This window comes from Rana temporaria, chromosome 3 (assembly GCF_905171775.1).
Source record: "Rana temporaria chromosome 3, aRanTem1.1, whole genome shotgun sequence".
Classification (NCBI taxonomy): Eukaryota; Metazoa; Chordata; class Amphibia; order Anura; family Ranidae; genus Rana; species Rana temporaria.
In genome coordinates, this window is record NC_053491.1 from 414,690,968 (window position 1) to 414,835,146 (window position 144,179).

Here is a 144,179-nt window from a genome sequence, read left to right on the forward strand (position 1 = left end):
CTTCAAATCAATCAGTGTGTATGTCCATGTGGTCCAGAATTTAGTTGCTTTCAGATTCCATGGGATTTACGGATCTGAACTCCACAAAGACCAGTGTGAATGAAGTTTCAATTTTGCTTTTCTTGAGGAAGGGGTTCCACCTTAAAGTGGATGTAAACCCGATTCATGAAATTTGAGCTGTGCAAATATATCTGCAGTGTTTTGTAAGCTCTCTCCAAAGCACTAAGTCCCCTGGCTATCTCCTGCTCAGTAGCTCTGTTTTCAGCCTGATAAGTTCTCAGAGATGGCAGCAGTCAGTTTGCCATTTCAGAGCAGAGCTCTGCACATTTCTTTTTTTCCTTTTGCCAATGTGGAGGGGGTGTGCCTTTCCTCCAATCAGCTGTCTTGGCTGCATACCAATAATCCACTCCCAGTGCTGACCAGGAAGAGAAAATATGTAACACGAAGAGCACTTTCTAAAGGATATATACAGCTGAAGACAGAAGATATGCATGTAAAACTTGTGTAGGGTTATTTGTTTCATTTCTATGTATCATCTGAGGTTGTTCACTTCATTGGGTATATGTGAGGGTTTACATCCACTTTAAGATCTTGCACACAGGCACACTATATTCACAAAATGCCCCTGGTGGTAAGGCAATACAAGAAAAGAACAAGGACACGTAAAAAAGTAAAATGACTGAGTGAAAAATAAGAGTAATAATAACTGTATGCCTAAAAAAAGAATGGTAAATAAAACATGCAGGGGGCAGAAAAGTGAAAATAATTGAAAAAATAAAAGAAGAGTCCTCCAAAAAGGTATGAAATCTGTGAGCTTAGTGTAGAAAAGATTGGGATTCAACTGTGTGTAGAGATGAATAGACTGTATGAGCCTTTGTGTGTAATTTCTATATTTACTGTATATACTCGAGTATAAGTTGAGTTTTTCAGCCCCTTTTTAGGGCTAAAAATAGCCCCCCTCGGCTTATACTCGAGTCAGTTTACCTGTTGGGTCGCGGGTGTCCATTTTTTAAATGTCGCGGCTTCCCCCTGGTCCGTGATAGGCGTTTGACAATGTGTTCAGCTACCGCCTATCACGGAGGTCCTCTAATTCTCTGACTTTTCCAGCAGACACTGTGTTCAGTGTTCCGCCTATCATGGACATACTCTTGTCCGAGGATGAAAGAAGGTCCATGATTGGCGGAACACTGAACACAGTGTCTGCTGGGAAACTGAGTCAGAGGATGAGAGGACCTGCGTGATAGGCGGTAGCAGGACACAGTGTCAAACTCCTATCATGGACAGGAGGAAGCCGCGACTTTTGAAAAATGGACGCCTGCGACCCGATAGGTACACTGATTATCACGGAACGGGACCAGGAGGAAGCTGTGAAAAATGAATGCCCCGCAGCCTGCCAAGAATACAGGTACACTGAGGCTGCAATGTGCACAGTGAGAATGGGAACAGTAAGGCTACAATGGGCACAGTGAGAATGGGCACGGTAAGGCTGCGACGGGCACAGTAAGGCTGCAATGGGCACAGTAAGAATGGGCACAGTAAGGCTACAATGGGCACAGTCAGAATGGGCACAGTAAGGCTGCACTGGGCACAGTGAGAATGGGCACAGTGAGGTTGCAATGGGCACAGTAAGAATGGGCACAGTAAGGCTACAATGGGCACAGTCAGAATGGGCACAGTTAGGCTGCACTGGGCACAGTGAGAATGGGCACAGTGAGGTTGCAATGGGCACAGTGAGGTTGCAAATGGGCACAGTGAGGTGTGCAAATGGGCACAGTGAAGCTGCAAATGGGCATTGTTGACCCTCTTTTCTGCTTATAGTTGCTGCTGCATTCTCACCCTAGGCTTATACTTGAGTCAATACGTTTTCCCATTTTCTTGTGGTAAAATTAGGGCCTCAGCTTATACTCGGGTTGGCTTATACTCGAGTATATACGGTATTATGTTCAGTACTAAAAGAAAAATATTCTAAATGTATTTTTCAACTTTTTATATTCAGGTATTGCAAGTTGGCAACCTACCTGGCTAACTGGAAAGCTAGTTAAAATACATATCACTTTTAATGTGGTTAGCATAGGTCTGTGGGAACTTTATTCACATTCACAGTGTAAGCACTGTTTTACCTGTGTATTGACGTGCTAAGGTAAGCAAAGCTCCTCCAAACACTCCAATCCATAGTATTAGTTGGGGAAGGGAGAGTGGGGGGCTTCGAAATCAAGGAGTGCTTATATCATGATGCAATGACACAAAAATATGGCATTGCAGGGAATCGGTGTATGGTGCCACATCCCTATAACTCGAAAATCCAAGAAAGAAGAAGTAAAAATACCTTCAGTATGGATCTTTAACCACTTGACAACTGGGCACTTAAACTCCCTTAATAACCAGACCAATGTTTAGCTTTCGGTGCTCTCACAGTTTGAATGACAATTACTTAGTCATACAACACTGTACCCCTATAAAATTTTTGTCCTTTTTTTCACACAAATAAAGTTTTTTTTTTGCGCTATAAAAGAAAAAAAGAAAAACTGTAAAGAAATAGTCCATAAGCTATGTGCCAATGTCTGAAAATTGATCACACCTGAAGTACTGATGGCCTATCTAATTTATTGAGACCCTAACATGCCATAAAAGTACAAATACCCCCCAAATGACCCCTTTTTGGAAAGAAGACATTCCAAGGTATTTAGAAAGAGGCATGGTGAGTTTTTGAAGTTGTAATTTTTTTCCACAATTGTTTGCAAAATCAAGATTTTTTTTTCTTTTTTTTTTTCACAAAATTGTTAAATTAGCAGGTTATTTCTCACACACAGCATATGCATACCACAAATTACACCCCAAAACACATTCTGCTATTACTCCTGAGTATGGCGATACCACATGTGTGAGACTTTTACACAGCCTGGCTACATACAGAGGCCCAACATGCAGGGAGCATCATCAGGCGTTCTGGAGCACCCAGGCCAATTCTGACATTTCTCTCCTACATGTAAAAATCATCATTTATTTGCTAGAAAACGATATAGAACATCAAGACATTTTATATATATATATATATATATATATATATATATATATATATGTGTGTGTGTTTTTTTAGCAAAGACCCTAGAGAATACAATGGCGGTTGTTGCAACTTTTTATCTTGCACAGTATTTGTGCAGCAATTTTTCGAACACGTTTAAAAAAAAAAAACAGTTTTGTGCTTTAGAAAAAACAAAACAGTAAGGTTAGCCCAATGTTTTTGCATAATGTGAAAGATGAAGTTAAGCCGAGTAAATAGATACCCAACATGTCACCCTTTAAAATTGCACACGCTCATAGAATGACGCCAAACTTCGCTACTTAAAAATCCCCATAGGCGACGCTTGAATTTTTTTTACTGGTTACATGTTTTGAGTTACAGAGGAGGTCTAGGGACAAAATTATTGCTCTCGCTCTAACGTTTGCAGCAATACCTCACATGTGGTTTGAACACAGTTTTCATATGTGGGCGGGACGTACATATGCGTTCGCTTCTGCATGCGAGTACACAGGAACAGGGGCGCTTTAAAAAAAAATTTGATCACTTTTATTCCTATTACAAGAAATGTAAACATCCCTTGTAATAGAAATGTAGCATGACAGGTCCTCTTTACAGTGAGATATGGGGTCAATAAGACCCCACATCTCATCTCTAGGCTGGGAAGCCTGAAATAAAAAAACGACCCTGGCTTTGGTCATATCGGTGAGTCGGTATAAGCACTGGAGGGCGGCGGGAGGGGGGACGTCCCCTCTCGCATCCCGGGAGAATGATCAAGCAGCAAAACAGCCGCTATGATCATTCTTATGGTGTAGGGAATCGCCAGCTGAAAAAGCGGATATCTGAATGATGCCTGTAGCTGCAGGCATCATTCAGATATCCTCGCAAAAAGTCAAGGACGTCATATGACGGTCGGCGGGTGGGAAGTACGGCGATACCACATGTTTGAGACTTCCACAGCCTGGCCAAGTACAGATGCCCAGTACAGCCGAGTATGGCAGAGCATGGCTGAGCATGGCTAGATATGGCTGGGTACGGCTGGGTATCGCCGAGTATGACTGGGTATTGCAGAGTATGGCTGGGTATTGCAGAGTATGGCTGGGTATTACAGAGTATGGCTGGGTATGGCATGGTATTGCAGAGTATGGCATGGTATTGCGGAGTATGGCAGGGTATTGCAGAGTATTGCAGGGTATGGCAGGGTATTTCAGAGTGTAGCAGGGTATTGCAGAGTATGGCAGAGTATTGAAGGGTATTGCAGAGCATAGAAGGGTATTGCAGAGCATGGCAGGGTATTGCAGAGTATGGCAGAGTATTGAAGGGTATTGCAGAGCATAGAAGGGTATTGCAGAGCATAGAAGGGTATTGCAGAGCATGGCAGGGTATTGCAGAGTATGGCAGGGTATGGCAGGTTATTGCAGAGTATTGCAGAGTATGGCAGGGCATTGCAGAGTATGGCAGGGCATTGCAGAGTATGGCAGGGCATTGCATAGTATGGCAGGGCATTGCAGAGTATGGCCGGGCATTGCAGAGTATGGCAGGGTATTGCAGAGTATGAAAGGTATGGCTGAACATGAATGGATGGCTGGATCTGTGACTGCAATTGTCACAGAGCAGCCAGCCCACAGAGCTGCTGCCATCCGCTCTCTCCCTTCTCCTCTCACACTGTACTGATTGGTACAGAGAGGGGAGAGAGAAACCGGCGCCATGACGCCGGTTTGTTTACAAGTGATCGCTCCATCATTTGACGGAAGATCACGTGGTAAACGGCTGCTATCAGCGGCAATTTACCATGATCCATGATGCGCCGGATCCCCTGGAGTGCGATTCTGGGAAGACTTCAATGTATGCCCTCCCAGAATTAACAAACCGCCCTGTAGCTGTCATTCGGCTATGGGCCGGTTGTTAAGTGGTTAAGGCATCATACTAACAAAACAACTCACATAAATAAAACTATACATTTATTAGATCATATTAAAAAAGTTGGTGGATAAAGACATTGCCACCCAGTCAAATTCATACATTAGAAAACATTAAAAAAGTTGGTGGTAATTCAATGACATCAGTGCTGGGGGCAGTTAGGTGACAACTCATCAATCAAGTGCATTGGCAAGCTAACAGTGACTGGCCTTTCATTAAGCGGGTGCTTACAGACCAACTGTAATGACAATTGGGCTCAGGATTTCAGGTAAGAATGCACTTCTTCTTCACATTTTGCAGTTCTAACCCTGGAGCTCAGCTTTTTTTTTTTTTAACAAGAGAAACTGGAGCTCAGCTTCAGCTGCTTTGCTGAAAAAGCCTTTTGCTAGCAGAGCTCAATAGTGAAAGCTCAAATTACCTAAATGAATGTGGTTGTTTAAAGAATTCCACACTCAGGGCCAGATTCTTGTACATCCGCGTAAAATTGTGCAGGCGTAACGTATCTGATTTACGTTACGCCTCCGCAACTTACACGGGCAAGTGCTGTGTTCTCAAAGCACTTGCTCCGTAAGTTGCGGCGGCGTAGCGTAAATCGGCCGGCGTAAGCCCGCCTAATTCAAATTTGGATCAGGGGGGCGTGTTTTATGTAAAACTACTGTGACCCGATGTGATTGACGTTTTTGCGGAACGGCGCATGCGCCGTCCGTGGAATTTCCCAGTGTGCATTGCTCCAAAGTATGCCGCAAGGACGTCATTGGTTTCGACGTGAACGTAAATGACGTCCAGCCCCATTCACGGACGACTTACTCAAACGACGTAACTTTTTCAAATTTCGACGCGGGAACGACGGCCATACTTAACATTGGTACGCCGCACTTATGCCTCATATAGCAGGGGCAACTATACGCCGGGTAAAGCCTAACGTAAACGTCGTAACTTTACTGCGTCGTCCGCATGTACGTTCGGGAATTCGTATCTAGATAATTTGCATACTCGACGCGGAATTCAACGGAAGCGCCACCTAGCGGTCAACAAAAAAATGCAGATAGCCGGATTAGGACTTACGACGGCGTACATGGCGCTGCGCCGTCGTAAGTCCTTTCAGAATCTGGCCCTCAGTCTTTCCACAAGAAAAGGAAGCCACACTCAATATAAAAGACTTCAGTCCAGTTTATTTAAACTCTCAAAAGCAGAGAAAATTCCAACTGGTATGTGCATGCTCTAATGCTTGGTGCTTATTCACAGGGATGACTTTCCAAAGTGAATGATCACTTAGCTTGGCAAACAGTGGCAGCTGGTGCTCAAATTGTTTGGGAGGGCGCAAACAAACAAAAAAAAAAAAAATTGCAGCCTCACTGTGCCCATCAAACGCAGCCACTGTGCCCATCAAAGGTAGCCACTGTGCCCATCAAATGCAGCCATTGTGCCATCAAATGCAGCCACTGTGCAATCAATTGTCGCCACTTTGCCATGCCATCAATTGTCGCCACTGGGCTATGCCATCAATTGTCACCACTGTGCAATGCCATCAATTGTCGCCACTGTGCCATACCATCAAATGCAGCCACTGTGCCATCATGTATCACTACTATGCCCATCAATTGTCACCACTGTGCCATGCCATCAAACACAGCCACTATGCCATCAATTGTCGCCACTGTGCCATCAATTGTTGCCACTGTGCCATCAATTATCGCCACTGTGCCATCAATTGTCACCACTGTGCCATGCCAAATGCAGCCACTGTGCCTTCAAACGCAGCCACTGTGCCATCAATTGTTACCACTGTGCCATCAATTGTCGCCACTGTGCCCATCAATTGTCGCCACTCTGCCCTGTAAAATGCTGCCAGTGAAGTAAACATCACTTCACTTTTTTACTAAGCTAAATGTACATAAGAAATCTTAAATTTTTCATTAAATCAACTTCACTGAGTTGATGAAGTGACTCATCACCTTTCCTGCCTGCTCTTTACAACTCCTCAATTATCGAGATCCAGTCTGAAAGCAAACAGCTTCTACTGTGAAAACCTAAACCATTATAACCTTAAAAAAAAAAAAAAAAGGAAAAAGAAAACAAAAGCAAACCCAGAATTGTTATGGTTTTCTTTAATTGGGAATGAGGAAAAATTATAATGCTGATCTTATGTGCTGAAAAGGTATGATCATATGGCGGTAGATATCTATATTTATTATGCCCAATCAGAACTTTGATTTTATACTACAATATCAGTGTCTGCTACCTTCTTTCTGAGTTAATTGCATTTCTTTACTCTCACCCTTTATAGCTATCTGCTCCCTACTAAGTTTACTCAATGCAGCATAAACCAGTTTATGACTTATCTCCTGAAGCTGTCATTTGAGTGTCTGATGAAAAAACCCAAAATAGGAAGATTTATATCCCCACCATTCTGCGGAAACAACTTAATCGAGAATGGAGAGCAGTGTGACTGTGGAGCTGAAAAGGTCAGTCTGTATTCTAGCATTTGCTGGTCTTAACAAAAAGATTTCCAAGAATGAAAGACTTCTCCATTCTACACCATGAACCTTTTTTAGTATGAAACAATCTAGTGGTTATTGCATAGCTCCCAACTGTCCCCGATTTCGAGGGACTGTCTCTGATTTGGAGCAATGTCCCTCTGTCCCGCTCATTAGTTCCTCATTTTGGTCTGATCTATATAGTTCTGTATAAAATGCTCTTTTTATCTTTCAAAAAGTGTTTCCCAGCGCTAAACCGTAAATTTTAAAAGCCAATATAAAGGAATAGTAGTGTTTAAAAAAAAGCCCTTGTGGATTTAGTTAACTTGTCTTGGGGTTAATTCTCCTTTAAGGTGTAGCGCCCTGCTCCTGAAGAACATGCGCTGCTTTAAATTTAGTGGGGGTCTGAGCTATTATTTGGCTCAGACCAGAATGATTAAGGGAAATGTAGCCTCTGTTCTAGCCATGACTGTGCTGAGAGTATCCACCATTGATCGCCTGGGGGTGTTATTACCACCCCAGGCCAAGGGTGGCAGCAGCCAGGTCATGGTGTATTGAGTGTCCCCCTCGGCAACGAATCAGCGGGAGTGGTTACCCCGCTGTGCATGCTGGGGAGGGGTACTTAAGGGGCAGGCACCATTGGTGCGGGGTCCGTCCGTCTGCGCCTCGTGGCCCGCCTGGTCAGGAGTTGCGTATTGTCAATCCTAGCTCCGGGACCACGTTTCCTCCATGGCGGCTTCTGGGTCCTTCCCTCCTCTTCCTAGGCATCCAATAGTATTGCCTGTTCTTTTAGCCAATCGGGGGATCGGTGACAAGACCGGCTTCCTGATTGGCCGGGAAGAGAATTAGTATTACAAGAACGAATGTTAATTCGCTGTTGTTACACACCTAGGTGTGATTGGAGCGCACTCTCTGCGACCCAAGCCTGTTTTCATCCAATCTCCCCATAGAGGAGAGCAGGACTCTGACAGTTCTGTCTCTGCACAGTGAGCGGAGACAGACCTGTCATCCGCCTGCTCAGCAAGGATCAGCGGATAAATCGCCCGCTGAGCAAAGTGGAGTCCACCGAGGGGACCGCTCGCGTGAAAGGATCCTTTGTCCAGTTACAGGCTGGGAGGTGAGGGTGGTGTAGAGAAGACCTGCAAACGATACTTAACTGCAGCAAACAAAGATTAGGTCACCTTCCTGCCGGGAAGGATCATGGTGTGTGTGGCTGAGCTGTGTAAATTTCAGGACTGGGTAGACAGAAATCAAGCTATATATATATATATATATATATATATATATATATATACATCTGGTGTTTTTTCTTGGGGGGGGGGCAGCAAACAACCACACCCCCCGGTCAACCGGTGGCATCCCCCCGGGGGACTCGCGGTCGGTCATCCAGCACTTACCCCATCTAGGTTCCGGGCGAGCAGCTCTGCGACGGGAGATGGATGGGCATCTCCTCCTCCTCTGCATCACGCCGGCTTCAGCTGTGCATCTCCTCCTACTAGGCGTCCAATAGGATCACCTATCTGTTCAGTCAATCAGGTGATGGGTCTTGTGGCCTTCTTCCTGATTGGTAGGGAGGAGGATCAGTGTGAGAATAGCAAATATTCATTTTGAAGCCTATTGGAGCCTCTGGCTCTAATCACGTGTTTCTAAAAGAAAACACCCATGCATCCGGTGCCCCAAATGTAGATTAGGGGGCCGGACACATGGATAGGGCCACCACTGATATACACTATATTACCAAAAGTATCGGCCTGCCTTTACACGCAGATAAACTTTAATGGCATCCCAGTCAGCTATAACAGCTTCAACTCTTCTGAGAAGGCTTTCCACAAGGTTTAGGAGTGTGTCTATGGGAATGTTTGACCATTCTTTCAGAAGTGCATTTGTGAGGTCAAGCACTTGTTGGATGAGTAGGCCTGGCTTGCAGTCTCCGCTCAAATTAATCCCAAAGGTGTTCTATTGGGTTGAGGTCAGGACCAGTCAGGTTCCTCCACCCAAAACTCGCTCATCCAGGGCTATATGGACCTTGCTTTGTGCACTGGTCCAAATCATTTGGTGGAGGGGGGATGTAACGGACATATGCATGCTGCCGGGACAGTTATAATCTCATGCAGGGAGGACTACAAGGAACTGCATGGCTTGTCACAATTGGATGTACCACATTGTATTCTGAGCTCAAAGGGTTAATTGGACAAATCTCTTTCATTGCTGAATGCTAATGTTCCCTTCGCATAGCTAATGAACTCTCTTGTGTGCAGGTAAACAGCCCCCCTGTGAGGTGTATGCTGATGGGGATTATGTGTGAGTGATAATTGTTTTAAAGGTTAATTGAATTCTATTGAGAAAGGAATGTGCCTGGCCAGAAAATGTTAAGTGGTTGCGGTGCCGAAGCGGCTAGAGACTGGTCAAGTGATTAATTCAAGGAGATGTCATTGTTTCAGGGGGTCTGTGTTGAAGCCCCCTACTGGGTGAAGGGGGGGGGGCGGAAACTGTCATTGTTCTTGTAACAGTTGTAAGCAGATATAAGCAGGTGAAATATGCCAAATAAAGTCAGTCTGCTTGACCCTTCAAACGTAGCCCGTCTCGTTTCTTGGAAGGGCGTTCGATGGGATATTCCGGCGGTACCTGCATATCGCAGCTTGCCAGGGAAAAGGACGTCGCCAACGGCTGAGACCCTCACACTACATGGGTAGCCGTTACATTGGTTGGCAGCGGTGGGATGGTCCTTTTATCCAAAGAGCAAGTGCTGAATGGAGTCGCAGTACGCCAGGCTGAAAAGAGCCACACTGAAAGATTTATTAGAGAGTCGTGGTAGGAGCGCCAGCAACAGACCACGGAGGGAGCTGATAGCTGACCTGCTGGAGCTGGACGAAATGGATGGATCCATGGAAGGAACGGAGCCCCTTGCACCGGTCAGCGAAGAAGATGTAATTACTGGGATTGTACAGCGGAGATTATCCTTGTATCCAGAAACGTCCGTGGAACTAATCAACCAGCTGTTCCGGGAAGCAAGGGAAGAAATACAAACGAAGAGGGGACAAGAACTGGAACTGGTAAGAGCGAGACAGCCCATTACACCTGCAGTTCCTACCCCCCCACCTGCTGCTACAGGAAAGAAAATACCGTTCACTGCATTTAAAGCTTTTGTAGAAAGTGAGGAGGAAATAGATGGATATTTGGCGGACTTTGAGAGGCAGTGCTCACTACACCAGGTACCACCAGACCAATGGGTCACTATTTTGTCGGGGAAATTGTCGGGCAAAGCCAATGAAGCCTTTCGGGCTCTCGCTCCAGAGGATATTTTACAATATCAGCAAGTTAAAAAGGTGCTGCTAACCCGATATGCCGTAACGCCAGAAGCCTACCGCCGGCGCTTCCGGGAGTCCAAGAAGATGGCTGTGGACTCCCACATGGAATGGGCCAACCAGTTACAAAGGGTGGCATCCCTTTGGGTCCAAGGGTGCAAGGCCAACACCGGGGAGGAAGTATTGCAGCTGTTCCTAATGGAACATTTCTTCCAAGACCTGGCCGCAGACATACAAGACTGGGTACGAGATCGCCGTCCCGCTAACTTAAACGAGGCGGCTCGGCTAGCAGATGAGTACGCGGAGACAAGGAAAGTAAGCCAGGGTACTATGCGGCTGGCTCAGAAGGTAGAACCACGTACTCCAACCGTCACCCCACGCCCAGAGTTTCGGGCTCCAGTCCCACCACGTCCTCAGGGGCCTAGCAACTACCCCCGGGATTCGCCTAGGGTGACGTGCCATCACTGCAGCGACACGGGACATATTGCTCGTTATTGCCCTTTGAGAGCTACAAATAACAATTGGAGACGCACAACACCCAACACAGAGGTCACTCCATCACGTCCCTCTGCGGCCCACTGCCTGGAGACCGAGGGGGGCCCTGAGGAATGTCTGGGAATTTGGTATGAGGCAGACCCAATACAAGCGGCCTCTCCGGATAACCGTCAGCATCACCGTCAGGAGGTACGAGTGAATGGACAAGTAGCACAAGGCCTAAGAGATTCCGGGACTACTATCACTCTGATTCAAAAAACATCTGGTAAAGCCAGAGAACGTGTCCACTCGCACAGTTGCCGTCCGGGTCGCAGGGGGTGCTGTATTTCGCGTACCCACCGCCCGGGTGCACTTAGACTGGGGAGCCGGGTCAGGAAAGACCACAGTTGGTATCATGGACAACCCACCTGCCGAGGTGGTGCTGGGCAACGACATTGGCCCTCTGACTTCGGCTTATTTACCTACACCTGCTGCTGCTTGTCCTGTGACCACCCGCGCTGCTGGAATCAACCCGCTTGCTGCTGAGAACCGGGTAAGACTACCTTCCCCGACATGTACTGTAGATCCGGCACAATATCACAGTCTAAAATGGGAATATGACAAGTTGGCTAGTGAGAAATCAGAGATGCAACGACACTATGTCATGTATTATGAGATGTCCCGTGGCTTGAACATTGAAATGCACAAACAGGCGGAAATTGTCAAAAGATTAAATGGGATTTGCATCCAGGTGGTGCCGTATTTGTCCCAAGAGCATCAGCAACAGGTTTTGGGAGCCATTGAGAGAGCAAAGCAAGTGACTGTTCCAGAATTGAATTCTATTCTTCACCGTCACCATCAGCTACCGACCTGGTAAGCCAATGGGAAGGCCGACGGACTGTCCAGGCAAACGGAACTTTTACCCTAACAGCAGACCGGACATCCCCAAGTTGATCAGAAAAAGATCAATCCGGGTCTGCCGGAGTGTTCCACAAAAGGGGAGTAGTGTAACGGACATATGCATGCTGCCGGGACAGTTATAATCTCATGCAGGGAGGACTACAAGGAACTGCATGGCTTGTCACAATTGGATGTACCACATTGTATTCTGTATAAAGTAGAATGAAGAACCGCGCTTGGGGAACCACTAGGTGGAGATATGTAGCAAAGAAAGGGGTAAATAAGGCCAAATAAATATTTAAAATGAAAATGGATAATAAATAATAAGACTGCAGCCCCCCCGGTATGTAATCCCCTAGAGGACACAGAGAGAATATGTAAAAGGTGTAGGGGGTGGTGGCGCTGTCTCAGCTGGAGGCTGTGCGTACCGGAAAGTTGGTACTAAATAAACTTTTATCAGACCCAATGAAGCTAACGTAGATAGGTCTAGGTGTATAAAAAGTGCCTCAGTGAAGTGCTCAGAGAGGACTGAAACACAGTGTTGTATACCAGGGTGATGGTATGTACTAGATGTGACTAACAGTCACAGGTAAAACAAAATATTGTGAGTTCATACAAAAGGAACAATAAGCCAATAAGGTGCAAGATATATATAAAGGCGGCCTCACCGCTGTCGGTCAGGGCCGGTAATGCAAAAATCCGGTGGGATAAAACTAAATTTACACAGAAATTCCAAATAAACAGTCCAGTGAAAAAAATATATATATACACAAAAAAAATGTACAAAAATTATTATTATTAATTAATAGTCCATAAGTGTTAGACTATATATATATAATTATATATATAGGATGGAAAATATATAGTTCGTGACTAAGTGCATGTGCATCCAATCAGAGTCTGTGTTCACAGTCAACAATTTGTGTGACTTCTCGCAGTGGCTCCGGTGCTCCCCCTTTGGGTCCCCACTCACCAGAGGCACTCACCCCTGCAGGGGTAAAGCGCATGAAATGATGATATCCAGATCCCTCGCTTTTCCAGGTTTTCCGGGTGTGCTTTTCTGGTGTGGTTGGTACCGGGTCTGTGGGTGTTCAGCTTCCTCCAAGGGGAAAAAAAGGAAAGGGACTTCTCATAGGGTAGTAATTCAAAACAAGGGTGGTTTTATTGCTAGTACCGCCGCAGTGCTGGCATGTACCAGAGTAAAAAGTTTATACAAAAATTAAAAAGTCATCAAACTGGGAAAAGATTCCAATAAAAAATAGTAGATTATAAAACAAAGTATGAGCAGATAGGCAGCTAATAACGTAGCAAGCCTCCCAGCACAGCACTCGTAGCCAGTTGAAGGAGTCCGCGCCAGCCTAAGGAACAGCGTGCGTTCCACCGTGAGATCAGCTGTGGTCCACTGGTTAACCCGGAAGTGGGTCCGCTTCTGAAGACGTGACAGAAACGAAACGTACGTAGAGCGGACACACGCACGCCGGCACGCACTTCCGGGTTAACCAGTGGACCACAGCTGATCTCACGGTGGAACGCACGCCGTTCCTTAGGCTGGCGCGGACTCCTTCAACTGGCTACGAGTGCTGTGCTGGGAGGCTTGCTACGTTATTAGCTGCCTATCTGCTCATACTTTGTTTTATAATCTACTATTTTTTATTGGAATCTTTTCCCAGTTTGATGACTTTTTAATTTTTGTATAAACTTTTTACTCTGGTACATGCCAGCACTGCGGCGGTACTAGCAATAAAACCACCCTTGTTTTGAATTGCTACCCTATGAGAAGTCCCTTTCCTTTTTTTCCCCTTGGAGGAAGCTGAACACCCACAGACCCGGTACCAACCACACCAGAAAAGCACACCCGGAAAACCTGGAAAAGCGAGGGATCTGGATATCATCATTTCATGCGCTTTACCCCTGCAGGGGTGAGTGCCTCTGGTGAGTGGGGACCCAAAGGGGGAGCACCGGAGCCACTGCGAGAAGTCACACAAATTGTCGACTGTGAACACAGACTCTGATTGGATGCACTTAGTCACGAACTATATATTTTCCATCCTATATATATAATTATATATATATAGTCTAACACTTATGGACTATTAATTAATAATAATAATTTTTGTACATTTTTTGTGTATATATATATTTTTTTCACTGGACTGTTTATTTGGAATTTCTGTGTAAATTTAGTTTTATCCCACCGGATTTTTGCATTACCGGCCCTGACCGACAGCGGTGAGGCCGCCTTTATATATATCTTGCACCTTATTGGCTTATTGTTCCTTTTGTATGAACTCACAATATTTTATTTTACCTGTGACTGTTAGTCACATCTAGTACATACCATCACCCTGGTATACAACACTGTGTTTCAGTCCTCTCTGAGCACTTCACTGAGGCACTTTTTATACACCTAGACCTATCTACGTTAGCTTCATTGGGTCTGATAAAAGTTTATTTAGTACCAACTTTCCGGTACGCACAGCCTCCAGCTGAGACAGCGCCACCACCCCCTACACCTTTTACACATTGTATTCTGAGCTCAAAGGGTTAATTGGACAAGTCTCTTTCATTGCTGAATGCTAATGTTCCCTTCGCATAGCTAATGAACTCTCTTGTGTGCAGGTAAACAGCCCCCCTGTGAGGTGTATGCTGATGGGGATTATGTGTGAGTGATAATTGTTTTAAAGGTTAATTGAATTCTATTGAGAAAGGAATGTGCCTGGCCAGAAAATGTTAAGTGGTTGCGGTGCCGAAGCGGCTAGAGACTGGTCAAGTGATTAATTCAAGGAGATGTCATTGTTTCAGGGGGTCTGTGTTGAAGCCCCCTACTGGGTGAAGGGGGGGGGGCGGAAACTGTCATTGTTCTTGTAACAGTTGTAAGCAGATATAAGCAGGTGAAATATGCCAAATAAAGTCAGTCTGCTTGACCCTTCAAACGTAGCCCGTCTCGTTTCTTGGAAGGGCGTTCGATGGGATATTCTGGCGGTACCTGCATATCGCAGCTTGCCAGGGAAAAGGACGTCGCCAACGGCTGAGACCCTCACACTACATGGGTAGCCGTTACAGGGGATTATAGTGTGGGGTTGTTTTTCACAGGTTGGGCTTAGCCCCTTAGTTCCAGTGAGGGGGAACTCATAGAGCCCTTTGACACTGACAGCGAGGGGCATCAGTGGTAAAGAGCCACTAGTTTTACTGTTATTTTAGAGGTGCTTTTCAGCCGCTAGTGGGGTGATTTTAAGCCTCGCTAGCGGCCGAATAAAGGGTTAAGAGCCCCCGCTTTGCAGGCTCTTCGGTGGCGCTGCCCATTAATTTCAATGGGCAGGGGCGCTTTAGGAGCGGTGTATACACCGCTGATAAATCGCCTCAAAGAAGCTGCTTACAGGATTTTTTTTTTAATCCTGCCAGCGCAGGGCACCAGTGTGAAAGCACTCAGGCTTTCACACTGGAATTGCAGATGAGGCATTTTTTAGGCGCTTTACAGGCACTATTTTTAGCGCTAAAGCGCCTGAAAAACACATCCAGTGTGAAAGGGGTCTTAAGGCGTCAGCATACCAAGACATTTTGGACAATTTCATGCTCGCAATTTTTTGGGAGCAGTTTGGAGATGGCCCCTTCCTGTTCCAATATGACTGCACACCAGTACATGAAGCAAGGTCCATAAAGACATGGATGAGCAAGTTTGGGGCAAGTTATTATTTTAGATCTAAAAAGTGGATGCAGCGCTAATAATCTAAACACATTACAAAATGATCACATTTTAAGATGAAAAAGGAAAACTAAAGTAAAGTCTAAGGGGCAGATCCACGTACATCGGCGCATATATACGCCGGCGTAGCGCATCTCATTTCCGCTACGCCGGCTCAACTTAGAGAGGCAAGTTCCGTATCCTCAGAGTATTTGCGCACAACGTTGCGCCGGCGCAACGTAAATTCCTAGGCGTAAGCCGGCATAATTCAAAGTAGGAGGGAAGTGGGCGTGTTCCATTGAAATGAGCCGTGACCCCATACAAATGAAGGGCTGAACGAACGGCGCATGCGCCATGACGCTGACTATGTTCAGCTCCTCTCTGCGCATGCTCAGAACTAGGCCCGGCGTAATCAGCGCACGATGATGACACGGCGACGTGCGCGACGCTGTAATATAAGGACTTCCACGCATGCGTCGAATCATTACGACGCATGCGAGGGATGGATTCGGACGGATTGATCCGGTGAGTCTGTACAGACCATCGGATCAATCCGCTGGACTGGATTCCAGCGGATCGATTTCTTAGCATGCTAAGAAATTTTGATCCGCTGGAAATCCATCGCCCGGAAAAATATCCGCGGATAAATATCTGCTGGATCGTACACACCAGCGGATCTATCCGCTGAAACCGGTCCGCGGATAAATTTCAGCGGATCGATCCTCTCGTGTGTACGGGGCCTAAGTGATGTCTGGTACTGTTGCTAGACCGGTGACACTCAGAAGATATAAGCAAGAAAAGCTCCCATAGTGTAGTAATCAATAAAAATACATTTAATAAAACAAGTTGGTTGCACTTACAAAATGTAGAATATTCATGAGCGGTACAGCAATATGTCTCAAGATGGAGATTGCGGCATCTCCACAGGCTTCTTTCTGCTTCCTGTTTGTTTTGCCCATCAACCTCCTGAGAGGAAAAAAAACATAATGACGTCACTGTCGCAGGCTCCACCCAAATTGTATAGTATATAGTTATTATTTTATCCCTCTGATTGCTGCAAATTCTACATTGTGTGGACTGGACTGATATTGAGAGCTACTTCTTCATACTGTTGTATTATCCTCTATATACTGAGCACATTGGACACTTTATTTTTCTTGTTAGGAATGCACCGATCCTTGCTGTGATGCCTCCACATGTAAATTGAAAGCAGGAGCTGTATGTGCAGATGGGGAATGCTGCGAGAAATGTCAGGTGAGTGGCAACCAGTGTTGCCAACCTACCAGATTGAAATGTACTTACACGACACCGGAAAGTTACTGACACAGACAGCCACGTTTTTACTGGCATATCCAAAAGTTACAAAATGACAGTTTTAAGTACAAATGTCAGTATTTAGGCTACAAACAAATACAATAAGCAATGTGATTTGAGGGAGATATTAAGGAAAAAACATATTTCTTATTTCCTATATTATGACCAGACCAGAACATAGTAGCCACATAGTCATTGGGCCAGATTCACGTAGCGCAGCGGATCTATAGATCCGCTCATTCTACGTGAATTAAGATCCGCTCCCGCAAGTTTAGGAGGCAAGTGGCTAATTCACAAACAACTTACCTCCAAACTTGCGACGGCGGATCCTAAATCCCCCGGCGGAATTCAAATTCCACGGCTAGGGGAGTGTACTATTTAAATCAGGCGCGTTCCCGCGCCGATTTAAATGCGCAGGCGCCGTCCGGGGAATTTCCCGGCGTGCATTGCTCCCACTGACGTCGCTAGGACGTCAGTGGTTGCGACGCTTACGTAAACGATGTCCGTCCGTATTCGAGAACGACTTACGCAAACGACGTTAAAAAATTTAAATTCGACGCGGGAACGTCGGCTATACTTAACATTGGCTGTGCCTGATAAAAGAAGGGGTAAGTATACGACGGAAAACCGCTACGGAAACGACGTAAGAACACTGCGACGGGTCCGCTTACGTTTGTGAATTTGCGTATCTCGCTGATTTACATATTATTTATCGTAAATCAGCGGGAACGCCCCCGGCGCCATTTTTAAATTGAAAAAAAGATCCGACAGTGTAAAACATTGTAACACTGTCGGATCTAGCCCTATCTATGCGTAACTGATTCTATGAATCAGGCGCATAGATAGGACCAGTTTACGTCAGAGATACGATGGTGTATCTGTAGATACACCGTCGTATCTCTTTGTGAATCTGGCCCATTGTGTTTACTTTCTAAATTAATTAAGGGTACCTTATTAATCTACCATATATACTTGAGTATAAGCCGTATTTTTTAGCACATTTTGTTGTGCCCAAAATGCCCCCCTCGGCTTATACTCGAGTCACCTTTTTGCGCCTGATCTCCCAGATTTTGGGGATCCGGTACCAGCCAGCCATATGTCCCCTGGCACACATGTAGCCCCACTCTTCCTCTACAAGTGTGCAAAGTTTGTTGTGCAGAGTGAAAGAGATTAGATTACTGGACATCCGACCACCCTCCGATCCTGGTAAATTCACCGCGACCACACACAGGAACAAGTTAAGTAGTATTCTTTATTGACTCGTACAAGGAGACAAGTTACAACAAAAGGACAGATATTTGACTACTGGTTCTGACCGCCTGCCACCCGTGCTATAGGGCTGCATGTACAAACAGTCAGCCTGATAGATGCCTATCTGAACAGATAATTGCCCATTGGTTCTCACCCCCATGGTGCAATAGGGCAGCATACATGGAGGTCAGCCTTATGAGCTCCTATCTGACTTGTCTGACTAACAATTGTAAAACTGGCATTTATATACCCTCACAAGTCTTATCTCAGCCATCTCTCCTAGATGTGATTGGTTGCTAAGATCTACGTCAATGTAACACCTGTCCTACAACCAGACAAACTGAATTATTCCTAGAATTCCTATATGTTCATTAAAAATTAGTTATAACTGGTTTTGTCCAATTAACCACTTCCATACCAGGCACTTATGCACCTTCCCGCCCAGACCAATTTTCAACTTTCAGCGCTCTCACACTTGCTACACTGTATCCAAACCAAATTTTTATCATTTTATTCTCACAAATAGAGCTTTCTTTTGGTGGTATTTAATCACAACTGGGTTTTTTCTTTTTTGTGGTATAAGCAAAAAAAACGATTTTTTTTTAAAACGTTTTTTTTAGTTTATATTGTGAAATTTTGCAAATAAGTCATTTTTCTTCATACATTTGTGCACACATCCTTTCTCAACCACCTAGTACAGTTTTGAAGGCCCTGGAGCACCAGGACAATGGAATTGTCCACAAAATGACCCCATTTTGGAAAGCACACACCCGAACATATAATCTATGAAGCATTATGAGTCTTTTGAACGGTTCATTTTTTTCCAGAAGGTTTTGGAAAATGTGGAAAAAAAATGAAAATGCTTTTTTTTTACACAAAGTTGTCCATTTATAAGATATTTCTAACACATAGCATATACATAGCAAACATGACACCCCAAAATGCATTCCGCTACTCCTCCTGAGTATGGCAATACCAAATGTGTGGGACTTTTACACAGCCTGGCCACATACAGAGGCCCAACATCCAAGTAGCACTTCCAGGCATTCTAGCAGAATTAATTGCACATACAGTATCATTTTCTGAATACCGGTCACATTTTTGAAGGCCCTTCATATATCTAACACATAGCAGGTACATACCAAATAACAAAAGATTACCTGTGGTTTTAGAAGTGCAGTGGTCCACAGAGGAGAGCATCGGTCCAGGCAGCAGGCAGGGATGAGGTCAGCGACAACAAAAGCAATCATTCAGGCAGCAGGCAGGAATATTGGGCCAGATTCACAAAAGAGATACGACGGCGTATCTCCTGATACGCCGTCGTATCTCTGTTTCTAACTATGCGACTGATTCATAGAATCAGTTACGCATAGATAGGCAGAAGATCCGACAGGTGTAATGGACTTACACTGTCGGATCTTAGGATGCAGTACCGCAGCCGCCGCTGGGGGGAGTTTGCGTCGTAAACCAGCATCGGGTATGCAAATTAGGAGTTACGGCGATCCACAAAGCTTTTTCCCGGCGTTACGTCGTCGCGAGTGTTAGATTTCCGTCGCAAAGATAGGGCACCTTTACACTTTTAATTTCATTATTGTATTTTAAATGAGGCTACACTCGCCCTTCTTTATATGCACCTTTAACATTGTGTAAAAGTACTCCACCATGTTAAAGTATGCCTGTCTTTCCCGTGTCGCTTTTGAATTATTTTAAACAATTTTACTTTTCCCGGCGTAACTCTTTTTTCACGTCGCGATTCACAAAACGTTGGCGCGTCGTAATTTCGCGCAAAGCACGTCGGGAAATTTGCGACGGGAGCATGCGCAGTACGTCCGGCGCGGGAGCGCGCCTAATTTAAATGGTACCCATTTGAATTGGGCCGCCTTGCGCCGGACCTGTTTACGATACACCGCCGCAAATTTCCAGGTAAGTGCTTTGTGGATCGGGCACTAAATCGGAAAAATTGCGGCGGTGTAACGTAAACCGGTTAGGTAAAATTGCGCCCGCTCTACGTGAATCTGGCCCACTGTCCATAGTTCGTACAGACAGAGAAACTGTCAGCACAGCCAGAGCACAGCCAAAGCACAGCCAAAAGCACAGCCAAAGCACAGGTCCAGGTAGCAGGCAGAGGTGTCCCAGCAGAAATACTGTGCAAAGTCAGTAGAGGCAGCAGGCAGGTATATGATCAACACAGCCAAAGTATTAGTCCAAGCAGCAGGAAGAAACATGGTCCATAATGTCATGGGTCATTACAGGCAGTAATATGGTCAGCACAGCCAAAGTATTGGTCCAGGCAGCAGGAAGGACCATCAAGCTTAGGGCCAGGGGGACAGGGGTAGAGGCTTCTCCCACCCAAATCGCTTTGAAGCCTCCAGGCAACCAGACCCTGTTCTGGGAGCACAGAAAACGAAAAACTGGTTTTCTCTACGCTTTTCTGAAGCCCCTCACATATGTGAGACCCCTGTGTACTAAAAGTAAATGGGCAAAAGATCAGTCCAAGTGACAGGCAAAAACATGGTAGATTAACAGGCCAAGGTCGGTGCACGTGGAAGTCAGAAACATGGTTTAAATCGGCAGGCAGAGGCATCGTCGGTATACAGGCTGAGGTTGGCACATGTGGAGGTCAGAAACGTGGTTTAAATTGGCAAGCAAAGACATCGTCGGTAAACTGGCCAGGGTCAGTTCATTAACATGGAAGGTAGTAACATGGTAGCAGGGAAATGGCAGTCTGTTAATAATAAGGGGAACTTATATTGGATGGATGTATGATACTTTTTGAAGCACTGTCCCATGCACAGGCCAGGTTGGGAGGGACAATCAGGACAGTAATAGGTGGTGTCTCTTCTTACTCCTGCTCTGCTGCATACACAGCATTTTTTTTGGCGTTTTCTTCCAAATTCTGTGGGGGGGATGCTAAAGGGAAAGTGTTGCTCGTGAAGACGACTCACACAATCAGAGCGAATGCTTCCTGGGATGGGATCTTGTTGGTAAATGAGGGCTTCAATGATATCTTCGATATATCTGAGGTAGGGGATTTGTGGGTTTTGAGTTGGCTGATTGGCTTTTTGGTAGCAGACAAACGAATTATAAAGGGCCATGTGAAACAAGTGAAACGCAAATTTTTTTGTGCCAATAATAGGACTTTCTTGTTGATAAGTAGGGCTGTAGCATCTGGTCGTTTAAATCCACCCCCCATGTACAAATTGTAATCGTGAACACATTCAGGCTTTGCAATAGGGCCGCGTCGTCTTTGGATCTCCACCATGGTGTCATTGTGGATGGTAGAGAGGATGTGGACATCTTTCTTGTCCCTCCACTTCATGGCCAACACCTCCTCGTTCCTCATGAATGACGATTCTCCAGTTTTCAAATTTTTGGTCAACAAATTTTGTGGGAATCACTTCCGTTTTTTTTTTTTTGGTACCGCATGCCGGGGTTTGCTTGCTGTAAAGGTGACGAAAAAGGGGCAGGCTGATATAATAATTATCAACATATAAATGGTAGCTTTTTCCGAACAGGGGGTATGCCAACTCCCAGACAATTTTCCCACTGGCTCCAATATATGTGGGGCAATAACGGGGCTGGAGCTGGGAGTCTTTGCCTTCGAAGATCCTGAATGTGAACACATATCCAGTGGCTCAATCGCATAATTTCATTTTAACCCATACCTGACTCTCTTGTTTGGGATGTACTGCTTGAAGTGCAGTCGGCCAGTGAAATGTATGAGGGACTCGTCCACACAAATGTTGCAAATCGCTGGGAGAAGGCATTGATTAGGGGGCGTATTTTGTATAATTTGATCTCGGGGAGGGCACTGTGAATTGTCATTAAGGTGGAGAAAACGCATTATCATGTCGTATCTTGTCCTGGACATGTGATATCACATAAACAAGATAAATGTAAGAGCTGACAAATAATCAGCATATAGTATTAAATGCAAAGAGAATAGTGAGTCCAAATATAAATATATATATACTCAAATAGTGAATAGTGAGTCCAAAATATATAATACTCATAAGGCGAATGTGCAAAAATATATAAAGAATATTGTGCAAAAAAACCGGAATGGAAGTTCAATCCCAATAGTAAACACAAATCAGCTGTCAGGGCAGATATTCTGAATGCACTGGATGAAGGTGAGCACCAGCTCTATGGTGTGAGTGCACGGCCGTGCGATAGAAGATAAACCAGATCCCTGGCTGAGCTCCCGGGACTCTTACCTCTCAGCCCTCCTAAATGGGCATTGATGTACAGGTCACTCGCAGCCTTCTATGGGTGGTCCCTGATGTTTCCTCTCTTGATCTGATGGATCCTTCCTTAATTGGGACAGATGCTCCTCGAAACCAGATGGATGATGTGGGTTATAAGAGAGAGAGAGAGGGGACTCCCATAGTGAGGTAACGTTTGGTGCAGGTAAAATATGTTTATTGAGGAAAAACCTGCACTTACATTAAAAGAAAAATAAAAGTGCAACGAGGAAACAAACAGGCGGCGTTTGAATCGCCAGCTTACGTCACTCCGGGTGTACGTCCTCCAATTCCTACGCGTTACGACACCACGTGTCTTCGTCTGGGGTTTGCCAGGGCATCAGGGCAGAAGGTAGGACTGGGGCAGGATTCTTCGGGTTGGGCGTGTATTTCCATTATTTGTACTGGGCTCCTCTTCCTGGGGTATGGCGCTGCTGGTGCTGGGCAGAGCTCCTGATCTTGGTCCTGAACTTGGTCCCGATCGCATTCTTTTGGGAGGGACGGTTTCCTCCGGGGACTCGGACTCGGACTCTGAGCCACTATCCTTCACTGGCTCGTATTCCGAATCAAAATCGGATAATGGGAGCTCCTCGCTGTTATCATCCGACATGGCGGAAATAATGGCATATGCCTCCTCGGTTGTGTAAAGCCTTTGGGACATTATGGCAGTACTTATTGTTGGGCCTGTGTAATAGTACTGCTGGTGGTAGTGGTGGCGGCCTGTGTGGTGGTACCGATGAATGTATTAGTGGCAGGTATGGGTGGTGGTGCTGATGGCGGTATGGGTGGTGGTGGTACCAATGGCGGTACGGGTGGTGGTGGTACCGATGGCGGTGGTGGTACGGGTGGGGGTGGTACCGATGGCGGTACAGGTGGAGGTACCGTTGGCAGTATGGGTGGTGGTGGTACCATTGGCGGTATGTGTGGTGGCACGGGTGGTGGTGATAACAATGGCGGTATGGGTGGTGGTACCGATGGCGGTGGTACGGGTGGTGGTGGTGGTACGGGTGGTGGTACTGGTAGCCTGTGTGGCTGTACCGATGGAGGTATTAGTGGCAGGAATGTGTGGTGGTACCGATGGCGGTACAGGTGGTGGTAGTACCGATGGCGGTGGTACGGGTGGTGGTACCGATGGCGGTAGTAGGGGTGGTGGTGGTACCGATGGCGGTACGGGTGGTGGTGGTACCGATGGCGGTGGTACCGATGGCCGTACGGGTGGTGGCGGCGGTACCGATGGCGGTACGGGTGGTGGTGGTACTGATGGCGGTGGTACCGATGGTTGACAGATGGGCTGATTGACAGATGGGCTGATTGACAGATGGGCTGGGCTGTGTCAGGTCCTCTTTATTGGTGGGGGGCTGTGTTGTGCACAGAACAAGACAAACTACACTGATCTCAGTTACTGATCCCTGCTCTCTCCTCACAAATCGGTGTGTGAGGAGAGAGCAGGGATCAGATAGTAACTGCCTTGTGTTTGTTTACATTTGTGACCGGCTGTGATTGGACACAGCCAGTCACGTGGTAAACAACCAATTTCATTGGCTGTTTACCCTGATCGGGGAAGCGATGTGTCCATGGGACACGCGCCTTCCCTGATCCCCGCTCTGCAAGCCTCTGGCGGCGTGCACGGAGCGTGCCGCCAAGTTTGATTTGACATGTGATCGGCTGTGTCTTTGATACAGCCGATCACGTGGTAAACAGCCAATGAAATTGGCTGTTTACCGTGATCGGGGAAGATCTGTGTCCGAGGGACACACGCCGTCCCCGATCACCATGCTGCGCGCCCCCGTGGGCACGCGCTAGGCATTATCCTGCAGGACGGTTATAGATGTCTAGTCAGGATTGTGTAACCAATTCCCGGATGTAAATTTCCCATTGACCGGGCGGGAAGTGGTTAAAGACATCTGTGTAGAGACAGTCTGGCATCCAGCTGTGTTAGCCACAACTTCAAGGATGGCAGATTTATTACTTTCGGAGAATGAACTTTCAACAACCCCACTTTATCTGTTATGTCTCACTAATTCTATATGTATGTATTAATACAAATTGGTTTCATAAAAGGTACTATATTATTTACGGTATATTACTTATACATATACACACATATATATATATATATATATATATATATATATATACACACACACATACAGTACAGACCAAAAGTTTGGACACACCTTCTCATTCAAAGAGTTTTCTTTATTTTCATGACTATGAAAATTGTAGATTCACACTGAAGGCATCAAAACTATGAATGTGTGAAACAACTGAAAATATATTTAATATTCTAGGTTCTTCAAAGTAGCCACCTTTTGCTTTGATTACTGCTTGGCACACTCTTGGCATTCTCTTGATGAGCTTCAAGAGGTAGTCACCTGGCGCAGCACCCATCACTCTCCTTCTTGGTCAAATAGCCCTTACACAGCCTGGAGGTGTGTTTGGGGACATTGTCCTGTTGAAAAATAAATGATGGTCCAACTAAACGCAAACCGGATGGAATAGTATGCCGCTGCAAGATGCTGTGGTAGCCATGCTGGTTCAGTATGCCTTCAATTTTGATTAAATCCCCAACAGTGTCACCAGCAAAGCACCCCCACATCATCACACCTCCTCCTCCATGCTTCACGGTGGGAACCAGGCACGTAGAGTCCATCCGTTCACCTTTTCTGCGTCGCTTAAAGACACGGGGGTTGGAACCAAAGATCTCAAGTTTGAACTCATCAGACCAAAGCTCAGATTTCCACTGGTCTAATGTTCATTCCTTTTTTTTTTTTTAGGCCAAACAAGTCTCTTCTGCTTGTTGCCTTTCTTCAGCAGTGGTTTCCTAGCAGATATTCTACCATGAAAGCCTGATTCACACATGGGAGTGTAGGCCGTACAAGACAACTTAACTTCTAATAATTTGAATAAAACCATAGACCAAAGTAATTTAAATAACTTTATTGAATAAATATATATAATAATATATTTTTTTTTTTTTTGGTAATAGAAATGGCCGCGGCACCGTTATTGGTATAAATAAATCTATATAATCATAAATATTCCATTTAATATTACTAAAATTCTAATAATAACATTTTCAATATTATTTAAATTCTTAATATAACATTTTCCAAACTTTAATCATCTCTTAAGATCTCGCTCAGTCATAGAACTCGAGCGAATACCATAACTAATAAATACAAAGTCCCCCCTTGATTTCAAGGGTGACATACCACATAAGGTGCTGCGACAGGGTGGGAGGGAGGGGGAGCACACTATACCGTACTAGGCCCTGACTGAATAACCCTCAGAGCAGTGGGCTTATATAGCCCCCCGCACGTGTACAAAGCCCGGGAAACATGTGAGTTCAAACACATGCAGAAAGCCCGGGAAACATGTGAGTTTGAAAACCTGCACAAAGCCCGGGAAACACGTGACTCAAAAGCCTATTTTGCCCAGCAACATGACTCATCCTTTCAAAGTCACGTTTTTCCCGCCTAAGCTGCCAGCTACAGTATTTTCAATTGACCATTTTTTTTTTTTTTTTTTTTTTAGAGCAATACTGCCATATATATATTATATTAATTTTATAGTTGTTCTGCCAGCCACAATCCCATGATGTGGGCACTAATTAATGCCCCCTTTCCATGGGAGTGTAGGCCGTACAAGACAACTTAACTTCTAATAATTTGAATAAAACCATAGACCAAAGTAATTTAAATAACTTTATTGAATAAATATATATAATAATATTTTATTTTTTATTTTATTTTTTTATTTATTTTTTTTGGTAATAGAAATGGCCGCGGCACCGTTATTGGTATAAATAAATCTATATAATCATAAATATTCCATTTAATATTACTAAAATTCTAATAATAACATTTTCAATATTATTTAAATTCTTAATATAACATTTTCCAAACTTTAATCATCTCTTAAGATCTCTCTCAGTCATAGAACTCGAGCGAATACCATAACTAATAAATACAAAGTCCCCACCAGCCGGTTTTGTCAGCTAACAAAAACGGCCTACCCCAACACCGTGGCCATTTCTACCATATTTTGGAGATCCGAATTGAAGATATCCAAACCTATGTCAGATAGGTGGATACCATCTGACCTATAGAGACCAGAAAAACCTCCTTCCAACTCAGTGTGCCTATATGAAAAACTGTTCAGTATAGGCATAAATTTCTCAATTGAATGATTGACACGCCTCCGAATCTTCTCCAGAGATTTATTCTCCGGGAAAGATAGCCAGATAAAGCGTGGAATCATTTCAGAAAAGATTATTTTAGTATTAGGAAAGGACAAATGAATACGCTGCAAATCGCGCTTTATCTTAAAGATCAAATCTAGAGTTGAATACTTTCCTATGTCATTTCCACCAAGGTGGATTATTAAAATATCAGGATAAGGTAAACTGTGAGATAAAACAGAAATGTGGTGACAAAGATTGTCCCAACGCAAACCACGAATACCTTTCCAAAAAATCTTAAAAGAGTCAGGAGACAAAAACAGGTTAGAAGAGTAACATCGTTGACACGCCCGATTGTGAGCCCAATAAACAAATGAATGTCCAATGATCCAGATGGAGGATAATGAACCTAGAATCAGAGAGAAAGATTAGGACGGATATATAAACCAAACCTTTTTGACTCCCATCTACCCAAACTCATAATTACAGACTCATTAAGGCCCAACCTAGCAGCTTCCGTAGCAGCTCCGATACGGAATGAATGGGATGACAATTTTAAATGACCAAGGTCCAAAGAAACCAAGCATCGCTGGAAAATGGCAGAGAATTGAAACCTTGTTAATGGAGACAGAAAATTACCCATACAAGAAGGTCTTACCGAAATATATCTGGAAATTACTAAGTAAGGGCAAATGATAGGATCCCCACATGCATGCAACGTGAGCCAATGACCTCTACCTGCCACATCCGTTTTGGATTTACTAATAAAAACCTGAACTTTTCCTTGTGAAACGCAAACTTCACCAAATTTTAAACCTGAACTACTTTTTTTACTATTTGGAACTAGCTCCGAAATTCGAAGAGCAGCAAAGAAAATTAACACAAATGCTGTATGAAATAGTAATGCTTCAAATTCTGAACGACACACCTTAGGTGTACTTAAACAAATTTTTTTTAAAAGTTCTATTGAAACGGGCCTACGTGTATCAGGCATAAAGGTCTGTCTTCTATATGCTTTTAAGGCCTGACGAACTGAAAAGAAACTGTTACACGCTGGGAGATTGTGTAATTTTAGAAAAAAGGAAATACCTGCTAGGCTCTTGCTAATATAATTAAAAGATAACTTCTGTTGCATAAGTGAACAAAGAAAAGCAAGGACCGTTTGTTCAGTATATGAGAAACCAGATAAACCCAATTCATCGGCGAACAAGAGCCACTTTTTCCATGCAACCGAGTACTCGATCCATGTTTTAGAAGCAATCGAGCTCTTGATAGCCGAGACAACAGGGGCTAAATCAGATCCCAAAGCTGACTCGGGCAGGTGCAGCCAACATGATCCGCTTCTGGAAAAAGCTGCCTGAAACGAGCCATCTGAAAACGAGACAGGCTATCAGCTATCAGATTACTTTTTCCAGGAACATGTTTAGCTTTCACCCAAATGTTAAACCTTAAACATAGTAAAACAAGATATCTTAATAATTTTATAACAAATATGGATTTAGAAGAGAGACAGTTTAAAGCGAAGATAACGCCTTTATTGTCCGAATGTACTAAAATGTGTCTGTTTGCAAAAAATTCGCCCCATAATTCAAAAGCAACTACTATGGGGAATAACTCAAGTAGAACTATATTCTTGGTTGCCTTATTGGCAACCCAGAATGGGGGCCAAGAACCGCAGCACCAATGGGTGCCCCAGATTGCTGCAAAACCGAGCGAACCTGCTGCATCCGTGTAAAGGTCAAGGTCAGCTGAAAAAATAAAATCTTCTTGGAAAAAGGTACGATCATTATAATCGGATAAAAACTGAGACCAGACTAAAAGATCATCTTTTAGTTCTGAAGTAAGGCGAATGTGGGAAAACGGGGATTTAAGACCAGACATGGCCATAGATAATCGCCTGGAAAAAATTCTGCCAACCGGCATCACCCTAGTGGCGAAAGCCAGTAAACCTAGAAAAGACTGTAGCTCCTTTAACAATACTTTTTTTACGACGCAAAAACAGAAAAATCGAATTTTGAATCCTAGTTATTTTAACCAAAGGAAGCTGATATTGACACAGCCTAGTATCAATACTGATCCCAAGGAATTCTATGACCGTGACCGGAAAAACTGTTTTTTCAGTGGCAATTGGCACACCAAAAAACTGAGAAATGTTTAAAAATAATTTTAGCAATAAAAGACAAATGGGAGAATCAGGGGGGCCTACAAACAGAAAGTCATCCAAATAGTGGATAATCCCGTTGTAGCCTGCCTCATATGAGATGACCCATTGCAAAAAAGTAGCAAAAGTCTCAAAATATCTACACGATAAGGAGCACCCCATGGGCAGACACATATCGTAAAAATATTTTTCTTCAAAACAGAAACCTAAAGAATTAAAACATTCAGGGGCAATGGGGAGGAGTCTAAATGCAGATTCAATATCAGCCTTTGCTAACAAGGCCTTTATAAGGTCTTTATAAGCCTAATCGCGTCGTCAAAACTTACGTAGGATACAGAAGCCAAAGAATCAACAATCTCGTCGTTCAATGAATCACCCTTTGGATACGAAAGGTGATGAATTAGACGATAAGAATTGGGCTCCTTTTTGGGTACAATGCCCAAAGGGGAAATACGAAAATTATTAAAGGGAGGAAAAACAAAAGGACCCGCAACCCTACCAGCTGTTATTTCTTTAATTAATTTTTTTCTTACAACCTCACTATGTGTCAATACCGATTTTAAGTTCCTTAAGTTCCTTAAGTTCCTTACCAGGCTGCAGCCGACCCCTGAAAAAATTGGAAGAGTGAAACCTGAGGAAAATCCCTTAATTAAAACCTCAGCTTTCTCCCTGTCTGGGTACAGCATTAGCCACGGGTACATGTTTTGCAGATTCACCGGAGTGCAAGCCTTTGGAGTTTTCTCTACCCTGGGTATGAGGAAAGTTTCTTTTGAAACATTTTGTGACGGGGTGAGTCCCGAAACAAAAGGAACACTCGTGCTTGTATCAGCACGACGTTGCCCATCTGCACTGAGATTCGTTATATGCATAACAAAAACCTTTTTTATAAGAACCATAAACCTACATCCTTCATACCCCATCTTAAGTTAGGGTAAACTGACATGTTTTGTCGTAACGATTCATCGTAATTATACCACCCGAAACCCCCAAAATTCCTGTATGCTTCCAGTATATTCTCCAAATGTTGGAATAAACCGCTACACTTATCTGGGAATTTTTCACCTAAAATAGCAGAATAAATACAAAAGGCCTGTAACCAATTGTAAAAAGATTTTGGCGCAGTGCGACGCCTATCCTCTGATAACTCATCCATTTTTTTGTCACTTTTCCCAGAAAATTCTTTACCAGGGAGTAAAGTCAGTAATTCAATAAAGTCGCCTTTCCAAATCTTTTCTTTTATATTGGCGGTCAAGTGAAAACCCAAAGGAGAGATTTCACATGGGAGAGGCTCTTTAAAAGAAATTTCAGGGATCTGAGAAGAAGTAGGATTAGAATGAAAAGAATCAATAATGTTATCATTAACAGCACTAGCAGACTGAGAAATGGTAGGTAAAGCCTGTGCTGACCAAACATTTGCAGGAGATAATTGTGACTGGCTAGCAATAACATTCTGTAATTTATTAACAGATTCCAATAATTGTTTAAAAATCAATTGGTTTGCAAACTCACCACTAGATGTCCCTGCTCCAGCTTGAGACGCTGAGCTGTCATTGCTCTGTGAGCTGCTAGCCGGCCTAGAAAGGAATTCTAGCCGCTGAGGCGCCGTCACATTGTCCAGCTGAGTCTGCCTGGCCACTGGTGACGCTGTCTGCTCCTCCATGGGAACCTGCAAAGAAAAGAGATCCCTCCTTCCCCTCACTGGTGATTGACGGCCTCTACCCCTCCCTGTCGTGACGCGCACCGGAGATGGAGAGGCCGTCCTCTTCTTCTTTTGTATTCGCAGGCTGCTGCGTTGAGGGGTGGGGTCGGAAGTTCCGCCCAGGCTGGAAACCTCTTCCTCACGGGCCGCAGGGACAGCAAGGGAGCGCTCGGGTGGCTGGGTCCTGGAACACCTGTAAGGGAGAGATGGTGTCTGAGGTAGAAGCGGTTGCTGGAAAGCATCCGACGGACCCGCAATGGCTTCGTCCTCCTCCGCGACAAGGGCAGGTTCAGTCTCCATCTCCGCCAGGCACTTCTTCAGCCATTCTTCCCCGCCTTCCTCCGCTGCTCGCTCCAGGATTCGCTTGATGAGTTCCTTCATGACCTGCCGGTAAGAGAGATAAAGAAGGGGGGGGAGCACACTATACCGTACTAGGCCCTGACTGAATAACCCTCAGAGCAGTGGGCTTATATAGCCCCCCGCACGTGTACAAAGCCCGGGAAACATGTGAGTTCAAACACATGCAGAAAGCCCGGGAAACACGTGAGTTTGAACACCTGCACAAAGCCCGGGAAACACGTGACTCAAAAGCCTATTTTGCCCAGCAACATGACTCATCCTTTCAAAGTCACGTTTTTCCCGCCTAAGCTGCCAGCTACAGTATTTTCAATTGACCATTTTTTTTTATTTATTTTTTTTAGAGCAATACTGCCATATATATATTATATTAATTTTATAGTTGTTCTGCCAGCCACAATCCCATGATGTGGGCACTAATTAATGCCCCCTTTCCAGTCTCCTCTTAACAGTTCTAGAGATGTGTCTGCTGCAAACGGTGGCTACTTTGAAGAACCTAGAATATGAAATATATTTTCAGTTGTTTCACACTTATTTGTTATGTATAATTCCACATGTGTTAATTCATAGTTTTGATGCCTTCAGTGTGAATCTACATATTTTATAGTCATGAAAATAAAGAAAACTCTTTGAATGAGAAGGTGTGTCCAAACTTTTGGTCTGTACTGTACATATATATATTGTGAGGATGGGACCCTGTGCTGTGGGAGAAATGGATGCTTTATGCCAAATTCTGTAGAGAAACACATGTTAATTGGTCAGCTGTGGGCTTGGGCTTTTTAAGTCTGACCTGAACAGCATTCAGGGCCCCACCCCACAGACAGGAGTCAGGTGACTCTGAAAGCTCTGTGAGAGAAGTCACAGAGTGGATGTATCTCTGCAGGAGGCAAAGGCCGTTAATGTTGGAGCAGTGAGATGTAAGCTAGGTGTGTGCTTATGTCTAGGAAACTGGTAGTTCTGAGAGGAGCAGAACTTGGGGCCTAAGCTAAAGGCCTGAAACAGCCGGATGGCAAATGTGAAAGCCGGGAGGCTGAACTGTTGATGTTTTTCCAAGATACAGAAAGGGTGGAACACCCCTGCGAGGGCTGCTTTTGTATCTGTGAACTTTTATGTCTTTTAAATAAAAGTGGGCTACCAGGCCCTTAGAAAAACTCAGTCTGGATTGGCATACTCGCTGAAAAAACGCACCTACCATTGGAGTCTGATTCCCCAATCTTACATATGGTGGAGGTATTGCTACGGGCAGTTTGGAAGAGTTCCAGATCCACGCATACCAACAAACAGTGAGTAGAACGCAACCGTGCGTTTTTGACAGCAATGCTATGATGAACAGCCAATAAGAACTGGAAGTTAAAAGTTTTCTGCTGTGAACTTCTGTTAGCTGTGTGTGGCAGTCAGGAGAACTGCATTGCACAGGAGTTCAATTAATGGACTGTGTTTTCATACAGGTGGTATACCTGTGGAAGTGAGCTCTGAGAAGACATATCCATTTGGGAACGCCCAGTGAATGGATGGTTCGAGTGGAATCGCAGAGAGTGAAGTCTGCATGTAAAAGTGTGCTGTTTTACAAGTCTTGGAGACCGTACATCAACATTTTTCCTGTGTTAAGAAGGAACTGTGTGATAAACCATTGCCCTGTTTGCAGCGATGGGAAGGTCAAATCGCAAACAGAAAGCAATATTTGCTGAAATGAGAGACAGGACTTTAAGGCTAGAGGGGTTGTTACCGACAGAACAAGCCCCAGAATCGTGCAAAATGCACTTGGCTGCACTGAACCAAGCCAAAGGGAAAGTGCATGCTGTTGCCCCTGGCAACGCTGGTGTAAGCCGGCCAGCTATTAAAGTGAAAAGTGTTGAGAGCCAAGTGTGCTGTTTGCGATGCAGTGAGTGGGGGCATGAAGTTTCCAAATGCCCTTTGTCCCAGGCTTCAACAAAGCAAAGGTATGAGAAGCCTGCTCTGAATGTAAAGAGTGAGCAGATGGGTGCAGTTGCCCATAGCAACGCCTATGATGTCAGGTCAGTGGACCGCAAGACAAAGATATTGCCTACAGAAAGTCCTGGCAGGTTTAAAGCAACGCCGCTTCATGGAGAGAGAAGTTTACGTGGGTCAGAGAGCCAGCAACGTGCAGCTGTGAGAGCACCGTTTCCGTTGGCAAACTGAGAAAATGTGTCAGATGCAAGTGAAATTCTGCGGGTTGGGAGAGTGTCATCTCCCTTAGCAACAGGAGAAAGTCGCCGAACGCCATGCCTGGAATGTGGTCAGCTGGGGCACGGCATATTTTCTTGTCCTAGATTCTGGGGTGCAGCTGGAGGTGATATTGCTGAGCAGAACTCTTCGTCTGTGGGCCAAGGTTCCCTTTCAGATGTGTTTGCAGTCACCCCTGGCAACAAGAAGTCTTTTGTTGTGTCTGCAGGGAGTGCTAAACAGTGGGAGATGCCTGCTGTGATTTCATCCTGTGGCCACCAGGGGGAGTTCGCCAGTAACTATACTACTGAGAGACAGCGCCCTCAAATGAAGATAGCCGGTAACTCTACAGGATATGATAAGACTGTTACAGTTTGTGATCCAAGTGAAGTAGCAGTGTGCCCGGTGAGGAGATCTTCAGACGGTGTAAAGATGGACTTGCTGCAGTGTGTTACCCAGATCAGTGGGGAGACACACATTAAAACCCTCTTTGCAGCAAGGTCAAAGACTGGAAAAAATCTATGGACTATGGGTGCACCTAAGGTAGTCCAGCAGAATGTTGAGAGAGATATGTTAGGGGTGACCAAAACAGTTGGTGTGTCATGTTCCCTAGCGATAGAGACAGCTGCTGCAGAGTTGCCAAGGGAAACCGCCAAGGAGCCTGTATTGGTAAGGCAAGGGGTTTCCCAGGACAACTGTGAAGCCACCCTAGTGGGCAAAATAGTTCCTTTGGAGAGGAAGGGTGATGTGCTGAGTCGCATGCAGGTTGCCATGCATTCTGACAAAAGTCAATCTGATAGAAATGATAAAACTGCTATGTTTTTGAATGCTGATGTTGAAGATGTTGCTGGTGGTACTTGTACTTATGGTAATGTTTTTCCAAGATACAGAAAGGGTGGAACACCCCTGCGAGGGCTGCTTTTGTATCTGTGAACTTTGATGTCTTTTAAATAAAAGTGGGCTACCAGGCCCCTAAAAAAACTCAGTCTGGATTGGCATACTCGCTGAAAAAACGCACCTACCATTGGAGTCTTGAATCCCCAATCTTACAATATATACATATACTGTACATACACACACACACACACACACACACATACAAGCTAATTACTTTATTCAATATTGTCTAATTATTAATATATCTAATTCAATGTATCTTACATACCGTATTTATCGGGGTATTGCGCGCTCTGACGTATAGCGCGCACCCCTAAAGTGGACCTGACATTCCTGTAAAAAAAGATTTTAGTACTTACAGTTTTGGTGTCTTGCACGGCATCCATCGGTGGCCTCGTTGGGTCCGGCGTCCGTCTGCGGCTTCGGGTGTCCTCTTCGTCGGGTCCGGCATCCTTCTACGGCGTCCTCCCTGCTCGATACCCGCTTTCCCGTGCCGAGTTTGAATACTGCGCCGGCATATACCAAGCGCAGTACACTCGTGTATAGTCGGGCAGGCTCGGCTACTCTCGCGCTCACGTCCTGTACGTCCAGGACGTGAGCGCGAGAGGAGCCGAGCCTGCCCGACTATACACGAGTGTACTGCGCTTGGTATATGCCGGCGCAGTATTCAAACTCGGCACGGGAAAGCGGGTATCGAGCAGGGAGGACGCCGTAGAAGGATGCCGGACCCGACGAAGAGGACACCCGAAGCCGCAGACGGACGCCGGACCCAACGAGGCCACCGATGGATGCCGTGCAAGACACCAAAACTGTAAGTACTAAAATCTTTTTTTACAGGAATGTCAGGTCCACTTTAGGGGTGCGCGCTATACGTCAGAGCGCGCAATACCCCGATAAATACGGTATGTAAGATACATTGAATTAGATATATTAATAATTAGACAATATTGAATAAAGTAATTAGCTTGTATGTGTGTGTGTGTGTACTGCGCTCGGTATATGCCGGCGCAGTATTCAAACTCGCAGGAAAGCGGGTATCGGCGTATATCGCGCACCCACGATTTTGCCCTGATTTTCAGGGCAAAAAAGTGCGCGGTATACGCCAATAAATACGGTAACTTTCCCAAAAACACTCAATTAGTTCAAACCACTTGTTATGAGAGGTTAACTCTTATCTTATCTTCTGTGATTTATATTTCAACCACTGTCAGAATGGTCTTTGTCTAATTAGTTGAACTTAGAATGAACTGTCCCAGTACATTCTTAAGAACACCTGTACACCTGTACACTTGTTATGAAGCAGAGGTCATTCAAAGTTCAACACCTTCCAAACAAGAACTATGAATTGAAGACAAAAGACAAAATTGAGTTACAGTTGATCATATACTCTATATTTAACACTGAGGACCTGCAGTCGGGAAGCACCAATTTTTCGAAGCCGGACACCCCTTCCCTAGACTCCCATGTTAAATGGTAATTTCTCCTGTGATTTTGGGGACCCGGTACTGGCAGATTGTAGATCCCCTGGACCTGGATCTTGGCACACATGTAGCCCCATTTCTCCTCTACGAGTGTGCAAAGTTTGTTGTCTGGGGGACCTATAGCTGGGGAGCACCGATTTTCAATCCCGGGCACCCCTTCCATAGACTTCCATGTTAAACGTCAGTCTAATCATGGACACAGTGAGGTATGGACACAATAAGGCATGCACATTGACACAGCGAGGCAAAGTGAGTCACAGTGAGGAATGCAGATGGACACCCTAGGCTTATACTCAAGTCAATATGTGTTCCCAAAATTAGGTGCCTCGGCTTATATTCGGGTTGGCTTATACTCGAGTATATACGGCAAGTTTAATTCAAGATTGAGAAAGAGGGAGCCAAAAAAAAACACTACACATAACCTCCAAAGTGCCTAACTCCTTGTGTTCTGCACTATTGTCCAGAGAATGCAGGTACATCCTCCGCTTTAGTTGTCTTGTATGTCAGGTAGAAGAGATAATCATCTGGTATTCTGATCTGAAGGAGGGGGCGAGGGGGGAAACCCAAAGAGAATGTAAGGGAGGCATAATAACTGGTAAGAGAGGGATGAGGATAGGTAACTGATGGGGAATGGGAGAGGAAAATGGGTATCAAAATGACCAGATAATAGGAACCACATAGTCATTGTGTTTACTTTAGAAATTAATCAAAGGTACCTTATTAATCTAAGTATAATTCAAGTCTTCTGGTGGTTTTATAGGTTTCACAGTACTGGAAGTCTTTCTATGCCTGCCACGTGTAATTGAAATTAGCTAGTCTGTCTAGTTTGTATTGCATAATGGATTCCATATCATGAATATGCTCTACATAGCTCCAAAGTCTGGGGATCAGAACTTGTGCTGCGTTTATCAAGTGTCTGGCCAAATGTTTAGGTCGGTAATTGTCTGTTTTAAACATAAAATAAGAAGGTTTCTGGGGAGGGAGGTTCAGGCCTGTGACTTGCCTAATCAGTGAATGGATTTTATCCCCAGGTTTATAGTGGTATGCAATAGAGCTGGGCGATTTTTTTACCCCCCAAAAAATCAGCGTTTTTATTATTAAAAACTCGATTTACGATTCAAATAGATTTTTTTTTTTATAGACACCTTGCCGGTCCTGAGGAGCTGCAAGCAGGAGTTTTTAGGTGAGGCCGTGGCTTTGGCCTAGTCCACGGCGTCCGGCCGTGCGCCGGTCCTGGGGAAAAAGATCTAAAAAATAAATTTTGTCAAAATCTGAATCGATTTGACCTTCAACTCGATTTAAAAAGATTTTTTGCACAGCCCTAGTATGCAATACGAAAAAATGGGGCTCAGAGAGCCATTGTCCCTTGAGCTTCACCGACAAGTCATTGGAATGAGTTGGCTTAGTTTATTCAGTCTGGGAGGAGAGGTTGAAGGAGATGAAGTCAAATACAGATCCTCCACTATTAATCCAAAAATCTTTACATTTGATATAATAATAGAAATATGGTAAGGCAAAAATATAGAAAATTCCTTTAACCACCTGTCTACCGGGAAATTTGTTTTAATTTTTTGAATACATTTGCATTTTTAAAATCTTAATTTTTTGCTAGATATTGCTACAAACCCTCCAAAACGTATATATTTTCTGAAAGTAGAGCCCCTGAAGAACAAATTGCTGGTAGTTTCAATTTCATTTGTTACATGATATGTGTGCAGTTATTTATCAAACACATATTTTCAGGAAAAATACAATAAAATTAATATTAGTGCAAACAAACAAAATATAAATATTGGGCTGCATCATGTAAATAGATACCAAGCATGTCAAGTCCTATATTAGCGCACACAACCATGGAATTGCAAAAAATGATGGCAACCAAAATTCTCTATAGGCAACTCTTTAGGGCTGGGTTCATATATGAGCCACATGTGGATCCGGTGCATCCTGGTTCACTGTTTCAGGTCCAATTTCAGCCCAAATGTTGGGCTAAATTCGGACCTGAAATGGACCAAAAGACACACATCGTTATTGTGCAAATCGCACCGGACCCGCTGCAGAGATATGTGAACCGGCTCCATAGAGAGAGGGTCAAAATCTCCTACAATTGCTAACTGGATGTGGGGATCTCGCATCCAATTCGCAATGGTGTGAACTCAGCCTAAAAGCGATACCTCACATGTGTGGGACAATTGATGTTTACATACACTTCTTTGCCCTATGCCAATGCTTTTTATACGGGGTATGTGCAGGGGTGTTTTACAATTTTTTTGTTATTTTATACAATTCTCTTTTTTTTCACACTTTTTTTGTCAATAAAAATGTTATTGGATATTTTACCAATACAGTACAAAAAATACTTCAGATGGAGAATAAGATTCAACCAGCATTGTGGTTATGTATATAACATCACAGTATATGACATAATAAAACAAGAAAGCAAAAAAGCAATATACAGTATATAACAAAACTTTGTTACACCAATTAATCCATGTTCGCCACAATTTCTCAAAGAAGACGTACAAGGCCTTTTTAAAAGAGATATACAGCTTTTGACTTTTTACACATTTTTTCATAATTTTTTTTTACTTTATTGATATTACAAGGGGGCTAAGGGGGCCCTTATGTGATGGCAAGGGCGGGTGACCGTACTCTTTATAAAGACATTGGGGGTCATTTAGATCCCCAGTGTCTCTACTGTCCACCAATGAAACTATTCCAGCACAGATACAGCAAAAAATAAATAAAAAAATAATAATTACAATCACTGTATTATTATTATTATTATTATTATTATTATTACTATACAGAATTTATATAGCGCCAACAGTTTACGCAGCACTTTACAATATAAACGGGAGACAGTACAGTTACAATACAATAAAATACAGGAGGATTAAGAGGGCCATTCTCAGAAGAGCTTACAATTTAATAGGGTGGGGCAGGTGGTGCAACAGGTTGTAACTGTGGGCAATGAGCTGAAGGAAGTGGTAAAAGATTAGCTGGAGGTGTGATGGGCTTCTCTGAAGAGATTTGTTTTCAGGAATTGCCTGAAGGCAGCTAGAGTAGGAGATAGCCGGACAGGTTGAGGTAGAGTGTTCCAGAGGATGGGAGAGGCTCTGGAGAAATGCTGGAGATGAGCATGAGAGGAGGAAAAAAGGGAGCTTGAGAGTAGGATGTCTTGAGAGGAGCGTAGAGGACGGTTTGGGTGATATTTGGAGACAAGATTGGTAATGTAGCTCAGAGTTGTGCATGGCTTTGTATGTTATGGTTAGTATTTTGAATTTAATTCACTGGGCAATCGGGAGTCAGTCTAGGGATTGGCTGAGAGGGGTGGCAGACACTGAGCGGTTGATAAGGTGGATAAGTCTGGCAGCAGCATGATAGACTAAAGAGGGGATAGCCTATGGAAAGGTAGACCAATGAGAAGGTAGTTGCAATAGTCAAGGCGAGAGATAACAAGGGAGTGAATAAGTAGCTTGGTGGTTTCATTTATTAAAAAGGGGCGTATTTTAGAGGTGTTATGGAGGTGAAGTCTACAAGCTTTCGACAGTGTTTGGATTTGGGGCTGAAAGGACAGATCAGAGTCTAGGATTACACCTAGTACCCTGGCATGAGCAGGGCCGGATTCCTGACAAGGCCACCGAGGCCACCGAGGCGCCGCCCCCCGACCTGCCTTTCCCTAATCCCACCGCGGCTGTCTCCCACATAATGCAGCGCCCGGCAGCCGGCTTGCTACAGTGGTACTTGCGAGAGTAGCATTGTGTATGGGCAGGGGGGCGGCGTGCTTGGCGGGGATTAGTGCGGACTGTGCGGAGCAGCTCAAGCCTCCATAAGCGGCCGATGACTGACTGGCTGCATGTAATTGGACTGGCGGAGCCTTAAGCCCCGCCCACCCTCCTCCCTGTGGCTTGTGTTTACTGCATCGTACTCGGGAGGGGTCTGTCTGATGACAGGAGGAGGGGAACCTCCTGGCAGGTACAATTTAATAAATTACTCTTTTGTGTGCCAAGCAGCCAATGTGGAAATTAATATACAGGTCATGATTTTGCAATAAAGTAATCCATGCTGCAAACTTATTAAACAGTCACCACTTTCAGTAAAAGTTCATGTTCTGCAAAGTTTGTAGTACATGAAATTTCACTGAAGGTGGAGACTGTTTAACCACTTAAGCCCCAGACCAATATGCTGCTAAATGCCCAAAGGTGTTTTTACAATTCGGCACTGCGTCGCTTTAACAGACAATTGCGCGGTCGTGCGACGTGGCTCCCAAACAAAATTTGCGACCTTTTCTTCCCACAAATAGAGCTTTCTTTTGATGGTATTTGATTGCCTCTGCGATTTTAATTTTTTGCGCTATAAACAAAAATAGAGCGACATTTTTGAAAAACAATCAATATTTTTTACTTTTTGTTATAAGAAAAATCGAATAAACAAAATTTTAGTAAAAAATTTAGGCCAAAATGTATTCAGCCACATGTCTTTAGTAAAAAAAAAATCGAAATCTAAAAAAAAAATTAGCTACCTAGCGGCAACAGTGACACTAATACAGCGATCAGAAAACCGATCGCTTAGTGACACTGGCAATAGGGGGTGAAAGGGTTAACTAGGGCGGTGATCAAGGAGTTAAACCTTTATTAGGGGGGGGTACGGGGCTACCCTGGACCTAACACTAACTGCCTGTCACACTAACTGTCACACTGACACTAAATGCAGTGATCAGTAAATATATGATCACTGCAATCAGTGACACTGTGACAGGGGGCTGGGGGGGGTGATCGTAAGGGGTTAAGTGTGCCTATGTGTGTGGTGTCAGTGTAGTGTTGGTGCCACTTACTGTGATGTCTTCTCTCCTCTCGTCGGATTTAAAATACAGCCGAGAGGAGAGCTGACTTCACTTCCTCTGCCAGTGTTTACATTACACAGGCAGAGGAAGTCACACGGCGGGCGTTGCCGGATTGGCTGGGAGCGATTACGAGGGGGCCGACAAAAACGTAAGTAAGACGCCCGCCGCATGTAGCAGGGGGGGGGTCCCGATCGGACCCTTGACCCGCAAGAAGGCAGGGACATACATGTACGCCCATATGCCTGTACGTGCCATTCTGTGGACGTACATATACATGCGGCGGGCGTTAAGCGGTTAATGATTTTGCAGCATGGATTACTTTATTGCAAAATCATGATCTACATATTAACCACTTAACGACCGCATTCTGCATATATACGTCAGCAGAATGGCACGGCTGGGCAGATGTACGTACCGGTACATCCTGTACATCTGCCCAGCCGTGGGTCGCGGGCGCGAGCCCGCAACGCACGCCCGCGACACGGTCCGAAGCTCCAGGAACGTGGGACCCGCGTACCCGATCGCTGCTGGGGTCCCGCGATCGGTCCCTGTAGCCGAAGAGCGGGGAGAGCCACGTGTAAACACGGCTTCCCCGTGCTTCACTGTGGCGGCTGCATCGATCGTGTCATCCACTTTATAGGGAGACACAATCGATGACGTCACTCCTACAGCCACACGCCCCTACAGTTGTAAACACACACTAGGTGAAACATAACTCCTTCAGCACCCCCTGTGGTTAACTCCCAAACTGCAACTGTCATTTCCACAATAAACAATGCATTTTAAATGCATTTTTTGCTGTGAAAATGACAATGGTCCCAAAAATGTGTCAAAATTGTCCAAAGTGTCCGCCATAATGTTTATAGCGCAAAAAATAAAAACCGCAGAGGTGATCAAATACCACCAAAAGAAAGCTCTAATTGTGGGAAAAAAAGGACGCCAATTTTGTTTGGGAGCCACATCGCACGACTGCGCAATTGTCAGTTAAAGCGGCGCAGTCCCGATTTGCAAAAAGGGGCCTGGTCCTTTAGCTGCATTTTGGTCCGGGGCTTAAGTGGTTAAGGAACTTTCAAGGACTGTGGTCTGTTTAATGAGTTTGCATTAATTTCAGCATGTGCAAAGTGTTCCATGCATGCTGAAATCAATCCAAACTCATTAAGGAGGTTGAGGCTGCACTCATTGCCGCTGATTAGGCGGCTCTCTAAGGGCCCTTTCACACGGGGCAGATCAGTAATGATCCTCCTCCGTGTGTCCGTAAGCTCAGCGGGGATCGCTCCGTAAATCCCTGCTGAGCCGTCGGATGACAGGGCGGTCTTTGCACACTGTGCATGGACCGCCCTGTCTTTTCTCCGATCTCCCCTATGGGGGATCAAATGAACACGGACCGTGTGTCCGTGTTCATCCGATCCGCAGACAAAAGAAAAAATAGGGTTTTCTTCCGTCTGCAAAATCAGATGTTTGCGTAGGCGGATGATTACAGGTGTCAGCGGATGTTTATCCGCTGACACCCGCAATCACATAGGGACCAATGTATGTCCCTTTTTCATCCGCAAACGGATGGATGAAAAAGCGGACATACGGTCTGCACGTCTGAAAGGAGCCTAAGGCTACTTTTACAAGGAGGCATCAGCGGTACAGCGCCGCTAAAAACTTTACTGACGTTTTTGCAGCGCTATTCGGCCACTAGCAGGGTGCTTTTAACCCCCGCTAGCAGCCAAAAATGGGTTAAAACCGCCCGCAAATCACCAGCGCCTCTTTGCTGGCGGTTCGGCGGAGCTGCCCATTGATTTCAATGGACGGGGCACTTTAGGAGCAGTGTATACACTGCTCCTACAGCGCTTGCAGGACTTTTTTTACTGTCCTGCCAACGCACCGCTCCAGTGTGAAAGCCTTCAGCTTTCACACTGGAGTGAAAGGAGAGGCTCTTTCAGGGCACTTGGCAGGCGCTATTTTTTAGCGTTATAGCACCTGCAAAGCGCCCCAGTGTGAAAGTAGCCTTAAGCTGCCCTGATAAGGCAGCACTGATATGCTACACTGATGAGGCAGCACTGATATGCTGCACTGATATGCTACACTGATGAGGCCACACTGATGGCCACTGATAAGCTGCACTGGTGAGGCTGCATTGATAGGCGATGGTGAGACTGCATTGTTGGGCACTGGTAAAGGCTGTGCTGATGGGCACCGGTGAGGCTGCATTGATGAGCACTGGTGAGGTTGCATTAATGGGTACCAATGAGGCTGCATTGATGAGTGAGTGAGTGAGTGAAAAACTTGTAAAGCGCAACACATGCGAACTGAATCGCCTCTGGGCGCTGTTTTCATTCCATGGTTAAGGAAAAAGACCCCTTGACCTCAGAAGAAATGGGTTTTAATCTTTCTCCTGAAGGCCAAGTGGTCTTACTCTAATCGGATGGTAGTTGGTAGCACATTCCACAGCCGAGGTCCCTGGACTGCAAATCTTCGATCTCCTTTGGACTTGTATTTGGCTTTGAGTATTTGGAGTAGGTTTTGATTTGTGGATCGCAGAATGCGATTTGGGTTATGGGCTTTTATTTTTTTGCATAGATATTGGGGGGCATTTCCGTGAATACACTTGTGCGTTAGGCAGAGCGCCTTGAAAGCGATTCTGTCTTTTACTGGCAACCAATGAAGGGCTCTCAGCGAAGGTGAGACTGATTCCCATGTTTTTTTGCCAGTCACTAATCGAGCGGCCGTATTTTAAACGACTTGCAAACGAGTGATTTGGTATTTAGGGAGTCCTAGATAGAGGGCATTTGCGTAGTCCAGTCTGGAATAGTGATGTCGCGAACCTAAAATTTCGCGTTCGCGAACGGCGATTGCGAACTTGCGCATATGTTCGCGAATGGGCGAACCGCCATAGACTTCAATGGGCAGGCGAATTTTAAAACCCACAGGGACTCTTTCCGGCCACAATAATGATGGAAAAGTTGTTTCAAGGGGACTAACACCGGGACTGTGGCATGCCGGAGGGGGATCCATGGCAAAACTCCCATGGAAAATTACGTAGTTGTCGCAGAGTCCGTTTTTAATCCATAAAGGGCATAAATCACCTAACATTCATAAATTGTTTGGAATAACGTGCTTTAAAACATCAAGTATGAAGTTATATCGATCAGGTAGTGTAAGGGTTAGGGTTACAGATAGGGTTAGGGTTAGGGTAACAAATAGGGTTAGGGTAACAGATAGGGTTAGGGTAGGGTTAGGGTTACAGACAGGGTTAGGGTTACAGATAGGGTTAGGGTTAGGGTCTGTAACCCTATCTGTAACCCTAACCCTATCTGTAACCCTAACCCTATCTGTAACCCTAACCCTATCTGTTACTCTAACCCTATCTGTTACCCTAACCCTGTCTGTAACCCTAACCCTATCTGTAATAACTTGAATGAATGAATGAATGAAAAACTTATATAGCGCAGCACATGCGAACTGAATCGCCTCTGGGCGCTAGTTGTTCGTGTCTCAAGACATCAGAAGAGCAGAGTTTTGATCTGCTTTCTGAAAGACAGGTGGTTTTCCTCCAACCGAATGCTGGTTGGTAAAGCATTCCATAGCCTGGGACCTTGAAAAGCAAACCTTCTTTCTCCTTTGGACTTGTATTTGGTTTTTGGAACCTTGACCAGATTTTGGTCGGTGGATCGCAGAATGCGGTTGGAATTGTGAGGTTTGATCTTGTCGCAAAGATATCGCGGAGCCTTCCCATGGATGCACTTATGTGTCAGGCAGAGTGCCCGAAGAGAGACTTGAGAGGTGCCCGAAGCTGAGCTGGAGGAGGATGTTGTGTCAAGGTTATGAGCGGAAGCTGTAGAAGATTGGGTGTCCTGTGTTAGCCAGTCAACTATGTCCTCAGAACTTTTCGAGTTCAAGGTACGTGGCCTCTGAACACTGGGCATTATTGTAGGGCCAAAGGGAATCACAGCACCACGACCATGACATCCCCTGCGGGGTGGCCTGCCTCTGCCATTCATTTTTTTTATTTGTTTAGTTGTACTATGCGTGCAAGCTACTGTGACACCAGATATGAGTGGCACTGTGCACTGGCAGAAGTTGGTAGAGTAGACGCTGTAGGCCTGACACACGCCTGCAGACAACTAACTGCAATTCTATTGCAGTCAAAATTGTGTTTTTTCTTTTTAAATTTAATATACTATGCCACCAGATATGAGTGGTGGCACTGGGCAAGTGGGCACAGTTTACACTATGAGCCTGACACATGCTGGCAACTGACTACTATTCTATTGCAGTACATTTTTGGGGGTTTTTAAATGTTATGTACTGTGCCACAAGATAGATGAGTGGTGGGTGGCACTGGGCACAGTGTACACTGTACCCTGACACACGCTGCCAGCCAGGCAATGACTACTATTATATTGCAGTAATAATTATTTTTTTTAAATGTTATCTACTGTGCCACCAAGATAAATGAGTGGTGGGTGGCACTGGGCACAGTGTACGCTGTACCCTGACACACGCTGCCAGCCAGGCAACTGACTACTATTATATTGCAGTAATATATTTTTTTTTAAATGTTATCTACTGTGCCACCAAGATAGATGAGTGGTGGGTGGCACTGGGCACAGTGTACGCTGTGATCCTGACACACACGCTTCCTGGCAGGCAACTGCAATTAGATTACAGAGGGAAAAAAAAAGCAGACTGATATACTAGCCCTAAAAAGGGCTTTTTGGGGTGCTGTCCTTACAGCAGAGATCAGATGAGTCTTTCAGGACTGGAGTGGACACTGAAAACACTAGCCTAGCTATAGATTTCCCTATCAATTCAGCAGCGTGAAACAGGAGAAGTTAACCATTTGAACCATTGAGCTTAAGATAACTGGATGTCATCCAGCTATCTATTAGAGAGAGGAATTTCTCTAGTCCAAGAGAATGGTCCTTTTTGTTGCAGATGTGGAAATACAGTTGAGTGTCGTCTGCATAGGAGTGGTAAAGTAACTTCTGGTTCCTGATGATTTCAAAGAGGGGGCGGAGATAGATATTAAACAATAGGGGTGACAAGGGAGATCCCTGAGGGACTCCGCATGATACTGTACGTTTTTCAGAAGCGAAAGATCCCAGTTTCACTGTTTGTGATAGGTTTTCAAGAAGTAGGAGAACCAGCGTAAATCACCTTCCGCTACTCTGGCCACTTCAGTTAGCCTAGCTAGTAGTAGTCCGTGGTCTACAGCGTCAAAAGCCAAGCTTAGGTCCAGCAGGATCAGGAGACAAGATTCTCCTTCATCTGCGGCCTCTAGAACGTCATCCCATATTTTGACCAGTGCCGTTTCTGTTCCGTGACCCGGATGGAAGCCTGATTGGAACGTGTCGAGTAATTTATGGGTGTCTAAATGCATTTGCAGTTGTTGTACAACTTCTTTCTCCATTATCTTGGAGAAAACATTGAGACCTGTTATGGGCCTCCGGTTATTTGGGTCTTTGGGGTCAAGAGTGTTTTTTTTTAGGATTGGTTTTATTGTACCTTGTTTCAGCAAGATGGGTACCATGCCCTCCTTGAATGATTGGTTTATGAGCTGCGTGCTAGCTGGTGCCAGTATATCGGCACTTTCTTTCAGCAGTTTTGTGGGAATTATATCATTGGGTGCTGTGCTGTTACGCAGAGTCCCAATGATGGTTTTAGTGGCATTAATGGTGATGGGTTTTAGATTGAATTTTGGTGGTTGCGGCAGGTTTATGTGGGTATTTGGTTTGGGATTTGGGGAAAGGTTAGGGACGATTCCATTTTGCTGAATATTTTCACTGATTTTTTCAATTTTATTAATGAAATAATCCGATAATTCGTTGCAAAGTTCTTGTGAATCAGAATTGGGGGCCTCTAAACATACTGGATTCATCGTCTGCGAAACCAGCTTAAAGAGTTCACGGGGGCGGTTCAGGGCATTTGCGATGATGTTGGAGAAGTGAATTTTTTTGGCCATAAAAATTTCTTTGTGATATTTCTTTGTTATTATCTTGTAGATGGTGTGGTTTTCCTCTGAAGAGCTCCTTTTCCAAGCAGCTTCTGCTCTTCTACGCTCTTGCTTTAGCAACGTCAGCTGGTCATTAGACCAGCTGGAGTTGTTTTCCCGGATGCGATTTTTGCGTTTTGGTGCCACCAAGTCAGCTGACTGTAGCAGCGCCTTGTTGATGGTGTCAAGTGTTTTTGTGGCTGTTTGTTTTTGTTGGATTGTTTTTATTTTGTTCCCTAGTGTTGTTTTGAAGAGTTCCGAGTGGAGCTTCTTCTGAGATCTAGTCCAGTGAGTTGTCACCGGTTTTCTCGTTTTTTTTGGCCTGGCGTTATTGGTGATTTTGAATTTAATGGCATGGTGATCAGTCCATGCTAGTGGCTCATTTTCCAAGACGTCAATTTCCAAATCTTGTTTGAAAATGAGATCGAGTGTATGACCTGAGGCATGAGTGGGGCCTAGTATTAGTTGCTGCAGACCTAATCCTTCCAGATGGTCGTTGCAAGCGTCGGCTACGGGGTCCAACGAGGAGTTGGCCCAGAGGTTGAAATCCCCAAGCACCAAAAGGTGTTTGATGCTTAGGGTGTATGAGGAGATGAATTCTGTCAGTGACGTGAGCAGATGCGTTTTTGGGCCGGGCGGTCTATAGCAGAGTAGAATATGGATCATATATAAACAAAGAGGGTGGGGGTAGTGGCGCTGTCTGTGTATACCCTGTATGACCAGGGTGTGATCTGGCTGAGAATCTGTGAGTATCCTACCGCAATCAGCGAGGATCATAAGTGAATGACACAAAATAATATAATGAAGTGAAACCGAATGGCCACTAGATGGCAATACTGATGGTACTGTGATCTGACTAAATAAGTCAAGATAATTAGTGCTTAAGCACTAGGAGTGTGACCAACTGGTTAATAACAGCTTAAAAGCAATACTAATCAATTTAAATGTATAAACCACTGTGTAAGGTGAGTGGTTATATTCAGTGAACCAGTGAGTGATTATATTCAGTGAACCAGTGAACATATGTGAAGTATGTTAACCACAGGTGTCAGCAAACCTAATATGCTAAATAAACAATGTGATTTAACAACCATCTGTTGAATAGATAAATAAATCAAAAAAGATCATAGGCACTTGTGACATTAAGTGAACAACAGCATAAGCCAGTTCATTCAGAAGGTGTCATCTGAGTAGCTTAATAAGTCGGCAATCATAAGCCAAAAATATAATATATCATCCGCAGGTATCAGCAGGTAGTGGTATGCTAAATATACTGAAATAATACTGTAATAGTAATAATCTGTTGAAAGATGAGTATAAACCAAAGTCCTTCCAACTTGTGACAGTAGGTGAACGACAGCTTAAACAGTTCATTCAAAAGGGTGCCATCTCAGTGACTTGCTTGGTGGACAAACTTAATACTTCAGGTGCACTCGCTGTGGCTCCGGTGCTCCCCCTTATGCGTCCCCACTCACCAGAGTTGAACACCCCTACAGGGGTAGACAGCGTAGATAGGGTATCCACCAGATTTTCCACAGCTTGGACCTCTAGGCACTGGATTCCCCGGCGTTCCCTTTATTCCAAAGTAGGACTGGGTAGTTATCTTTGTATACCTCCAGAAAAAAGGACAGAAACTCCCATAGCGTAGTAAGTTTTGAAAATAGCCTATGGGCTAGGTTTTATTGGCAGTGCCAGCAAAAATAAAATTAAAATGACAAGATTACAAAAACTGACAGGGGCTAGATGATTAAATAAAAATATGAAAAAAATGAAAGAAATAAAAAATCCAGGCTGGTAATCCCAGCCGTGGAATGTAAAAACAAATCCAGCAATGTTCCCACAACGCACTAACAGTCCGGCGCTTGTGACTGAGCTGTAGAGCGGCGTGCGCTCCAGGTGCGTTCCAGCTCGTCTCCCGGAAGTGCTTGGGGGTATGCGTGTATCCGCTTGACGATCGTTTCGTCCAATCACGTCTTCTGAAGCGGAGAAGACGTGATTGGACGAAACGATCGTCAAGCGGATACACGCATACCCCCAAGCACTTCCGGGAGACGAGCTGGAACGCACCTGGAGCGCACGCCGCTCTACAGCTCAGTCACAAGCGCCGGACTGTTAGTGCGTTGTGGGAACATTGCTGGATTTGTTTTTACATTCCACGGCTGGGATTACCAGCCTGGATTTTTTATTTCTTTCATTTTTTTCATATTTTTATTTAATCATCTAGCCCCTGTCAGTTTTTGTAATCTTGTCATTTTAATTTTATTTTTGCTGGCACTGCCAATAAAACCTAGCCCATAGGCTATTTTCAAAACTTACTACGCTATGGGAGTTTCTGTCCTTTTTTCTGGAGGTATACAAAGATAACTACCCAGTCCTACTTTGGAATAAAGGGAACGCCGGGGAATCCAGTGCCTAGAGGTCCAAGCTATGGAAAATCTGGTGGATACCCTATCTACGCTGTCTACCCCTGTAGGGGTGTTCAACTCTGGTGAGTGGGGACGCATAAGGGGGAGCACCGGAGCCACAGCGAGTGCACCTGAAGTATTAAGTTTGTCCACCAAGCAAGTCACTGAGATGGCACCCTTTTGAATGAACTGTTTAAGCTGTCGTTCACCTACTGTCACAAGTTGGAAGGACTTTGGTTTATACTCATCTTTCAACAGATTATTACTATTACAGTATTATTTCAGTATATTTAGCATACCACTACCTGCTGATACCTGCGGATGATATATTATATTTTTGGCTTATGATTGCCGACTTATTAAGCTACTCAGATGACACCTTCTGAATGAACTGGCTTATGCTGTTGTTCACTTAATGTCACAAGTGCCTATGATCTTTTTTGATTTATTTATCTATTCAACAGATGGTTGTTAAATCACATTGTTTATTTAGCATATTAGGTTTGCTGACACCTGTGGTTAACATACTTCACATATGTTCACTGGTTCACTGAATATAATCACTCACTGGTTCACTGAATATAACCACTCACCTTACACAGTGGTTTATACATTTAAATTGATTAGTATTGCTTTTAAGCTGTTATTAACCAGTTGGTCACACTCCTAGTGCTTAAGCACTAATTATCTTGACTTATTTAGTCAGATCACAGTACCATCAGTATTGCCATCTAGTGGCCATTCGGTTTCACTTCATTATATTATTTTGTGTCATTCACTTATGATCCTCGCTGATTGCGGTAGGATACTCACAGATTCTCAGCCAGATCACACCCTGGTCATACAGGGTATACACAGACAGCGCCACTACCCCCACCCTCTTTGTTTATATCTGTATTTCTGTTTGCCTCGGTAAACATGTTTTAGGGGGGGCAGCAGTCTGTTCACAATTACCTTCCTCACATTCACCTTTCATACGCGCAGGTTTTGCTCTTTTTCTTAGAATATGGATCATGTCTTGGGGATTTGTTTGCAGCTGTAGAGTGAGGGTTTCCATGAATGGAAGCGAGTTTTGAAGGACTGGTTTGGTGATCAAGAGGTGAGTCTTGTGGATCACCGCCAAGCCTCCCCCTCTTTGCCCCACTCTGTTTTGCATTTGAATTCGGTAGTTTGCTGGCACCAGTTCTCCCAGAATGGTATGGCAGTCGGCTGTGAGCCAGCTTTCTGTGATAAAGAGGCAGTCTAAGTCGTGTTGAAGGATGAAATCATAGATTTCTTGTCAGTGTTTTACTGCCGATCTTGTGTTGACCAACGTGCATGCTATGCGCTTCGGCTGGGGTTCGGTTTTTGACTATCGATCGTCGAATGATTCTGAGCAGTCGCTCACTGCTTAGAATGGGTACCAATGAGGCAGCATTGGTTAGGCTGCTATGATGGGTATTGGTGAGGCTGCTATGATGGGCATTGGTGAGGCTGCTATGATGGGCACCAGTGAGGCTGCGTTGATGGGCACTGATCAGTCCACACTGATGGCCACTGATAAGCTGCACTGGTGAGACTGCATTGATAGGCAATGGTGAGGCTGCATTGTCAGGCACTGGTGAGGCTGCATTGATGAGCACTGGTGATGGTTGCATTGATGGGCACCAATGAGGCTGCATTGATGGGCACCAGTGAGGCTGCTATGATGGGCATTGGTGAGGCTGCGCTGATGGGCACTGGTGAGGCTGCACTGATGGGCACTGATCAGTCAGCACTGATGAGCGCTGTCTACACTAGTGAGGCTGCATTGATGGGCTCTGATAAGCCCCATAGGTTCTTTTAGCCCCCTAGTTTCACCTAGTTTCACCTTTTCATGTCACTGGATGAGGCAGCTGAATGTCAACACATCTGGCAGTGGCTTGGAGCAATAGCCAGTCTGTTATTGTTTTCTTTTTAATTGCAATAGCAGGCTGGCTATTGTGCCTGACCACTGCTTAAAAATATCCTTAAATCAGGCTGACTATTGTTTCTAGCCGCTGATGGGTGACTTGACGCTGGTGTTCTATCAATCCAAGGGATTGATAGAACATAGGCAAAAGAGGGGCAAGGATGAGCAGAGAACGGAGCGGGGAAGGTGTTCTATCAAAGATTGCAACAGCGGTGGAATGTGTAACCAGTCACATGGTCATACATTTTTACATAATCATGCCCACGGCAAAAGGAGGAGAGTTCCAACTGTTTCAGGGCAGATTGAGCCATTGAGTCAGGACTTTTACATTTTTAAATAATGTCCTACGAAGATATTATTGATGAGTTTGCCAAAAGAAAAAAGTTAGAACTAAAAATATTTAGGGAGTTTCTTACTCCTATAATCTTTAAAAGGCATTTTCTGTATTACAGAGTATTTTCAGTCTGTACAATTAAAGACAGTTATTTTCAGTGTTCTCGTGTGTGGAAATATGTTTTTAATCGATCTATTGTAGCAGCCATCGATGAATGGCGGTGTGTGTGTGTGTGGGGGGGGGGGGCGACATTGAAGGACTCGGCCTTGGGGCGGCAAAAGGAGTAAATCCGGGCCTGGACATGAGGGGAGAGATTGATGGTTGCATTATTTACTTTGTAAGCTGCGAATTGTGACATCTCTTGCAAAACTGAGGGATACCCTCTGTGCCTCCACATGCCACTCACTTCCATCACATGCTGGTAAGTTCAGAAATCTTGCTCGACATTGTATGCTGGCAAATGTGTGGTCATTACAAAGCCTTGGAGTAGCTCACAGGTGCAAGTAGGGGAAGGATAAAACTCTGCACCTAATGCCGCGTACACACGATTATTTTTCGGCATGAAAAAAAAATGTTGTTTTTCAGCATGTCCAAAAAACAAAGTTTTTCCAACTTCATCATTAAAAACGATGTTGCCCACACACCACCGTTTTTGAAAAATGATGAACAAAGCGCGGTGACGTACAACACGTACGACGGCACTCTAAAGGGGAAGTTCTATTCGCCTTTGGGCTGCTTTTAGCTGATTCCTTGTTAGGAAAAGATGATTTGCGCTTTTTTGGCTGTTACAGCGTGATGAATGTGCTTACTCCATTATGAATGGTAGTTTTACCAGAACGAGCGCTCCCGTCTCATAACTTGCTTCTGAGCATGCGCAGGTTTAATACGTCGTTTTAGCCCACACACGATCATTTTTTACAACCCGAAAAACATATTTTTTTAAAACGACGTGAAAAAAATGCAGCATGTTCGATTTTTTTTTTTTGTCGTTTTTCAGAAGATGAAAAACGATGTGAAACCCACACACGATCACTTTAAATGATGTTTTTAAAAACGTTTTTCTTTTTCATGCCGAAAAATGATCGTGTGTACGATAAGTGTTAAGGATGCTTTACTGCTTTACTGCTTATGCAACCTGTTTATTCTGCTCTAATGAGTGTCTGGAACATACCCCAACATTTATAGCCACACGTAGGACTCCTTTGCCTTAATCCAATCATCATGAAATCAGTGGTGCCAACCTACCGCAGCATTTTTTTCTGACAAAAAACATGGACAATTTACTGACTGAGCACATTTTTAACTGGCAACTTAAAAAACTCCTATTAAAAACTTAGACAACCCATATTTAAACCATATAAACACAATGTGGAAACACTGACAATACGCATAACGAGTAATTTGCCTGATTCACACCTAAACATTCAACACAACATGACAAATGATCAATCCCTGATATTTACAGACAATTGTAAAAAAAAATCACTGATTTTTACAAACTGTACATAAACTTACGGTTGGCAACTATGCATGAAATGTGTCAAGGAAGATTCTAATTGTCGGAGATCGGAGATGTGAAAGCTTGTGAAACCACCCATTGCTAATTCCTTAATCCAATCTAATTGTGCCAGGAGAGGTGTTAAAATGGCATTATATGTGAATGACCCCTTTTAGGTATGGTTGAGAACTTTATCATCCCTTTATTTCACTGGGACCACATTGCCTAAATTCCAGTTTAAACCTAATTTTCAGACTTTTAAAGTAGGTGATAATGCTGTTGAATAACACTGCAAGGTTCTTGTGCTAATGTGTGTGTGAATTTTGGTGATATTACAGTTTAAGAAAGCGGGAAGCATGTGCCAACATAGCTTTCATGAGTGTGACCTTCCAGACACATGTAATGGGAAATCCAATCGCTGTCTCGATTTGTTCAAAAAAGATGGCACCTCTTGTATGGATGGCCAAGGGTATTGTCTGCATGGAAAGTGTCCAACAATGAAAAAACAGTGCATTGACCTGTGGGGTTCAGGTAACTAAGAGTGGCCATCATCTTCAATGTATGTGTGTCTTAAAAATATGCATACTGAACAGATATTTCACAAACATAAACTTGTATTGACAAGGACAGCTGTACTGTAGGTATATATGTATGATTCAATTCCAAATGTACAACGAGAATAGGTAGAACTACGAGGTGTAGTATGAGGGAGCAGGTTTAACCACTTAAGGACCGCCTCCTGCACATATACGTCAGCAGAATGGCAGGGCTGGGCACAAACACGTATGGGTACGTCCTCTTTAAGCGCCCAGCCGAAGCTCTGTGACCGCGGCCGCGGGACCCGCGGACCCGATCGCCGCAGGTGTCCCGCAATCGGTCACAGGAGCTGAAGAACAGGGAGAGGTGTCTAAACACACCTTCCCCGTTCTTCACAGTGGCAGTGTCATTGGTCGTCTGTTCCCTGATATAGGGAAAGACGATCAATGATGTCACACGTCCAGCCCCGCCCCCTCGGGTCCCGCGATCAAGGAGCTTTGGCTGGGCGCTTAAAGAGGACGTACCCATACGTGATTGTGCCCAGCCAAAGCTCCGCGGCCGCGGGACCCGTGGACCAGATCGCCGCCGGTGTCCCGCGATCGGTCACAGGAGCTGAAGAACGGGGAGAGGTGTGTGTAAACACACCTTCCCCATTCTTCACAGTGGCAGTGTCATTGATCGTCTGTTCCCTGATATAGGGAAAGACAATCAATGACGTCACATGTCCAGCCCCGCCCCCTACAGTTAGAAACACATATAAGGTCACACTTAACCCCTACAGCGCCCCCTAGTGGTTAATTCCTAAACTGCAATTATAATTTTCACAGTAATCAATGCATTTTTATAGCATTTTTTGCTGTGAAAATGACAATGGTCCCAAAAATGTGTCCGCCATGATGTCAGTCATGAAAAAAAAAATGCTGATCGCCGCCATTAGCAGTAAAAAACAAATTATTAATAAAAATGCCATAAAACTATCCCATATTTTGTAAACGCTATGAATTTTGCACAAACCAATCGTTAAACACTTATTGCGTTTTTTTTTCCAAAAATAGGTAGAAGAATACGTATCGGCCTAAACTGAGGGAAAAAAATGTTTTTTTAATATCTTTTTTTGGGGATATTTATTATAGCAAAAAATATTGTTTTTTTTCCCTAAATTTTTGCTCTATTTCTGTTTATAGCGCAAAAAATAAAAACCGCAGAGGTGATCAAATACCACCAAAAGAAAGCTATATTTGTGGGAAAAAAAGGACGCCAATTTTGTTTGAGAGCCACGTCGCACGACTGCGCAATTGTCAGTTAAAGCGACGCAGTGCCGAATCGCAAAAAGGGGCAAGGTCCTTAACCTGCATATTGGTCCGGGTCTTAAGTGGTTAAAGTGAAAACCTGTTAAATGATGTGTGACTTAAAAATCAGTTGAAATTAATTAATGATCTGTCAATTGACAAATACAGGTCATTATTAAACAGTTGGCAGGTACAAGTGTTTAGATAAAAGACAATACAATCATTTAGAACAATGTTTTGCAAGCTTCAGTCAGCCGTGTACCATCCTCTTTGCCACAACAAAGTTCTGTTGATGAAGATAGTGGAAGAAATAGGAAAAATGAGGACCAAATGCTGTGCAGTAGTAACCACTCCATGGGAAACAAAGACAGGAAATTAGTCAGCTGCTGCTTGTCAGAGCATCCCTATGCAGCTACCATCTCGTAGCCATACCTCCCTTCTATTCTAATGGCTTATAGCACTCTGGTTGCCATACTCGGCCCCAATTTGCTGGCAACTCATGCTCTGAAAAGTCTATCACCATTCATTCTCTTGTCCATGGAGTCACTGGGGAACTCAAGCATGGTGAACAAAAACTATGAGAGTCTATGTTAATTTTAATTGTTTTTAAACCTTGTTTGTCTTTAAAATGCACATTTTTGAGAGTTTTTTTAATCTTTGTTTTTCAAAATAAAATGTAGTATATTAAAAAAGATTTGCAGAGCACTGTGGCTTAGCTAAAGATATACTGCAGCAAAAACAGCTCAGTCATCACATGAAAAGGACCATAAAATTCCACCTGGTGACTAGGTAGACAATACATGATATTCTTATCCAATATTTCATATTTACTTGGCTAAAGTAAAGAAAAGTATTACATTATTCCAGTTGTGCTCATAAGTTTACATCCTGGCAGAATTTATGATTTCTTGGCCATTTTTCAGAGAATATGAATGATAACCCAAAAACGCTTCTTTCACTCATGGTTCGTGTTTGGCTGAAGCCATTTATTATCAATCAACTGTGTTTTTTTACTCTTTTTAAATCATAATGACAACGGAAACTACCCAAATGACCCTTATCAAAAGTTTACATACCCCAGTTCTTAATACCGTGTATTGCCCCCTTTAACATCAATGACAGCTTAAAGTCTTTTGTGGTATTTGTGGATGAGGCTCTTTATCTTCTCAGATGGTAAAGCTGCCCATTCCTCTTGGCAAAAAGCCTCCAGTTCCTGTAAATTATTGGGCTGTCTTGCATGAACTGCACATTTGAGATCTCCCCAGAGTGGCTCAATAATATTGAGGTCAGGAGACTGAGATGGCCACTCCAGAACCTTCACTTTATTCTGCTGTAGCCAATGACAGGTCGACTTGGCCTTGTGCTTTGGATCATTGTCATGTTGGAATGTCCAAGTACATCCCATGTGCAGCTTCCTGGCTGATAAATGCAAATGTTCCTCCAGTATTTTTTGATAACATACTGCATTCATCTTGCCATAAATTTTGACCAAATTTCCTGTGCCTTTGTAGCTTACACCTCCCCAATACATAATCGATCCACCTCCGTGTTTTACAGTAGGAATGGTGTACCTTTCATCATAGGCCTTGTTGATGCCTCTCCAAATGTCGCGTTTATGGTTGTGGCCAAAAAGCTAAATTTTGGTCTCATCACTCCAAATGACTTTGTGCCAGAAGGTTTGAGGCTTGTCTCCGTGCTGTTTGGCGTATTGTAAGCGGGATACTTTGTGGCATTTGCGTACTCGACCATGCAGCCCATCTTTCTTCAAGTGCCTTCTTATTGTGCATCTTGAAACAGCCACACCACGTTTTCAGAGTGCTGTATTTCACCTGAAGTTATTTGTGGGTTTTTCTTTGTATCCCGACAATTTTCCTGGCAGTTGTGGCTGAAATTGTTATTGGACTACCTGGCCGTGTTAAACACAGTTGATTGATAATAAATGGCTTCAACCAAACACTAACCAAAAGTGAAAGACATTTTTTTGTGTTATCATTTATATTCTCTGACAAATGGGCAAGAAATCATGAATTCTGACAGGGTATGTAAACTTATGAGCACAACTGTATATTTCCTGACCCCCCAAAAAATAAAAACAATCTATACAAAACAGGCTGTGCAGCAATGAAACTTTCTTAAATTGTTTACAAAAGATAGAAAAATGAAATCAATAAAAAAAGGCCTTAGTCTACGTGAATGGGGATGGGCGTAGGTTTTCGTTCACGTCGACTAAGTATTGAGCCGGCGTAATTTAGGGAGAAAATTCGACGTGATACTGAGCATGCGCACGCATGCGCCGTTCGTTAAGCACGTCATTTACGCGGGGTCACAATTAATCTCCATACAACACGCCCCCTACCAGCCTACTTTGAATTACGCTGGCTTAAGCCGGCCCATTTACGCTACGCCGCCGCAACTTACTGAGCAAGTGCTTTGTGAAAACTGCACTTGCCTGTCTAAGTTGCGGCGGCGTAGCGTAAATAGGATATGCAACGCCCAACTAAAGATACGCCATTGTATCCGAATCCGGGACAATATTTTTAAATTTTTGCTATAATAAATATCCCCCAAGAATATATAACAATTTTTTTATTTTTCCTCAGTTTAGGCTGATACGTATTCTTCTACATATTTTTGGTAAAAAAAATCACTATAAGCGTTTATTGATTGGTTTGCGCAACAGTTATAGCATCTACAAAATAGGGGATAGTTTTATGGTATTTTTATTAATATTTTTTTTTTACTAGTAATGGCGGTAATCTTCGATTTTTATCGTGGCTGCGACTTTATGGCGACACATCGGACACTTTTGACACATTTTTGGAACCATTGTCATTTTTACAGCGATCAGTGCTATAAAAATGCACTGCTTAGTGTAAAAATGACACTGGCACTGAAGGGGTTAACCATTAGGTGGCGCTAAAGGGGTTAAGTCGGTACTAGGGAGTGATTCTTACTGTTACGGGTCATGGCTACGAGTGACACGTCACTGATCAACAGTCATCCGTGACAATGTCACTAGGCAGATAAGGGGAATGCCTTGTTTACAAAGGCATCATCCTGTTCTGCCTTTGCCGACCACAATCGCAGGCCGCCCGGGAAGATCGAGCTCCTGAGACCCGCAAGCACACTCATGAGGCACGCGGTGGGCGGCAAATTTAAAGGGACGTACAGGTACGCCCATTTGCCTGCCCATGCCATGTTGTCGACGTACATCGGCGGTTGGCAACTGGTTAAAGGAGAAGTATGGGCAAAGCTATTTTGGCCATACTTCTCCTATGGATCACAAGAGTGCAGTTCGTTCCGCTTTCCTGTGATCCATTTTCAGCTGACAGTGGGCTGAAGCTCTCTGTGAGGTGACATCACAGAGGCGGTCCAGGCTCTGAAAAGATCCTGACCACATGGTCGGTATCTGCCCAGAAGCCTGGATAGGCACCTGGCTCAGCCTCTCAGCGATCCACTAAGCGTCTGAGCCAGCCTCTCCCGCCCCGGCCACAGCCCAGCACTTCAGTGAGCACTGAAGGAGAGGGCAGAGAACCTCTCACTACAGAGCCGGCGGGGGACAGATTCAGAATTGGATCAATGCTGCATCCACCTGAGTAAGTGTTTTTTTTTTTTGTTTGTTTTCTTTAAATCCTGAACTTATTTAAAGACGCCATAGAGAAAATACTATATTATTGTAATGTAACTAATAACAACTTAAAGTACATAAACCACAGACATTAGGTTCACATAAGGCCCCATACACACGATAGAATTTATCTGCGAATTCGGTCCAGCGCATTGAAATCCGCGCCAAAATCCTCTGGCGATGACGTGTCGCGCCGTCGCCGCGATTATGACACGGCGACGTGCACGACGCTGTCATATAAGGAATTCCACGCATGCGTCGAATCATTACGACGCATGCGGGGGATCCCTTCGGACGGATGGATCCGGTGAGTCTATACAGACCAGCGGATCCATCCGTTGGGATGGATTCCAGCAGATGGATATGTTCTGCATGTCAGCGAATATTCGATCTGCTGGAATCCATCCCAGGGGAGATATATCCGCGGAAACAGATCCGCTGGCGTGTACACACCATAGGATCTATCCGCTGAAACCCATTTGCTGGGATTTATCTGCGGATGGATTCTATGGTGTGTACGGGGCCTTACAGTTTGTCACTTAAAAGCTCATCATCATTCAGGTGCTATTTTGGAAAAACTTTTGGTGCAACCTACATACATGCAATGTACAGTAGTGATGGTCATTTCCATCTAGTGGTTGACATGCACATTACTTTGTTCAATGTTATCCCATTACAGTAGTGCAGAGAAACCTCCACAAACCTAAGAGAGGGGGCCCAAGGTTTTGACTGCCTAGAGGCCTCCTCAGAGCTTAATCTGGCATTGTGACAAACCATATATACAACATCAATGACTGGACGGATGTGGCTTTGCTCACAATTGGTTATCAATATGAAATAAAGAGGGGACTTCCTAGATTTTGTGGAAGAATTGTACAGGGCAAAATGTAAAAAAAAAGGCCTAGGATATCAGCTACAGGAACACAATGTTTAAAGTGTTACTAATACCCACAATAGTAAAATGATCCTGGCTTCTTTGATCCTACCCTTCTGTCCCCACTGTCCTCCTTATAGTACAGAGCCTTTGGAGTCATTCTGCACATGCTCAGTTTGGTGTGTATTGCTAGAGAGTTTTTTGTGATCAGCAGAGGGCCAATCAGCCCTGTCCAGACAGAGAGTCAGGGGTCCTGCAGCCTCATTGGCCAGTCAGAGGAGAATGAAAACTCCTCCTACAAGCTTTAACCAGACACTTATAGGAGTCACAAGACTGCCATATACTGATGATGAGAAAGGGTATTTAGCAGTTTATATTTACTAAAATAATTGCATTTCCATGTTCTGTGTACTGTGGGAGACCAGATATAGTGAATGCAGGGTCCTGGGTTTAGTAACACTTGAAAAACATACAAAATTCCTGCTTATTGGAATTCATTATTGAATTTTGAAAGAATTTTCTTTCGAAAATTTTTATCCAAGATTTTTTTTCGAATTTCGCACCATAAGTGTGCCCATTGAATTTCAGCAAGCGAACATGTTGGAATTTTTTTGAAAAACAAAGATTTTCTAATCAATGATGGGAGAATTGTGCAAGAAATGTAACCGGAAAAGAAATACGCATGTGAAATAAAAGAAAATTGCTGGAACGAAAAGAAGATTTCCAGCCACAACAAATTATTTTCTATAGCAACATGAGGTGAAATTGAAGATTTGGTTGGTCAAATTCCAAAATCAATGGTGGCATCATCGGAACACAAAACGCACCAAATTTCTGACTTTCAAAAGAAAAATTCTTTCGAAATTCAACCATGTATGGCCAGCATTAGAGTAGCCAGTCTATAAAAGACATCACCCAATACTAGCTGTCTATGCCCTGTCATTGCTGGCTGTCTTAGTAAAAGACCATATCCACACCTGTGGGCAGTTATGGGGTTGTCCAGAATTTTCAAAGATATAAGGGCTGTTGACTAATCCAGTATAAATGGGGAGATTGTTCTCTTTCAGTGTATTTGTGAATAACTTTAGTCCTTGAATACAAGAGATTTGATTGTGGACAGAAGCACAGTGGAACATTACATGGATTCTCTTTTGTTATCTTTCTTGCTATTTGTTTCAGATGCTCTTGTAGGTTCTGATCGCTGCTTTGATTACAACTTAGAAGGCATAAACTATGGATACTGTACTAAGTCGGGGGACATATATCTAAAATGTTCTACTCCGTGAGTATATATATATATATATATATGTATAAAAGCAGCTCCTATTAAGATGAAAAAATGATAGTCACAATATTCCAGAGGGTAGACTTGGTTATTTTACACGCTTGAACAGTTCAGATTGCAAATAACAGTACTGTGCTGGCCAAGTACTAGAACTATGAATGTGGCAGGTAGGAATTTGTGACTGTTACCCTTTTGTGGCCAAAACCTGCAAGAATTTGTTTCCTTCCTGTCAGCATTGACAATACTATGTTCACTATTGGTGCTGTCAAATGTTACTCTGTACATTTAAATTACACAGGAGTCACCTCTACAGTATCTCACAAAAGTGAGTACACCCTTCACATTTTTGTAAATACTTTATTATATCTTTTCATGTGACAACACTGAAGAAATTACACTTTACTACAATGTAAAGTAGTGAGTGTACGGCTTGTATAACAGTGTAAATTTGCTGTCTGTTCAAAAAAAACTCAACACATAGCCATGTCTAAACCAATGGTAACAAAAGTAAGTACAACTGTAAGTGAGAATTTCCAAATTGGGCCCAAAGTGTCAATATTTTGTGTGGCCACCATTATTTTCCAGCACTGCCTTAACCCTCTTGGGCATGGAGTTCACCAGAGATTCACAGGTTGCCACTGGAGTCCTCTTCCAATCCTTCATTATGACATCACAGAGCTGGTGGATGTTAGAAACCTTGCGCTCCTCCACCTTCCATTTCAGGATTCCCCACAGATGCTCAATAGGGTTTAGGTCTGGAGACAGGCTTGGCCAGTCCATCACCTTTACCTTCAGCTTCATTAGAAAGGCAGTGATTGTCTTGGAGGTGTGCTTGGCAATGTTATCATGTTGGAATACTGCCCTGCGGCCCAGTCTCAGAAGGGAGGGGATTTTGCTCTGCTTAGTATGTCACAGTACATGTTGGAATTCATGGTTCCCTCAATGAACTGTAGCTCCCCAGTGCTGGCAGCACTGATACAGCCCCAGACCATGGCACTCCCACCACCATGCTTGACTGTAGGCAAGACACATTTGTCTTTGTACTCCTCACCTGGTTGTTGCCACACACACTTGACACTATCTGAACCAAATAAGTTTATCGTGGTCTCATCAGACCACAAGACATGGTCCCAGTAATACATTTCCTTAGTCTGCTTGTCTTTGGCAAACTGTTTGTGGGCTTTCTTGTGCAATATCTTTAGAAGAGGCTTCCTTCTGGGATGACAGCCATGCAGACCAATTTGATGCAGTGTGCGGCATATGGTCTGAGCACTGACAGGCTGACCCCCAACCCCTTCAACCTCTGCAGCAATGCTGGCATCACTCATATGTCTATTTCCCAAAGACTACCTCTGGATATGACACTGAGCTGTGTACTCAACTTTTTTGGTTGACCATGGCGAGGCCTGTTCTGAGTGGAACCTGTCCTATTAAATCACGGTATGGTCTTGGCCACCATGCTGCAGCTCAGTTCAGGGTCTTGGCAATCTTCTTATAGCCTAGGCCATCTTCATGTAGAGCAACAAATCTTTTTTTTTAGATCCTCAGAGAGTTCTTTGCCATGAGACGCCATGTTGAATACTCAGTGACCAGTATGTGAGATTGAGAGCGATAACACCAAATTGATCACACATGCTCTCTAATCACAGCTGAGACCTTGTAACACTAACAAGTCAAATGACACCAGTTTGGACATTTTCACTTAGGGGTGTACTCAATTTTGTTGCCAGCGGTTTAGACATTAATGGCTGTGTGAGTTATTTTGAGGGGACCATAAATTTAAAACTGATATACAAGCTGTACACTCACTTTACATTGTAGCAAAGCGTAATTTCTTCAGTGTTGTCGCATGAAAATATATTTACAAAAATGTGAGGGTTGTACTCACTTTTGTGGGTTACTGTGTGTGTGTATATGTATGTATGTATGTATGTATGTATAAAGAAAGTTCAGAGGATTGCTGCACAAAAATGTATTGAAATGAAAAACATAAAAAAAACATACACAGAATGGATCAAAAACGTTCCATTATATAGTTAGTTCCATGCTATATTGCTAGCGCCCTTCCTTAGACTGGAACATATCACAATTGAGTATTCTTTTCACATCATTTATAAGAAAGCATAATTGGAATTGATTGCATTAACAAGATCATTATCCATCATCACATGTGTCAAAGATCTCTTTAACAGCCCCGGAAGATTTTACCCCCTTCCTGACCAGTGCACTTTTTACAATTTGGCACTGCATCGTTTTAACTGGCAATTGCGCATGCGTGCGATGCTGTACCAAAACAAAATTTCTGTCCTTTTTTTCCCACAAATAGAGCTTTCTTTTGGTGGTATTTGATCGCCTCTGCGGTTTTTATTTTTTGCGCTATAAACAAAAGAACAGCGTAATTTTAAAAAAAAACGCAATATCTTAAAATTTTTGCTATAATAAATGTCCCAATTTTTTCAAAAAACAAATTTCCTCAGTTTAGGCCGATATGTATTCTTCTACATATTTTTGGTAAAAAAAAAAAAATCGCAATAAGCGTTAATTGATTGGTTTGCGCAAAAGTTGTGGTGTATACAAAATAGGGGATAGAATTATGGCATTTTTATTATTATTTTTTTTTACTAATGGCGGCGATCTGCGATTTTTAAAGGAACTGCTATATTGCGGCGGACAGATCGGGCACTTTTGACACATTATTGGGACCATTGACAATTTTACAGCGAACAGTGCTATAGAAATGCACTGATTACTGTAAAAATGTCACTGCCAGGGAAGGTGATAACACTAGGGAGTGATCAAGGGGTTAACGGTGTTCCCTCTCTGTGTTATAACTAAAAGAGGGATGGAACTTACTAGGGGAGATGACAGATCGCTGTTCATACTTTGTATGAACAGACGATCAGTCATTTCGCTCCTGAGAGAACCGGGATCTGTGTGTTTACACACACAGATCCCGGTTCTCGCTGTGTCACGAGCAATCACGGGTGCCCGGCAGTCATTGCGCCCGCCAGGCACTCGCATCGGCTCCAGGGGCAAGCAGTGGGCACGTGCGCATGCCTCCGGCGGAGCGCTTGCCCCTAGTGGCCACAGGGCAAAGCGACGCAACATAACGTTGTTTCGCCCAGCCGTGCCATGCTGCTGCAGTAAAACTGGTAATCAAAAATAGCAAGATGAAAAGTCTAGAAGCTGGATACAAATTCCTATTCACTCTATCACGCGTCCCTGGTGACAACCTGTGATATAAAATATTTTTTTTTTTTTTTTTAGAAAAACATATGCCTTTTTATCTTTATATTCAGTAAATACAATATAACTTAAAAAAGGTCATATGTTGAGCAACCCATACTCCATGAGTCACTCATATAAACAAATACAGATCAATTTCCGAGTTTAACTCTTTGGGGTACATAGTATCTAAAGAGTGAATCCACTGTGCTTCTTTTCTTCTCAAAATTACAATCACGATTACCACCTCTCCTACTGCGACTTACTCAATCTATAACCATAAATTTCAGTTGAGAAATCGCATGGCCTTGTTCAACAAAATGCCTAGCTAATGGAAGTTGAGTAAGTTTGTCTCTTATAGAGAGTATTTGTGCTGGGCAATGCGGTCCTTTACTTTTTGTAAAGGATTGTAGGGACATTTAATCACATTACCGGTGTCAGAAATGAAGTCCTATATCAAAGATACAGGTGATTTTCTTAATAAAATTAGGGAGGTTCAAGTAGCTTCTGATTCCATCCTAGTCACATGGGATATATCCAGTTTGATGTGATTATTCTGCATGAATTGGGAGTTGAAGCATGCCATCAGCTTCTAACCCAGTCCCGTCAATATGAAAATGTATAGTTTACATTTTTGTTGAAACTATTGGCCATTGTACTTGAAGAAAATTACTTTATTTTTAAAGAGGCTAATTTTCTTCAATTGAAATGAGCAGCAACGAGTTCCAATGTTGCACCTCCATATGCGAACACTTTCATGGACATGATTGAGAATTTGTTCATTTTTAATAAGAAATAGTTTCTGGACCACTATAAGGGGTGGCCCAGATTCATTGATGACGTGTTTTCTATATGGATAGGCGACTTGGTTATTGATTATTGTTTAATGATTATTTGAACTATCTTGTGCCAGGTCTGCGATTTTAATATCACCTATGGTACAACACAGGTGTAATTTTTAGACACCATGTTGACCATACAGGGATCTAAAATCATTTGTGATCTGTATATAAAAGCTACAGACCGTAATCAGTTATTACATTATACCAGCTTTCACCCTCTAGGTGTATTTAAATCCATTCCCAAAAGCCGACTGACTCAGGTAAATAGGATTTTAAATGATCCAGAAACACGCTATCAGTGACTTAATGAAATGGAAGAGAGACTCACACAGAGGGGTTACCCTTTAGAGGTGGTACATAAAGAACAGAAGATTATTTCATTAGATATCAAACCCAAAATTATTAGACAAAGCAGGATTCCATTTGTGGCTCAATTTCATCCATTTTCCTTCAGGATATTTAGTATTATCAGGAAACACTGGTCCATATTGGGTGGAAATTATCCTAATGTTTCTGAATTTAATACACCACCTCTTCTGTCTTATAGACAGGGTACAACATTGCAAGATAGACTAGTGAGGACTGATCAGTACTATATCCTTACCCCTCCTGTAACGTTTTTGGGACCTAAAAACAATGGTTCCTTCCCCTGTCTGAGCTTCATTCAATGCAACTCAATGACCAGGGGTACATTTTTGTCTCACCCACATAGAGATCATAGGATTGAAGTTAAAGGATATTACACCTGTCAGTCTTCATATGTGTTCTATGTGATTAAATGTCCCTGCTGGCTCCTCTATGTTGGTGAGCACCCCAAAACGTAAAGGACCACACTGCCTGGCGCAAATGCTCTAGGTTAGAAGGACTAGACTACAACTTTATAGCAGCATACATATAGCAAGTATACTTTTACACAGTAAAAACTTGCCCTAACCAGAAGTCCAAGACAGATGTCTGATCACTGAATAAGCCCAATAATAATCTCAATCTGATTCCTTTGTTAAAAACTAGACCTCTCCTGTCCACTTTTATTAAAGACAGCCAATAGCATCCCTGCATTATTTGTTGAGAGATTGGTCAAGAATTACCACCATGCTTCTGCCAGCCATGAGTCTTTCACTGAAGCGCCAAGGCTCATTCATTACACTGTCTTACCACATAAGCCTGATAATATACATGTTGTATCAACACAGTAAAATGTGTGGTTATTTTTGCAAGTAATTTAACAGTAGAGATCTTTGTCTCCTGTTAGGGATATAAAATGTGGTGTTATATACTGCTCTGGTGGAAACGACTATCCTAATGTCTATGCCAAAAAAGTTACAATTGGTTCTTGCAAGGCTGCCCTGCACCCATCTGGAATGGTACGGAATGGAACAAGGTGTGGAGAGGAGAAGGTGAGCTTCTACACTGTTGACCTTCCACTACTGCTTTTGAAATTCAGAAATCAAGTGTTATAGGGTCCAAAAATACCACCATCTCTTTGGTCCTCAGAATGTCTGTGTTAATATTTAGTGTGGGTCCAACAAACCAGTTCAAGATTTTCCCACTTGCTGGCTTCCCCATCCAGAAAGCTTTACTTCTGACCCCAAAAGAGCTCAAAAGTATGTCTTGCTGTAGTATGCATACAGTAGTTCTGTGTCCTGTAGATCTAATTACTAAAACCTGTACACAATTAGTACATGACTATGAGTAGTAGCAGATAGAATTTGTTTTAAGAATTTAATAGAGCTGGGCTTCCGAGTATGAGAGAGCATGTGACATCCTCTTTCGTGACGGCTATTGGGCTTAAAGGGGTTGTAAAGTAAAAAATGTTTTCCCTAAATAGCTTCCTTTACCTTAGTGCAGTCCTCCTTCACTTACCTCATCCTTCCATTTTGCTTTTAAATGTCCTTATTTCTTTTGAGAAATGCTCACTTCCTGTTCTTCTGTCTGTAACTCACCACTGTAATGCGAGGCTTTCTTCCTGGTGTGGAGAACGCCTCTTGAGGGGGGAGGGGGCGAGGGGGCGACACTCCTGCTCGCCCCCTCTCCACTCAAGAGGCTTTCTCCACACCAGGGAAAGAGCCTCGAATTACGGTGTGTAGTTACAGACAGAAGAACAGGAATTGAGGATTTCTCCGAAGAAATAATGACATTTAAAAGCAAAATCGAAGGATGAGGTAAGTGAAGGAGGACTGCACTAAGGTAAAGGAAGCTATTTAGGGAAAAAAAATGTACCCTTATGACCCCTTTAAGCAGCCAGTCACAGGCCGCTGTCATACTGTCCTTCCTCTGTTTAGGCTCTGACACCAGAGCTTTTACAGAGAAGGATGCTGAAGGGAGAAGGTGACAAGGGAGTGTGACTATGTGCAGCGACTGCCACATTTCCCTGAAAGTCTCTATAACCACCTCCAGAAGGTTTTACCCCCTTCATGACCAGGCCATTTTTTGCTATTCAGCACTGCTCTACCTTAACTGACAATCGCACAGTCATGCAACACTGTACCGTATTTAACAGCGTAAACCACTGACTTTTTTCCCCTTAAAATCAGGGGAAAATCGTGGGTGCGCGATATACGTCGATCCCCCGCTTCCCGCGCTGTGTTTGAATGCTGCAGCCAACATATACAGAGCGCAGTACACTCGGCCAGGCTCGGCTCCCCTCCTGGTCACGCCCTGTGCCGCCTCCTAGCCTTTATGCGAGAGTGTACTGCGCTCGGTATATGTCGGCGGCGGCGTACAAACACAGCGCGGGAAGCGGGGATCGACTTAAAAACAGCACGGGAGAAGCGGGGAGGACACCACTAAGGCCGCAGACCAGACCGGACAAGGCACCGACGAGGGGCATTCAAACTAAGTATTTCGTTTTTTTCCTGAAATTTCCCTTCCAGGTTGGGGGTGCGCGCTATACACCGGGGCGCGCTATATGAAGATAAATACGGTATATAATTTTTCACACAAATAAAAGCTTTCTTTTGGTGGTATTTGATCACCGCAGTTTTTTTTACTAGTATATGAATGAAAAAAGACTGAAAATTGTCTTTTCAGACTGTCAGTCTTAGTTATCCTGTCACGCCATCAGAACATGACTAGCCCTCACTCTGAATAAGTCCCAGTTAATTTACTTGACCCTTTGTAGGCCGGGGCCTGCAGTACCCCTTTATGGCAGCAACCTTTTTAAATGGTGATAGACTACTGATCCCAGCAAGTCTGACTTGCAAATCCTGCCTGCCCTCACGGGCGGAATCAATTTGACACAAACTCCACAGTCTCTCCCTCTGACTCTACATCCAGCTCCCCTGGCATGCCTCTTCCAGATCTCTCCACTATTCTTTCACTCACTGACACCTGCCCTGGATCATTCCTGAAGGACTTACTCCATACGTGCAGACCAACTGTCTCTTCCAGCTCCTGTTCCAGGACACCTCTCCATGACCATGTAAGGAGAGGCTCCCTCCCAGCTCCCGAGCTCCTCCATCTGAGGTAAACCCCCCCAGATAGAGGTTCCCTCAGGCACAGTCTACCCAGCCGAAAACTCCCCCCCCCCCCAGCAGGCTGACCATGGGTATATGTAGGAGGCCTGCCCCCTGACAATCCTAGTTAGGGATTGGTCAGAGCTCCTCACATGTACCCCATGTCACTTCAGCTCTCTGCCTGGCCCCTTTTACAGAACATTCTCCCTGGAAACAGGGGAGGCACCCAACAGCTAAGTACATGTCAGTCACACCCACTGCTATATGTGGACAAAAAAGTGTAGCGCTCTGATACAAAAAAGGTAAAAAGGTATGACAATAAAATCAAAAACCGTGCGTGGTCAATATGCAACAATATGAAATGCACATGTGTAAGAAGATACAAATGTCATAAACAAATATGTAAATGTCCGAAATGAACCAAGTGATGAGTGAATACAAAGTTCAAAATTGAAGGGTGAGATGAAATCATCAAAAAATAAGTGAATATAAGTGAATTTCCAAATGAAGAAATATCCCGTCACCAGTGTGGATGCAGGCTTACCGGAACGTGTGGACTCTGCGAAATGTATATTTCCAGAGTCGATCAGGATTGGTATAGACTGGAAGCCACGGTGTGGAGTTGCTTCAGGAAGGGGTCCACGAATGATCTTAATACAATGACCTGGGGAGAACTGGAAGGTCTCTCGCTCAGGAAATGCAGGAGATGGTCATCCGTTAGTGAAGGTCACATGTGAACGTAGAAAAGAAAAGAGGGGACGCCATAGTGTAATACCGTCAAAAATCAGTTTAGGTTTAATTAAAGGTTGCACTTACATGTCAGTTGAGAATAAAGCGCACTTCAATAAAATGATGGCAACATTGGAGTCATCCCTGACGCGTTGTCAAAAGGGTATCCCTCTCATGTGGCCAACAGACAAATTTATAATGAGCCCCCAAACACATACAACTCACCATCTGGGAGGAGTCACTCAGAACAGCAACACTTCCGGGTGGGAATCAGATCTGAACAGAATGTGAATTTGGAATAGCACTCTGAACGTGTAATGAGCGCATGGGTGGCGAAAAAAACAACAATAAAAGAAAAAAAGTAAAAAATCAGAACGTGTGTAGTGAACAAGTGCTTAGAACAAGCACTTCCTGGATGTGGCAAGATGGCGGCGGGGCGTGCGCTCCAAGCCTCGTCTTGACACAGTATTCTGATAGGGTGTATAGAAAAGAGGAGGCGCTCCGAACGGGCGCTTCCTAGTTACAGCAAAATGGCGCCAGAGCGTGCGCTCCAAGCCTCGTTCTGACTGCATGTACTAAGCAGGAAATTCCGCAGCACATAACGGCAAGCCGATACAGACTGAGAACGTCAGAATGGGGGGCGGATCAAAATGCAAATCTATGCAGTTCACCCCTCGCTGTGGTTACCGCTGTGCGTTTCAAGTGGACCGGAAGTAATGACTCTAGACTGGTCTAATGATGCTACGCAGTAAATAAATAAAAAAAGAGAAATATAAATGCAGTGGCGAACAGAGTGGCCGAGTGATTATTTAATGGCTGAAGCACCAAACAATAATTGGAAGTGTGACTTCTAAATACATCGGAAAGCCAAAGTGCATTAATAGATAAAGAGTCATTAATGGAATAACCTAAAGAAAGGAAAAATTCTGAATGAGAGTCTAAAAACATAAGTAAAAAATCATGTAAATGACATACGTATAAAAACTGGCCTTTATTATTAAAAAAGGGACAGTGACAGAAATCAACTGAGATAAATGTTGCAGAGTGTGGAATCTGATAAGAAGAAATTCTGCAAACTGCGAAAGATAATTAAAAATGTTTAAAAATGTTTAAAAATCGGAATATGTCTGTAAAGCGATGCTGAGTGAGTCATCCAGATGGTAAGTTGGAAATACGGACAAAACATACGTTAACAGATAAAATAATCCAATATATCGACTGTATGTTTAACAATGAATATAAAAATTGTTAAAAAGATGTCAAGTGAATGAGCAATGTCTTGAATAACAAAAAAAAAAAAAAAAAAAAAAAAAAAGGGGGGGGGTTTGTACACAAAGTTCCTGCGAAATTAAAACCTGACAGTTCATGCCTTATCAATAAATGAATTGATATCCCATTCGACGTTCAAGCCGAAGGGATGATAGGATTGGAGTTCATATATCCAAAATGTTTCTAATTGAGAAACGCCTCTTGTCTTAGCCCCTCCTCTCCAGGGAGGTATATACCGGTCAATAATTGTAAATTGTGTACCGGAAGGGTTTCTATCATGACACTGTCTAAAGTGGCGAGGAACCGTATGGTTCGTATCTCCACTTATGATTAAAGCGATATGTTCACCCACACGTATCGAATAAGTACGGATCGTGCGGCCGACATATTGCTTACCGCATGTACAAGTAATGAGATAAACAATATAGTTTGTTTCACAAGTGCAAAAATGCTTGATCTCATACTGTTTGTTGGTCACAGTGGATGTAAAGTGTGTAATTTTGCGTCCCTTTAATGAATTGTGTAGGCACACCTTACATTTCCTACATGGAAAAAAACCAATAAGATCATGAAAGAAAGAAATCTTTGATGGAGGATTGATGATGTTGGGCGCAATCCGACTCTGTAACGAGGGTACACCCCTAAAGACTAGTTTGGCTCGTTCCGGGAGTACAGGTCTAAGGACACTGTCATTCCTAAGAATGTCCCAATGTTTTTCTATGATGTTCTTCACCTGTCTATGTTGAGTGGAATAAGATGTAATCATGGCACCCACTGCTATACTAAACCACAACCCTGCCCCCAGATCAAAACAAACAAATAGGCCTAGATCACAGCATAGGCCTGTTAAAATTTACCTGCACTGGCAGTTAACACAAAACACTACACTTAGCACCTACCTAAAGGTAGAGGGTGCTACATATATATACTGGAATTTTTATTTTTTTTAATATTTTTTAATACTAGTAATGGCAGTGACTTATAGTGGGACTGTGATAATGTGGCGGGCAATCTGACGCTTGCTAACGCTGGCTGTGGGGTGCACTAACTGACATTGACACTAATATAAACAATTAGAAACTATCCCTCCCACTAATTCCAGTTGGGTACTATTGCTGTAATTTTTTTGACTCCTACTGCCACTGGGGCATTTTCTCCTTCCACTGGTCACTCCAGCCCCCCTAAAGTCTGAAGGACAGAAAACCAACCCTTTGAATGAATGAATGAAAACTTATATAGCGCAGCACATGCAAACTTAATCGCCTCTGGGCGCTTGTTGTTCCTGTCTCCTTTGGTATCAAAAGAGATGAGTCTTGATCTTTCTCCTGAATGCTAAGTGATTTTCCTCCAACCGAATGCTGGTTGGTAAAGCGTTCCATAGTCTAGGCCCTTGGACCGCGAATCTCCTTTCTCCTTTGGACTTGTATCTGGCTTTGGGTATCTGGAGGAAATTTTGATTGGTGGATCGCAGAACGTGATTGGGATTATGAGCTTTTATTTTTTCGCATAGATAATGGGGAGCATTCCCATAGATTCATCTATGCGTTAGACAGAGTGCTTTAAAAGTGATTCTGTCTTTTACTGGTAACCAATGAAGGGCTCTCAGTGAAGGTGAGATTGATTCCCAAGGTTTTTTCCCAGTCACAAGTCTAGCGGCCGTATTTTGAACGACTTGTAGACGAGCGATTTGGTACTTGGGGAGTCCGAGGTAAAGGGCATTTGCATAGTCCAATCTTGAGTTTACAATAGCTCCCACCACGACCGCTATGTCTTCCTTGGAAATAAAAGGAGTAAGTCTGCGTAGTAGGCGCAGCAGATGGTGAGATCCGCTGACTACTGACCCTATTTGTGCGTCCAATGTCATGTGAGAGTCAAAGATGACCCCGAGACTTTTGACTTTGGTGCTAGGGGTGATGATTTTGCCCAGAATGGGCGGGGGGGTCCAAGTTGTTGTAGGTTGATTCATACGCTTGGCGTGAAACAGGAGAAGTTCTGTTTTCTCTCCGTTGAGTTTAAGATAACTCTTTGTCATCCAGTCCTCTATCAAAGAGAGGCATGTCTCTAGATTGAGGTGATGATCCTTTTTATTGCAAATGCGGAAATATAGTTGCGTGTCGTCTGCATATGAGTGGTAGAGCAGTTTTTGACTGCTAATAATCTCAAAAAGAGGGCGAAGATAGATGTTGAATAACACCGGCGACAGGGGGGATCCTTGAGGGACTCCGCACGATAACGTGCGTTTCTCAGAAGTGAAAGGTCCTAACTTCACTATTTGCGATCGGTTTTCCAAAAAAGAGGAGAACCAAGATAAATCGCCTTCTGCGACTCTGGCTACTTCAGCTAGCCGAGTCAATAAAAGCTTGTGGTCTACTGTGTCGAAGGCTGCGCTCAGGTCCAACAGAACCAGAAGACAAGATTCTCCTTCATCTGCGGCCTCGAGAGCGTCGTCCCATATTTTGAGCAATGCGGTTTCTGTCCCGTGTCCAGGCCGGGACACGGCCTGTTTAGAAAGTTTGGCGAGCACTGGTATACAGGTATGTGATATTGATTTAGAAATATGTGCAAAACAGGACTATTCAATATAATAACGTAACATCATATTTTTCACATTATACAAAAAACTTGGGCCAACTTTACTGTTTTGTTATTTTTAATTCATGAAAGCGTTTTTTATGAATTAATTACCGTGCGAAATAAAAAGTTGCAATGACCACCACTTTATTCCCTAGGGTGTCTGCTAATATATAATATGTTTGGGGGTTCTGAGTCATTTTCTAGAAAAATATATGATCATTTTACATGAAGGAGAGAAGTGCCAGAATAGGCCCGGTATTGAGGTGGTTAAAAAGGTTAGGCTTTAATGACATCTTATGAGTACTTGGCCACTCTAACCACAGTCCTCAATCAAGGTTTTATTGATATGTGATTTATATTTCCTGAAATATTTAGACCATTAAAACTGGTGACAAAATGTATTCAGTTCCAGTGTTTATTATTTTCTTTTACAGATATTTAAAAGACTTGACATGCATATATACCTGACTGATGAATTTTGTGTGTGGGAACACTCATATAAGCAGGGGCGTATCTAGGGTATGGCAGCCATGGCATGTGCCATGGGTGCCATATGAAGGGGGCACTGGTGAGTGGCTGGGCAGCAAATGCACTTACCAGGGTTTGATGGTCTCTTCTTCCCTCCAGGCTCCTGAGCATAGGCTGGATCTCCTTTTCAGCACCTTAGCTAATGGACAATGGCAGCGCTGCAAGCGGGACTATTTCTAATTTCTTACTCCTGTGAGTGCAGTCACTGGTCGCGGAGTAAGCAGGCAGCTGCATTTCCCGATGCTACCTCTATAGTTCCGGCTATAGCAGCCCTGACCGCTGAATATCACTCCTCCGCCTGCTGTCAGGAATGCTATAGCCAGGACTATAGCGGTGGCATCGGGCCGGTGTATTTCTCGAAAGGACACCTGGACTGTGGACTCAGTCAGGAGGTGTCTCCTCACAGGCCTTCTGACTCAAGATCCTATCAGTGCAAAAGCAGAGCCCAGCCACCTGCCCAGCAGGAGGGACGGCTGTACTGCCATTGCCTTATGCTGAGACTGATCCTCTTGATTAAGATGCAGGCAAATTTGTCATGCTTTCCCCTCTCCCTGCAGGCCATGGCTCCTTTGTAGTCCAAATCATATTTTTTTGGGCCCCATGAGACCAAACACAGGGGCCCAGGAGGCTGTAAAATGGATGGATTATTTTTTCTAATTCGGCTTGCTGGAATATCAACTCCTCCCCACTTGTATGTAGTTAATGGCAATAAAGGCTCTCCCATTCTGGTTGGATTGGCAGCACACAAAAAAGGCCACAAGTTATGAAGATTTCATCACGTCCAGTATCGGTTCTGCATCTATCTGGCTGGTACCGGCTAAGAAAGCAGCCAATAAGCCTTGGAGGGCAGAGAAGGGATTAGGGGTCTAATAAACCCCAGATTTATCCATAAAGAGGATATGTCACTACCCAAGGTATCACAAGGGATGATAAATATCACTTGAAGACAGCTGAATTATTTTTTGAGGTTAGGGCAGGACCAGGGATGGGGGTCATGCGCCCCATCAGGTAGGCTGTAGGGGGCCTCATGATATCTAACAGTGGCTCTGGTCTCTGGTAAGGGGGTAGTGGGGGCACAGACTCTGGCAGTGGCTGGGTTTGTGCAGCAGCACTGCAGCAGGCCGGGAGAGAGGGTGTCCTCTTGTATATCAGTGCAGTCTCAGTCACACTGTGTGTAGGGGAATGGGGAGCAGCAGAGAAATAAGAGCTCAGTCTACTATGCTGGAATTTGTAGTCCCATGGAGGTGGGGAAATGCTCACACATACTGTGGAGGGGGGGCTGGTCATATAAAATAAATGGCTCTGTGCTGTTACAGGGCTGCCATGGCTGACCTGACCCCTGTATAGAAATACTTATTGTCTGGCACACTGCTTTAAGGGGGAACTCTTCAGAATCTGGGGTAAAGGGGAACGCTGATGTAAGTGGGATCTCTGGACTCTGTGATAACCAGATATCCCCTCACATCAGAGGCCCCCCTACATCCCAGTCCGCAGAGATCCCCTTTGTGTCAGAGTCCCCCCCCCCCCCCTCTTACAGTGTATATAAAGATGACGCCAGAGTCCACAGCATTCTTTAGATCAGATTTCCCAGTGTGAAGGGGAACTCTGTGGATTCCGATGTAAGGAGGGCTCTCTGGGAACTCTCAGGCCTCGTACACACGACCGAACATGTCCGCTGAAACTGGTCCATGGACCAGTTTCCGCGGATATGTCCGACAGTGTGTAGGGCCTAGCGGACAGTTTTCCGGCCGAGCGGACAGGTTTCCAGCGGACAAAAGTTTCTTAGCATGCTAAGAAACTTGTCTGCTGGAAAGCTGTCCGTTGGACATGTCCGATAGTTAGTATGACTCATCGGACATGTCCACTGGTTATGACGTATAACCAGCGGCCCAAAATCCCGCACATGCGTCAAATTGATTTGACGCATGCGCGGAAGCATTAAACTTCTGTGTCAGAGAACGTCGGTGTCTTCTACGTCACCGCGTTCTCTGTCCGCGGGGATTTTGGTCTGATGGTGTGTACACACATCAGACCAAAACCTCCCAGCAGACATGTCCGATGAAAACGGTCCGCGGACCGTTTTCATCGGACATGTTCGGCCGTGTGTACAAGGCCTAAGGGGGGAACTGTGATATAAGATGTAACGCTATTGACTCTGGTGTAAGGGGTAATTAAAGCGATTGACTTGTAGTTTTGTTAGCTGTTTTTTTTTTGTTACATTTATCTGAAAGATAGGTTTCAAATGTTTTGACAGGGGTGCAGTTTCAGTGCTTGCCATAGGCGCCATTTTCACTACCTACGCCTCTGCATATAAGTGTGCTACTTTATAGGATATGAAGCCAATTGTCTATTCTTCAGATGATGTACAATGTGAATATCTCATGGATTCATGGAAATTGTTCTGCCTTTGCAGGTCTGCTACAAGGGAGCGTGCACAAGCAAAGAAGCTGTATATGAGTCCCTGGCCTGTAATCCTGTGTGCCCTGGTCAAGTGGTAAGGTTGCATTATAAGAGTCTTTGGGGTTTCTTGTTTAATGAAAAGGTGTGATGAAAGAAATGTGTAGGGTTCCTGACCAGTTCTTATGAAAATGCTATGATACTGACCCATTGTGTGTCAGTGTATAAGGAGACACCAGACTACAGATATTTAAATTGGATCTGTTGATCTCGGAGTAAGGAACAGTTCTTAGAAGTGTTTCTTGTGGCATCTCAGCCTTTGGGATGGGTGGGGTAGGGGGGATGTAAAACATATTTTAAAACTGTAACTCCTGTATTGATGGGTAAGCGGTGCAATAAGTGATCAAAAGCTGTATGAACTGTAAAGAATCTACAAATGGGAATGCAACCAGTATCAAGGTTTTGGGACACGTGCTGCTACAAGGCTCTGCGAGACAGATACTAAAGGGTCTGGGAGTATAAATTGGTGCCTTGTTGGTATTTGGATTCTTGACTGCATGTAAATCCATACTGACCCAGTGGCTTTAAAATGTTGAGTAATTGATCAATAACCAGTTTGCTGGCTGAGTGTTAAGACTTTACAATGATTTACATATTTGGGGGTACAGTAAATCTGTGCTACTTTAATAGATAATAACCAATCACTGAGTCCTGATTTCATATCCATCCAAGGCAACTGCTTCATCTATTTTGTGTGTTCTTCTCATATCTTTATGAACTTCCACTGCCCAGACAACCAATTATGACAGCATGTTAGAAGCCTGCCATTACTAACTCCTGTAAATGTTACTAATATTTCAGTAGATATGTATATATTTTGAAATGATATGCTATGGAAGAGACCTCATCTGATTACCAGTCCTATATTATAGAATCTGTATATGTCAGTGGCAGGGCTTTTTTTCAGGGGGAAGTTGGTGGAACTAAGTTCCAACACCTCTGGCTCAGACCCTTTAGTGCCTGCTCACCACAATCACTTGTAAACACAGAAACCAGACTTCTGTGTTTACAAGTGACAGCTCTGCAATTTGTATGTAATACAATCCTGGTATGTAATGCCCCTTTAAGACCCTCCTACTGTTTCGTGAAATTTGACTGATCACACCCACTATTTGATGTGATTTGGAGGGTGTGTGTAGGGGAGGGGTTTTGTGGGTCCGTGGTTAAGTTCCAGCACCTATTGTTTGAGAAAAAAAGCCCTGGTCAGTGGTCATCAAACTGTGCCCCGTGGGCCGAATGCGGCCCTTTGCTTGCCTTTAACCAGTCCTCAGAGCACTATTCTTTCCACTGACACCAACAAGGGGACACCATTTCTTCCACTCAGGGCCGCCATCAGGAATTATGGGGCCCCTTACACAGCTTCAGGCATGGGCCCCCTGGGGCAGAGAACCGGGGGGGGGTGGTTATTTTATGAAAAGAAATTACAAAAAAAGGGGGGTTGCCATCCGGGACCTCTGGGCTCTTTAATAAAAAAAATGAAAAATAAATTAAACATTAAAAAAAAGGGGGGTTGCCATTCAATAAAAAATAAAAAATATAAACAAAAAAATAAATAAAAAAAAGGGGTTTGCCACATGGGGCCCTGGGGACCTCTGAGCCCTTTAATATAAAAAAATATATATAAAAAAAAAAAAAAAATATATATATATATATATATATATGTATGTATGTAGGGCTGTGCAAATTAACTTTTAATTAATCAATTAATCTTTAATCTTTTTGATCGATTAAAATTCTTTTGATTGGTACTCACCTCTCCACCGGCTTCTGGGCCTTCAGGGAGTTCCGTTGGAGATCCAGTAATGTCACGGACACCGGCGGGGCTTGCCGTGTCCATCTGAAGGGCTCCTTTGCTGTGCCTTCATATTATTGACCTGGAGGAAACATATAGGAGAGAAGCAGAAATAAATCTTTAAAACTAAAACTTCCAGCAGGTAGGTAGAAGAGAGTTTAAAAATAATTTCTGCAAAGATTCTCTTTTACTCACCTGCTAGCAATTTATTTTTATCTGTACACTGGCTGTGGCGCATGTGAAATAGAATGTACAGTTCTGGCTCATTGAATACTAATATAATGTATCTCAATTATGCATATATCATGTTTGCCCAAAAATAAGCCCAGATCTTATAATAATTTTAGCAACAAAAGACCCAGTAGGGCTTATTTTCGGAGTGGGGCTTGTCATGTGCTGTCTTCTCCCCCAATCTCCCACCCTGCCTGTCAGAAATCCCCAGTGGCACCAAGTAAAATAGCCTGCAAAACTCCAGAATGCACTGTAATACAGTATCAGATAATGATAACTGTACCTTTCTGCAATCCATGTGTGACAAAGTGCCGCTCCCGTGACCCGCCGGAGCACTGCAGAGTGAGGGGGGCCAGAGATCCCCCGCTGACAGCTGGCAGAAGAGAAGAGCAGCGGGACATAGCTGAGCGAGCTGGAACTCTTGTTCCCGCTCTGAGCACTGGGGGGGGGGGGAATCCCCTGCTGACAGCTGGAAGAAGAGGAGGAGAGCAGCGGGAGGCCAGCTGAGCATTGAGCAGCGCTATACCTAAGGCATCCAGCACACGCAGCCCACATCACATACCACACTAGATCTTATTTTTGGGGAAGGGCTTATATTGCAGCCCTCCCCAAAAATTACAATAGGGCTTATTTTCAGGGTAGGTCTTATTTTCGGGAAACATGGTATGGGACTTATTCAGAGGAAAATACCTAGGCACCAGTGGAGACAGAATGAATGCGGGGAGGTTAGGCCTTACATCACTGGAAGAGGACATGTGTTATAATGTGCAAATATGTTTTAATACTTGCACATTATGGCAAATACTGGCCAACACAATCACAATTTTTACCTTCTTAGCAGTATTCCCGAGTGTGGTTCGGGGTAAATTTTCAGTACCAAAAGTGGTAACCCCGAGCCACACTCGGGATCGCATCTTCAAAAACAACAGTACTGGTGTCAGCGAACACATTATTAACCCCCAGCACTGGTGTCAGCGAGCGCATTATTACCACCAGCACTGGTGTAAGTCAGGGTTTGACAAATTTGCTTAGAATCTAAGAGCCAGCTAAAAAAGTTAGGAGCCAGAAAACGCACCCCGTCCCGACGAGCTTGCGCGCAGAAGCGAACACATACGCGAGCAGCGCCCGCATACGGTGTTCAAACCACACATGTGAGGTATCGCCGCGATTGGTAGAGCGAGAGAAATAATTCTAGCACTAGACCTCCTCTGTAACTTAAAACATTCAACCTGTAGATTTTTTTAAACGTCGCCTTTGAAGATTTTAAAGGGAAAAAAGTTTGTCGGCATTCCACAAGCGGACGCAATTTTGAAGCGTGACATGTTGGGTATGAATTTACTCGGCATAACATTATCTTTCATAATATTAAAAAAAAATGGGGATAACTTTACTGTTGTGTTATTTTTTAATTAAAAAAAGTGTAATTTTTTCCCAAAAAAGTGCGCTTGTAAGAGCGCTGCGCAAATACGGCGTAACAGAAAGTATTGCAACAATCGCCATTTTATTCTCTAGGGTGTTAGGATAAAAAATATATATAATGTTTTGGGGGTTCTAATTAGAGGGAAGAAGATGGCAGTGAAAATAGTGTAAAATGACATTAGAATTGCTGTTTAACTTGTAATGATTAACTTGTAATACCAACGGCCACCACCAGATGGCGCCAGCTCACATCTGGTGGTAATAACTTGTAATACCAACGGCTCACCACCAGATGGTGCCAGCTCACAAAAAAAAAAAAAAAAATTCTTCCTCTTTGCTCCCCCCACTTCCGCCCTGCCTGCGGGCCATTTATAACTGGTCCGCGGGCCGCAAATGGCCCACGGGCCGGTACTTTGAGACCACTGATGTAAAGCTTACTTACCTTGTCCCATGGATCCTGCAATATCTCCCCGCTGTGTCTGCGAGCCGTGTCTCCGCTTGATTCACAGTGCCGAGCTCCGTTCCCTGCGAGCATTGCGACGCACAGGGACGGAGCTCGGCGCCAAATTCAAAAAGTGTAAAACACCGTATACATACAGTACACTGTAATCTTACAGATTACATTACTGTATCAAATAGTTTCACATCCCCTTTGTCCCTAATGCTTTGTCCAGTGCCCTGCATGCAGTTTTTTATTATAAATACTGTTCTTTCTGCCTGAAAACTGGAGATTGTTCATACAGTAGGTGAACCCGATTTTGTGTCAATCTCGCTCTCTTTCTCGGCGAGATTGAGCACCTACGAGCCCCATCGCGGGAGCCAGCGCCGAGCTGGCTTGCCGCGATGGAGACAGAGCTGTCATAGAAGCGACGGGAGATCCGACTTGGATTCCCGCCAATTCTACACGTGTGCGGCGTTTGTTATGAATCCTGAGGGGGAAGTCCCCGCCGGATTTTAAATAAAAATCCGGCATGGGTTCCCCCCTCAGGAGCATACCGGGCCCTTAGGTCTGTTATGGGTTGTAAGGAGAGCCCCCCCTACGCCGAAAAAAACGGCGTAGGGGGTCCCCCTACAATCCATACCAGACCCGTATCCAAAGCACGCTACCCGGCCAGCCAGGAAGGGAGTGGGGACGAGCGAGCGCCCCCCCCTCCTGAACCGTACCAGGCTGCATGCCCTCAACATGGGGGGGTTGGGTGCTCTGGGGCAGGGGGGCGCACTGCGGCCCCCCCACCTCAGAGCACCCTGTCCCCATGTTGATGAGGACAGGGCCCCTTCCCGACAACCCTGGCCGTTGGTTGTCGGGGTATGCGGGCGGGAGGCTTATCGGAATCTGGGAGTCCCCTTTAATAAGGGGGCCCCCAGATACCGGCCCCCCACCCTAAGTGAATGAGTATGGGGTACATCATACCCCTACCCATTCACCTGCAAGAAAAGTGGTAAAAACACAAATAAACCACACAGGGTATTAAAATATTTTATTTTTCTGCTCCGGAGGCCTCCCCTGTCTTCTTTATTAGCTCTTTTACCAGGGGGAGCTTCTTCTTTGACGTCTTCGGGTGGGTGGGGGCCGCCGTCTGGTTCTCTTCCACCGCCGGGGGGGGTCGCTTTTAAAAAAGCCCCCACCCCCCGGCGGGTTTCCTCCGGCGTCTTCGGCGGGGGGGCTTCTTCTTCCGCTATCCTCTCCGGGGGTCTCCTTCTATGTTCGCCGCTCTCCGCTGTTGACTTGGCGCACCCCGGTTCTTCGTCTCGCTGTCCGGTGCCTTCTTCCGTGCTGTACGTCTTCTTCTCCTTCCGTGCTGTGAGTTCTTCTTCCGTGCTGTGACGTCATGTTCTTCACTTCTCATTAAAACTTCATTAAAACAGAGGGGGCTCCATATCGTGATACCGTCAACTTACATAAACAAAGGACAATACAGGCATGTAAAACACGGATATCCCCGCTCTCGGCCGCGAGTGGAGATGACGTCACCGATGGCTCTCCTCACTCCCTTACGCATTACGTGGCTGTGCATGCCGCTTAATCATAGGATCCTATGATTAAGCGGCGTGCACAGCCGCGTAACGTGTAAGGGCTATTTTTTTTTAAATTCATTGACGGTATAACGCTATGGAGTCCCCTCTGTTTTAATTTACATACTGGAGAGTGCTACATAGAAGTTGCTGCTGTGGAACTAGAAGGGCCAGCCTGGAAGCCAGCTAGGAATCAGTTAATTACATTAGTGATTGCAGTGCCAGTGGGAACCTGTACCAGTGGAGATCATACAAGGCTTTTATTATAAGCCCCCTGAGGTGAGAGGCTGGGGAGACAGGGGCACTTGGAGCACAATTTTGTGGTGGATTATGGATTGAAGCACCCCTTACTCAACCACTGAATGTTTGAATAATTGCACTTTATTTGGACTATTTTTGTGGATTGCACACAGAGACTTTGATTGCACAATTTATGAATTTTTATATTTCTTCAAGTTTTTTACACATTGTGGATTTTATTTCATTTTTTACATTTTTTATATTGTTTTTTTTTTCACTGAATGACCATTATATTTATTCTATTCCATTTTTATTATTGCACTTTGCACTAATATATTCATTCATTCTACTTATTTTGGAGATCAGGATCAGGCTATGCATTGCTGTTAACTTATAAGCACTGAATATTGCACTTTATACAGTATATATTTTATATTTAATTTATAGATTGCCATATTAGAATTTATCCACTTTTACATTAAGTAAGCGCCTCAACACCCCCATCCTCATCCGTGTTTTTTATTTTTGCACATATCTTGGAGTGTGGAGTGTGCACAGAGACTCACGTTTTTTTCTTTTAATAATTTGCATGTCTCTTATTTATTAATTCACTTGTTGACTATTATGTTATATGGTTGTCATCATATCATTTATTTAATATTTAGTTATTTTAACACATTCTCACGTTATCGATTTTTATCATCACTTATTTGGTGATATCCTTTATACCACCTAAGTGGTTCACATTTACAACATCATCACTTAAGTTTACCCCCCTTTTCATCCAGTTAATTGATGGTGGGTGATATTGATCAGGAGTGACACAAATTTTCTGTCTCAATTGATTGAACATTTGGATTGTGACCACAGCAGGATTCTAGAAGTTATTTTTTTTTGTATTGTTATGGTATTATCTTGATTATTAGCAAGCGCCATTTCCCTCCCCCTTATTTATCATCATATTTATGTAACCTTCAGTGGCTCCTGGTGCCATACTTACCTCCATAGTTTGAGTGCTCCTGTGAGGTTACAGGAGGCTACAATAGAGACACTTTTTTCTCATATGGGTCCTACATGCAGCCAGTCGCCAGCCCCTAGGTGTGTGCTACAGGGTGTCACTAGTTATTCAGTCCAAAATAATACTGTTTCATGCATGGATGGTGGCATGAGGCCTAGGGCCTAAACACCCAATTCTCCTAGCCCTCTCCTCTAGGAGCACCTACACGTGTGGTCCACACGTCAGCTTCCAGGGCCCAGACTGTTAGGCTTGATCCAGTAAGCAGACCTCATATTCCATTCCCCAGTTATTGGCTGACATAAATACATAATTCCATAAAATATCACACATGGGCTTCCAGATGCAGTCAAACTTCTTTACTTATTTAACTCAGTGAATAATCATATGTAACGGTCAGGGGTTAACACCGTTTACGATCTTCCATTCCACCAACCACGACAGCTTATCCGACAATCCAGCAGACAGGACCCATTTCATTCCCCAGAATAAAGACAAGACACAAGCTCTGTTCTCTCTGGTTCAAACAAATGAATGAATCCTTTAATGGTAACTCAGCCTTGTTATATACAGTTAGAAGCATGCTACAGTAATCACAGGGACAATGAAACTCTCCATCCAAAACATCACACAATGGGTGGTTAATGAGTCCCCCCCCCCCAATCCACATCCCAGACAGACATTCGGGCACCGCATCTAGAGGAGTTAATTACTACAGCTGACAAGTCACATTCCACATCTATTATCAATAGTATTTTCACACAAACCAGTGGCATTAGCATACACAATGAAATATCTTAGGAGCAGACCTAATTAGCACAATGGACAATAGAATGCAATCACAGCTTTCATCACTACAGCCAGGTGGACTTAATTAGCATCTCATAAGTCTATGTTACACATTGAATGAATCACACTCTATTGACCTGTTGAGGTCAGAATAAACCACTTGTAATATGTCAAGATCCTGCAATACATGAATTATCATTAATGTCCCATCTCATGTAATCTGAGATATCAGTTCTCAGTCATCCTATGCCCCTAAGGGACATAGGATGACCCTAGACCCAAGAGTCATTGGTGAAGCTGGCACAGGAGTACCCCACATCCTTCAAAAGTCTCTGGGTATCACGGCCCATTCCGTTACATCATAACAGTTCAAATACTGGCAAAATCATATTCCACATAGTGGCTGGAGATTCAAAAAACTTGGGAGATTCATAGCACCGAACCAGATTGTTTGTGGCTTATGCTGGCATACTTCAATCCTGACACCACATTCAGACCATTGCTTCCTGGAGGGGAGGACAAAGGGAAACACCAACCTCCGTTTCTCTGCAGGATACTGTCCCAGCCTCTCCCATTTGCAGTTTGCCCTTGTCATGGACCTTGGAATGCAGAAGTGTTTCTCCTTGAAATCAGTTACACAGTGGGGGGTCTTCTGCCCTGTCTTAAGGCTACCCCCCCCCCCTAGACGGCTCAATGGTCTGGAGGAAAAGCATTGTTCTGTGTCTGGCTGTTTGTGTACATTGATTGCCCCCTGGGGCTTCTGTCTCATTACACATAGCAGTCCTCCTATTCAAGCTATCGGACCAATCCCTGCTGACCCTGTTTCAAGTCCTCATTTGCATGGCTAAGAGGACCTAATTGAGAACTACAATGCACTTTACAATTGACCAATAGGAAAGTGGTTGTTGGGGGCAGGGCGTTTAAAATGCTGTATAAAAGTGCATGTGCATCCAATAAAAGAGTTTTCCTGTTTGAACTTACATACAGCCTGCCTGGTGTTTGTTCTGATGGATTTCGAACGGCACATAGCTGTAGTTCGAATCCTGGAGCCTTGGATGACCAAACCATCAGACGTTGCGATCTGCAATCTGATTCAATAGCAGCAGAGGAGTGTCGGGAGAGTGGAACCGAGCGAGCAAGGGTCTCGTTACAGCCCTCTTGATAAATATTACAGATGGTGGAGATAGTAGAGAGGAACTTCCATCAGCCCCTTCCCTATAGGGGAGAACACATACACCACTGGCAGAAACCTCCATCTCTCTCTGGTTTCCGACCAAGAATGACCCATAGCCCAAGCTTCACCAACTTTATATAGTGCCACCCAAATGAAACTCCACCGAGAGTAGGAGCAACCTGCAAGGGAACCTCTACCTAACCAATGGCGTCCCTAGGGGGGCCAAAGGGGCCCTGACTCCCCCAACATTATGCTGTGCCCCACCATGTGCATTTTTTGTATTTTGCTTGGGCCGCCGCTGGAGTAACACAGTCTCTCCTGAGAGGGAGAGCGTCCCCAGTCAGCTCCTGTGGTGGATTCCTCTGCTAGCTGACACGATCTGCTCCTTCCCCTGCATCCTCATTGGAACGGAGAAGAACGAGTTTCAGGAAGGACTCCATGAGCACTGTGGGGGAGGGGGGCCCAAGCCTTCATCTCAGTCACTGAAAAAACAGACTAATTTCTCCCGTCCTTAGGACAGGAGAACCAACCTATAAATTCCGAAAGTGGTGACTGCAAGCTGAGCCGAGTGTAAGTCTATGACACTCTTTCACAGCCCAGCGAGTCCAGCCACACCCCTCACTCTCCTCACAATCGAGCAGGGAGGAATACAGCTCCTCCTCCTCCTGCCAGACCCGCCCATACTATCCCGGTGTGCTTTATCTGAAGAGGGGGATGTGTGGACGGGAAATATGAAAATCGGCAGCATTCCTGGCTGTGTGTGATTGATGCCTGAGATTCTAGCCTGGACCGTGGGTAAGTGTGTGCACTGCAGACTGCAGTACACCTTATTCACTGAACTGCATTATCTCCATACCTTCTCTCCCCTATCTGTCTCCCTCCCCCTCTTCTGTTCTTTCAAGACATTCACAATTTTACTTTCACTTTCAGTTAGGCAGGTAATATACGCTGCTTCCACAGATTGCAGGAAAGAAACTTGCATGATTCCCCCATCAACACAGACAGTGCTGACAGGGGAATAACCCTCCTGCCCAGCAATTGTATTCTCCCGACAAACAGTGATTATAACTAGTGGTTATACAGAAACCATTAGAGATAATCATAAGAGAATCCGCTCATTAATGGTTCAAATCTCAGCCAGTTCCTGCTGAACCAGCTAAGATTTAAACTGTCTATGGCTGGTCTTAGCTCTTAGGCAGCCCATACATTGATCACTTTTTTTCATTCAACTATTAGGTTGAATGAAAAAAAAAAAAAAGAAATGATCCAATTCCCCCATCTACACATTAAAGGTGGATGGGGGAATCCTCCCAGTGTGGACCAGTGCTAGAACAACCAGAGTTGCTGTCCTGTCTATTCACAGTGCTGGTCTCTGTCTCCATGGTTGTGGCGGCAGTACATTGGAACCCAGTGCTGGTTACTTTATGGGGCTGATGTACAGGAGGGCCAGAACAATTTGTTGTTAGAGATGGGCTGGGCATGTTCAAAATTCCACATGCCAGAGCCTGCCAGGAAGCCCACACTTCACGGCGCTAATCACAGGCAGTGAGACATTTCCTGGTCCGCTGCTGCACATATCAGGAAATGTCTCACTGGCTGTGATGAGCACTGTGGAGTGTCGGCTTCCTGGCAGGCTGTGGCATGTGGAATTTTGAACGTGCCCAGCCCATCTCTATTGGTTGCAGACAGTTGAGCTCCCTGCAGGTTGCTTAGCAGCAGTGGAGTCTTCTATGACAAGCTGATCGTGATGCAACCCAGGTGATGCTCCTAGTCAAATCCTAGTGTTAAATATCAGTGATTTTTATTGATCAAAGACCACACTTTACAGGCATAGAGCCCACATGGCTGCTGAACATAGAGACCACATGGCTGCTGAACATAGAGACCACATGGCTGCTGAACATACATTTGATTATATATATGTGGTTGTGCTCTTGATGCTAATAAATACTGTGTTAATTAGATCTGACTGGGAGCATCACCTGGATCACATCCCGATCAGCATGTCAACAGAGAAGGTTATACAGCATTACTGCTGCTAGGTGACCAGCTGGGGGCTCGGCTCTCTATAACCAATAGTGCCAGCCTTCCCCTGCATTCACACATAATGTCACCAGCACTAAGTCCAAATAGACTGCCGCCGCTGCCAAGGAGACAGATGCCAGATCAGCACTGTCAATAGCAGGGACAGGACAGCTGGGGAAACCCACAGTGGTAGAACACCAGGGCCCGGTGGCAAGACAACCTTTGCAACCCTGATAGTTCTCCCACTGCTTTGGACCCTAATATTTTCTTGGTGTGCTGGTGACATATATCTCTTGTTTTCTGCCACCCTGGGGGGCCCCAGTATAGTAGGTAGGGAGCGCACTGCAGAACATTTGGAAGGGCCCGTTGTGGGATCGTAGTAAAGGGCCCCAGGATATATATATATATATTTTATAGCTGGCCCCCCTACTTATGTCCCTGTCCCCCCATGTGCCCCCCCCTAAATATGAAAGCTGGAGACGCCACTGTAACTAACTCCAGCTGCCTACATATCTGAACTACATTTCATGATTTTCTAATGAAGGTATTACTGGACGAAATGGTGTTTACTTTATATGTGTCTGGAGTTCAGATTTAAAATAACCGCAGATCACACTGCCAATTACAGCTGTCACATTATTGGAATGCCTGCCTCTGCCTCCCGGCATTTCGATCCTGTGAAAGGATTTGAAGGCGGTGGTGGGAAGGGGTTAAAGTTAGACAACAAATACTCTAGGTAACAAAAAACTTAAATTCAAATATATTCCTGTACAAAGGATATGAATCCACTTTTTGTGTGCACCGAATAATTTTGCAAACCCAGGGACATCATCACTGTGCTGTACATGGCCTGTGCAGAATGCACAGCTGTGGGAGGGGCCTAGTAGCCCCACCCACTACAGGCTGTCTGCAGAAAACTACAGGAGGGGTGGAGACAAGACCAGTCACCTTGCACAAGGATAGAGAGCAGCAATAACCAGTCTTACAAGAAGCTTAACATTGGATTACTGCACAGGATTGGAAGACACACAAAGCTCACCAAGATTAAAGTAAGAATAAAAAACGACTCCTGCATTTGGACAATTTGCTTAACCAGTTCAGCTTTAAAAGGAAATTATAATGCATTTCATCACACTCTGTGCTTGTTGTTTCATTGCATAGTAATATTCTTGTCTATAGTTGACCTTTTCAAAATATATTTTTCATTTTTTTTATTTTATTTTTAGACGTGTAACAAGACGGGAGAGTGTTATTGTAAAGAAGAGCAACCCAATCCCAAATGTGCCATCTCTGGTGTCTAGAAAAAAAAAAAAAAAAGTAATGCCTAGTAAGTACAAAACTGACTGTGCCTGATATTAGAATCACGTAACATTAAGGCAGCCCATACATGATTCATTTTTTTTGACTCGATTCCCTATACACACATTCAATGTGGATGGGGAATCACTCCCACTGAGGTATTGTATTCTGGAAGCAAGGAGATTTCTCCACCGTCAGAATACTCTGTGTGGAAATTTTCCAACTGGCTGGTTGTACAGAAGTGGATTAAAATTCAGCTAGTCCCTGCTGAACCGGCTGCAATTCGATCCATGTATGGCTGGCTTAACTACTTCAGCTTCTGAAGGTTTACCCCCTTTATGACCAGGCCATTTTTTTGCAATACGGCACTGCTTTGCTTTAATTGACAATTGGGCTGTCGTGCAACGCTGTACCCAACTAAAATGTACCGGTATGTTCTTTTTTTCCCCACAAATAGAGCTTTATTTTTGGTGGTATTTGCTCACCTCTGCGGTTTTAATTTTTTGCTCTATGGAAAAAAAAAAAAAGAATGACATACCGGGACTGCAACATTGCAGTGGACAAATCAGATACTGAGTGACAATTTTGACACTTTTTTGGGGACCAGTGACACTAATACAGTGATCACTAATAAAAATTTGCACTGTCACTAGACTAATGACACTGGCTGGAAAGGGGTAAACATCAGGGGTGATCAAAGGGTTAATTGTGTGCCTAACATGTGCTTACTCACTGTGAGGGATGTGCTTGTACTATGGGAAGGCAGAGATCTGTTTTCCTGCAGAAACACAGGATCACTACCTTCCCTACTGATAGAACATCAGTAGGGATGGGCAGATCGTCGTTCTACTTCTGTCCTAAACGATTGGTGGGTCCAGGTGGACATCGTGTCCACCAGATCCGCTGATTGGCTCCCGCTATGTCCAATCACAGAGGGAGCAGGTCGCTGGCAGCACACATGGGTGCCCCAGACCTGGAAGTGCAGAATTGCATACAGGTATGTGATTCTGCACAGGAGAGCCACCTTGTGTATGTACAGTATACGGTCGGCAAGCATTTAAGGCTAAGATCACACTTGTGTGACCTGCGTTCTGTGTGCAGGCAACTCATTCAATTCAATGGGCTGCCCTACCCACAGAAATGCAGAGAAAAAATACCTTTTTTTTAAATTGCACCAAGCCACATTTGCTAATTAAGAATGAATGACACCCCCATGTTTCTGCTAAAAGAGCATGTTAGCCTGCGGGTCGGGAACACGTGCGATTTTGCGCATGCTTCCAATCTGCAATTATATGAACCTAGACTAAATGGTTCATGCTAATTAATTATTTAGAATCTCTAGTTTTACTGTGTGATTGGCAATTATATTGATTGCAGCTTTATAAAACTAGACAATCTTATGTAGCGCCTGTGTACCTCCGCCAGAGGGGTCCAGGCGGAGGTGCCTCTTGCCAGCAGCCAATCAGAGGGTTTTTTCCCTCGCGGGGCATGCTAGGGGAGAGTACTTCTGGAGCAGACGCCTTTTGGCGGGGTTCTTGTTCCGGGTGTGGCACCCACCTTCGGGGTGACCGCGGTGTTCATGGTTTCAGGACCATGTTGGCCCGGAGCAACTGAAGCTATGGTGGGGCCTACTGGGTCCCCAAATTCGGAGAAGAGATCCCAAGCGAGTTTTGCTGTTCGGTGGGGAGTCAGCCTGAGGAGAGCCAGGGAGGCAGGCGATCAAACGGGGCCTCGACAATCCATCAGGGATCAAGGTGACCGGACACTGGGAGGTTGGATGTCAGCAACCTGTCAGTCGGTGATCAAATGAGAACTACCTGAGGGAGATTCAGGCACCAAATTCACTAAGGAAGATTTACTTCAATATCTACCTTCTGGGGAAGAGTCTGTGGCAGAGACTTGTTCCCTCCAAGGTTCCGAGTGATACCCTGGCTGTCGGGTCTGTGTGGGAGGCCTGTCCAGGTGCACTGTGCCCACTCCGGCTGGAGTGGCGACGAAAGTAAAGTGTCATTGGAAGCAGGACTGCTTCCCTTACTGTTAGGCCTGAATCTGCTACTCTCCTCCTCACCCATCTTTTCCTATCTACCTCAAGTTTATTGTTCACCGTGTTGGGGAAAATAAAGCACAAGAAAAAACACCTGCTGTTTGGACATTCCATCATTGCTGCTCTCATAAACTACCCTAGACGTCGGAGCTAGAGCGGTAACAAGCCATCCCTATTCTATCCAGCGGCTCCTGCGGGGGTAGCGCTACACTTAAATCATTGAATGGTGATTAAAATTAAACTTTATGCTGCTTATGTTTTACCCTCTGTGCCCCCCTCCCCCTTTTCTTAATTTATTAGCTAGTGAAATAGAAAAGGAAAGAAAATCACTTTCTTTACACAATACACTTTAGATACCAACCACTTGCCACGTGAAAAAAATAAAAAAGATGTATAAACCAATATCTAGGAATGGGAAAGCTGCTGTCACTAGCAAGCTCTCAAAATATAACCTTTAAATGGTGACTATGCTGTCTTCCTTTAGCAATACCCAACAATATAACACACTGGGGTTGATTTCCTAAAACCTGGGAGTGCAAAATCTGGTGCAGCTCTGCATAGAAACCAATCGGCTTCCAGGTTTTATTCAAGTCAAAGCTTAACCGATTGCCGCCCGCAGATATACGTCTGCAGCATGGCACGGCCAGGCAAAAGGACGTACCTGTACGTCCACTTTAAGTAGCGGTTGTTGCGGGCGCACGCCCGCCCCGATCTCCACGAGCGTGCCTGCGGGTCCCGTGAACTCGATCACTGCGGGCATACCCGCGATCGTCTCACGGAGAGATAGAACGGGGAGATGTTGTTCTGCCTAGTGACACTGTCGCTGATCGTGTTCCCTGTCATCAGGAACACAATAAGCGACGTGTCACAGCAAGCCACGCCCTCCAACAGTAAGAATCACTCCTTAGGGAACACTTAAACCCTACAGCCCCACCTAGTGGTTAACCCCTTCACTGCCAGTGTCATTTTCACAGTAACCAGTGCATTTTTATAGCACTGATCGCTGTAAAAATGACAGTGGTCCCAAAAATGTGTCAAAAGTGTCCGATGTGTCACGATAAAAATTGCTATAAAACTATCCCCTATTTTGTAGACACTATAACCTTTGCGCAAAATAATCAAACGCTTATTGCAATTTTTTTTAAGAAAAATATGTAGAAGAATATGTATCGGCCTAAACTGAGGGAATTTTTTTTTTTTTTAATAGCTGGATTCAGAGACGCCGCCGCAACTTTAAGGCGGCATATCGTATTTACGCTACGCCGCCTTATGTCAGAGAGGCAAGTACAGTACTGTATTCACAAAGTACTTGCCTCCTAACTTACGGCGGCGTAGCGTAATGTGGCCGGTGTAAGCGCGCCTAATTCAAATTAGGATGAGGGGGCGTGTTTTATGTTAATGGGGGGTGACCTGACGTGATTGTTTTTTACGAACGGCGCATGCACCGTCCGTGTACATATCCCAGTGTGCATTGCGCCAAAGTACATTAAATTACGTCCAGCCCTATTCACGGACGACTTACGCGAACGACGTCAAATTTTCAAATTTCGGCGCGGGAACGACGGCCATACTTAACATTGACTAGTCCAGCTATTTGATGGAATAACTTTACGCCTGAAAACGCCTTATGTAAACGGCGTATCTTTACTGCGACGGGCGCACGTACGTTCGTGAATAGGCGTATCTAGTCATTTACATAATCTACGCCGAACTCAACGGAAGCGCCACCTAGCGGCCAGCCTAAATATTGCACCCAAAGATACGACGGCGCAGGCTGTCGTATCTTAGCTTGGTTTAAGTGTATCTCAGTTTGAGAATACACTTAAACTTAGGACGGTGCAGATTCCGAGTTAGGTCGGCGTATCTACTGATACGCCGGCCTAACTCTCTCTGAATCTAGCTATATATATTTTTTTTGGGGGGATATTTATTATCGCAAAAAGTAAAAAATATTGCATCTTTTTTTTTTAATTATCGCTCTATTCTTGTTTATGGAGCAAAAAATAAAAACTGCAGAGGTGATCAAATACCACCAAAAGAAAGCTCTATTTGTGGGAAAAATAGGATATTTGTACTCACCGTAAAATCTATTTCTCTGAGTTCATGGACGGACACAGCAGCCTTTGACCTTAGGGTTATATCCGCTTCCTTCAGGAGAGTTTAGGCAGAAAAAAAAGCACTTTAAGTGTTAACAACACTTTCCTTAGTGCAGCTCCTCCCAGGGGGCGTGGCCTCCCGGGTATAACCCACACCCTGCTCTAGCAGCCTCAGTTCGTAACAAGCAGTACAAACAAAGGAGGGGTGGGTGCTGTGTCCGTCCATGAACTCTGAGAAACGGATTTTACGGTGAGTACAAAAATCATATTTTCTCTTCCGTTCATGGACGGACACAGCAGCCTTTGACCTTAGGGACATCCCCAAGCAGTCGCCGCCTTACACACCTGTAACACAGAGGCTTGATGTCGGAAAGCCCAAGAGGCACCGATCGCCCTGGTCGAACGCGCCGTAACCTGAAAGGGAGGCGCCCGCCCCTTAAGGGCATAGGCCTGAAGCACAACCTGACGGATCCACCTAGAAATGGTGGCCGACGAGACCGCCAGACTCTTTTCAGGACCCGACACTGACACAAACAGTGAGTACGACTTCCGGAACGGAGTCGTAGCAGATAAACACACACACGAAGAGCCCGAACCACATCCAGGGAATGTAAAGTGGTCTCCTTCGGGTTCTTCGGCTGAGGACATAAGGATGGAAGAACAATGTCTACATTAATGTGAAAGGCCGAAACGAACTTTGGGAGAAAGGAAGGCTGCGGTCGCAGCACCACCTCATCCTCATGGATGACTAAGTAGGGAGCCTAGCGGGACAAGGCCGCCAGTTCAGACACCCGTCTGAACTATGTAATAGCAACCAGAAAAAAACACCATTTGTGACAGAGTCAACAAAGGGATCTTCTGAACGTACTCAAAAGGGAGCATCTTGATGCACCGAGAGGACCAAATCCAAGTCCCATGGGAGCAGTGGAGGGTGCACAGGAGGGGCCACATGCCGGACCCCCTGCACCAACGAGTGCACCAAGGGGCGCGCTGGCAATGGTCGCTGACAGCCGTGGCATTGTCGGACTGGATCCTGACCGGTCGGCCCTGCAGATCCGGGGACCACCTGGCAAGGCACAGCTTTATCGCTCGGAGCTCCAGAATATTGACCCCAACCGGAAAGGCTGGCATCCGTCGTGACCCCTGTCCAGCGGCACGGTTGAAATTACTTCCTGGTCCAAAGCACCGGAGATGTCAGCCACCACACCAGGGAAGACTTGACCAGATGGGTCAACTGAATCCGGTAATCCAGAGATGACGGGAGCTTGTCCCAACGAGACAGAATTTCCCTCTGTAGCTCCCTGGTGTGGAATTGGGCATATGGGACCGCCTCGAAAGAGGCCACCATCAGACCCAGAATTCTCATGCAGAATCGAAGGGATGACCACTTCTGGGCCGACAACTGCTGCACAGCAGATCGCAGGGACTTCAGTTTTCCCGTCGTGAGGAAGACCTGCGCCTCCGCACAACCCAGGACTAGTCCCAGGCATTCCAGTCTCTGGGACGGAACTAACACTGACTTCTGGATATTCAGAAGCCAGCCAAACTCTTGGAGAGTCTGACACACGATAGACACGTCCTCCTCTAACCCTGAGCCTGAGGAAGCTCTCAGGAGAAGGATCGTCCAGATATCCCACGATAGCGATTCCTCCTTGCCTTATCAGGGCCAGTATCGGGACGAGCACCTTGGTAAAAACCCGTGGTGCTGATGCCAGGCCGAACGGGAGGGCCACAAATTAAAAACGGACCCCCCCGACCGTAAAGCGCAGAATCTCTTGTGCTTTGTGCAAATGGGAACATGTAGGTACGCGTCCATGATATCCAAGGACGCCATGAAGTCCCCCTGATGGAGTGCCGCTATCACCGAGCGAATCGACTCCATCCTGAATTTTTGTACCTTGACAAAACAATTGAGAGCCTTGAGGTCCAGGATTGGATGGACCCCTTCCTTCTTGGGGACCACAAACAGATTGGAGTGAAACCCCTGAAACCGTTCTCCTGTGAGGGAACTGGGACAATCACTCCCCGACCAGAAGATCCTGGATAGCCCCGCCAGAGCCAGCCGGCGTTCCAGAGGAAGCCAGAGGTTGGAAGGAAAGAATCCGTTTGGTGGACAAGAGAGAAACTATCTTGTACCCCGAGGAAACTAAGTCGCAAACCCAACGGTTGGAAAGAAGAAACCTCCACCGAGCCGAGAATTTGCGAAGTCTGCCCCCCACCCGAGGCACGGGCAGACCTACATGCGGAAGCAGGGTTGTCCGCAGGCTTGTTAGGCTTGCAGTACCAGGCGCGCCTCTGCCCCGCAGAGGGGCCTCAGCGCCTTGTGGATTTTTACCCGCCGTGCAGGGTGCACGAAAAAAAACGCTTGGGGGTAGAAAAGGAGGGCCCTTTCTTACTGCGAGGCTCCTCGCCCCTTCACAGACAGTGGAAGCAGCATGCTCCTACCACCCGTGGCATCCTTAATGATGTCATCCAGGGATGACCCAAAAAGCCACTCACCCTCAAAGGGTAAATCCACCAAGGCCTTTTTTGAGGATTGGTCCGCAGACCAGCATTTCAGCCACACAAGGCGGTGCAATACCACCGCACAGGCGGAGGCCCTGGAAAGCAAGGGGAGCGTATCCAGAACCGACTCACAGACGAAAATCAGACCCTGAACCAACCGTTCAGCCAGGTCCTTACAGGTCTCGGAAGCATTTTGTGCTTCCAGCTCCTGCCGCAGGAGCTTTGCCCTTTCAGTCAGAGTCTGTGACACTAGAGGCCTCACCGCCAAACCCACTACAGTGAATAGGGAGCGGGCCACAGCCTCCACTCTCCTATCAGCAGGGTCCTTAAAGGCAGGAGCCCCTTCCACGTAACGTGGTGGCTTTGCTCTATCTGGACACGTTCACATAAGGAGGAGAGACCCAGTCTTTCACAAAGTCCTCCTCAAAGCAAAAAAATGTTCTGCGGCGCCTTGTACAACAAATTGTCCAAATAAGGAACACAAGGAACACCTTTGTAGTGCGCGGCAGTTTGCGGAACCCAAAAGGGACCGGCACATCTGGTGCCTCCGCCAAAACCTCTCTTTGAGTTTCACGCACCGCAGAAATAAGAGCTCTAACAAATTCCATGTCAGTAGGTGACCCTGAAACAGAGTCATCCTCACTGTCCGCGTGGGTCAAGCCCGCATCCTCTGACACCACAGAACCAGAGGCAGGGGCAATAGCCGGGCATGGTTCTGTGTCAGAGGCATCCCCAGAAGCAAGCTCAGGGAGGGGGGCGCTTTTTACCCCCCATCCGGGCACCAGTTGCTTCAAACCTGGTGAGAAAAAACCTCCAGGGCAGCCGACATTGCCTCAACAGATGTGGCAGGGGGAGGGGCATCAAGGGTTAACTCAGGCATGTGTGGGGAAGAAGTACCTGGCTCAGTCTCCATAGTGCCCCACCGCTGTGTCACCCCACTGCAAAGCAGAAACCACCCACGGTCACCTCCCGGCTGTCACATAGAGTATGGGGGCCCCCAGGGAACTCACCACCCCGCCCGGTGCAGCGCGAGCTGAGAGGAGTCTGAAGCGTGCTGAGAGCCGGCCGCACTGCTGTCTGTCCCTCAGAGATTCGCGGTCTTCCATAGCGCTAAAACGGCCACACGAGGCCAAACGAAATCCAAGATGGCCACCATATAGCAAAAAAATGCCATAGGACCACAGGAAAATGGCCGCCGAAGCAATAGAAAGCACGACTACGGCAAAATGGCAGCCGTTGCGCATTTAAAAAGACAGTGACACAGCATTACAGCGCAGCACACACACACACACACACACACAAAAAGACCCTGTAGTGAACACACACAGCCCCGCTACACACAGGCCTCGGTGTAATAAAGAGACCCCTGAAAAGACCCCCCTCACAGCCGCTACCCAAATGGGGAAGGAGGGAGAGGAATTAAGGGAGAGAGGAAAGCAGGGCAAACCCTCAGTCGACCTCCCAGGGGAAAATTCCAGCCATACCACCTTACCTGAGCAAGGGGCCATACTTACCCGTCCTGCGACCACCAGCTGGAGGTATCCCAGACAAAACCACTGTCCGCATAAAACGGCATGGCTGTCGGCTAGACACACTGTGACAAAGCAATAAAGTCCGGTCATATGTGTGCCCTAGAACAAAATGTTCCCCGGCCGCCCTTGGAGCAAAGGGGCCTGTTGTGGACGACCCAGAGCTGAGCTGAGGGCCGGCACACGCTCGATGGCCGAACATGGGGGGACTACAAGAGTCAAGACCCAGCCTGTCACCCAGTCGGCTGTTGATAGAAGAATCACAGGATTCAAAAATGCAGGAACAAAATAATAAAAAGCAAAAAAAAATCGCAAGAATTTTTTTTCCAGAGTACAGGACTCCAGTGCCTGACCTTTCCTGTCGTTAGGCAGAGAAAAACTGAGGCTGCTAGAGCAGGGTGTGGGTTATACCCGGGAGGCCATGCCCCCTGGGAGGAGCTGGACTAAGGAAAGTGTTGTTAACACTTAAAGTGCTTTTTTTTCTGCCTAAACTCTCCTGAAGGAAGCGGATATAACCCTAAGGTCAAAGGCTGCTGTGTCCGTCCATGAACGGAAGAGAAAAAAGGACATCAATTTTGTTTGGGAGCCACGTCGTACGACCGCACAATTGTCAGTTAAAGCGACGCAATGCCGAATTGCGGATTTAGCAACAAAATGGTCCGGGACTTAAGTGGTTAAATGAACAATCTGAAGTGAGAAGCTGATTGGCCACCATGCACAGCTACACCAGATTTTGCACTCTCCAGTTTCAGTAAATCAACACCACTGTAATTTCCTGTGCAAGCTTAAAAAAAAAACATTAATATCCAATTTGTAAAGTTTCCCTAAAATACTGAAAAACAATATTAAAAATACCATGCAAAAAATAAAAGCATTACTTAAAAAAAATTAGCGAAACATCGAAACACCCTGCCTCAGTATTCCCCTCAAGAGCCCTCAGCCCTGTAAGTAGTGGGCTGCCTCGTGGGAGGAGTCTGGAAGAGTGGTCATTCTTAGGCAGGCTGTATTTGCATCCAGACCACCTTATGTAGCGCCCATATGCGATGCTGAGCCTCCATGATTAAAATATACTGAATAAAAGGGGCGGGCCAGGGACAGTAATGCCGGGCCCCAGAAATCATGGAAGCCTCTTTCTAACTTGTTGCAGCTTCTAATGCACACTGTGAGAAGCTCACAGTGTGCAGTGAAATCAGAGTAAGTAATCACAGTACAGGAGAGGAGTCTGTACAACTGTGCAAGATTAAATGCAAGGCAGGAGTTCAGCTTTAACATTATCCTTCATCCATTGTAATGATCTCTGTCTATACACTTTCTTATTTTTAGATGAACTGGCGACAACTCCATGGAGCTTTACAGATGTGCTGGAAACTAGAAGAAAATAATGAAAATCTCATGAAACAAACACAGAATATTTCCTTTTCCCTTGCATCCCCCCACTTCTCTCTATACTAGCTTATTTGATGTCTTTTCTATCTCCTGATGACTATTATACTATAAGCAGTCTTTTCTTTATACATCGGCGGTAAACACTGAATACTGTTAAATTGTACTGCATAGAAATAATCTGGGGCGTGGCTTGGCGCGCGATGCGAATGGCAGCAGTGTGAAGGAGCTCCGGCAACCCGTGGGACCTAAGAGCTGAAACCGGCCAGTTTTTGGGAGACTATGTCCTCCCAATCAAGGAGAGGGCCACACAACCGTTCCCTCCGCTCTTTAAACACCCCCAAAAGGAAAATAACACCGACAAATCTCAGCAAATTCAGCTTCAACAGCTGCAGCAAGGCCTCCAAGATGGCGCCTCCGCACAGATTGCACATGGAGGAAGATATGGAAGAGGATGATGAGGTTTCTCTCCCGGCTTCCGAGGAATCCACCAGAGGTAATGACACCACCGACGGCCCTCTGACATACGCGATGATGACCGACATCGCAGCAGACATCAAAAGCTCCTTCTCAGCGGCCATCACGGACATCAAAACTGAGCTCCTACGGCTCTCAGAGCAGATGGCCGTGACAGAACGCGCTGGGAAAAGACGTGACAGGGCTTTAACCAGACTTGACGATATTACAAGTAACCACTGCCATCATTTAATCGACATGAACAGGCATATCGAAGACCTCGATAACAGAGGGAGAAGACACAATATTAGGGTGAGGGGTGTCCCAGAATCAGTGAGCCCCGATCAAGTGAGGCCTACTCTTTCCGCCATCTTTAACAACCTGATGGATAGGCCGGAGCAGTCCCCGATTGACTACGACAGAGCGCACAGAGCCCTCAGACCTAGAGCCTCGGACAATGACCCCCCGAGGGATATCATTTGCTGCCTCCCTAACTTCGGCCTAAAAGAGGAGATCCTACACAAGGCCAGAACCGCGGACCAAATCGTTCATGAGGGTGTCACGATCCAGCTGTACCAGGACTTGTCTCCCATCACCCTGAAGAACAGAAGAGCCCTAAAACCCCTCCTCGCGGTACTAAGAGAAAAAAACATCACATATAGGTGGAAATTCCCCTTTGCCCTACAGGCCAACTACATGGGAAAACAATACCTACTCAGGGTACCGGAGGATCTACTGAAATTCTGCGAAAACCTGCAGATCGCACCCGTCAGCTTACCAGACTGGTATACAGAGTTCCTCATTCCTCCCCCCGTCAACAACCCTCAACATTCTCCAGGTCCACCAGCGTTGTACTCCCCGTTCCAGCAAAGGAATACGCGCAACAACCCGAACAACCGTTTCAACGACTCCCCAGCAACCTCTAAGAGCGCCAAAAGCCCAAGAGTGAAAGAAGTGCAAAGATTCTAAAACGACAACTCCACTACAAAACCTATGTAGCACAACCAACAGCTTACAACAGGTTAAAGCATGCTGAAACATCCGCTCTTATTTTTTACTTTTTCCGTCCCTATCTCCTCATTTATATTGCCTACTTTTCTTTTTTTTTTTTATCTTTTTTTGCTTCTGCAATCTTTTCTCGTCCACCATTTTACTCAGAAGTCCACATTCCTCACTATACTACAAGTAAAGAGAAGTCCTTCTCAGAAACGCCACTAGATGGCGCTCCTACGCTACATTTAATACTACTCCCCTCACCTGCAGGATAACCTACGGTACAGAGCACGGAAGAAAGGGAAAGTGTACGGAACCTCCACAGGAACTAGTTGCTTGCCCAATGATGTGCTCAGCAATGTCCACTATGTGTATATTTGCTTAACTCTCCCTTCCTCTCTTTATACCACCGCACTACTGTGAAAAGACACAGATAACAAAGAATTTACTTTTACAGGTGCTCGGTAAAAGGAAACCTATAGATAGTGGAATCTTTTTATATGCTTACAGGCCTGGTATAAACTTGTTGATGCTCTCATGTTGTTTGATTCTAATGCTCTTGTAAAATTTCCAGACATAGACTATTACATGAAAAGAACGGTCTAAAGGCCACATCCTCCACGGCACAAAGCAGATTGACCCTCTCCGACTCCATGTCTGTCTGAACCGTGAGTAATATAATAACCTCTTCTCCTCATTCCTCAATAAGAACAGACCTACTGGGGAGAAGAGCAGGGGGTAATCAAGTCAAGGACTAACTCTATGCCCATGGAGAAGCCTATGTCATAACAGCAATACAGCAGCATATTAACATATTTTAAGCATACCAAAGGACCTATAGCAACTATTAGAAATGAGATTCCACTGACTCTACTCTAACTATGATATACAACTGCCGCAAATAGACAACTATTTGTTTTATTTTGTTCTAGGCAATCTGATGGTACTGTTAGAATCTACCTGTAAGTTTATACCCATGACAGAAGGAATGAGAATTGTTCTAGGCAATCTGATGGTAATGTTAGACTCTACCTGTAAGTTTATACCCATGACAGAAGGAATGAGAATACTCACACAAAGGTTCAGAGAGGGAGGAGAGAGAGGAGGGAAGGAAAGGGAAGAAAGTTACTTCTCAGTATGCCTGGTTAAAAGTTAAACACCTCCCGCAGAATATGTGGGTTATAATGGCCCTTTTATTAATATCTCAATGAGGCCTTAGGAAAAGACAAATAATGAGGGGAAATTAGCATCTCTTTTGCCTACTCTACTACAACCAAGCTAGATAATTACAGCAATTGAATGAATACTTGTTTACCTTTGCTTTAATCCATGGTTACTTCATAATACTGTTAAAACCTACCCTTAGCTAATAACCATGAAAGGACGACTAGGTATATGTACAGTGAGGTTCAGAAGGAAAGAAGAGAAGAAGGAGAAGGAGGGAAAAAGTTACCTTACAAGTACACATAGTTAAAAGTTATGCAAGTTTTGCAGAATATGTTGGCTGTATTGGCCCTTTTAATACTATTTTGTTATGGCCTTAGTAAAAGACAAATAATGTAGAAAATGACATTTTCTCATGCTTACTGTCTCAGGGTCCCACGGCCCTATCTCCTTACGAACAACACTGTGACCTTTAATCATTTGTCACAAGTCCTAGCTTCTACTAATACGTTAGTAGATAAACCAGAACTGTTGCATTCTCGGAGCACGCCTCCCACCCACCCCCAAGAGCGCACTCCAATCCTTAATAGATAGGAATATTGCAGACTCTCCACACCTCTGGTGTGTACTTGAGTAAACTCACATCCTCTATCCTACACCCCCTGCCCTCCCCCTTATCCCGCACCACCCTCCTCTTCCTCATCCCCCCCTCCCCTCACCACCATCCTCTTCCTCATCCCCCCCCCCCCACATCTGACACAACTCAAAAAACAACAGCCACCACAATGGCCTACGCCTTCCTAGGGAAGGCACCAACACTCATCTCACACAACGTCAATGGTTTAAACATCCCGGAAAAAAGAACCAAAATGTTTCGTGAACTCAAAAAAGTACGCCCTGCAGTGGTTTTCTTACAAGAAACACACTTTAAAGGACAGAACATACCCAAACTCACTGACAACCTTTTCACAAAAGCTTTTCATGCCACAAATCCTCTGGCCAAAACCAAAGGAGTATCAATATTATTTAACAGAGACTCCCCTTTTGTACTAAAACACCTCCTCGCAGACCCGGAAGGTAGATACCTCTTCCTGAAAGGCACATGGGGAGGGTCACCTATCACCCTGGCCAACGTCTATTTCCCAAACAAGGCACACATCACATTTTGCCAAAAGATCATAGATGAACTCACCGGATTCGCAGAAGGGTGTGTCGTCCTTGGAGGGGATTTTAACATCCCTCTCTCACCATTGAGGGACACATCTACAGGATACACACACGTCTCCTATAAGATACTAAAACGTATCAAGCTAATGCTACAATCCCTCACACTGGTGGACACATGGAGGTCAACACACCCTTCTGAGAAGGATTTTACATTCTTCTCTACACCCCACAAAAGGTACTCGAGAATCGACCTGATTTTCATCTCCCAAAGAGACTTGGGAAATGTCATCAGGGCTGAAATAGGCATTATTTCCCTATCAGACCATGCCCCAACAGCCATTTCCCTCCACCTAGGCCCACCTAAACAATCCACTTTCAATTGGAGGCTTAATGCGTCCTTACTTACAGATCAGGTAATAAAAGATGACATACACCAAACAATCTCCTCGTTCTTCACAAATAACTCAGCTAATGACACGACCCCCCTGAACAACTGGGAAGCACACAAAAGTGTAGTTAGAGGGGAACTGATAAAATGGGGATCCAGGAAAAAAAAAGAAAGGGACAAGGAAATCACTAGATTATCCAAACAGATAGCCAACCTAGAAGCTCAACATAAACAGTCCCTATCGATTACGGTTGAGGATGAACTGATAAAATGCAGAACTTCCTTGAAACTAATCTTAGACATTAAAGTAAGGAGATCTCTTTTCTTCAAGAAAAATATCTTTTACGAACAAGGAGACAAGAGTGGGAAACTCCTCGCTAAAGCCCTTAGAGATGCGAAATCAGCAAACCACGTGCACGCCATTAAAGATAAGGGAGGCCACCTAAGACATGAACCCGGGAAAATAGCAGAACTCTTTCATAAGTTCTACGAAAAACTATACAACCTACCAGATCAACATAAACCCCCTCATGTAAAGAGCTCAAAAACAGAAACCATATCCAACTTCCTGAAGGACAGCGGACTTCCCTCACTTGCCCAAAATGAGACTCACAATTTAGATGCACCTATAAATACAGCCGAAATACAAGCTGCCATCAAGGATCTAAAAGCGGGGAAAAGCCCGGGACCGGATGGCTTCACATCCCAATATTATAAGACCTTCACCAATCTACTATGCACGCCCCTACTTTCCACCTTCAATTATCTAGCGAAAAACAAAAACACTTCCAACTCATTCCTACTGGCACATATCGCGGTTGTCCCCAAACCAGACAAAGACCATACTGACTGCGCCAACTTCAGACCCATATCACTCCTAAACGTAGATCTGAAACTCCTAGCCAAAATCCTAGCTAATAGGCTGAAACCCCTACTTACAAAAATCATAGGCCCCGAACAAGTTGGCTTCATGCCTGGTAGGGAATCCCGTGACAACATCACAAAAGCATTAAACCTCATCCACCTCACCCAGAAATCCAAATTCGAAGGGATGCTCCTTTCTACCGACGCCGAAAAGGCATTTGATAGAATCTCTTGGGACTACATGTTTGCAGCCTGCTCACACATAGGGTTAGGGGGAAACATGATGTCCTGGATCTCAGCCTTATATCAAAACCCCAAAGCCAGAGTTAAAGTGAACAACGTACTCTCAGATCCAATAAATATTAGGAACGGTACCCGTCAAGGATGCCCCCTTTCTCCAATACTTTTTATCATCTCTCTGGAACCATTAATCAGAACTATTAATCTTACCAGAGATGTCAGAGGTTTCAAAGTGAACAATAGGGAATATAAAGTGGCAGCGTATGCAGATGATCTGCTGCTTTTCCTTACACAACCCCACACCTCTATCCCCAATTTACAAAAAATATTTGATACTTTCGGATTCATCTCACACTTTAAGATAAACCAATCCAAATCGGAGGCACTAAACCTTACCCTGCCCCCTGAACTCCTGACACGAGTAAAGTCAAACCACTCATACAAATGGGTCCCAAAGACGCTCAAATACTTAGGCATACATCTCACCAGCTCAATTGACTCACTATTTCAAGCTAACTACACCACACTACTAAAATCTATTTTAATTGACCTCAGCAAATGGACCCCAAAATCGTTCTCATGGTTTGGCAGAGCCTCAATTTTAAAAATGACTGTTCTCCCCAGGCTTCTCTACATATTTAACGCCCTCCCGGTCCGTGTCCCGGACACCTTTTTCTCCAAACTAAGCAAGATACAGAGGCGCTTCCTGTGGGCAGACAAGAACCCCAGGATCAATTTCAAAATACTTACCCTGCCCAAAAATGAAGGGGGGATAGGACTTCCAGATTATAAAAAATATCACCAGGCATCCCATATAACCAGAATCATTGACTGGCATTGTCACTCTAAGGAAAAAGATTGGGTTCAGTTGGAGCAGCAGTTAGCCCCACACCAAACCAAGTTCTTTCCTTGGACATTACACTCAAAGAACAATAAGATAATAGAACACCCCTTAATAGCCAACACACTTATGGTATGGCACAAACTAGTAGGGAAACATGACCTCGCCTCGATACCTGGCCCCCTTACCCCAATTTTCAATAACCCAGACTTCCTTCCAGGCCTCAACAGAAAAGAAACACCTAACCTTCTAGCCACACACTGTTTTAACGGTCAAACAATCAAAACATTTGAAACCCTAGTTAAAGATAGGCCTATACCGCTCCCCGGCTTCTGGTTCTACCTTCAGCTGAGAGACTTCCTGGTCAATACCAAATACCACACCTCCTTCCTTCGCCCTCCCACGACTCTTGAAAAAATCTGCACTAAAGGCTCCCAGGTACCACATACCACCTCCTTAGCTTACTCCTGGCTAATTACACCAGCACCCACTGAAATAAGTATACATAAACGGAAATGGGAGGACGACCTAGGCATATTGATAGAAGATGCTCACTGGGAAAAGGCATGCATTATGGCACACAAGTGCTCTTTAAGCACTAAATACCAAGAGATATCGTACAAGATCCTCACCCAATGGTACATCACTCCCCAGAAAGCTAAAAAATGGTTCCACACAACATCTGACACATGCTGGCGATGCGAGAGAGATGTTGGTACATTCCTACACATCTGGTGGGAATGTCCACCTATCCTTGATTATTGGAAGGAGGTGAACGAGTGGATTAAACACATTACGGAAACACCCATAACACTAAACGCTGCAGCATGCCTACTCCACATTAATGATCTCCCGATCAGCAGGTATAAGAAAACCCTCACTAGACACCTGCTAAATGCCGCCAAAACACTTATACCACTACACTGGAAATCCAAAAGCACACCAAAGATCAGGGATTGGCTAGACAGAGTTAAGTACATTTTTAAAATGGAAGAAATATTGGCTATGAAAAAAGAAAATAGTGATAGTTTTAATGCTCTTTGGCAACCATGGCTTGTATTTACATTGTCTGATGAATATCAGATACTATATAATTAGAAATCTTGTCAATATCCTAGTCCTTTCTACAATGTATAATTGCATATTACCACTGTATACCCAATCTGCTGTCACTACGTGTCGAGATGAATGAATTCCTTACCATATATGAACCATCCTCCCTCCCTTTCCCACTATCTCCCTCCTTCCCTCATCTTCCAATCCCCCCTCTTCTTCTCCTACCCTTTCCCTCCTCCCCCACTCCCTTTCTCTTCATAACTACTAAATTAAGTTTTGTGATTCCAGGTCGTGCATTCTTGTATGTAATCCCAACATACGATACTGATTATATTACTATTTGACATTGACACTATCCTGTATTTTCTTGACTGTATAAGTTATGTGAAAACAATGTGAAAGAAATGTCATTTGTATACTATGTTCAATCTTCCAATAAACATCTTGATTGAGAAAAAAAAAAAAAAGAAATAATCAGTTGGCATCTACAGACTGTGAGTGTATTAGAGCAGGGGTGCTCAACCAGTGGCACGGGGGCCACATGTGGCCCCCGGAGCCCTCAGATGTGGCCCGCGACCTCCTGTTCTGTGATGGTGGGTTGGCAATCCCAGATCTTGGGTTCCCGACCCTCTATCCCAAAGCATCAGTGTTGTGAATGAAACGAACAGTAGAGGAAGCAAGGGGCTGCGGAGCAGAGGCGCATAAGCCAATGCTTCCTGAATAGCGTCAGCTCCTGTCACAGGTGGAGTGATACCAAATGTGCTCTGCCTGGGACAACAGCCGGCAATACCTGAATGGAAGACGGTTATTATAGGTTAGTTCATTACTAAAATCACAGTGTATATACGGGCATATCTTCTGAATTGGTTACTGGGTGGCTTTCAACTGATCCGCAGGTGCAGCGCAGTGTACCTGTGGGTTACCTGCACTGAGCCATAGACTTCTGGAATTACCTTTTAGGTTTGGTTCGCTTTCTGAAAGTGCACCACACCTGCAGGATATAATGGAAGTCTATAGTAAAGTGCAGCTAACCCGCAGAAAAGCCAAAAGGTACACTGTGCTGCAGCCACGGCATGGGTAAACTGCAGTGCATCAGTGTGAAAGCAGCCTTAGGCCCCTTTCACAGGTTCAGTCCGACCCAAAAAAAAATTAAATCAGAAGGGGATCTGTCCCCTTCCAGATCAGATCGGAGGGCCCATAGAGTAGCGTGGGCAGCGTCCGTGTCCGCTCTGCAGTATGCATGTCATCCGCCCGCTCCACTCATTGTGGCCCGCGACTGGTTACCAAGTCAGTTAAATGGCCCTTGATCTTCAAAACTTTGGGCACCCCTGTATTAGAGGTATGAGTAATTCTGATTGCACCCCTCACTTCCTCTATATGTATCTGATTGTTACTATTTGCCTGTACTCTTCATTCAATGTTGTGCATTACTATGCTTATTACCTTCAATAAAAATGATTGCAACACAAAACACTGATGATTTCCTCACCACAGTTGGATTGGGTTATACTTGAACAACAACTGGCATTTCTGAACAATGTTTACGAGTCTTAATATATACTTTAAGGATCTGCTACTGATGACTTGGTACCAGATACCACAGCATATCTTTGGAAGTCTAGTGGCGGCCGTGCCTCCAAGGTTTATTGTGGGTGGTCATAATATTTTGGCTGATCAGTGTACATAATGGCCCAGATTCAAGTAGAATCGCGCAATATTTGCGTGGGCAAAGAGCAAATTTTTTTCTCTGCGCCCACGCAAATATTGCGCTTTGCCCGCGATTCACGGAGCAGTTGCTCCGTAAATTGCGCGGGCAATATGCTAAGCAGCCGGGCGCAAGGCTGCCTAATGTAAATGATCCCGCCGGGGGCGGGAATCATTTAAATTAGGCGCGCTCCCGCGCCGAGCGAACTGCGCATGCTCCGTCGGGAAACTTTCCCGACTTGCATTGCGGCAAATGACGTCGCAAGGACGTCATTTGCTTGTAAGTGAACGTGAATGGCGTCCAGCGCCATTCACGGTTCACTTACGTAAACGACGTTAAATTTGAACGTCGCGAGCGGGAGGCGCAGCTATACTTTAGCATTGGCTGCGCCTGCTATAGCAGGAGCAACCTTATGCTAAAGGCGCCGTACGGAAACTCCGTAACTTGCGTAGGCAGGGCCCGCGCAACTTTTGTGAATCGGTGGTAGTATGCAATTTGCATACTACACGCCGATCACAAAGGCCGCGCCCCCTAGCGGCCAATGCAAGAATGCAGCCTGGGATGTGAAGGCATAAGGAGGCTTATGTTTATCACATCCTAGGCTGCATTCGGTGTAACGAGGTTCCTGAATCAGGAGCACTCGTTACACCGGAGCAAGTAAGCACTTGCGCCGCGCAACCTATGGTTGCGCGGGCGCAAGTGCTTCTTGAATCTGGGCCCATAAGGTTAAGTAGCAAACAGCAAAGGAACAGATCTTACCTCACTAACAACTGAATTTTACCATATCGGGTAGAGGGCTGCATGCTATAATCTACTACTAGGAAGCAGAAACATTGATGCAGATTTACTAAAGGAGGTTGGAATTTTCATAAAGTACATTATGTTCTGAAACATCTATTTTGTATCCATTACAGTCGCATGGGAGTTGATGTATGTATTAATCATGTCTTGGTGCTGACATCTACTGGCAATTCAGTGTAACTACAGCTTGTTATTTTATGTTTATAAATGGTGGTCCAAATTCCCAGTATGTTGGGGACTAGTTAGTTTAGTCCTTAGATCAGTATTTTTCAACCAGGTGCCTTGAGGTTTCTTCGGGGGCGCCTTGGCTAAATGCCTAAAAATTGCCCCAAAATTATATACAAGCCAGTGGGTGGATGAAACCTGCCTTTAAGTTACACAAAGCCACAGGTTTTTATTGTGCAACATTTCAACCTTCTAGCCACCAACCTCCTAATGATCAATGACATCATCGGTTGATAAGGAGGATGTCAGTTGCATGCATAGCATCTTTGTTTGACCCTCCCCGACCTCTCTCCATCAGCTTGGGGTCTTATTAGCTAATTGATGGAGAGAAATTAAGGGAGAAAATAAACATTGGAGTACTAGTCAGTACCAGTTTTCAAAAGAGTTTTTACTTTGGAAGCATAAATCACCTCCAATGTTGGGTGTCCTACGTGTATTGATGTTTCTGCAATATGTTAAACTATTAGAATAGTTTTAAAATTTTAGAATAGGGTGCCTCAAGGCTGTCCTTAATTTTGGAGGGTGCCTCGAGATTGTCCATAATTTTAAAGGGTGCCTTAACTGAAAAAAGGTTGAGAAACACTGCCTTAGATAGACCCTCCCTTCTTCTCCATGTTGCCTCAGTTAGCTGCCAGCCTTCATAGTGGGCACAAAGCTTAGAAGATTATTGCCTCTTTACACTTCAAATGACTGGTGAACATCCCTTGTACTGCATTTTAACAAGTAAAACTATGTTGGATGAAACCACTATGTCTTATTGGAGGAGTTTAGCTGTCTCTAGAGGGTGCTTATTTAGGAGGTGACCATACTGGACCAATGGACCATGGTCTAAAGGAGGCATGTCAATGCTTGAAACTAGGGATGCACCCTATTTTTAGTGTAATGAAAAATCCTTACCATTTCTTTATAAGTATGAAGAATTGTAACTTAAAAGACATTATGAAATAGTGAGAAGGGGGGAAAAAAAGGGGGTAACCAAAAGGACCCCGGGGCTTTTGAACGGTGCAAATAGATAATCAGACAAAATTTGATTATAAAATTAGAAAATATAATTTATTACACAAATAATTAATATGCCATAAATACGATAAATTTGAAATACATCTCGATTAAATACGTGATATCAAGACGAAGCATTGTTTAAGTCAGCTCTACATGTTTCACTCCGACGAGTTTCTTCAGGAGCTTTCAGACATACAATGCTAAATATTAAAAGAAAAAACAACAAGACATATAATTAAATGACTGTTGAAAACAATCATTTATATATCAATACATTTTGGTAAATAATGTCAAAAAAGGGGAAAAGAAAAATATTGATCATGAATACATCAGATATTGTAGATAATGCATGCTCAAGGATCTCAACTACATATAAACAGGGGCCAAAAGTAAAAACAATAATATTTACTTACCAAAAAGGTAAAACAGCAAAAGACAGCAGACCATACAGGAAGGAACCAGAGTCCTCAGGGAAAACAGAATAGTTCAGGAGAACCACAGCAGGATTTTAAGCCATTAATAGAATTAATCTGAAAAATCAGGAAAGCACATGTGGAAACACATATGCAAACTACTCTCAGTTGTATTATGCAACAGTGGGTAAAGAGAATATACACTCCAAAAACTTGTTATAATGAACAATATATGTAATATATATACCTGTCAATAGTAAGCAAAAATGCCTATTGTCAGTAGAAACAGTCTAATGTTTGCCATAGATATGGATTGAAAGAGGATAAAGGGGAAGGAAGACACTCTCACAGCCCCTCAAATGACCTGATCAAAAAGCGGCATCTGCTCTGTTAAGAAAAAAGGGGAGAAATAAAAAAGTATATTATAAGTAAATAGGGATAGTTCAGTGCCAAAAAATGCACAGAACAAACAAATCCCTAATGCTCACAGTGTGTAAGCACAAAGCCAAAAAGCTTGTAAGGTAAATACCTGATTAGGACAAAGTCCAAAGATGAAAAGGCAGAGCCACCTAGATAGCTGTGCATACAGCAGCCTTTCCTTGCATTAATTAGGTCTGGTCTCAGCTGGAGCGCCTAACACAGCGCTTGGGCTTTAAATCTGCCACCACGGCGATGATTGACCAATCAAAGCGCCGCAGTGCAGACACATGACCTGGGCGTCAGCAGAAGGAAAACAATCCACCCAGCTGACAAGCTCAGCTGATCCCAATGTAGCCAAAAGTAATGACAGCACACATGAGACCAAGGAAAAGGTCTCTGTGGGCGGTCCAAAAACGATCGGCGCCATTTTGGAGGCTGGAAAGGTTTCCAGTACAAGATAGCTGGAAGGCAAATGGAATAGACAGCGCAGCAGCGCTGAAAAAACACACAAAACTCAAGCTGGGAATGGATGTGCTGGCGTAAATGGTCTAAAAGAAAGGGACCTGAGGGGAAACAATAATGAAAGGGGAGTGATAAACCCTCTTAACCCCTGCAGCTCCCTACGTGTCCGTATGGCTCTCCTGAATCCATCCTGCGCCCAGAGGCATAAGGGAAAAACATTCCTTGGTGTGCCGTCATTATGAATAGAAGTAATACAATGAAAATAAAAATAAATATAAATAATAAAACAGTATGATATAGTGTTACTACTTGAAAGTAGAAAAAGCAAGGTGTTTTGACATATAGTGTTCTTAATTAATATTTGTAAATAGCACTCTGTTTTATGAGATCCATGAGCAAGCAGATCCAACAATCATTAAACACAAAGTTTTATTTGGAGAGACAATCCATACATAATTGCATAAGAAGTTACAGTATGATAAACATACAGTGATTATTGCATCTGGAAATATCCTAAGTGATTTTTGGATTTCAATAAAAAGAAAAAGAAAAAGAAAAACAGAAAACAAAAAACAAAATAAATAAAATGAAAATAAAATAAAATAAAAATGAAAATAAAAATAAAAATAAAATAAAGAAAAAGGAATTAATTGTAATTAATAAGTAGATGAAAAATAAAAAGAAAAAGAAAATGAAATTTTATAGAAGATACATATGAGTATCAATATACAATGATGTTGATAAATATTGCTATGAAATCAGAAACATATATATATATGTGATATATGAATTATGAATTTTAACAATAATGATATAATAGAAGTGAAAATGAAAGACAGCCCTATAAGAAAGGCTTGAAGCTCAAAGCTTCATTTAACCCTGGAGCAATCAAAGCGGACAAGGAGTAAATCCACTTTACCTCCCTTTGGAGCAATATTTTATCATAGTCGCCCCCTCTCTCACCGGGGGTGATGTATTTGAGCCCCTGGGTCCACACGAGCGTGTGTTACCTAAGGAAAAATGGCTGCGGACCAGCCGGTCCCGCAGCGATCTAGATTTCCTAAAGGTAATCTGTGGATAGTCCTGTAAATGTCTAGACACAGCTTCATCGCTGAGTAAAAGACACCAATATTTCTGAAGGATGGAACGCACCTTCTGGTGGTGGCCAGAAAAGCGTGTGATCAATCGTATGCCCGGATCGGGTTTGGAAGTTTTTTGGTCATGGAGCAAGGAACTTCTTTTGTTTTGCTTTGCCCTGAGGTATGCCTTTTTAAGGCCCTTTTTGCTATATCCTCTCTCTTGGAATCTGGTTTGCAATAACTTTGCCTCATGCTCAAAGTTAGATTCAGTACTACAATTGCGACGTAGTCGCAAATATTGTCCATAAGGAATATTAGAGATAAGAGATCTCGGATGTGAGCTAGAGGCATGCAAAAGTGCATTGCCTGCCGATGGTTTACGGAATAAGGATGTCTCAATCATTCCTACATTGTCTATTGAAATCTGAATGTCTAAAAACGTTATAGACAGTTGGCTCATCTCAGAGGTAAACTTAAGATTATATTCATTGCTCTCCAAACTTTTCAAGAAGGATAAAAGATCAACCTTGGGGCCCGTCCAAATGAAAAAAACATTGTCTATAAAACGACGCCACAGGGGGATGTGCTCAAAAAATGAATGCACATCATCCGTGCGTAGCAAATTTTGCTCCCACCCCCCCAAGTACAAGTTCGCGTAGGAAGGGGCGCACTTAGTCCCCATAGCTACGCCTTGTACTTGGAGGTAGTGGGAGCCATCAAAAAGAAAAATATTATTGGATAAGATAAAGTCCAACAAATCCAAAATGAATTTATTGTATGCCGGGGAGGCTTCAGAATTTTCCAAGATGAAGCCCTCTACAACCCTCAACCCCAATGAATGGGGGATGGAGTTGTAGAGGGCCTCCACGTCCAAGGCTACCAGCCACGAATCCTTGGGGATATTAATCCCATCCAATGTTTTCAGAAGATCGGTAGTATCCTGTAAATGCGAAGCCAGATTTTCAACCCAAGGACGAAGATACTCGTCGATGAGTTGACTGGCTTTTTCAGTTAGGGATCCGTTACCCGAAACAATCGGTCTGCCCGGTGGATTAGTCGAATTTTTGTGAATTTTGGGCAACGCATACAGCGTCGGTGTCCTAGGATGCATCACATTCAAAAATTCCCATGTAGATTTCACAATGAGGCCCTGATGATAAGCTGAATTGATTAGGTTTTGGTATCGCAATATGGTATTTCTAAGATGTGTCTCACTTACTTTTTTATACCATTCTTTGTTGTTTAAGATTTTATATACCATCAATTTATAGCTTGATTTATCTTGAATGACAATATTGCCGCCTTTGTCAGAAGGCTTTATGACAATTGTGTCATTGGTCTGTAAGGAGCTGAGAGCAGATTTTTGTGTCTCCGATAAATTCGAGTGGGGCATATGGGACCAGTTTGTTCTACTGATTTTCTTTGTTACCTGATTTGTGAAAGCCCATATACTGGGGTTTCCTTGCAATGTAGGGAACATTTTGGACTTTGGTTTGTAGTCCCTAGGTTTGGAAGTTGGGACATGTGTTGTTACCAAGGCATCGGATAGAGAAGCAGGGAGGGTGGATGCATCAAGGAGAACCGCCTCCATTAGGTCGGTCTCATCGATGCCTCCCTCCTCCCAAAGTTCTGTAAGCTCCTCAAGAGCCTTGATATCTTTTAGAGTCATTTCTTCCCAGATGGGGTTTTCAAAATTGGTTGATGCAACTGACGGTTTGGGTTTGTCAAAGAGTACTTTTAACATTAATCTACGAGAAAATAAATGTATATCCTTAATTAAATCAAAGGTATCCGTATTCTGTACAGGACAAAATGTCAGACCTAAGTTTAAAACATCAATTTGTTCAGTGGATAGATGGGTTGAGGATAAATTTACTATTTGGAAACCCCCCAAGGTGGTTTGAACAATATCTGATGATTTAGAAGTCATTTTTTGTCGTCCGTCACTGGCTGGGTGAGAGCCCGTGCAGGACGAAAATCCAACTCTGTGGAGTTGCTTTGAGAGGTGCCTACCGTAGGAGTTTTTAATGCACTGAACATATTATTGACCATACCACTCGCTGGTTCCGATAAAGTCAATGCGTTTGCTGAAGATGCTTTCGCAGCTTGTGCTCGCGTGTTGACCGTGGTCCTTGTTGATGATCTCGAGGAGTTACCTCTCATGTTTCCTCTGTTTGATTTTGGTTGGAAAAAGCCGTGAGTTTTCACATTCGGTATTTGATCTGTTGTCGAAATAGAAATAGTGGAGGATAAAGAGGAGTCAGAGCCAGTAATATCACTCGGAATATCAGGACGTTTGGATTTGGGTTTATCCCCCTTCCGTTTACGGTACTTGGAGGCTGAGCCCCAGTTGTATGCTTGAGAGTTGTCGTAGGACAACTTGTCTCTGGTAAATTTTTGTTCTTTATTTTTTAAAAGTACTGAAACATAAGTTTCCAAGTTACCTTTTAGCGTGACTTCTCTTTCAGAGAAAATCTCATCATCTGTGATGCTTTTGTTCTCACTATACAGTTTCTCTATTTCCCTATCCAGGGAGTCCAAATCCAAAGTGTATCTCTGACATAGAAGTGTCATCATTTTAAAGGAACAAATTTGAAGATTTGTCTCCCATTCAGTTTTAAACTCTTGGTCTACATTGGAGATTGTTGGAAAAATTTGAATCCTTAAACCCCATGGGGTAATTTTGTCATCCATATATTTCATAAAGTACCACTTATTCCAAAAGAGTCTGGATTTTCTCTCCAGCATCCTTTGTAATCTGACAAAAAAATGGTCCATCGAAAACCCCCCACTGATTTTGTTTTGTGACCTATGAATATCAGTCATTAACCCACTAAAAGCTTCCCCACAATAATTAGCCATAATTACAAAACAGAAAATAAAAAAAAGAAAGAATGAGAAAGTGAAAAAAACCAAAAAGATTTTTGAAACCATACATAAATCATTAAATGTATACTTAGCACATGCATGGACGTCGTCCAATCAATATCAAAAGAAAAAAATACTTTGATTATATATATAGAGACTTTGATAAATGTCCACCAATGGTGATAGGTGAATAAACACCCAAGAATCAGAAAGAATACGTTTTGTGGACAAGTATCAGTAGTCACAGGCACCTCACCCCAATGATAAGAAAAAATGAGAAGGGGGGGAAAAAAAGGGGGTAACCAAAAGGACCCCGGGGCTTTTGAACGGTGCAAATAGATAATCAGACAAAATTTGATTATAAAATTAGAAAATATAATTTATTACACAAATAATTAATATGCCATAAATACGATAAATTTGAAATACATCTCGATTAAATACGTGATATCAAGACGAAGCATTGTTTAAGTCAGCTCTACATGTTTCACTCCGACGAGTTTCTTCAGGAGCTTTCAGACATACAATGCTAAATATCAAAAGAAAAAACAACAAGACATATAATTAAATGACTGTTGAAAACAATCATTTATATATCAATACATTTTGGTAAATAATGTCAAAAAAGGGGAAAAGAAAAATATTGATCATGAATACATCAGATATTGTAGATAATGCATGCTCAAGGATCTCAACTACATATAAACAGGGGCCAAAAGTAAAAACAATAATATTTACTTACCAAAAAGGTAAAACAGCAAAAGACATCAGACCATACAGGAAGGAACCAGAGTCCTCAGGGAAAACAGAATAGTTCAGGAGAACCACAGCAGGATTTTAAGCCATTAATAGAATTAATCTGAAAAATCAGGAAAGCACATGTGGAAACACATATTCAAACTACTCTCAGTTGTATTATGCAACAGTGGGTAAAGAGAATATACACTCCAAAAACTTGTTATAATGAACAATATATGTAATATATATACCTGTCAATAGTAAGCAAAAATGCCTATTGTCAGTAGAAACAGTCTAATGTTTGCCATAGATATGGATTGAAAGAGGATAAAGGGGAAGGAAGACACTCTCACAGCCCCTCAAATGACCTGATCAAAAAGCGGCATCCGCTCTGTTAAGAAAAAAGGGGAGAAATAAAAAAGTATATTATAAGTAAATAGGGATAGTTCAGTGCCAAAAAATGCACAGAACAAACAAATCCCTAATGCTCACAGTGTGTAAGCACAAAGCCAAAAAGCTTGTAAGGTAAATACCTGATTAGGACAAAGTCCAAAGATGAAAAGGCAGAGCCACCTAGATAGCTGTGCATACAGCAGCCTTTCCTTGCATTAATTAGGTCTGGTCTCAGCTGGAGCGCCTAACACAGCGCTTGGGCTTTAAATCTGCCACCACGGCGATGATTGACCAATCAAAGCGCCGCAGTGCAGACACATGACCTGGGCGTCAGCAGAAGGAAAACAATCCACCCAGCTGACAAGCTCAGCTGATCCCAATGTAGCCAAAAGTAATGACAGCACACATGAGACCAAGGAAAAGGTCTCTGTGGGCGGTCCAAAAACGATCGGCGCCATTTTGGAGGCTGGAAAGGTTTCCAGTACAAGATAGCTGGAAGGCAAATGGAATAGACAGCGCAGCAGCGCTGAAAAAACACACAAAACTCAAGCTGGGAATGGATGTGCTGGCGTAAATGGTCTAAAAGAAAGGGACCTGAGGGGAAACAATAATGAAAGGGGAGTGATAAACCCTCTTAACCCCTGCAGCTCCCTACGTGTCCATATGGCTCTCCTGAATCCATCCTGCGCCCAGAGGCATAAGGGAAAAACATTCCTTGGTGTGCCGTCATTATGAATAGAAGTGATACAATGAAAATAAAAATAAATATAAATAATAAAACAGTATGATATAGTGTTACTACTTGAAAGTAGAAAAAGCAAGGTGTTTTGACATATAGTGTTCTTAATTAATATTTGTAAATAGCACTCTGTTTTATGAGATCCATGAGCAAGCAGATCCAACAATCATTAAACACAAAGTTTTATTTGGAGAGACAATCCATACATAATTGCATAAGAAGTTACAGTATGATAAACATACAGTGATTATTGCATCTGGAAATATCCTAAGTGATTTTTGGATTTCAATAAAAAGAAAAAGAAAAAGAAAAACAAAAAACAAAAAACAAAATAAATAAAATGAAAATAAAATAAAATAAAAATGAAAATAAAAATAAAAATAAAATAAAGAAAAAGGAATTAATTGTAATTAATAAGTAGATGAAAAATAAAAATAAAAATAAAATGAAATTTTATAGAAGATACATATGAGTATCAATATACAATGATGTTGATAAATATTGCTATGAAATCAGAAACATATATATATATGTGATATATGAATTATGAATTTTAACAATAATGATATAATAGAAGTGAAAATGAAAGACAGCCCTATAAGAAAGGCTTGAAGCTCAAAGCTTCATTTAACCCTGGAGCAATTAAAGCGGACAAGGAGTAAATCCACTTTACCTCCCTTTGGAGCAATATTTTATCATAGTCGCCCCCTCTCTCACCGGGGGTGATGTATTCCAAGGCAGAGAATTTCATTTTATGACTGTTAAATTGGTGGTGAATGCCTGAGTGGCGGCTTATCGGGGTTTCCATCTTTTTCTTAGCAATCAAGGTAACATGGTCCCTGATCCTATGAAAAAATGGACGCTTGGTTTTTCCCACGTAAAAAGCCCCACATTCGCATTGCATCAAATATACTATGCCAATAGATTGGCATGTTACGGAGAAAGTTGGTTTCAATATTTGTCCATTTGGAAGATTCACGGTGGTGGAAGCGTGAATATAGCAACAAAATGGGCATTTGTGGCATGGTCTAGAGCCCCTGGGTCCACACAGGCGTGTGTTACCTAAGGAAAAATGGCTGCGGACCAGCCGGTCCCGCAGCGATCTAGATTTCCTAAAGGTAATCTGTGGATAGTCCTGTAAATGTCTAGACACAGCTTCATCGCTGAGTAAAAGACACCAATATTTCTGAAGGATGGAACGCACCTTCTGGTGGTGGCCAGAAAAGCGTGTGATCAATCGTATGCCCGGATCGGGTTTGGAAGTTTTTTGGTCATGGAGCAAGGAACTTCTTTTGTTTTGCTTTGCCCTGAGGTATGCCTTTTTAAGGCCCTTTTTGCTATATCCTCTCTCTTGGAATCTGGTTTGCAATAACTTTGCCTCATGCTCAAAGTTAGATTCAGTACTACAATTGCGACGTAGTCGCAAATATTGTCCATAAGGAATATTAGAGATAAGAGATCTCGGATGTGAGCTAGAGGCATGCAAAAGTGCATTGCCTGCCGATGGTTTACGGAATAAGGATGTCTCAATCATTCCTACATTGTCTATTGAAATCTGAATGTCTAAAAACGTTATAGACAGTTGGCTCATCTCAGAGGTAAACTTAAGATTATATTCATTGCTCTCCAAACTTTTCAAGAAGGATAAAAGATCAACCTTGGGACACCGACGCTGTATGCGTTGCCCAAAATTCACAAAAATTCGACTAATCCACCGGGCAGACCGATTGTTTCGGGTAACGGATCCCTAACTGAAAAAGCCAGTCAACTCATCGACGAGTATCTTCGTCCTTGGGTTGAAAATCTGGCTTCGCATTTACAGGATACTACCGATCTTCTGAAAACATTGGATGGGATTAATATCCCCAAGGATTCGTGGCTGGTAGCCTTGGACGTGGAGGCCCTCTACAACTCCATCCCCCATTCATTGGGGTTGAGGGTTGTAGAGGGCTTCATCTTGGAAAATTCTGAAGCCTCCCCGGCATACAATAAATTCATTTTGGATTTGTTGGACTTTATCTTATCCAATAATATTTTTCTTTTTGATGGCTCCCACTACCTCCAAGTACAAGGCGTAGCTATGGGGACTAAGTGCGCCCCTTCCTACGCGAACTTGTACTTGGGGGGGTGGGAGCAAAATTTGCTAAGCACGGATGATGTGCATTCATTTTTTGAGCACATCCCCCTGTGGCGTCGTTTTATAGACGATGTTTTTTTCATTTGGACGGGCCCCAAGGTTGATCTTTTATCCTTCTTGAAAAGTTTGGAGAGCAATGAATATAATCTTAAGTTTACCTCTGAGATGAGCCAACTGTCTATAACGTTTTTAGACATTCAGATTTCAATAGACAATGTAGGAATGATTGAGACATCCTTATTCCGTAAACCATCGGCAGGCAATGCACTTTTGCATGCCTCTAGCTCACATCCGAGATCTCTTATCTCTAATATTCCTTATGGACAATATTTGCGACTACGTCGCAATTGTAGTACTGAATCTAACTTTGAGCATGAGGCAAAGTTATTGCAAACCAGATTCCAAGAGAGAGGATATAGCAAAAAGGGCCTTAAAAAGGCATACCTCAGGGCAAAGCAAAACAAAAGAAGTTCCTTGCTCCATGACCAAAAAACTTCCAAACCCGATCCGGGCATACGATTGATCACACGCTTTTCTGGCCACCACCAGAAGGTGCGTTCCATCCTTCAGAAATATTGGTGTCTTTTACTCAGCGATGAAGCTGTGTCTAGACATTTACAGGACTATCCACAGATTACCTTTAGGAAATCTAGATCGCTGCGGGACCGGCTGGTCCGCAGCCATTTTTCCTTAGGTAACACACGCCTGTGTGGACCCAGGGGCTCTAGACCATGCCACAAATGCCCATTTTGTTGCTATATTCACGCTTCCACCACCGTGAATCTTCCAAATGGACAAATATTGAAACCAACTTTCTCCGTAACATGCCAATCTATTGGCATAGTATATTTGATGCAATGCGAATGTGGGGCTTTTTATGTGGGAAAAACCAAGCGTCCATTTTTTCATAGGATCAGGGACCATGTTACCTTGATTGCTAAGAAAAAGATGGAAACCCCGATAAGCCGCCACTCAGGCATTCACCACCAATTTAACAGTCATAAAATGAAATTCTCTGCCTTGGAATACATCACCCCCGGTGAGAGAGGGGGCGACTATGATAAAATATTGCTCCAAAGGGAGGTAAAGTGGATTTACTCCTTGTCCGCTTTAATTGCTCCAGGGTTAAATGAAGCTTTGAGCTTCAAGCCTTTCTTATAGGGCTGTCTTTCATTTTCACTTCTATTATATCATTATTGTTAAAATTCATAATTCATATATCACATATATATATATGTTTCTGATTTCATAGCAATATTTATCAACATCATTGTATATTGATACTCATATGTATCTTCTATAAAATTTCATTTTCTTTTTCTTTTTATTTTTCATCTACTTATTAATTACAATTAATTCCTTTTTCTTTATTTTATTTTTATTTTTATTTTCATTTTTATTTTATTTTATTTTCATTTTATTTATTTTGTTTTTTGTTTTCTGTTTTTCTTTTTCTTTTTCTTTTTATTGAAATCCAAAAATCACTTAGGATATTTCCAGATGCAATAATCACTGTATGTTTATCATACTGTAACTTCTTATGCAATTATGTATGGATTGTCTCTCCAAATAAAACTTTGTGTTTAATGATTGTTGGATCTGCTTGCTCATGGATCTCATAAAACAGAGTGCTATTTACAAATATTAATTAAGAACACTATATGTCAAAACACCTTGCTTTTTCTACTTTCAAGTAGTAACACTATATCATACTGTTTTATTATTTATATTTATTTTTATTTTCATTGTATTACTTCTATTCATAATGACGGCACACCAAGGAATGTTTTTCCCTTATGCCTCTGGGCGCAGGATGGATTCAGGAGAGCCATACGGACACGTAGGGAGCTGCAGGGGTTAAGAGGGTTTATCACTCCCCTTTCATTATTGTTTCCCCTCAGGTCCCTTTCTTTTAGACCATTTACGCCAGCACATCCATTCCCAGCTTGAGTTTTGTGTGTTTTTTCAGCGCTGCTGCGCTGTCTATTCCATTTGCCTTCCAGCTATCTTGTACTGGAAACCTTTCCAGCCTCCAAAATGGCGCTGATCGTTTTTGGACCGCCCACAGAGACCTTTTCCTTGGTCTCATGTGTGCTGTCATTACTTTTGGCTACATTGGGATCAGCTGAGCTTGTCAGCTGGGTGGATTGTTTTCCTTCTGCTGACGCCCAGGTCATGTGTCTGCACTGCGGCACTTTGATTGGTCAATCATCGCCGTGGTGGCAGATTTAAAGCCCAAGCGCTGTGTTAGGCGCTCCAGCTGAGACCAGACCTAATTAATGCAAGGAAAGGCTGCTGTATGCACAGCTATCTAGGTGGCTCTGCCTTTTCATCTTTGGACTTTGTCCTAATCAGGTATTTACCTTACAAGCTTTTTGGCTTTGTGCTTACACACTGTGAGCATTAGGGATTTGTTTGTTCTGTGCATTTTTTGGCACTGAACTATCCCTATTTACTTATAATATACTTTTTTATTTCTCCCCTTTTTTCTTAACAGAGCGGATGCCGCTTTTTGATCAGGTCATTTGAGGGGCTGTGAGAGTGTCTTCCTTCCCCTTTATCCTCTTTCAATCCATATCTATGGCAAACATTAGACTGTTTCTACTGACAATAGGCATTTTTGCTTACTATTGACAGGTATATATATTACATATATTGTTCATTATAACAAGTTTTTGGAGTGTATATTCTCTTTACCCACTGTTGCATAATACAACTGAGAGTAGTTTGCATATGTGTTTCCACATGTGCTTTCCTGATTTTTCAGATTAATTCTATTAATGGCTTAAAATCCTGCTGTGGTTCTCCTGAACTATTCTGTTTTCCCTGAGGACTCTGGTTCCTTCCTGTATGGTCTGCTGTCTTTTGCTGTTTTACCTTTTTGGTAAGTAAATATTATTGTTTTTACTTTTGGCCCCTGTTTATATGTAGTTGAGATCCCTGAGCATGCATTATCTACAATATCTGATGTATTCATGATCAATATTTTTCTTTTCCCCTTTTTTGACATTATTTACCAAAATGTATTGATATATAAATGATTGTTTTCAACAGTCATTTAATTATATGTCTTGTTGTTTTTTCTTTTGATATTTAGCATTGTATGTCTGAAAGCTCCTGAAGAAACTCGTCGGAGTGAAACATGTAGAGCTGACTTAAACAATGCTTCGTCTTGATATCACGTATTTAATCGAGATGTATTTCAAATTTATCGTATTTATGGCATATTAATTATTTGTGTAATAAATTATATTTTCTAATTTTATAATCAAATTTTGTCTGATTATCTATTTGCACCGTTCAAAAGCCCCGGGGTCCTTTTGGTTACCCCCTTTTTTTCCCCCCCTTCTCATTTTTTCTTATCATTGGGGTGAGGTGCCTGTGACTACTGATACTTGTCCACAAAACGTATACATTATGAAATAGATCAAAAAACATTTTCGTTTGCTTGTCACAAGGTAGAGAGAGATACAATTTTACAGAATAGGTTTATAAATAAACAAATTAAATATTGTAATTAAATATATTATATCAATTAGTGTATGCATTTATATATTTACAATTTAACCTCCCTGGCGGTATGATTCTGTCTGGAATTACGTACCAAAAGCGGTACAATTATTTTGCAAGGAAATTTGGCGTTTTATACTGTAGGCCTGTAATTTTTAGAAATAAATCTGACCAAGCAAGAGTCTTGTAGGCATCCCGGGTATGTTTTTGTTTTTTAAAACAAAATTATAAATTATAATATAATAAATAATTATAAATAATTATAACAAATAATAATATAATTATAATAAAAATTATTCAATAATGTAATCAACTCAAAATCACTGAAATTTGCAGTTGCAGAATTGTCGCTGTCATTATTATTTTTTTTTTATGACGAATTTCCCCGCAAATCGCTATCGCACATTTCTGCAAGTGATTATAATTTATTATCGCTGTTTTCTAGCTGATCTAAAACCATTTTTGACATAAAGGGACACTTTTGGACAATCTACAGTTTTTAGGCAGAAAGAACATTTTTTATTATATAAAAGTACATGCAGGGCACTGGGCAGACCACTAGGGACAAGGGGGGTGTGTATTTTTTACATACAGTACTGTAATCTATAAGATTACAGTATACTGTATGTAAAGTGTTTGTTTACTTTTTTGAATTTGGCGCCGTTCTCCGCCCCCATGCGTCGTAACGTCTCAGGGAACGGAGATCGGCGGCACACGGGGACTGTGAATCGAGCGAGGAGGTCCCGCTCGCTCACACAGCGGGGTGGCATCGCTGGATCCAGGGACAAGGTAAGTAACTTGCCTGTGGATCCAGCGAAAGGTAAGCCGCGCCGCTGCACGTCCACCCCGAGCGTGACTCGGGGATACCGATCTTAGCATTGAAAACCAACCCCGAGTCACGCTCGGGTTTACCGTCAGGGGGGTTAAATATTAATATATATTTTTTAAGTTTTAAAAACGTATTTACTTCACTACACTTATTTGCTGAGTCTCTGCTCTGGTGGTGTAGTGGTAGGCCAGCAAACAAAATCAATCATTGCCCTTGGATGCATTTATTTTTTAATGTCACGGATGTCACGTCTCACACTGTTGCGTTCTCACGCACTGTTCTCCTGTGTCTCTCTCTATAAAGTTGATGGTTACAGTCTGCAGACTTGAAGGTATCGGTTTTAGTATCAGAGCATTTGCCCGAGTACAAGTACTCAGGCAAATGCTTAGTATTGGCACCAATATCGGTATCAGTGCAACACTACTTGATACAGTACTCATTTTGTGACAGTTCATTTCCAAAATCCAATCATGTAAAAAGCAAATTCCTCTTTAATTAATTAATCTATAAACGTGTATAATATGTAATGTGAACATTCTCAAATCCTTTAGCAAATCAGCCTAATTCTGTGACTGTTAATGTTGCCTGACAGTAGAAGCAGTCCATTGACATTTTTATTTTAGATAATGTTGCAAATGTTTATAACTGACTACCTTCTACATTTAGGAGAACGCTTCTAGGGACAAATAAAATATACAGACCCTTCTGGAAAATGCAGAAGCTGCCAAAATGCCAGTCCAGGCTCAGTTTACAAGCTTTTGTATTCTGTTGCTTTGGTCATTTCCAAGTCACTGATTTGATACAAGTATTCTGTAGCTGTCAAGTCAGAGCCTCTGATTTGCATTTGTGTTTCAGAACAGTTCCTTACAAATTCTGAACCAATGGATCAGTGAAACAATCAGGCAACTAGATGGTAAATTAGGTGAACCTGTGTTACCTTGACTACCAAAAATGGGCAAGGGAAATATACAGTATAAGAAAAGAAAGACATTGAGAATTGCAGTGTAAATAATTTGAGGCAGATTACTGTTTAGCACAATATATAATGTTATGAATAGAAGTGATCCATAAATCAGTACATTTCTGATCCTCCTAAATATCTGCCTATAGATCTGCCCTGACTGCAAAAAATGTAACATTTTTGTACTGTAGCACTTTCACATCTTCTACATTTGCCACCGTACTTAAATGGTTACTCAGCACAGATATGATTGAGCAAAATACACTATGATACCAAAAGTATTGGGACATCTGCCGTTACATACACATGAACTGTAATGGCATCCCAGCCTTAGTCCATAGGGTTTAATATTGAGTTGGCCCACCCTTTGCAGCTATAGTAGCTTCAACTCCTCTGGGAAGGCTGCCCACAAGGTTTAGGAGTGTGTCTATGGAAATGTTTGACCATTCTTCCAGAAGCTCATTTGTCGGGTAAGGCTCTGATGTTGGGCGAGATGGCCTGGCTCGCGGTCTCCACTCCAATTCATCCCAAAGGTGTTCTATCGGGGTGAAGTCAGGACTCTGTGCAGGCAGTTAAGTTCATCCATCACAAACTCACTCATCCATGTCTTTATGGACCTTGCTTTGTGCACTGTCATGTAGGAACAGGAACATCCCCAAACCGTTCCCACAAAGTCGGGAGCAGCAAATTGTCCAAAATGTCGTGGTATGCTGATGCCTTAAGCCCCGTACACACGACCGAGTTTCTCTGCAGAATTCAGCCAGAAACTCGGTTCAGAGCTGAATTCTGCCGAGAAACCCGGCCGTGTGTACACTTTCGGCCGAGGAAGCCGACGAGGACCTCGGCGAGGAAATAGAGAACATGTTCTCTATTTCCTCGTTGTTCTATGGGAGAACTCGGCCCGCCGAGCTCCTCGGCGGCTCCAGGACTGAACACGCCAAGGAACTCGATGTGTTTGGCACGTCGAGTTCCTCGGCCGTGTGTACGGGGCCTCAAAGGGGTTGTAAAGGTTTGTTTTTTATTTTCTAAATAGGTTACTTTAAGCTAGTGCATTGTTGGTTCACTTACCTTTTTCTTAAATTTCCCTTCTAAATGTTTTTTTTCTTTGTTTTCTTTGTCTGAATTTCTCACTTCCTGTTCCTCCTCAGTAAGGTGTTCAGTAAGCTGTTCAAAATGACTTTCCACCGCTCGGATGATGGTGGAAAGCTTACAGAGGAGAAACAGGAAGTGAGAAATTCAAACAAAGAAAAAAAATATTTAGAAGGGAAATCGAAGGAAAGGGTAAGTGAACCAACAATGCACTAGCTTAAAGGAACCTATTTAGAAAATAAAAGACGAACCTTTACAACCCCATTAAGAGTTCCTTTCACTGGAACTAAGGGGTCAAGCTCAACCCCTGAAAAACAACCCCACACCATAACCCCACCACCACCAAATGATTTGGACCAGTGCAAAGTGCAAGAATGGTCAAACATTCCCATGGACACACTCCTAAACATTGTGGACAGCCTTCCCAAAAGAGCTGAAGCTGTTTTAGCTGCAAAGGTGGGCTAATTCAATATTGAACACTATGGACTGAGACTGGGATGCCATTGAAGTTCATGTGCGTGTAAAGGCAGGCATCCTAATACTTTTGGTAATATAGAGTATACCTGAGATTCATCTGTAATTAAAGAACTCACTCAGGGGGGGCGTGGCCTGCAGCGGAGCCGGATGGCAGCATAGAGAGAGAGCTCCGCAATCCACGAGCGAATAACGGCACTAAACTACCTGCAAAAGGACAAAATTTTGGCCATACGACTGTGCGACAAGAGCGGGGCACACTCGGAGATCATGACCAACAAACGCAAAGGCTCCTAGAAACCTCAGCGCCTGATGGACATGTTTACAGTCCCGAGGGACGGAGGCAGGCAAGATGGCGCCGGCGCGGCCTCAACTCCAGTGCCCAACAACCAGATCAGAAGCAGTGGGGGAGCCCGCACGGACTATAGATCGCAGATGTCTCCTCAAGGAGACCAACACTCCACTCCTTCTCCCTCCGACAGCCCTGCAAAAGCGCGGATGAGGATGGATGGCGCTGGATGCGGCCCTGCAGTGAGCCCTACGACAGAATCTGGGGACGACACACGTGAGTTACCAGACTCCATTGCCACTTTCCCTACTAGTAACCAGCCTGTGTTGGACACTGTACTTAGAGACATGTTGGTGACACTACGTAGCTCACTCCAAGCTGATATGATGAACTGTATCCATAGAGTGAGTGGGGAGCTGAGGGAGGTGGAAGACAGGGTGGAACACATCGAAACAAAGATGGGGGAGTATGCCTCCACCATTAATAGCCTAGTGGATGCTAGTGAAGCTCAGGAGGAAAGCAGTGACTGGATCAAAAACAAATTAGCAGACATTGAAGACAGATCCAGGAGGAACAATATGAAAATAAGAGGGGTCCCTGAGTCAATACAACCCCTGGATTTGCGATCGTATGCGATCGACTTATTCTCATCTCTCCTCCCAAACCTTACTGAAGTGGACATTACAATAGATAGGATCCACAGGCTTCCAAAACCTGCCTAACTGCCTGCTGATGTACCCAGAGATGTGATTCTACGCATGACCTTTTTCCATGTGAAGGAGCAGCTAATGCAGGCGATGCGCAGAAATGATAACATTCCCTCCAGATTTCAAAACCTGCAATTCTACCCTGATCTCTCCCAACACACCATGCAAAAAAGGCGCAATCTTGGCACTATTACCAAGGCTCTGAGGAATCATAGTATCCCCTACAAATGGGGCTTTCCCACTAAGCTTGTCATCACATACAAAGATAGATCATTCAATGTAGACACTGTGGACAGGGGAATCAAGCTACTGAAAGAATGGGAGATCCTGCCGAGTCCCACCGAGAGCGACAAACCAACTTCCCAAAGAGCAATTGTCACACCCGTTTGGAAACAGGTGACACAAAGAAACGCCAGATCACACAAGTAATCTACACTTGGTCCTTTTTTTTTAAGATCTTTAGGATCTCTCGTGGTCACTGCGATGGGTTTTGGGCATGAACTTACCCCTCCTTGAACCTGAGCAGTATTCAGCTGCACCCGGACATGACCTTTCTATGATACTTTCTGTTGCCATGGAAATGGCTGGATGTCCGTTGATATCCCAACAATTTTTTTTGTATTACCTTTCTGTTTTCTTCTTTTTTCTTTCATTTTGGACACATACAGATGACAACAAAACCTCAAGATGGAGCTCTGCTGGATGGCATGCTCAATCTCCACACCATGGACCTATAGCTCGGATGGTCGTCTCCAGAGTTAATTGCCAATTCGGGGTCGCAGTGAGTAGTCATGTTCATAAATATAAACAGACACTGGGACAGGGCATGCCGGGAGAAGTTACGGTCCTCCGGGGATCGACCTTACCACAGAACACACATTTCCCCTGGTACGCAGATGCCGGTCACAATCCTATCTATTAATGCTAGGGGCCTAAACCACCCTGTCAAGAGACGGTCCTTGTGGAAAGAAGCCACGCTACATAAGAGTGACATCATATGCGCCCAGGAAACGCACTTTAGCAGAGAATCCCCACCCCAGTGCTCCCACAGAAACTTCCCCCATGTATTCGCTGCTAATGCTAACACCAAAACGAAGGGGGTACTAACAGCTATACGAGACACAGTTGCCTTCACGTTACACGTGGAGGTGGCTGACCCTGGGGGGAGGTTCCTGGTCCTGGTCTGTGATATCAATTCAGTAACATACACAATTGTTAACGTATATGCTCCGAATGTCCACCAGACACAATTTTTCAACAAATTAATGAGGAAACTACAGTCTATCAAGAGAGGTCTGCTTGTGATATGTGGGGACTTCAATGCTGTACCAGATCTAGCCATGGACTCCACGACCAGAGCACATAGGCTGGGGGCTTCCCTTCAGGAATCTATCCATAACGCAGAGATGTTCGATGTATGGAGATGTCTCCATGCTGGAGAAAGAGACTTTACATTTTTTTCGGCTCCTCATCGCACTTATACGAGGATAGACCTGTTTTTGACTGACTACAACACTCTAACTAGAACTGTCTCCGCATCTATTAACGACATAACATGGTCGGATCATGCTTCAATCTCTATATCCCTTAAAGATGCCTCGCCCGCCAATCCTCCCCCTGTGTGGAGGGTCAACACGTTCCTATTGCAACAACCTGATGTGCGACTAACTGTAGAAAAACACCTAAAATAATTTTTTGATATAAACGACACATCTGCCCAGGATCAATTCACCTTGTGGTCTGCCCATAAGGCGTATATTCGGGGAATACTTATTCAGCTGGGGGCGAGGGCGAGGAGGCAGCGGCATAAAAAAATTAGGGACCTCACAGAGGAAATTGCAAGGGGAGAATGTGAGAATAAAAAACATTCCTCACAGGCATTATCTGCCAAGCTCACACAACTGAGAAGTGACCTCAGGCTCCTCCTATTAGAGGACTTTGAGAAACACTCCAAAAAGTTGAAGATGACATACTATGCACAGGGCAACAGGGCTGGCAAACTGCTTGCAAACAAAATTAAGGGGCAAAGAATTAAAACCAAAATCCCTTACATTCTGCATCCCTTACACAAAACAAAATTGTTCCATCCTCAAGATGTGGCAGATGCCTTCAGCCAGTACTATGACACTCTATATAACTTAAAAGAGGACAAAGACACGTATCAACCCACTGCCCCAATGATAAATGATTTTTTGAGCAAAGTGTCCCTGCCCCAACTATCTCCGACACAAGTTGAGGCCCTAAACTCCCCCTTCACTATTGTGGAGATACAAAAAATCATTGACTCCCTCCCCTCCAACAAGTCCCCAGGTCCTGATGGTTTTGTAGGGGAATATTACCAGATGTTTAAGACCATCCTGACACCCTACCTCAAAAAAGTTTTTAGCAAAGCTGCCGCCTCCTCGTCCTTCCCCTCAGAAATGCTAGAAGCACTTATCGTGACCTTGCCCAAGCCAGGGAAGGTTCCAGACACTCCAGCCAACTTTAGACCCATTTCATTATTGAATAGCGACATTAAATTATACGCCAAACTTATTGCAAACCGATTAGTGGATATATTACCTGAACTGATTCATCCTGACCAGGTCGGATTCACCAAGGGGCGACAGGCCTCAGACGCCACGAGGCGGCTGATCAATGTTGTTCACCTGGCGCAGGTACAGCGAAGGCCTTCTCTGCTCCTTGCTCTGGATGCAGAGAAGGCCTTCGATAGGGTCCACTGGGGATATATGGAGATGGTCCTCAAGAGATATGGGTTCGCTGGACCCATCCTCTCTGCAATATTGGCCCTATACTCATCGCCGTCGGCCAGAGTGTTTAACTCTGGGACGCTCTCTAGACCCTTTACTATCACAAATGGCGCCCGCCAGGGGTGTCCTTTATCACCCTTGATTTTCAACTTAATTCTAGAACCCCTTGCCTCGCATATTAGAACACATAGCGACATCAGTGGATTTCCCACATCTAAAACGGAACACGTCATCAGCCTTTTCGCAGATGACATCATTTTGATGCTTACAAACCCAAATACTTCCCTGGCTGCGGTACATGAAACTCTTCAAATGTTTGGGAAACTTTCCTACTATAAAGTTAATGAAAATAAATCTTTTATTTTGGGTATGGGGATCAGCAATGGATTAAGATGTTCACTCAGTACACGGTTCCCGTACACCTGGAGTAACAAAGGAATTAAATATTTGGGTATCACACTGACAGCTACATCAAAGGAACTATACACGTGTAACTATACAACATTCCTGGCCTCCTTTCCGGCTAAGCTGCAGGAGTTGGCTAAAAGCGAACTACTGTGGTCGGGCCGTCTGGCGGCCTTTAAAATGATGGTCCTCCCACAAATAATTTACTTGTTCAGGACCCTCCCCATCCCAGCCCCTAACTCCTTTTTTGATAAACTCCAAGCGCTAACAAATCGTTTCTTATGGAAAGGCAAGAAAGCAAGGTGGGCATTTAGAAATTCCATAGCTGCCAGGGGAGCAGGGGGGGTGGGAAATGTAATGGTCAGAGACTACCATACGGCTGCCATTCTATCACAACTTAAGACGTGGTTCCCTAGTTCGCCAGCCAAGAGATGGAAAGAACTGGAAGAAATCCAATATACCCTTGGAAATCTCTATGACCTTCTAATGGCATCTGTTCTTCCATCTAGACCTCCAGATGGAATGTCTCCCACTATGATGGCCTCTTTGAAAGCGTGGAATGTGCTTATGCAGATTCCCCAGATGCATCATCCTGGGAAGACCTTTTCTTTACCGATAACATGCCTCACAGCCGTTATCCCAGACTTAAACCTTACTCATTGGGCTAAGAAGGGAATAGCCTACATCTCCGATTTAATGATATGCCCCAGGGGGAAGACATTTAGATCACTCCAGGTGGAGTATGGCCTGGGGGAGGCTGAGTATTTTACTTACCTGCGAATATACCATTTCCTTAAGAAAGGTCCGCCTCTCTCGATCCAACTCCACTGGAGGATAACACTATACTTTACCAATCAATATACCAACATAAAAGGGATTTCCCTATTTTATAGTGCTATAAGCAACAAACTAGTATTTACGAAAACCACCAACATAGAAGCGTGGGAGAGAGACCTAGCTACTTCTTACTCCTCGGAACAATGGCAACGTGCTCTACAAACTACCTACGCCTCCACTAGAAGCATAAATCTCTGGGAACAACACCAGAAAGTGCTACTAAGATGGTATTTGACCCCTTTTAGGATCTCAAAATTCAGCCCTCAAGCATCTCCGCTGTGTTGGAGGGGATGTGGCCATGTGGGTACTCTATTCCACATACTGTGGGAGTGCCCCCACTTACGCCTGATGTGGAATGCAGTTTTCGACCTGATAACCCAAGTAGTTCAGGGAAGGGTGCCTAAAACCCCGGGGTTTGCTGTGCTCTCGCTGGAGATAGACTCCATCCCAAAAATTAGTAGAGGGATTGTTTCCCATATACTACTGGGTACCAGATTGGCTATCACCCGCCACTGGAGAGACAATAAGGTCCCCGTAATGCAGGAAATAATCACAACAGTCAACTCACACATAGGATATGAACTAATGTTCGCAGCATCCCAAGGCAAATATGCGATGGCTTGCAAAAGGTGGAATCCGTGGACTGAGTGGTACAAGATGAAACATAGATGTTAATAGAATTTATATTTCTAAATCTTGAGATTACATAGAGCAAACATATATGATACAGACTTTGAACATGCATATAACCACTTGACATCTGTATGTGTCCTCCTTTTCCTCTGTTTTGTTTTTATTTTCTCTTAATTCCTTCTCTTACCTTTTCCCCTCCTTATCTATCATTCTCTCTATCCTCCGCATTATTCACTGATACTCACTTACCCTCTACTGGGCTATCTTGTCAATCTTGAATATGACTTTTATTGCCTCATTCTTATGGGTCTTGTTACTGTTATTGTGTGGGGGGGGGGGGGGGGGTGGGGGCTGGAACCCCTCAGGAAATACACAGTTAGATCCCATGGGGGTGTGGAGGGGGATCCGCCCTTACTCCTTTCTCTCCTTATGCCCTCTGGTCTCCCGCTCCTTTCCCGAGACCACACCAATTTGAGAGTCTTGTTGACCTAGAGAGAAGACATGTCTAGAAGCATATTCCTTTATTACAGTATGCGGGTATATTGAAGTATAACTTTTACCTGGCAACTAAGTTATTGAGTTTTTCTGATGATTTGTACAAAACATGTTGCACATTGTGTTTATCCCTTGAAAAAATTTAATAAAAACTTATTGAATTAAAAAAAAAAAGAACTCACTCAGAACTGCTTTGTGTCTTTGCTCACCCTCCTTTAAAGTAACTGTAAAGGCACAAGGTTTCTATGGATTCTGTGCATGAAGGTAAAAAAAACTTCTGTGTGCAGCAGCCCCCCTTAGCCCCTCTAATACTTTTCTGAGCCCCATCTCGATCTAGCGAAGTCCACGAGAGCCTTGGCTGTCTGGGGACTCGCACTCCTTATTGGCTTCCGGCATCACAGCCATTGAGCCAACCAGGAGATAGAGGGGGCAGGGTCTAAACTATGGCTTTGTGTGTTAACGGACACCAAAAGTAGGAAATCGGGAGTGCAACTGCTTGGGTGCCCCAAGCTACTTGCTGTGAGGGCACCCGGCAGAAGAGAGGGGCCAGAGAAAAGGAGGAGGATTGGGGCTGCTCTGTGAAAATCTGCTGCACCGAGCAGGTATGTTTAACATGTTTGTTATTTTAGAAAAAAAAACTTATACTTTTAAAAAGCAAACAGGCACCATAAGATGTTTGATGAATGGATGATGTTTTGTAAGCATTAAAAAATTCTTCTGTGCATCCCTTTAAACCTTGATTTATTTTACTACTTCGAGCAGCCTTTATCAACTTCCTTTTATCTCCCTTGAAGGAACCCTTGAATAATTGAAATAATTCTCAGGTCTTAGGGAACCTCTGCTAAAACCAATTCATAAGGGGTCACTGGGAAAATTGCCCCTACATTGGTGGTCAGAGGAAAGAATACCCCCCTTAAGCTGGCCATCCACTAGTGGATTGTCAAATGAACATTTGCACAACAATGTGTACTAACATTCTTTCAAAAAGAACATTTAATGACTTGACAAAACGTCATTCAAATGTACTTTATTTACAAAATACAAAATATAGCTTTTAACATTTGATTTTGGAGTGAATGATCCTCCCCAAAGAAAATCATATATACTGTAAGGCCTTGTACACACGAGAGGCCTTACAGTAAATCCTCTGGCGGATTTTGATCTGATGGCTGTACACACCATCAGATCAAAATCCCCGCGGAATACATCCGCGGTGACGTGCTGCGCGGTCGCCGCGACGATGACGCGGCGACGTGCTCGACCCTGGAAGGTAAATACTTCCACGCATGCGTCGAATCATTACGACTCATGCGAGGGATGGGAGCGGACGGACTGATCCGGTGAGTCTGTACAGACGACCGGATCAGTCCGCTGGACTGGATTCCAGCGGATAGATTTCTTAGCATGCTAAGAAATTTTTATCCGCTGGGAATCCGTCGGCTGGATTTTTATCCGCTGGGAAATGTCCGCTCGGACGTACACACGACCGGATCTATCTGCTGGAACTGATCCGCGGATCGATCCGGTCGTGTGTACGGGGCCTTAGAGAAAACTGAGTACTGACCGTGATACTTTTTTTATTTATTTGCACTAACATACAATTTTTCAGGACAAACTTTCGGGGTGTTACGTGATACTTTTTTTATTTGCACTAACATACAATTTTTCAGGACAAACTTTCGGGGGGTGTTACCTCTTCTTCAAGGTCCAAGCAGTACTGATTCACGTTTTTTTTGGCATGTTAAAACAAAACAAGAAAAAAAAAATCTCAGAGGGAAAGGAAAAAAAAGAAAAAAAAAACCATACAAATCAATGGTAATAAAGATAGCAGCAGAGTTAGTGAGATAAGACAGAGGGAGAGCTAAAGACTTGAGGGGGGGATGTTAGTCACAGAGAGGGGTCATAAAACTGTAGTATAATGGGTAAGGAATCCAATATCTAAATTTAGGCCATTCGTTTTAAATTTAAATATTGGTTTCCTTACCCATTATGCTACATTTTTATGACCCCCCTCTGTGACTAACATCCCCCTCAAGTCTTTAGCTCTCCCTCTGTCTTATCTCACTAACTCTGCTGTTATCTTTATTACCATTGATTTGTATGTGTTTGTTTTTCTTTTTTTTTCCTTTCCCTCTGAGATTTATTTTATTTTTTTCTTGTTTTGTTTTAACATTCTGCCAAAAATATTGTGAATCAGTACTGCTTGGACCTTGAAGAAGGGGTAACACCCCGAAAGCTTGTCCTGAAAAATTGTATGTTAGTGCAAATAAAAAAAGTATCACGGACAGTACTCAATTTTCTCTATCACAATTGCACTAATACGGCAACAATCACGTCAAATATATACTTTTAGAAATTCTTTGATTCAAATATTTTTTTCCATCCTACTCCTTCTAATTTTGTTGTCACTGCAGTTGAATATGAATGTTGATTGGACACCACTAATGATTAGGAAATCCAACAAACTACATTTTACAAGCATATGGCCAGATTTACAGTGGTGGTCAGAATGCCACCCTTGCAAATAGCTAAAAAAGATCATGCCACTGACTTTGCCAAGCGGCGTTAGATACAAAACTAAGCATGATCAAATGGGAGGTCAACCATACAAAGATCATGGAACCCTAAGCAACCACTTGAGAAACCCTATGGTTTGATGGAACCTTGGTTGAGAGCTTGACTTCTTATGTACACACGATCGGATATCTGATGGAATCAAATCCGATGGATTTTTTCATTGGATATCTGATGAAGCTGACTTGGCTACACACCATTGGTTAAAAATCCGATTGTGTCCAACGCGGTGACAGAAAACACTACGACGTGCTGAGAAAAATTAAGTTCAATGCATCCGAGCATGCGTCGACTTGATTCTGAACATGCGTGGATTTTTGACAGATGGATTTCGCTACAGACGATCGTTTTTTTTCTATTGTTTTTTTAACCATAAGAAAAATTTAAAACAGTTTCTATTTCTGTTCACCAATGGATAAAAAACCCACACATGATCGGTTTGTCCGATGAAAACGGTCCATCGGTCCGTTTTCATCAGACGAACCGATCGTTTGTACAGGGCTTCAGTTTTTTTCTTCCATAATCATGTTTTATTAAAATTTTCACAAAATAAAAATAGTTGTCTGCCATCATCTGACATTACAATAATCACATGGAAATAATTCCATGCAAACTGTCAAGCAGTGAATTAGACAAAGCCAAACAGTATACAATGGCCACTCCAAGTTACCCTTAAAGCGGAGGTTCACCCATGGAGAACACATTTTCCCCATAGCTGGATGCTCGTTTTGTCTAGGGGAATCGGCTATTTGTTTTAAAATATGATCCGTACTTACCCGTTTACGAGATGCATCTTCTCCGTCGCTTCCGGGTATAGGCTGCGGGACTGGGCGTTCCTTCTTGATTGACCGTCTTTCGACGGTCGCATCCATCGCGTCACGATTTTCCGAAAGAAGCGGAACGTCGGTGCGCAGGCGCAGTATAGAGCCGCACCGACGTTCGGCTTCTTTCGGCTACTAGTGACGCGATGGATGCGACCGTCAGAAGCCTCTCGGAAGACTGTCAATCAAGAAGGAACACCTGCTCCCGAAGACCCATACCCGGAAGCGACGGAGAAGATGCATCTCGAAAACGGGTAAGTACGGATCATATTTTAAAACAAATAGCCAATTCCCCTAGACAAAACGAGCATCCAGCTATGGGGAAAAGAGGAAAAAAAACACAAATGGGTGAACTCCCGCTTTAAGCTCCCACCATTACTGTTGGATCTGTGGCTGTATAGGCGGTGTAACAAGCCCCTTACTCGCTTGGTTCCACTCTCCCTACACTCCTCTGCTACTATTGGATCAGATTGCAGATCGCAACGCCTGATGGTTCGGCCATCCAATGCTCCGGGATTCGAACTACAGCTATGTGCCGTTCAAATCCATTTGTGATAGCTCAGAACAAACACCAGGCAGGTTGTATGTATGTAAGAGGGTGCAATGAGTGAAGGCCTAATGTTGCACTTCCGGCGCCCAGTGGTAGTCAATTACCTCAACCGAAGTGGTGGAGATGTGATATATACTATTATAAAGTGATGGGACAATCCCCACAATAAAGGTGGAATTGCTCAATGTAGCAGCTATTTAAGTTAAATGGTGACCCATCTAAAGATATAGAAATAGGTTTATCAATAAATTGTGAACTGGTGTTCAAAAAGATAAAAAACAGCGCTTATGAGTGGGTAAGTGACCACTCAGTACTAAATAATCCCAAAGATCGGTGATGGTGTGATAGGTGATAGACTATGGTACAGGTGCACCGAACTACCAAGAAAATCACCTGAATGTGGAATACTCCCCCAATTGGGGTGCAGACTTACCACAGTAGAATAAATTCTATACTCAAACCATCAGATCAACAGGTACTGTATGGGGTTAACTTCTCAGACGGAGACACATGAAAGGCAAAAAAAACACATACGAATTGCATAGTGTGATATTGCACAAACAAAGTCCTGCTGATATAGGTAAACTAGTGGTTAATGCCCGTACAGTGTATCAAACGAAAATGAACATATAAACAAATGGTATCACCGCTGTCGCTGACGTCTTCCAACCCCCAGGGGCCGCGTGTGTGCTGCGGGAATAGTAAGGTGTTTTTCCTTGCTGTGGTTGGCGTCTGGTGGAACGCGGTGGAACGCACTGTTGTCTTCCTGTGTAGCGCTGTCTGTAGCCACGCCCTGACGCGTTTCGTCACTTCCGACTTCAACTGAGGGCGTGGCTACACAGCGCCTTCAATATCTCTTTATACCCGAACAACTCACGGCTATTGGTTAAGTCCTCTCCGCCCACCGGATCTGATTGGTGCTGTTCGTGCCGGACATTTAGATGGACTTCAGCCGGGTTGTGCAGTGGGTTTTAAGAAGGAGATATGTGAATTAAGAAAGGCTGCACTTTAATACGGTCCGAAATGACCAAATAAAAGAAGGGGGGTGGCGCACTGTTCGTCCTGTCTGGGGAAATGTATCATTAATTAACGATCCATACAAGCAGAGCGCAAAAGGGGTGATGTATAAAATATATATATCTCTATAGGAAGATAATATAGGAAAGAGAAAGGGGGCGTTTATTACAGGACACAAGAGGATAGTATAAATATTTATCAATAGTGTTTATATTTTTATTAACCCAAATTAGATGTTGTATCCAATCACGTACGTTATGGGCGTGTCTAAGCAGTCTCATTTCGTTCCTAGGAACATTCGATTACACACTGCATACTGTGGGTCCGCATGCAGTGTATACTTGGAGAATGGCTGTAGCCGCTATGTACCAGATGCAGATCAATCGGTACCGAAGCCATAAGAATGATATTTCTGTCTAAAGGGTTTCTTTTAAAATATATATATATATAACCCGGCCGTCAACAAGGTGCCGGATGTGGTCACATATTACTCACTTTGAGCAGTGCACAGAAACGTATAACCTTTCTCACACAGCAAAAGATGCATAGTGAAATGCATTCTTTTTTCCAGAACACTGTGTCTATGGAAGTATATAGTTAAATCGTTGTGGATAATCTGCAGTATACAGTTTCAATATATGAGGAAACTCATTACAACTGTTACATGCAGAGATTAAGTGAACCAAAGAATTAATCGGGACAAGGGATCAGTGGTGCCTGCTATAAATATTGTAAAAAACGCATGTATATAAAAGGGCCACCGTGAGATTTACTGTAATCTGGATGGTCGTTGTCATTATTATATATACAGGTCTGGGGCAAATAGTATATATGTTTTCACATAGACCATATAGACTACATAGACTATGACACATAAAAATCTTCATCAGTTAAAATTGATAAAAATGATTAGAGGTAGGTAAGAGGTTGACAAAACTTGATAAAAAAAGATATAAATAGATAAAAAACGGGGAGACTGAGCAAGATATTGCTGCTAGAAAGGGGAGGAGTCTACATAAAAATTGTATATAAAAAATATTAATATATATATAAAAGATTTTTCCATAAAAGATCTGTATATAAAATATCTGTATATAAAATATTTTTCTATGTAAAAAGAAATAGTGATATATCACAAGCACTTGAGTGCATGTTTCAGTATTAACTGATGTGGAGGATCCTGCTGTCATATACAAAGAAACGGGCCAGGAACAGCCCAAAGAAAATATGACAGTATTAATTGTGCATTGAGGTGGTGGTCCATTGCAACGTTATGTCTGACTGGAGACGAAAGACACAAAGCACTGGTTAACAGGAGGACATTTTTGTCGAAACCAAGTCCTGGTTTTTAAATGAACAGGACTAGAAGGTCATTAGGTCAGTGATCGCTAATAAAGCAGTTAATGTCCAGATCAACATTTAGCCCTTTCGGTGCCAATGTGCCGGCTAGGAATATCCACTCCGTTTCACGTTTTGAGAGTTCTCTCACGTGATTACATCCCCTCCATGATCGTTCAACGTGATCAATACCCCAAAATTTGAGGAGAGCAGGGTTGCAGTCATGGTATGTTTTGAAATGTAGAGATACGCTATGATCCTTGTAACCCAATTTAATGTTAGCAACATGTTCAGCAATCCTAATTTTAAGTTTCCTCTTGGTTCGACCAATATACATTAGGTGACACGGGCACTCTAACATGTATACCACATGTGTGGTATTGCACGTGATGAATGACTTAATCTGAAAATCGATGTTGTTTGATGTAGAGGTAAATGATTCAATGCATCTCCTTGGTCTATCGGCTTCTTTGCATGGCAAACATTTTTTACAAGGAAAGAAGCCATCTTTGTCCCAAAATGTAGGAGGTTTTTTTGGGGGGTCCAGGACTTTTTTCACCACTTTATCTCCAAAGCTTAAAGCTTTCCTGTATATGAATCCAGGTTTTTTAGGTAAGACTGTATTCAGTATTTTGTCCAGGAATAAGATATGCCAATGGTTTTTAAAAATAGCTTCTACTTCCTTATACTGGCTGTGATACCCCGATATAAAGCTCCACTCGTGTGAATTCTTCTTAATCCGTGGCTGTGATGTGGTGAGACAGTTGGTTCTTGGTAGTTGTGACAGTTCTTCAATGATATTATCCAAGTGGTTATTCTTATATCCCTTTTCTATGAACTTCCCATTGAGTAGCTGGGCCTGTGACTGAAAGTCGTTGTCATTAGAACAATTCCGTTTGACACGCATTAATTGGCCCTTAGGGATGTTTCTCAGCCACATCGGGTGGTGTCCACTTTGAATAGGTAAAAAACTATTGGAGTCTGTCGGTTTAAAATATACCTTAGTGCCAAGTCTATTGTTGTCTCTAAAAATATTAAGATCTAAAAAATGGACGCTTTGTTGGTTATATTCGCTGGTTAGGAGAATGTTGCATTTGTTGCTATTAAGATCCTTTAAAAACAATTCCAATGTTAAAAGGGGGCCTGCCCAAATAAAAAATAGATCATCGATATAGCGCCGGTAAAATAAAAGTTCCTTTTGCTGTTTGTTAAAAATTGTTTTATCCTCCCACTCAGCCATAAAGAGGTTTGCGATGCTTGGTGCAAACTTAGCGCCCATAGCAACTCCGTTTTTTTGTGTATAAAAGCAGTCATTATACCAAAAATAATTATGACCCAGGCAGAAATCTAAACAGTTACGCAGAAATATTTTCAGGGGATGTGAAATATCTTCTCTTCTAGAGAGGGCCCAGTTTAGTGCCAGAAGTGCATCATCATGCTGAATTATTGTGTATAGTGATGAAACATCGGCAGTTACTAGGTATACTTCATCAAAGCCTGATAGATCTATCTCTTGTAATTGGATGAGGAGGTCCTTTGTGTCCCTTAGGTAGGCTTTGGTGGTCGTTACACTTTTCTGTAGGTAGTGGTCCAAGAATTGTCCAAGTCTTGATGTTACTGACCCAATTCCGTTGACTATTGGTCTAGCCGGTGGGACTCTCTCATCCTTATGAATTTTAGGCAAAGTGTAGATTGTCGGAATCCGGCAGCTGCTGGGAACAAGATACTTTCTCTCCTTAGTGGAGATTGCGTGGGACCGATATCCTTCTTGTACCAGAGTCTGTAAGGTCTTTTCGAACTGTGATGTAGGATCATTTTTTAATTTCAGATAGGTGGCTGAGTCTGAGAGCATGTCGATCAGTTGTGTGTGATAGAATTCTTTACTAAGAATCACTACACCTCCTCCTTTGTCCGCTGGTCGGATCACGATCTCTTTTCTTTTTTCTAATAACTCAATGCCATCCCTTATATATCTTGGATTAATGTCTTTTTTAGGTTTTACTAACTCTAAGTCACGTAGAAGTAGGCCCTTAAAGACATCCAATGGCTGATTTGATCCTACAAGAGGGTTAAAAAGTGATCTATTCCGCAGTCCACTATCAGTGATCAATGCGGGAGGTTGGCTCGTCGTATTTGGATATTTGTTTAAAAAGTATTTTTTCATACTTAATCTTCTTGTGTATTTGTGAATGTCAATAAAGACATTAAATTTATTTATTGGGCGATTGAGGCCGCATTTCAAACCCAGATTTAAAATGTTAGTTTCTTTGTCTGTTAAAATAATATCCGTTAAGTTAAAAATACCTCCTACTCGTAATCTCTTACTCTTCTTTTCTTGTTGTTCCTTTGTGTGTCTCCCTGCTCTGCATCCTCTGGGTCTCTTCTCCAGGGTCCTGGTTGAGGGCCTCTCTCTTGATCTGAGTGGGGTTGCTCTCTCCACTGTGGATCCCTGTGTGATGGCCCCTGATTGGTTTCCCTGTACTGAGGGTACTGTTGTGGGTAAGTTGTGGGTCTCCCCCTGTGGCCTGATGCTCCTCTCCCCCTTTTTTGCCAACCCCGACCTCTCCCTAAAAAAGGACGTGGTGATTGGTATCTTGGTTCATATTCCTCGTCTCTTATGGATTCATATCTATTATGTACAGGGACATGGTAATAAGTATCCACAGGGGGTGGTCTCTGATTATAGTTAGAGGTACCCGCATTCCTACCCCTGCCTCTTGCATGATTAGAGACATTTCTTGCGGGTGTGGAATGGTGGATTGGATCTGCATTTCTACTAGTGCCAGATTGTGTAAGAGTGCTGGACGAAGGTTGTGTTCCTCCAGTGGCTTGTTCTTGCTGGGTTTCCATAACATTAGTTTCATTGTCTCCTGTCTCTATAGTGTTATTTTGTTGCCAAAGATAAATGTTATTGCTTCTAAAGTCACCTACATCTCGGTGGAACTTTTTTATCTTTGTTTTCTGAGTTTCTTTGTCAACCTTTTCTAGACGTTTCTTTATCCGATTATTAAAATCAATGACCTGTTGTGAGTCTTTGATTGGGTCTAGTGCTGTTTGTAGTTCATTTATTTTTGCTTCTAGTTTAATCATTTTCCTCTTTTTTCTCCTTAAAATGAGTTCCTGTAATTTGTTGCCCACCCCATTAAAAAAGTCTAACCACTCCACCATGGAGTCTCTATCATCAAGGCCATCCTGTGGTGTCACTTCCCATCTGAGGCTTCTTATGATGATCTTTTCTTTAAGGTACTGCTCCAATGTACATATGTCCCACCATGTTCTTACTTGTTTCTCAAGTACGTTACCCAAGGTGGTTAATGTAGTGTTAAAATTCGTTTGTGCAGCTGTTTGTTCATTTACGGTAAAAATAGTATTAATATCAAGATTTCTGTCACTAAGGAAGCGTAATGCATCCATGGCAGCCACGGAAAAGGTATATAAACTATAAATAGTTATATAAAGATATGTAAGAGGGTGCAATGAGTGAAGGCCTAATGCTGCACTTCCGGCGCCCAGTGGTAGTCAATTACCTCAACCGAAGTGGTGGAGATGTGATATATACTATTATAAAGTGATGGGACAATCCCCACAATAAAGGTGGAATTGCTCAATGTAGCAGCTATTTAAGTTAAATGGTGACCCATCTAAAGATATAGAAATAGGTTTATCAATAAATTGTGAACTGGTGTTCAAAAAGATAAAAAACAGCGCTTATGAGTGGGTAAGTGACCACTCAGTACTAAATAATCCCAAAGATTATTATGTTCAAACAGGAATCTGTTTTATTGGATGCACACACACTTTTATACATAGAAGTTTGAACACCCTGCCCCCAACAACCACTTTCCTATTGGTCAATTGTAAAGTACATTGTAGTTCTCAATTAGGTCCTCTTGTCCATGCAAATGAGGACTTGAAACAGGGTCAGCAGGGATTGGTACGATAGCTTGAATAGGAGGACTGATATGTGTAATGACACAGAAGCCCCAGGGGGTAATTAAAGTACATAAACAAACAGTCAAACACAGAACAATGCTTTTCTTCCAAACCATGGAGCCGTCTGGAGGGGGGGTTAGCCTAAAGACAGGGCAGAAGACCCACCACTGTGTATTACACTCAAGGGAGAAATACTAACAGTCCAACAGCCACAGTGGGACCCCGAACGGGTCAACTCAAGGATGTTGAAAAGTAGTCTTAAGGTTTCAGGTCCGTCTGCTGGGATAACCCATCCGCATTCCCGTTTTGAGGCCCTGGCCCATAATCGGAAGGCAAGAGGCTATCATTCAGTCCTCTCCAAAAGCCTCTGTCCTGGCTAGGTCTGTAGGGTACATTAGGGCTAGGTGGGTACATTAATATCAGGATAAATGTCTGCATTATTAAAGGGAGACAATAAATAACAACAGGAGAAAAAACACATTAAAAGGGGAAAAAACAAACCATAAACAAATGGTCATATGTGCTACAGCTGACAGGGTGGTAAGGTCTTGCAAATAAGTTTAGAGGTATATTATTCAGGTGCATCCAAAAACAAGTTAGTGTTCTTTTCTAATATGATGGCCTACAGGAATTAATAGGATACTCGTGCCTCCACAATACCAGAAACTCACAAATCAATTGGGTCACATGAATAACATATCCACTCTGCCCTGATATCTCTAAATCTGTCCACATTGACAGTGTGGACCCATCTTTTAGCTTCCATAATTTGGTCCACCACCCTCTGTCAGTCAGTAGGAATAGGGCAGATTGGCTGTTTCCAAGTTTGTGGAATCAGACTCTTAGCTGTGGTAAAAAGATGTGGGGTCATGTTGTACTTGTATCTCCTGAAAGAGGAAGGTGCAGCATGGAAAAGGTAGTGGAAGGGTATGGGTTTAATATATTAGAAGTCTTCTGAATAAAAGTGGAAATAGACTCCCAGAAGCCTTTAATCTTGGGGCCACCATATATGTAGAAAAGTACCCTTTTGGCCACATCCCTTTCAACACCTCGAGTCTATAACAGAGAATATTTGCGCTAGGCAAAAAGGGGTTTTCTACCACCTGGATAAAAATTGGTAGCATGACTTCTGCACTTTACAGCTTATGAAAAGGCGTGTGTAAGCCTTATGATCTTTTGTAGTTGGAGTGGGGATAATTCTACACCAAGTAGCTTGACTTCTCTTACTTACATCTATCTCCTATTACAGTAAAAGTGTAAATTTAACAAAGGGAAGATTAGTATGTTGGGTATAGCTCTAGGGGATGGGACCTTTAGTAAAAAGTAACACTATGGGCCAGATCCACATAGCGAGTACGCCGGCGTATCTACTGATACGCCGGCTTACTTTCAAATTACCCGCGTCGTATCTTTTGTTTGAATCCTCAAACCAAGATACGACGGCATCTGGGTTCGATCCGACAGGCGTACGGCTTCGTACGCCTTCGGATCGTAGGTGCAATACTTCGGTGCCCGCTGGGTGGAGTTTGCGTCGTTTTCCGCATCGGGTATGCTAATTAGCTTTTTCCGTCGATCCACGAAGGTACACGCGGCCGTCGCATTCTCTTACGTCGTCGCTAGTTGGATTTTTCCGGCATATAGTTAAAGCTGATATTATCCGGCGTATAGATAGACTTGCCATGTTAAAAATGGCCATCGTTCCCACGTCGAAATTCAATTTTTTTATTTTTTTTTGCGTAAGTCGTCTGTGAATAGGGATGGACGTAAGTCACGTCTAAGTTCAAAAAATTACATCGTTGCGACGTCATTTCGCGCAAAGCACGGCGGGAAATTTCAAAATGGAGCATGCGCAGTTCAATCGGCGTGGGGACGCGCTTCATTTAAATGAAACATGCCCCCTACCCGCCGATTTGAATTTCGCCGCCAGAAATACACTACACCGCCGTAACTTATAGCGCAAAATCTTTGAGGATTTGAAAGTACGCCAGGTAAGGTACGGCGGCGTAGCGTATCTCTGATACGCGGCGCAAGTGCAATTGTATGTGGATCTGGCCCTATGATTCTTATATACCATGGATCATGTTTTAGTGTAGTTTTGTATACTTTAATGTTATAAAATCATTCATCACCCAACGTGTTGTGTGTGACTAAGAAGAACAGCAGAGTGATTTCAAGTAATGCTTCCTTGGATGAAAATGGAAACAATTTTTTTTTTTAAATACTGTGGCCCAGATTCTCAAAGGGCTTACGACGTTGCAACGCCATGTACGCCGTCGTAAGTCCTAATCTGGGCCGTCGTATCAATGCGACTGATTCTTAGAATCAGTTACACATAGATATCCATTAGATCCGACAGGCGTAAGGCTCTTACGCCGTCGGATCTTAAATGCAATTTTTTTTTGCCTGCTAGGTGTCGCCTCCGTCTTTTTCCCCGTCGAGTATGCAAATTAGCAAGATACGCGAATTCTCGAACGTACGCGCGGCTGACGCAGTGAAGTTACGACGTTTACTTTAGGTTTTTCCGGCGTAAAGTTGCCCCTGCTATATGAGGGGCAACCAATGTTAAGTATGGCCGTCGTTCCCGCGTCAAAATTTAAAAATTTACGTTGTTTGCGTAAGTCATCCGTGAATGGGGCTGGACGCCATTTACGTTCACGTCTAAACCAATGACGTCCTTGCGACGTCATTTGGAGCAATGCACCCTGGGATATTTTTCAGACGGCGCATGCGCAGTACGTTCGGCGCGGGAACGCGCTTAATTTAAATGCTACACACCCCCTACCCGCCTAATTTGAATTAGGCAGGCTTGCGCCGGGTGATTTACGCTACGCCGCCGCAACTTTACACGCAAGTGCTTTGTGAATAAAGCACTTGCCTGTAAAACTTGCGGCGGCGTAACGTAAATGAGATACGTTACGCCCGCCGACATTTACGCCATTCTACGAGAATCTGCCCCTGTGTATGCATTTTGCTGTAAAGGTATGCTTGTGTGCGTTGACAGCACTGCTTATTTCACTGCACATTCTGCATCACTGACTAGGCAGTTCCATGCAACGACCAGTCATGAATCAGCTGAATTTTACTTTGGAATTCCCAACTGAAAAGTTGGGATTAAAGCAATCTTTCTGATTTCCATCATAGTACCAGACAAGCCTGGAGTATATCAATAAGGCAATACACACGATCTGACTTTTTGACAACAATTGTCCGACGGATCTGTTTTTGCAGACAATCCGACCGTGTGTACGCTCCATCGGACAAACATTTTTGCTTTTTCATCGGACAAATGTTCGCTGTGAGAACAGACAAACTTTCCGGCAACAACTGTCCTACATCGGTCTAAAGTACAAACACGCATGCTCAGAACCAATGCTAAAGATCAGACAACAATAGCAAAAGTTGCCCACAGGGTGGCAGTAAAGAGCTGAAAAACCATGTGATTTGGTGAAAGTTAGCTGAAAAAGTCCTGGCGTGTGTATGCATACCAAGTTCACGGGCAACGCCCATTTGGAGCAAAATCCACAGAAAAGTCTGTTGGAAGTCTGATCGTGTGTATGAGGCTACAGAGTAGTAGCATACCTGTGGTGGAACTGATGGGTATGCTGGCCTGGCTGGAACCACATTGGTTGGCTTCTGATTTGCCTAAAATTAAACAAAAATAGAACATGTTATAAATGACATGGAACTTAAAGTGTATGACACAGCATGGACTCCAATCAACCCGAGTGAAAGAGTCCTTATGGAACAACATTTTTTATGCAGTAGTATGTTTGTACAAAATCTAAAGGCAGGTACACACGATCAGACTTTTTGACAACAATTGTGCGACGGACCTTTTTTTGGGGACAATCCAACCGTGTGTACACTCCATCGGCAAACTTTTTCATCGGACAAATGTTTGCTGTGAAGCGCCATACACACGATCAGACTTCAAACAAACTTTTCCATGGATTTTTGTTTGAAGGGCGTTGGGCGTGAACTTGGTATGCATACACAAGGCAGGAATTATTCAGCAAACTTTCCCCA

The 144,179-nt window shown here is 43.7% G+C and overlaps 1 protein-coding gene and 2 long non-coding RNA genes across 3 annotated transcripts; 2 read left to right on the top strand and 1 right to left on the bottom strand.

The window, feature by feature from the left end:
* The first annotated feature begins 16,947 nt into the window (after positions 1 to 16,947).
* LOC120933092 (zinc metalloproteinase-disintegrin-like batroxstatin-2) lies at positions 16,948 to 60,231 on the top strand. The gene is made up of 3 exons (XM_040346091.1): positions 16,948 to 17,031; positions 52,883 to 53,075; positions 60,052 to 60,231. Exons 2-3 carry the CDS (start codon positions 52,901 to 52,903, stop codon positions 60,156 to 60,158), a joined length of 282 nt encoding a protein of 93 aa, XP_040202025.1. The 5' UTR covers positions 16,948 to 17,031; positions 52,883 to 52,900; the 3' UTR covers positions 60,159 to 60,231.
* Positions 60,232 to 65,436: 5,205 nt separating this feature from the next.
* Positions 65,437 to 96,966, top strand: LOC120933094. Its single transcript, XR_005748063.1, has 4 exons — positions 65,437 to 65,621; positions 75,193 to 75,273; positions 87,161 to 87,261; positions 96,731 to 96,966. It is a non-coding gene; the product is annotated as an uncharacterized LOC120933094 (long non-coding RNA).
* An 11,216-nt stretch (positions 96,967 to 108,182) lies between these two features.
* Positions 108,183 to 108,800, bottom strand: LOC120933093. The gene is made up of 3 exons (XR_005748062.1): positions 108,635 to 108,800; positions 108,353 to 108,492; positions 108,183 to 108,222 (listed from the first exon to the last, which is right to left on the bottom strand). It is a non-coding gene; the product is annotated as an uncharacterized LOC120933093 (long non-coding RNA).
* Positions 108,801 to 144,179: the final 35,379 nt, after the last annotated feature.

Excerpts from the sequence above, each read along its gene's own strand:
- LOC120933092 (XM_040346091.1), top strand. The coding sequence starts at position 52,901 with ATGTGCCAACATAGCTTTCATGAGTGTGACCTTCCAGACACATGTAAT. Across the intron at positions 53,076-60,051 it reads CATTGACCTGTGGGGTTCAG|ATGCTCTTGTAGGTTCTGAT; the intron begins GTAACTAAGAGT and ends TATTTGTTTCAG.